Consider the following 129,602-nt stretch of genomic DNA (forward strand, 5'->3'; position numbering starts at 1 on the left):
TCTTTCACCAAAACATCTAATCTAGGCTTCCATCTTAGAAGTACGAGGTCTGTGAGAAAAGTATCGGACCTTTTTATTTTTTTTCAAAAACTATATGGATTTGAATCACGTGCGATTACATCAGCCAACCTTGAACCCTCATGCACATGTGAGTTTTTTCACGCCTGTCGGTTGCGTCATTCACCTGTGGGCAGGCTTTGAGTGAGTACTGGTCCACCCCTCCCGTCGGAATTCCTTTGTCTGACTACTTGCTGAGAGACTGCTGCTTTGCTTGATCAAAATTTTTTCAGAAACTGTGAGACACATCCAAGTGGACACCATTTGAGAAATTCATATGGTTTTCGGTGAAAATTTTAACGGCTGATGAGAGATTAAGGAGTGTTACTATCGCTTTAAGGACAGCCCATGGCGCCGGATGGCGCGCCGCGCCCCGAGCCGCCATTGTCAGCCTGTTTCAAGCTGAAAACTTCCAAATTTAAGGCTCTTTTGATGCAGGACGTCGTGAGAGAGCTGAGAAGTTTCAGAAGAGGTTGGGATCAGCAGTTTATCCGGACATTCCACTGTTAAAGGAAATTTTGTAATGAAAGACGTGCGGACGGATTCGCGCGTCAGCACTCAGCTGCTCATGACGCGGTGCCACAGGAAAACACCTCCGTTGGAAGCCTTACCGGACAAGTTCGAACATGCCCAGCTGTTAAACAATTTCTCGGATACTCACTCGACTGAAAGCCATCGAAAGCCGCCTGAATCTTTTGAATGGTTTCCAATACAGAGGTGTTTCTCTGTGCCGACGCGCGATGAGCGGCTGCGTGCCGACGCGCGAATCTGTCCGCATGTCTTTCATTACAAAATCTCGTTTAACAGTGGAATGTCCGGATAAACTGCTGATCCTGACCTCTTCTGAAACTTCTCTGCTCTCTCATGACGTCCTGGGTCAACAGAGGCTTAAATTTGGAAGTTTTCAGCTCGAAACAGGCTGACGATGGCGGCTCGGGGCACTGCACACCGTGGGCTGTCCTTAAAGCGATAGTAACACTCCATAATCTCTCATCAGCCATTCAAATTTTCACTGAAAACCATATGAATTTCTCGAATGGTGTCCACTTGGATGTGTCTCACAGTTTCTGAAAAAATTTTGATCAAGCAAAGCGGCAGTCTCTTAGCAAGTTCTCAGACAAAGGAATTCCGACGGGAGGGGTGGACCAGTGCTCACTCAAAGCCTGCCCACAGGCGAATGACGCAACCGACAGGCGTGAAAAAAATTCATGCATGCACACGAGGGTTCAAGGTTGGCTGATGTAATCACACATGATTCAAATCCATATCGTTTTTGAAAAAAATAAAAAGGTACGATACTTTTCTCACAGACCTCGTACCTTCTGGCAAATTGTAACTGAACTTTCAGGTCTTGGTTTTAAGAAAATCCTCCTCTAAACATTTAATCATGAAGCTGCATAAGTGGGAATACAAAATATCCTATATAAAATCAACAATCATGATAATAACAATATTAAAGCACAAAGAGCTTTGGTATCAGATCAGAAAAGTATTGGTATCGGCAGATATCCAAATTCAGGTATCGGGATCGGATCAGAAGAAAAGAAAGAAAGAAAAGCTTATGACTGGGTGCCAAGAGAGTTGGACCAGCACATCAGTGCCATCATCGGTGAGACTGCATTCTCATTTAGGCTATGGGAAAATCTAAATCATACAGACCTGGGCCCAGAGGTAGCGATTCCAATGGAGTGAGTTAGATGAGGTGGTGGAGAGTGTGCCCAAGGACGAAAGAGTGGTGATAGGAGCAGACTTCAACGGGCATGTTGGTGAAGGGAACAGAGGTGATGAGGAAGTAATGGGTAGATATGGTGTCAAGGATAGGAATGGGGAAGGACAGATGGTAGTTAATTTTGCAAAAAGAATGGAAATGGCTGGGGTGAATACCTACTTTAAGAAAAGGGAGGAGCACAGGGTAACATATACTCAACAAAAATATAAACGCAACACTTTTGGTTTTGCTCCCATTTTGTATGAGATGAACTCAAAGATCTAAAACTTCTTCCACATACACAATATCACCATTTCCCTCAAATATTGTTCACAAACCAGTCAAAATCTGTGATAGTGAGCACTTCTCCTTTGCTGAGATAATCCATCCCACCTCACAGGTGTGCCATACGAAGATGCTGATTAGACACCATGATTAGTGCACAGGTGTGCCTTAGACTGCCCACAATAAAAGGCCACTCTGAAAGGTGCAGTTTTGTTTTATTTGGGGGGGGATACCAGTCAGTATCTGGTGTGACCACCATATGCCTCATGCAGTGCAACACATCTCCTTCGCATCATCCGTGAAGAGAACACCTCTCCAACGTGCCAAACACCAGCGAATGTGAGCATTTGCCCACTCAAGTCGGTTACGACGACGAACTGGAGTCAGGTCGAGACCCCGATGAGGACCACGAGCATGCAGATGAGCTTCCCTGAGACGGTTTCTGACAGTTTGTGCAGAAATTCTTTGGTTATGCAAACCGATTGTTTCAGCAGCTGTCCGAGTGGCTGGTCTCAGACGATCTTGGAGGTGAACATGCTGGATGTGGAGGTCCTGGGCTGGTGTGGTTACATGTGGTCTGCGGTTGTGAGGCTGGTTGGATGTACTGCCAAATTCTCTGAAACGCCTTTGGAGATGGCTCATGGTAGAGAAATGAACATTCAATACACGAGCAACAGCTCTGGTTGACATTCCTGCTGTCAGCATGCCAATTGCACGCTCCCTCAAATCTTGCGACATCTGTGGCATTGTGCTGTGTGATAAAACTGCAGCTTTCAGAGTGGCCTTTTATTGTGGGCAGTCTAAGGCACACCTGTGCACTAATCATGGTGTCTAATCAGCATCTTGGTATGGCACACCTGTGAGGTGGGATGGATTATCTCAGCAAAGGAGAAGTGCTCACTATCACAGATTTAGACTGGTTTGTGAACAATATTTGAGGGAAATGGTGATATTGTGTATGTGGAAAAAGTTTTAGATCTTTGAGTTCATCTCATACAAAATGGGAGCAAAACCAAAAGTGTTGTGTTTATATTTTTGTTGAGTGTATAAGAGTGGAGGAAGGTGCACACAGGTGGACTACATTCTTTATAGGAGATGCAAGCTAAAATAAATCACAGACTGTAAGGTGGTAGCAGGAGAGAGTGTCGTTAGACAGCATAGGATGGTTGTTTGTAGGATGACTTTAGAGGTAGAGAAGAAGAGAGTGAGAGCTCAACAAAGGATCAGATGGTGGAAGCTGAAGGAGGAAGACTGTTGTGTGAAATTTAGCGAGTGGGTGAGAGAAGCACTGGTTGGAGGGGAAGCAATTTTGGACAACTGGAAAAGTACTGCAGATGTGGTGAGGGAGACAGCTAGGACAGTACTGGGTATGACATCTGGACAGTGGAAGGAAGACAAGGAGACTTGGTGGTGGAATGAAGAGGTCCAGGAAAGCATAAGGAGAAAGAGGTTGGTGAAAATGTTTTGGGATAGTCGGAGAGATGAAGAAAGTAGACAGGAGTACAAGGAGATGCGGCGTAAGGTGAAAAGAGAAGTGGCAAAAGCAAAGGAAAAGGCATATTGCGAGCTGTACAAGAAGTTGAATAGTAAGGAAGAAGAAAAGGACTTGTATCGATTGGCCAGACAAAGGGACAAAGCTGTAAAGGATGTGCAGCAGGTTAGGGTGGTAAAAGATGCACATGGTAATGTGCTGACAAATGAGGAGTGTGTGCTGAGAAGGTGGAGGGAATATTTTGAAGAGCTGATGAATAAAGAAAATGAGCGAGAGAAAAGGCTGGATGATGTGGTGAGAGTAAATCAGGAAGTACAAGAGATTAGAAGGAAGAAGTGAGGTCTGCTATGAAGAGGATGAAGAGTGGAAAGGCAGCTGGTCCAGATGACATTCCAGTGGAGGCATGGAAATGTCTAGGAGAGATGGCAGTAGAGTTTCTAACCAGATTGTTTAATAAAATCTTGGAAAGTGAGAGGATGCCTGAGGAGTGGAGACGAAGTGTGCTGGTTCCTATTTTCAAGAACAAGGGTGATGTGCAGAGCTGCAGTAACTACAGAGGCATAAAGCTGATCAGCCACAGCATGAAGTTATGGGAAAGAGTAGTAGAAGCTAGGCTTAGAAAACAGGTGAAGATCTGTGAGCAGCAATATGGTTTCATAACGAGAAAGAGCACTACAGATGCAATGTTTGCTCTGAGAATACTGTTGGAGAAATACAGAGAAGGCCAGAAAGAGTTACATTGTGTGTTTGTGGACTTAGAAAAAGCTTATGATAGGGTGCCAAGAGAAGAGCTGTGGTATTGTATGAGGAAGTCTGGAGTGGCAGAGAAGTATGTTAGGGTAGTGCAGGACATGTACAAGAATAGTGTGACAGCGGTGAGATGCGCAGTCGGAATGACAGACTCATTCAAGGTGGAGGTGGGATTACTCCAAGGATCAGCTCTGAGTCCTTTCTTGTTTGCAGTGGTGATGGACAGGTTGACGGATGAGATCAGACAGGAGTCCCCATGGACTATGATGTTTGCAGATGACATTGTGATCTGTAGTGAGAGTACAGAGCAAGTTGAGTCTAGTCTGGAGAGGGGGAGATATGCTTTGGAGAGAAGGGGAATGAAAGTCAGTAGAAGCAAGACTGAGTACATGTCTGTGAATGAGAGGGAGCCCAGTGGAACAGTGCAGTTACAAGGAGTAGAAGTGGTGAAAGTAGATGAGTTTAAATATTTGGGGTCAACTGTTCAAAGTAATGGAGAGTGTAGTAAAGAGGTGAAGAAGAGAGTGCAGGCAGGGTGGAGTGGGTGGAGAAAGGTGGCAGGAGTGATTTGTGACCGAAGAATATCAGCAAGAGTGAAGGGGAAAGTTTACAAGACAGTAGTGAGACCAGCTATGTTGGACAGATTAGAGACGGTGGCACTAACAATGAACAAACAGTGATACACTTGGGGAGGTGATGGTCTAGTGGTTAAACGTTGGGCTTCAGACCAGAGGAACCTCGGTTCAAACCCCAACCAGACTGGAGAATCACTATGGGCCCTTGGGCAAGGTCCTTATTCCCTTAGTTGCTCTGGTGTGTAGTGTATGGCAGCACCCTGGCATCAGTGTGTGAATGGGTGAATGTGAGGTATCATTGTAAAGTGGTTCGAGCTTCTGCTGCAGATGGAAAAGTGCTATATAAATGCAGTCCAATTACCGTTACTTGCTACCCTCTGCTCCCGGTATGTTCTCTCTGCGCAGTAAGTACCTGGAGATATCGTACAAGTGCGTTAAGTAGGTTATTGTCATGTCCAATATTGTATTTTAATGACCTTCACATAAGGAGACAACGCAACTAATGTGACATGTCGGCACTGAAATGTACGTAAGAGTACTCCCAAGTGTTCATAGGATGTGCTTCCCGGATAGAAAAACATTCATGAATGAGACAATCTTTGTAAAGACTTAGGAACAAATATGTTCTCAAGAACGGTTCGTGAATGAGGCCCATTGTGTTCTGTAGTGAGTCTAGCCTGGAAAGGTGGAGATATGCTCTGGAGAGCAGGGGAATAAAAGTCAGACAGAGGACATGTGTGTCGGTGGGAGGGAGCCCAGTGGAATCAGTGTGGTTACAAGGAGTAAGTGGTGAAAGTAGATGAGTTTAAATATTTGGGGTCAACTGTTCAAAGTAATGGAGAGTGTGGTAGAGAGGTGAAGAAGAGAGTGCAGGCAGGGTGGAGTGGGTGGAGAAAGGTGGCAGGAGGGATTTGTGACCGAAGAATATCAGCAAGAGTGAAGGAGAAAGTTTACAAGACAGTAGTGAGACCAGCTATGTTGGACGGCTTAGTTTAATGCTGAGCATTTGAGCTAATGGAGCAAAATAAACTGAATTTTAACTCGCCCTTTTATGATATACGAAGGGAGTAGCAAGATGGCGGTCCACGGTTGTCTTGGTTGAGTGATCCAGAGTTTTTGCGCAGTTTGCTTTAGCTAGCACGGTTAGCCTCGTTTGTGTCAGCTGTGACGTCATGCTGATTCCGGACGGCAGACTGGGCCGGTACCGACCGGACCGGCTGGTTCTTTGTTGGTAGTCCGAGCCGCCTTTAGCTTGAGCGGAAGCGTCGGTGAGTGCGGAAACGTTTCAAAGTCAACTCGTCTTATTTCATCTCTGTTTTGTCGATAAAAACGTCTTTATTTTGTGACAAAAGAAATTAGCGTTAACACAAACCGTCTTTCCGGCAGGACAGTGTTAGGTCAAAACATTTCAAACGTCAGCGTTAGACGGACAAAAATATAAAATACCAAGACAGATTTATTGGTTTTAGTACTTTTAGTAGAATAAAGCCCGTCTGATACTAAATACAGACGGTTGTCCAGTTCCGGATCACCTTTTTTTAAAGTCCTGCTATACGGAGCCATAATACAACTGAATGTCCTTTATTGTGTATTGTTGTATTGTGTATTTGGATGCTATTTAGCTGAAAAAGTCTGGGTGGAGTGTGAAGCCACATTATGTGTGGTACAAACATTTTCCAGAAATGGATCACTTTTGCCCGGTTCTGGATCAAGAAATCATACTTATTAAATGAGAATTTACTTCGTTTTGAAAGGCGCCGTTACACGTTTTTACGAGCAAAAAATAAAGTGTGGAGGTGAGATTTCTCCCGAGTTAAAAAGTAAAAGCCCCCACATTCATGTCCATTCGTGATGTTGAGATGAGCCCCAAAGTCCACATGGATCACAAGTACAGACACGAGGCTGCTGCTTCAGTGATCCACAACCGGCACATTTTCACGTCAGAGATAAACAGCAAGACATAACACACTGACATTTTCTACCCAAATAAGTAAGTATTTTCCCACTCTAGAAACAAAAACACTGAATGGCTAACTCACCTTTGCAACATTTTAGAGATCGTTACTTTAAAACTTGCAGGAATGAGAAAAAGCGCGCACACCGCAGACACCGAGATGTTTTGATTCCTCTGCTGATCACAAGGACGGCTGGATCCGGTCGAGCTTGTGGTTGTTTGTAGACAAAACATCAGTCTTTCCATTGGTACCAAGTATTAGCTTATTCGCGCTGATTACGAGAAACACCGGCACAAAAACTACAGCAGGGAACTGAGCAAGTGACTGTATGAGATGCCAAACAAACTTGGCTTTAAAAATCTGAATTTAGACTCTTGTAAGCACATGATGTCAGTTTGGTGTCATATGCTTTTGTTAGTTGGAATGTTTTATATTTTTCTGTCAGATGTGAAATGGAAATTAATGACATGACCACTGTAAATGTCACGTAACAGCAACTAGAAAAACAGGGTGACAACTACTATCAGCTGATATACACACACACATATATATATATATATATATATATATATATATATATATATATATATATATATATACGAGGTCTGTTAGAAAAGTATCGGACCTTTTATTTTTTTCAAAAACGATATGGATTTGAATCACGTGTAATTGCATCAGCCAAGCTTGAACCCTCGTGCGCATGCATGAGTTTTTTCACGCCTGTCGGTTGCGTCATTCACCTGTAAGCAGGGCTTACCGAACAGCCCTGACGGCAACCTCTTTCTAATTTGATAATATTAGACAAACTTCCATTGACCTTAACCCTTGCGATGGGATTTGTGTATAACATCTGGATGGTCCTAATACAATTTTCATGAAAGTTAAACGTCTTCATTACTCTAAATAGGAATTCCCACCTTACTGAGTCGAATGCCTTTTCTGCGTCCATTCCCATTATTAATGCTTGTACCTTGTTTTCAGTGATATGTTGCATAATATGCAGTGTTCTGCGAATACTGTCATGAGTTTGTCTACACTTTATAAATCCTGTTTGGTCTAAACTTAGAATATCTGGTAGAATTTTTTCAGTACGCCTTGCTAGAATAGCTGTGAATAGTCTATAGTCAATATTAAGTACACTTATCGGTCTATAGCTAGAACAATCTGTTGCATCCTTGCTTTCTTTTGCAATTACGGTAATGATTGCTTCCCTCCAAGAATCAGGAATAGCGCCTCCTTTTATTATCCAATTAAAAGTCCTATGTAATAAAGGGGTCAAGGTTTTTCTAAAAGTTTTATACCATTCTGATATATATCTGTCAGCCCCTGGGCTTTTATTGTTTTTGAGTTTAGAAATTTCTGCATTTATTTCTTGCATTGTTATTTCTGATATCAATGAGTTATTTTGTTCTTCTGTTATTTGTGGTAGATCTAGGCCATTTAAGAAAACATCAGTTTGGGATTCATTGTTATTATGTGCCTGGGAATACAGTCTATCATAATAAGATTCAAAACATTTATGAATTTGATCCGTCTTGTACACCACAGAATTAGTTTGTGGGTCTTGTATTTTATAAATGCTTCCCAATGTTTGCTGCTTTTTAAGCCTATATGCCTGTAATTTTGCACACTTACTCGCAGCCTCATAATACCTCTGTTTTGTGTATATAATTTTTTCCTGGATTTCTTGCATCAAAATGTCATTGATCTCTGCTTTTTTCTTTTTGATTTCAGCCAATATCTTCCTATCATTTGACTTTTTATGTTCTTTCTCCAGTCTTTTCAAATCAGTTTGTTAAGTTTTAAGTCTTTCCTGTTTAATTTTTTTCCTATATGCAGATCTAGCTATCAATTTCCCTCTCATAACCGCTTAGCATGCATCCCACAATATTGACGGAGATACTTCTCCATTATCATTTTGTTCAACATATTCACCAATCTCTTTTTCAATTTCATCTTTCATTTGACTGATAAGCAGGCTTGAGTTCAGTCTCCAAATTGTTTTTTCACTTCTCTTTCCATGGTTATCTTTATATATACTGGACAGTGATCAGAGAAGTCCCTCACTCCAAAATCACAGCTTTTTATTTTATACCGATCCCTGGCATATATTAAAAAATAATCAATCCTAGAGTACATAGAGTGTGGCGCCGAGAAATAGGTATAATCTCTGATAGAGGGGTTAAGTTCCCTCCAAATACCCAAAATTCCCAGTTGTGATATAATTTTTCTGATATTTTTGCCTATACTATTTTTCTTCTCTGCTTTCCCTGATGAGTCCAGTTGTGGGTTAAGCCTCTGGTTAAGACACCAGTTCACCCTCCAATCTGCCAATCACTAAAATATACCAGCCCTCTTTGTCTTTAATCACCTTAGCCATGTCAAAACTAATTTTGTTTAAAATCAGTACAGAGACCCCTCTTCTATGGCTTGATTTATAAGATGATGAAAACTCCTGATTGTACCCATTCCTCTTTAGCTTTTCATGTTCTTTGTCTGTCAGATGGGTCTCCTGTAAGAAAAGTACTCCCGCTCCCTCTTTTTTCCATTTTATTTATTACTTTGCTCCTTTTGATTGGGCTACGCAGCCCATTAACGTTATAAGAGGCTACTTTCAATAGATTACTTTGTGATGTCATTTACCTTAGAATATTGTGTATTATCTGTATTTCCACCCCATATGCTACAACAAACAAACATACTTTGTGAACCAACAGTAGAACGAAAATCAAAAAGAACACAGATGACTTCCAAACCTGAGGTTATATAGTCTTTAACCCTTTCCAAGCTAAAAACCAGCTCTGAGGGATAGCCCCTGGCTAGTAGGGGGCCCTCGTGACCTTTTTCGACCCTGTCCTTCAGTCTCATCTTAAAGAAATCAATTCCCTGAGTAGTCTCAAAGAAGTAAAATTGGTTACCTGAGATTGTTTAGGCTTATTCTTGGAGTACCTCTGTTGTTCTTCTAAAAGCCTGTTGCTTCTCCTTGTATCCCTGTACGGAGGAATGAGTCTGGTCCTGGCTGCCTGCTCTGTGAAATGAGTGCCACATTCGTCGCTGAATCTTCTCCATTCGGTCTTCTGCTGGTTTGACAACGTGTACCGAAAAACCTCTGTTCACCATGTCTTTGGTCGCCTCTGCTGCGGAGTTGTACAAGTGAGTTTCTCCCTCGTAGAAAACATGAAACTTTGCCGGAAAGGGTGTCTGGAACCTGATTTTATTCTCTCTTAAAACTCTCTTTGCCTCTGCATATTCCTTTCTTTTCTTCATCACTTCAGGTGTGTCATCGTGATCAACATACACTCTTTGTCCTTCTAAGAGAAAACCTTTCTTCTCCCAAGCCTTTTTGATGATGTCCTCTTTGCACTTGTGGCTTGAAAATTTCACTACTATCGATCTTGGTGGTGCGTCATTGGGTGGGCGGGGTCCCAGCGATCTGTGGGCTCTCTCCACACTGAGCTGATATGTGAGCGGCAGGTCAAGCTTTTCTCTCAATAGCTGCTCCACAAAAGCACTCATTGACTCTGCTCCATTTTCAGCCCCTTCTTTGACTCCATGCGCCCTCCCTTCTTGATCGATTTGTCTCTCCTCCAGCTTTCTGTGAAGTTTGATGAGCTCACATGTTACTTCCTCAATGCTTAATACACGTGTCCCCACTTCTTTTTTCCGCTTCGTCAGTCCTGCCATTCGTCAGTTTAAGGTCTTCCCTGATGCCGGTAAGACCCTCTGTTGTCTCACGTCTGAACTCTCTTATCTCCCGCAAAATCACGTCCAAATCTGACATTTTCTCCGGTACTTGCTCTTTCTCAGGTGGTAGCTCCCCCGTTAGCGTTAGCTCCGACGTTAGCTTAACTTGCTTGTGGTCTTCGTCTCTGCGTAGTTTGGTGTTCCCAAATTATCTTCAAGTATTATCTTCAAGTCCTCTGCATTTATCTCAGGTTTTGTGCATATGGGGCATTTTCTCAGCTTTTATCGGGGAGCTGCTTTCCTATGATGTCGCCATGTTCAACCCTGACCCGGAAGTCCGTAATGTTCTATTTTCAGGGTTACCGCAGTCCAGCGTCAGGGGTCTTCAGCTGGTTCAGAACGCTACCGCCATATTTTTGACACGTAGTAGAAGGTCTGAACATATCACACCCATTTTGGCATCTTTGCACTGGCTCCTTGTCTCTGTGAGAGCAGATTTTAAGGTTTTGTTATTGACTTATAAGTTTGTTCATGGACTGGCACCATCTTATCTGGCTGAGCTGGTGGAATTTTACATGCCGGTCTGGGATTTGCGGTCACAGGATGCGGGACTTCTCTGTGTTCCCAGGGTGAAGAAGAAGTCAGCAGGTCAGAGAGCCTTTTTGCATCGTGCACCCGGTCTGTGGAACAGTCTTCCTGCGACCGTGAGGCAGTCTGAGTCCGTGGACATTTTTAAGTCAAGACTGAAAACCTATTTTTTTTCCCCTCTTTCTTATGAATAGTTTTTATTTTTTATCTGTTTTATTCTTTTACTTCTGTTTTTAATTATGTATTTGAAATTTTTTTAAATTCATTTTTAATTATTTATTTAAATTTTATGTTGAATTGTTTTATGTAAGGCACCTTGAGATGGGTTTTGCTGTGATTTGGCACATTATAAGCTAATTAAATTGACATTGAGGTCACTGGGGCCCTTAGGTTGAAAGCATACGTGTGCAAACACACACACACACACACACACACACACACACACACACACACACACACACACACACACACACACACACACACACACACACACACAGTCAGCCTTATCTATTAGATCACGATCAGCTCACTGGAGCCCTTATTTTCACAGTTCACATTGTACTCAGGTCAAATAGCAGCATCACACTTTACTTGCTACATAGTAGCGGCTGGCTAGGGTGCACTTTAATTGCAATCAACTTTTGTGTCGTCATTCACTTGAGTCTCATGAATGTCACAAATTGCTTTATGGAAATTAATGATAACATGTACACAATGCAATGCATCTTACTACACCTTAACTAACTTCACATGATATATACAGTGACATGGATAAAATTCTTCTCTATTACCTGTGCGTAGAATGGGTAACTCAGCTAGTGTGTTTTTATATATATATATATATATATATACACACACACAGTGGTGGGCACAGTTCTGCTAACCGCTAATCCGTGAAGCTAACTTTTTCATTAGTGGATTAGCTTTTCAGCTAACTTTGAAAACCATCAGCAGACCAATTAGCTTCTGCTAAATTTAGTTCCGCTAACTTTCAGTCCGCTAACATTTTTTTGCTGGTAAAGTGAATAAAGTTTAACGGTCAAAAATGTTTGTAAATCATACATGTTAGTTCCTGTCAGGCGTTAGGGTTAAGGGGAATTTCAGATTATAATCTTTCTGATAAAGACTGCATAAAAAAGTATTTCTATCATGTGGCTCAGGTACAATAGAAGATGTAGCATCTTTTCCATGAGAAAAATGTTCACAGTTTATTTGAATGTTAGATTTAGATCATTTTGATGCACAGCTGAAGCACATGTGAGATAATTTGGTATTTGTTTATTACAAAGTGCTGCATTATATTTCTTTGAGAAAACAGACTTTTTAATTACTCATTTTATAATTCCAATATGAAATAATTTGAAATGCAATGTACTTTTTATTTATAAATCACGGTTTGATTTGAATATTTTTTTTCTGCTTGTACACGTAGATGTATATTATATTTGTGGACAACAAATACTTGTGAGATTTAAGCAGAAACGTTAAAAAAGGTTTAAAAATAAGAGTCGCAAGATAAGTGGTGCAAAAGGCCTTCTTGCCGAAGACCATTGAATTGGAATGCAACCCCCCAAAAATGCTGTGCGTTAAAATCCAAGGCCCCCAGTCGGAACAAATCATAATCAGCACCCCCCACCCCCCTCCGAAGCTCAGTGTTACCCTCTCTTACATCTGCCCAAAATCTGATGTTTGAAACAATATACTCCAATAGAACATTTTTTTTTTTTAGACTTTGAAAGCTTGTATCTGGTGAATTCTGGAGGGGCTTCAACTAAAATTTCTCCAGATTTGAAATCACCCCCCACCCTTAAATTCTGTGAAATCAATTCCCCCCCAAATGTCATGATTTGAAACCAGTCCACAATTCCCACCCCCTCCAATGAATAATGACCTCTCCCTTCATGTCTTAAACAGTTAAGAGATGATGTATTATTTGTAGAAGCACAGGGCCTTAGAGATAAAGTGAGAAGCTCAGTCATTCGTGAGGGGCTCGGAGTAGAGTCGCTGCTCTTTCACGTTGAAAGGAGCCAGCTGCTGTGGTTTGGGGCCTCCCTAGGGAGGTGTTCCAGGCACATCCATCTGGGAAGAGACCCCGGGGAAGACCCAGGACTAGGTGGAGAGATTATATCTCCACACTGGCCTGGGAACGCCTCGGGATCCTCCAGTTGGAGGTTGTCAATGTGGCCTGGGAAAGGGAAGTCTGGGGTCCCCTGCTGGAGCTCTTGCCCTCATGACCTGATCCCGGAAAAGCAGTTGAAGATCTGTGATGCACAGGACCTACAGTTTGACATTAATAACTTACTGAAAGCTTTTGTAACTTTAGGATAGATCAATAATTTTTTCTGCCCACTATCATCGTTGTGGCATTTTGGAACTGGCTTCCATGCCTTGTTTATCAGTCTTTGCGGTGTATATATACTCAAAGTTCTATCTGAAATTTAGGTAACTATTGATTTTAGGCCTCCTACTGGCTCCTGTCGGTGTTTCATCACACCCGCCGTACTGCGGATGCAGCGCAAGGGTTAACCTAAGGGCTAGGAAGTGGAGATGCAACCTTCGGTCCTGACGAGGAATGTTAACTCACTGCCCAATAAGTGTCATGAGTCAGAGGTACTTGTGAGCAACCAGCGACAGTACCGGGAGTGTAGGCTGATGTGTTTCATTGAGACCTGGCTAAATAACAACATGCCGGACTCACGCAGATGCACCTGGCTTCTTGGCTGTGCGAGCTGACACAGATGCAGCAGCGAGTAAAAAGAGTAACCGGGGGGAGACACTGATTCTGTATGTCAACAACAGACCAGATGGTGGAACTCTCGACACAGGATATAGAACTGCTGGCTGTCGGTCCGAGACCATATTATATGCCGAGCGAGTTCTCACACGTGATCGCCATTACTGCTTACTTTGCACCAGCAGTAAGTGTGACATCATCCATGGGACTGTCGCTGGACTTCAGACTGAGCATCCAGAGGCACTTATGGCAGAGGTGTGGGATTTTAATCCTGTCACTCTCAGCTCCCTTCTGCCTGGGTTTGTGCAGTATGTGGACTGTTCCACACGACAGGATAAGGTGTTAGATCTGTTTTGTGCAAATGTTCAGGAGGCTTACAGGGCTATGCCTCTACCACCACTTGGTAGATCAGATCACAGTTTGTTTTTTTACAGCCCACATCCTGCTGCACCTCGCTCCTTTCATTCATTTCATCTATATAGCACCAAATCACAAAAAGTTGCCTCAAGGTGCTTCACACAAGTAAGGTCTAACCTTACCAACCCTTAGAGCAAGCACATAGGCGACGGTGGTAAGAAAAAACTCCCTCTGATGATTTGAGGAAGAAACCTCAAGCAGGTCAGACTCAAAGGGGTGACCCTCTGGTCTGAGGGAGCGTTTTGCATGCAGAGTGGGACGTGCTGTTGGAGTCAGAGGGAAATGACATGGCCATTAACCACCTGTAAATACTGTGTGCTGCTTTTCCCATAATAAACCATGGATAACTAGTGACGTCAAGAAGTTAGCTACTGAATCAGAAAAAGCAAGCCTTTAAGGATGAAGACAAGGAGATGAGATCTGTGCAACATAAAGTGAGGAGGAGATTAAAGCAGGCGAAGCTGAATTATAAAAATCAGATGAAAAGAAACCTGCGGCAGAATAACATAAATTAAGTGTGGAAAGGGATGAGGAACATTCCTGGCCATAAGGAAAAGCTGGGCTACGGAGGGGGATTTCAATTTCATTTCAGTTTATTTTCATTTATATAGGGAATGTGGATAAAGCCAGTGACTTTAAGCAGGTTTTTAAGAGGTTTGATATGGCAGCTGGAGTTAGTCCTGCTTCGTCTGGGACAGCCTCAGCCACCCCCCCCCCCCCCACCTCCTCAGACATCCCCTGTGCACCTGGCCAGCTTCTGCTAACCCCCTTGTCTTTGACAACAGATGAGGTGAGGGCAGAGCTCAAAAGGCTGCGTTCAGGGAAAGCAGTGGGTTCAGATGGGGTATGTTCAAGAATGTTGGACTGCAGCTCAATTAGCCGAACCTCTACAGAGGCTCTTGAATCTGAGTCTGCAGATGGAGAGAGTCCTGGTGAGTTGGAAAACATCTCGTCTTGTACCAATGCCCAAAATCAGGCGTCCAGTGGAGATAAAAGACAACAGGCCAGTAGCATTGACATCACACATTATGAAATCCCTGGAAAGGCTTCTCCTGCATTACATAAGGTAACACAGGAATTAGATTCTCTTCAGTTTGCATACCAGGAACATATGGGCGTGCAGGACGCTGTGGTCTGTGTGCTGTACCAGGTTCATGCCTACTTGCTGAGAGAGAAGATTGAACTTAAGTTCTTGGCTTATTTACTATCTCACATCAAGACCACATTTTGTGAGTTTGGGGTCTGGTGTTTCAGACACATTGGAGAGTACCATGGGACCCACAGGGGCCCCACTATTTCTGCTCCATTCCTGTTCCCACTATAAGATAAGATAAGACTTTATTGATGTCACAGAGGAGAAATTCACGTTACTTCAGCTCTTAAAAAAAAAAAAAAACCCAAGATGGGTGCAAGAAAATGTTCATCAAACAACATGTGCAAGGATAAGCAATAATAATAATAATAATACTTGTAACAGTACAATAAAATAAGAAAATGAGGAAGAAATAGTGTGTGTGTGTGTGTGTGTGTATATATATATATGTGTGTATATATATATATATATATATATATATATATATATGTGTATATATATATATATATATATATATATATATGTGTATATATATATATATATATATATAAACATGATTGGGATTGAAAAATAGATAGGACCATCTTATTTACAATATGTGAAGTAGAATTTAGATGTAGCAAGGTGACATTAGTGCAGGGATTTGTAAATGAGTTGTTATTGCACATGATTTATGGACATATTAATAATATTGCACGTGATTTGTGGACATATTGGCTTGCCTCTACTGGTGGTTGGCTCTCACTGCGGTATTGTATCACTTCCTGTTCCGGAGAACAGCGGTGTTTTGCTGTATCTGTTAGCTGTTTAATCTGCGCAGTTAGATTGATCTAGTTACCTAGATAACAATTTGTTTCACAGTGTAATCTTTACGTGCCTTAACTAAAGCACTCCCTCTGCTGAATCACCTCTAAATTATTTACACATTATTTACTTTGCGTGTTTTTAGGAATCCGCTAGCTTAGCGCAGCTACTAGCTCTTAGCCGATTTAGCATGGCGGCTTCTCCTGTCTCTCCCCCACTTTTCTGCTCTGGGTGTGAAATGTTTAGTTATTCCTCGGCCTCCTTTAGCAGTAACGATACTTGTAATAAGTGTAGCTTGTTAGTAGCTCTGGAGGCCAGGCTGGGCGAATTGGAAACTCAGCTCCGCACCGTGGAAAATCCTACAGCTAGCCAGGCCCCTGTAGTCGGTGCGGACCAAGGTAGCTTAGACGCCGTTAGTTCCCTTCCAGCAGATCCCGAGCAGCCGGGAAAGCAGGCCGACTGGGTGACTGTGAGGAGGAAGCGTAGCCCTAAACAGAAGCCCCGTGTACACCGCCAACCCGTTCACATTTCTAACCGTTTTTCCCCACTTGGCGACACACCCGCCGAGGATCAAACTCTGGTTATTGGCGACTCTGTTTTGAGAAATGTGAAGTTAGCGACACCAGCAACCATAGTCAATTGTCTTCCGGGGGCCAGAGCAGGTGACATTGAAGGAAATTTGATACTGCTGGCTAAGGCTAAGCGTAAATGTGGTAAGATTGTAATTCACGTCGGCAGTAATGACACCCGGTTACGCCAATCGGAGGTCACTAAAATTAACATTGAATCCGTGTGTAACTTTGCAAAAACAATGTCGGACTCTGTAGTTTTCTCTGGGCCCCTCCCCAATTGGACCGGGAGTGACACGTTTAGCCGCATGTTCTCCTTGAATTGCTGGCTGTCTGAGTGGTGTCCAAAAAATGAGGTGGGCTTCATAGATAATTGGCAAAGCTTCTGGGGAAAACCTGGTCTTGTTAGGAGAGACGGCATCCATCCCACTTTGGATGGAGCAGCTCTCATTTCTAGACATCTGGCCAATTTTCTTAAATCCTCCAAACCGTGACTATCCTGGGTTGGGACCAGGAAGCAGAGTTGTAGTCTTACACACCTCTCTGCAGCTTCTCTCCCCCTGCCATCCCCTCATTACCCCATCCCCGTAGAGACGGTGCCTGCTCCCAGACCACCAATAACCAGTAAAAATCTATTTAAGCATAAAAATTCAAAAAGAAAAAATAATATAACACCTTCAACTGCACCACAGACTAAAACAGTTAAATGTGGTCTATTAAACATTAGATCTCTGAAAGCTTGACTCTTAGTCTTGTCCATCCAAATTGGAAGTCCCAAAAACCAGTTTTATTTATTATCTATCATCCACCTGGTCATTACTGTGAGTTTCTCTGTGAATTTTCAGACCTTTTGTCTGACTTAGTGCTTAGCTCAGATAAGATAATTATAGTGGGCGATTTTAACATCCACACAGATGCTGAGAATGACAGCCTCAACACTGCATTTAATCTATTATTAGACTCAATTGGCTTTGCTCAAAATGTAAATGAGTCCACCCACCACTTTAATCATATCTTAGATCTTGTTCTGACTTATGGTATGGAAATTGAAGACTTAACAGTATTCCCTGAAAACTCCCTTCTGTCTGATCATTTCTTAATAACATTTACATTTACTCTGATGGACTACCCAGCAGTGGGGAATAAGTTTCATTACACTAGAAGTCTTTCAGAAAGCGCTGTAACTAGCTTTAAGGATATGATTCCTTCTTTATGTTCTCTAATGCTATATACCAACACAGGGCAGAGTAGCTACCTAAATTCTGTAAGTGAGATGGAGTATCTCGTCAATAGTTTTACATCCTCATTGAAGACAACTTTGGATGCTGTAGCTCCTCTGAAAAAGAGAGCTTTAAATCAGAAGTGCCTGACTCCATGGTATAACTCACAAACTCGCAGCTTAAAGCAGATAACCCGTAAGTTGGAGAGGAAATGGCGTCTCACTAATTTAGAAGATCTTCACTTAGCCTGGAAAAAGAGTCTGTTGCTCTATAAAAAAGCCCTCCGTAAAGCTAGGACATCTTACTACTCATCACTAATTGAAGAAAATAAGAACAACCCCAGGTTTCTTTTCAGCACTGTAGCCAGGCTGACAAAGAGTCAGAGCTCTATTGAGCCGAGTATTCCTTTAACTTTAACTAGTAATGACTTCATGACTTTCTTTGCTAATAAAATTTTAACTATTAGAGAAAAAATTACTCATAACCATCCCAAAGACGTATCGTTATCTTTGGCTGCTTTCAGTGCTGCCGGTATTTGGTTAGACTCTTTCTCTCCGATTGTTCTGAGTTATTTTCATTAGTTACTTCCTCCAAACCATCATCATGTCTATTAGACCCCATTCCTACCAGGCTGCTCAAGGAAGCCCTACCATTAATTAATGCTTCGATCTTAAATATGATCAATCTATCTTTATTAGTTGGCTATGTACCACAGGCTTTTAAGGTGGCAGTAATTAAACCATTACTTAAAAAGCCATCACTTGACCCAGCTATCTTAGCTAATTATAGGCCAATCTCCAGCCTTCCTTTTCTCTCAGAAATTCTTGAAAGGGTAGTTGTAAAACAGCTAACTGATCATCTGCAGAGGAATGGTCTATTTGAAGAGTTTCAGTCAGGTTTTAGAATTCATCATAGTACAGAAACAGCATTAGTGAAGGTTACAAATGATCTTCTTATGGCCTCAGACAGTGGACTCATCTCTGTGCTTGTTCTGTTAGACCTCAGTGCTGCTTTTGATACTGTTGACCATAAAATTTTATTACAGAGATTAGAGCATGCCATAGGTATTAAAGGCACTGCACTGCAGTGGTTTGAATCATATTTATCTAATAGATTACAATTTGTTCATGTAAATGGGGAATCTTCTTCACAGACTAAGGTTAATTATGGAGTTCCACAAGGTTCTGTGCTAGGACCAATTTTATTCACTTTATACATGTTTCCCTTAGGCAGTATTATTAGACGGCATTGCTTAAATTTTCATTGTTACGCAGATGATACCCAGCTTTATCTATCCATGAAGCCAGAGGACACACACCAATTAGCTAAACTGCAGGATTGTCTTACAGACATAAAGACATGGATGACCTCTAATTTTCTGCTTTTAAACTCAGATAAAACTGAAGTTATTGTACTTGGCCCCACAAATCTTAGAAACATGGTGTCTAACCAGATCCTTACTCTGGATGGCATTACCCTGACCTCTAGTAATACTGTGAGAAATCTTGGAGTCATTTGTGATCAGGTCATGTCCTTCAATGCGCATATTAAACAAATATGTAGGACTGCTTTTTTCATTTGCGCAATATCTCTAAAATTAGAAAGGTCTTGTCTCAGAGTGATGCTGAAAAACTTATTCATGCATTTATTTCCTCTAGGCTGAACTATTGTAATTCATTATTATCAGGTTGTCCTAAAAGTTCCCTGAAAAGCTTTCAGTTAATTCAAAATGCTGCAGCTAGAGTACTGACAGGGACTAGAAGGAGCTTATAGTTAGGGCTGGATCACGTGACTCTGAGCCATCCCTTAGTTATGCTGCTATAGACTTAGACTGCTGGGGGGTTCCCATGATGCACTGAGTGTTTCTTTCTCTTTTTGCTCTGTATGCACCACTCTGCATTTAATCATTAGTGATCGATCTCTGCTCCCCTTCACAGCATGTCTTTTTCCTGGTTCTCTTCCTCAGCCCCAACCAGTCCCAGCAGAAGACTGCCCCTCCCTGAGCCTGGTTCTGCTGGAGGTTTCTTCCTGTTAAAAGGGAGTTTTTCCTTCCCACTGTCGCCAAGTGCTTGCTCACAGGGGGTCGTTTTGACCGTTGGGGTTTTTCCGTAATTATTGTATGGCCTTGCCTTACAATATAAAGCGCCTTGGGGCAACTGTTTGTTGTGATTTGGCGCTATATAAATAAAATTGATTTGATTTGTGGACATATTATTGCATGTGGTTATTTCACACTGTTATTGTACAGTCTGACAGCAGCAGGGAGGAACGACCTGCAGTATCGTTCCTTCTTGCACTGAGGGTGCCTCAGTCTGTCACTGAACGAGCTGCTCCTCTCAGCCACCTCCTCCAGAGAGTCTAGAGGACAGCCCAGGACAGAGCTGGACTTCCTGCAGCATAGAGGAGAGCAGAGGCTACAACAGAGTCATAGAAGGTCTTAAGCAGAGGCCTGCTCACTCCAAAGGATCTCAGTGTCCTCAGGAGGTGGAGGCGATGCTGTCCTTTTTTGTATAGGGCGTCAGTGTTGTGAGTCCAGTCCAGTTTGTTGTTGAGGAAAACACCGAGGTATTTGAAACTGTCCACAGTCTTTATGTCCTCCCCCTGAATGTTCACCGGTGGGTGAGGTGGTGGTTTCCTCCTGAAGTCGATCACCATCTCCTTCGTCTTACTGGTGTTGAGACACAAGTGGTTGCGCTCACACCAGTCCACAAAGTCTGTGATGACTGAACGGTACTCCAGCTCGTTTTCCTCAGACACACGACCCACAATGGTGGAGTCACCAGAGAATTTCTGGAGATGGCAGCTGTCTGTGTTGTAGGTGAAGTCCGACGTGTAGAGGATGAAGAGGAAAGGCGAGAGGACGGTGCCCTGGGGGGCCCCGGTACTGCACCTTACCACCTCAGACTGACAGCCTCACAGCTGCATGTACTGCGGGCGGTCAGTGAGGTAATTGATGGTCCAGGCGGCAAGATGTCCATCCACACCTGCGTCCTCCAGCTTCCCTCGCAGCAGCACCGGTCTGATGGTGTTGAAAGCGCTGGAGAAATCAAAGAACATGACTCTCACAGCGCTCCCGTCGGTCTCCAGGTGGGTGAGCACTCGTAGCAGTAAGTAGATGACAGCATCATCTACCCCAATGTTGGGCCTGTAGGCGAACTGCAGTGGGTCCAGGATGTTGCTCACCACGGTGCGAAGGTGAGACAGGATGAGCCGTTCCATGGTCTTCATGAGGTGGGAGGTCAGGGCAATTGGTCTGTAGTGGGCCGGTTCCTTGGCGTGCAGTGTTTTGGGAACCAGGACCACACAGGAGGTCTTCCACAGGGTGGGGACCTCCCCCAGGCTGAGGCTCTTGTTGAAGATGTGGCTGAGGACCTCACAGAGCTCATCTGCACAGGTCCTCAGCAGCTTCAGGAAGATCCCATCAGGTCCTGCTGCTTTCCTCTGCTTCAGCCGCAGGAGCTGACCTCTCACCTTGGTCGGAGTTAGAGTGAGGTGGGAGGGAGGGGGGAGCTGAGGTGGTCTGGTGCTGAATACAGTCCAGGGAGAGGAGGGACAAAGTCCAGGGGGGAAGAAGGTGGGGGCTCAGAGGGACTGGAGGGCTGGCTGCTGGAGACGTGTGGAGAGCCGGGAGCAGGCAGGGGAGCAGGTATGGAGGAGCCAAAACGGTTAAAGTAGCTGTTTAGCTCCTCTGCAAACTGAGAATCTCCCTCTGCAGTCCTGCTGGCACCCTACCCAAATCCGGAGGCGGTCTTGAGGCATCTCCACACATCCCTGACGTTGTTCTGGGCCAGCTGCTCCTCCATCTTCCTTCCATACTCCTTCTTGGCGTCACAGATCTTCCACTGGAGCTCCTGTTGGGCTCTACGCTGCTCCTCTCTGTCTCCCGAGTTGAAAGCCCTCTTCTTCTGGTTCATCAGGACCTTCAGCTCGAGGGTCACCCAGGGTGGTTGTTGGGAAAGCACCGTACCCTCCGGGTGGGCACAGTGCTCTCCACACAGAAGTTCATGTAGTCAGTGACACACTGGGTCAGGCCGTTGATGTCTTTACCGTGAAAGTTTTGAAACATGCTGCAGTCTGTGGTTCTGAAACAGTCCCTCAGCCTCTCAGTGGCCTCTTCAGTCCAGAGTTTCACTGACCTTTTCTGCACTGGCTCTCTTCTCACCCTGGGTGTGTATTGGGGGAGCAGATAGACGAGATTTTGATCCGAGCGTCCCAGCAGGGGGAGAGGGTGGAGGTGTAAGTGTCCTCCACATTAGCGTAAAAAAGGTCCAGTATTCTCTTGTCTCTGGTTTTACATGTGACATACTGGGTGAACGTGGGGAGGGTGGCGGAGAGGGAGGCGTGGTTAAAGTCCACAGTGATGAGGAGGAGGGCGCGGGGGTGTTGTGTCTGCAGCCGTGTGACTATACTGTGGATCCGCTCGCAGGCAGCGGCGGCGTCTGCAGGGGAAGGAATATACGCGCAGAGCGTAATCACACTTCCAAACTCCCATGGGAGATAGTACGGCCTCATGCTCACCGCAAGTAGCTCCACGTCCGAGGAGCAGATCTGATCTTTCACGTGAACATGAGCTGCGCTGCACCATCTCTCTCATATAAATGGCGAGCCCTCCTCCTCTTTTTTTTCTGCTCTCTGCCAACGTCCTGTCCTGTCTCCTGGATGAGTGTAAAGCCGTCCATGTTAATAAGAGTCCGGTACATGTTCATCCAACCACGACTCTGTGAAGCACATGAGACTGCAGCCCTTATACAGCCTCTGGAAACGGGTTAGCGCTGCTACCTCCTTGGTCTTGTTGCGGAGAGATCTTACATTCCCCATGACCACAGACGGAATATGAGTCCTTCTCTGCTTCGTCCGTCCACCCCTGCAGCCTGTCCGTCTCCTCCGTATGTCTGCAGGTATATCCTGGTGCTCAGCATAGCGGGGACCCGGCCCACTGTACATAGAGTCTCTTAGTCCAAGCAGCTGATCCCGGCTGTAAACAATGGGACGTCCTGGGTCGCTGACAAAGGGATTTCCCAGCGCTGCCTCAAATAGTGCCAAAAGGAGCATAAAACTAATCACAAGAGTTACAAAAGTGGGTTTCCCACGTGCATACTTCACAGGGTACCACCCACTGCAATTAAAGACAAATAAGTAAGTAAACTTTATTTATATAGCACTTTTCACAGACCAGGGTTACAAAGTGCTTCACATGATAAAATCAATAAATACAAAATAACACATACAAACATTTAAAAGAAAATCAAGCTAAAATGCAATTTTAAAAAGGTGAGTCAAGTTGCTTTTTAAAAACATCGACAGTCTATCGAGCGAAGGGAGCAGGGAAGCTCATTCCAAAGGCGCAGCGCCACGGCATTAAAAGATCTGTCCCCTCGAGTTTTAAAACAGGTACGGGGAACCATCAGCAGGTTCAGGTTGGAGGACCTCAGGCCCCTGGTGGACACATACGGTTGGATCAGTTCCTTGATGTATTCTGGAGCCTGCCCATGCAGAGCTCTAAATGTAAGCACCAGGATTTTATAATTTGTCCTAAACGAGACAGGGAGCCAATACTTGAGTATTGGGCTAATATGGGCTCTCCTGTGGGTGCAGGTCAGAAGCCGTGCAGCGGAGTTTTGCACAACCTGCAAATGAGCCAGTTCTTTCTTATTAAGACACGTGAACAGGCTGTTACAGTAATCCAGTCGCGAAGATATAAAAGCATGTACAATCATCTCTAACTCTTCAAAAGACACCATTTTTCGAAGTTTAGAGATATTCCGGATCTGGAAAAAACAATTTCTAACTAACTGTTTCGTATGATGTTCCAGAGACATCCCTTTATCCAAGATAATGCCAAGATTGCGCAGGCGCAAATAAGCACTATTAAAAAGTATTAAAAATAGCGAAAGTAGGAAAAGGGGGGCAGAGCTGAAATAACAGGCAGCTGCATCGGCAGCGCCATCTTGAAAAAAAAAAACACATCTGACCTTAAAACGATCTGAGTCCTGTCACATTCAGAAGTTTTCAGATGATAGAGCTGTGGTGGCACGTGTGCGAAGTGAACAGAAGGTGGAATACAGGGACCTTGTGGAAGTCTTCAGTGATTGGAGCTTCTGAACACCACCAAGTGGTGAAGTTGTCCAGAAATACAGATATTTGGGTGCAGTTCTGAACAATAAGCTGGACTGGTCTGTGAACACTGAAGAAGGGGCAGAGCTGCCTCTTCTTCCTAAGGAGACTTAAATCTTCTGATGTCTGTTCATCTTCCAACAGACTGTGGTAGCGAGTGCCCTGTTTTATGCTGCAGTATGTTGGAAACAGGCGCCTGGACAAGCGGGCAAAAAAGGCCAGTTCGGTGCCACGCAGGAGACTGACTGAAAACTGAGGTGGAGGGGGCAAACATGGAGCCAGCTCCGAGTTAGAATGAACAATATGGCTCGGCCTCTCACAGCGAGGCTCGGCCTCTCACAGAGTTTTGGTCAGATGGACGGTTCATCTTACCGCGCTGCAGGACTCGGAGGTTCAGGAGATCCTTTGTTCCCAGTCTGCCGTTGGACTTTTCAATGCCTCTTGATCCCACTACAACCTACCACTGAATTCTGGATCCGGATTGGCGGGCGTCAGAAATCTCTTAGAATGTGTGTTGGACTGGCTTCCCCTCCAGGGGGAGTCGCAGACTCCTCTGTGCTTCATGTTGCAGAATCCGTGGAGAAACTAGGGTTCAGTGTGTGTTTGTGTGTATTTTAATTGACTTTTGGCAAAAAAAAAAAAAAAAAAAAAAGGTTTTTACATGTATTGCATCATCTTATGGAACAGGGTTTGAATGGTTTCTTCCCAAACAAACTTGATTCTGTTCTTGAGATATGGAAAAAAAATGACTTGAAACTGTTTTCCCTGAAATCTTTAGTAAATATACTTAAAATGTAATTTCAGTTTTCCTTCAGTTTGGATTCGAGAAGCTGTCTTTCCTGTACTGATTAGAACTTATTTGCTGTTACTTCTTCTGTGGAGCTCTGCCTAATCTTATCTTCCTCTTGCTGGACAGACATGATGATGATGCACAGCACTGGTCCAACCCAGGAATCAGTGCTGGGTCCAGAAGACCGTGGAGATTTGGTGCAGCCATTTTCAAAAGAGACTACTGGATCCCCAGATGCCTCCGAGTTAGGGAGCCCACGATCACCTCCAAACTTCGACCTTCTCAACATGGTTGTGTCCTATAAGAGGATGGCGCTGTTTCTGGAACCAGTGATAGATGCAGTGGAGCTGATCTGCTTCCTGCTCAGGTGTCTTTCTGTCTTTTTTTTTTCTCTCTTTGAGAAGCAGATTAAATAATCCTTTATTTTTATGTAATTGTTTTTTATCTTTCAGATGGAAGATGCCGCTATGGTCTCTGACTGCTTGTGTCTTCATCAATGTCTTCTTCTGCACTATTAATGGTGGTAGGATGACATAAGCCTTCAGTGATGTCCACCATGATCACTGAATTCTTTGATTAACCTGTTGTTCTGTCTGCCTTTCTGGGACCAGTGGGTTGGTTCTCCATGGGTCTTGTGGCAGTATTGCTACCTGCTGCTCTGGGTTACCTGCAGGACAGGTGTGGGGGTGGAGCCTCAGAAGCTGAGCTGGTGAAAAGACGTTATCACGCGGTACACCGCAGAGACCTGCAAACAGTGCATCTGACCAAACAGGAGGCAATGATGGAAGTCAAAAACCTGTAAGACAGACATTGCAGAGGGATTATGTGGGGTTGTGTGAATTATGTAGTGTTACATTTGGTTATGGGGATTGTGCAGTTTTATATACAGGGTATGTGGATTATGTTGTCATGTATGCTGTGTTATGTGTGTTTATATGCGTTATGTAGTGTTAATGCTGTGTTATGTGGGGTTCTGTGGATTATTGGCACACACACACACACACAAATATATATATATACGTATATATAATATAATATAATATAAATCAGGAACTCGGTGGGACTGTGGAAGATGTCACTGGAGGCGAACTTCAAGGCAATCACACAAATTACTATCAAGTGCGGAATATACCAAGGTGATGCATTGTCCCTTCTGCTGTTCTGCATAGGCCTCAATCCCCTCAGCCAACTCATGACAAAGAGCAGCTACAGATATCTATTCAGGAGTGGAGTAACCATCAGCCACCTCCTGTACATGGATGACATCAAGCTGTATGCCAAGACTGAGCGAGACACTGACTTACTGATCCACCTTTCTAGGATCTACAGTGAGGATATTGGGATGTCATTTGCATTTGGTAAGTGTGGTGGAATGGTGGCAAAGAGAGGGAAGGTGATCTGGACTGAGGTGGTGGAGTTGTCAAAAAGGCTGGATAGTGGACATACAGGAGAGCTCCAAGTACTTGGGAATTCCACAAGCCAGAGAGAACCATGATGAAGATGCAAGAAGGTCAACCACAGCCAAATATCTCCAGAAGGTAAGACAGATGCTGAGAAGCCAGCTCAAAGCTGAGAAGCCAGTCCGACGAGGGCGGTCCCATCTCCTCCACTCTCCCTTAACTCTGCTCTCTGCTTTAACCTTCAAGTCCCTACGTCACCAGACTGTGAATTCCTCAAATTATATTGGATACTGGATCTATTGGACTACTATTGGATTAACCATGGAATTGATCAGCTGGTCTCTGAACGCTATTGACACCATTTTTTCTACAAGAAGGTCAGAACTGGGGGATCCAACCTGCCCAGATGGAACGTATCCTGCAGGCTATGTTCTTGACTCCTGTGGGTCTTGGCGTATTGCATGCTTGGCGCCTTTCTCCGTTGAGGACGTCGAGGATTTATTCATTTTTGGTCTTATGGTAGCAGGGCTGGTACTTTCTCACTTATGTGCTGCCCTGATCTACCGGAAAATTGGCAAGACGGCGGCATCAAGAACCACAGCCCATTGCTTGTCCATCATGATTAACGAGGTTGGCAAGACAGTGCATTCTCAGACTGCGATGACTCTTGAACTCAGACGCAAATTGGATGACATCTTGGAGCAGATGTGTGTCTTGCAGTTGAAGGATTCAAAGGATTCAATGATTCAATAGAATTTTATTGTCCTATGCACATAGGAACATGTTCCTTGCACAATGAAATGTGTCTACTGCATTTAACCCATCCTAATTGCCAGTTAGGAGCAGAAGTCGCCTTTAGGCGCCCGGGGACCAGCTCCAGATGTACTTCCCTGCCTAGATCAACAGCAGGGCTGAGCAAACCATGACCGGCTCTTTACAGACAACACACACAACACACATGAGCCGGCCCGGTACATGAACACATATAAAAGCACACACAAGGTAAAAACATGGGATAGAAAAACCCTTCATAGCTGCTGCATTACACAGCAGCAATGCAGGGGAAAAAAAAACCCATCAGCACAAAAAACAATGATCACACACACAGACGGGAGACGAAAGACGACAGCTGAGATTTGAAAGTTCAGTTTATCAGAACACCCGGAGGCAGCCTTTAGGCGCCGTCAACGGCCTTGTTCATCCATCTGGAAGGAGGAGGGGCTCAGCCTTGAACAGTTCACTGTCCACAGTCAACGTCAGAGCTGGAGAAGCTGAGGGAGGGAGAGACTGGGGAGCGAGGCTTAAGTGTTGTCCTTCCTTCAGGAGGTTTTTATCGCAGCGGCCTTGAAGTGCAGCTGTGTTTTTGGGAAGCCAAATAAATATCCAGATTAGCAGATGCCTGAAAGATTCCACAGTCTGAGAACAGAGTGGCTCTCAATACATCTGAATGTAGAAAGGATGCGGTCTTACTGACGGTCAAAGCGGTTTTCCAGCGCCGCTATCTTACCGAAGATGGTATCCAACGCGCGGTTAACACCTGCAGATTGAGCTGACACTGCCCTTCCAATCGAATCAGTCATGTGGGGCAGCCTGGACGGGCCAATTATAGCTGCTTCAACCTTCTTGAGTTTCCGGTAAACCAGCGCTATGCCCGCTCCACACAGCAGAAAGCCTGTCACCACTGAGCCAAAGCCAATGAAGTTGAAGATTTCGGAGGACGGTGAATATTCTTAATTCATAATTGGGAATATTCTTAATTCATAATTGGGATTTGGTTGCTCAAGTGGAACTGTAAAAAGTGTTTTTCACTGCTCAAACCATAACACTGCAGGCTTATCAAGGCTGAAGGACAAATTGCCCGACTGTTTCCCTCTAGAGGAAGGTCTTTGGCCTGGTGAACATTTGGCTGTTTCTTATCTCAACTCACAAAGACAAACTGTTTTCATAGGAATGAAGCATGCTCCACTCCCTCCCCCCACTCCCTCCTACCCCCCATCAGACACCCCCCACTCCGGCTTCTGCTCACGTCACTCTTTCCCCCTTCTGTGGGGGCGGTGCAGTTTTAGCTGCAGCTGGTCCCCATTCCTCCCCCCAAGCTCACAGTGACGCATCTCAGGTTTGCTGCGTGACCATTACCCACTTGCCTCAATTTGGATAACAACTTCTTCAAATTTAGTGCACATAAACAATGTCAAATGTGTATGTGCTGCCTTTAATTCTGATGTGTGCCATTATTACAGTAAACAAGTAATAATTGTGGACTATTTGCTGTCTGAGGTAACTGGAGTGTAAAGATAATTTCTCCACTGTGAGATCAGTAAAGTATATCTCAATCCGAGCCATCAATACATACGCCCTACCTGTCATTTGATACCCAGCTGGGATAATAAGTTGGTCACAGGAGGAGATAGATGACACTGATGTCAAGACAAAAACCCCTCACAATACACTGAGGTTTCCACCCAAAGTCTAGTACCCTGAGACTCTGTGAGCAATGCAGTGAGGGAGGGTGAGGATTAGTGAGTGTCAGAGCCACAATCCAGGATGAGACAAGGAGCATCCATGAATACATCAGTAAGATGGACTCCCAAGATCAGCTGCTACAAGAATGCCTCAGGCAGCTGAAGACAGATGGTGATAAGGAAGGAGGAGATATCATGGAAGACCAAGCCCCTTCATGAGATATACCATTAAGAGATAGAGGAAGTGGCTGACATCAAGAAGACCTACCAGTGGCTCGCAAAGGTCGGTCCAAAGGACAGCACAAAGGCTCTGATCGTGGCAGCACAAGACCAACCCCTAAGCACCAGATCCATAGAGGCAGGAGTCTGCCAGAGCCGACTGGATCCAAGTTGCAGACTGTGCAAATGTGCCCCAGAGACAGTCCACCACGTAGTAGCAAGATGCAAGCTGGGACAGCATACGCTGAGAGGCACAACCAAGTGTCATGAATTGTGTACAGGAACATCTGTGTCACATACGGATTAGAAGTCCCCAAGTCCCGATGGAAGACGCCACCATATGCGGTTGGTAATGACCGGGCTAAGGTCCTGTGGGACTTCAAGTTTCAGACAGACAAGCAGCTGCTGTCCAACCAAGCAGACACAGCGGTGGTTGACAAGGGAAAGAAGCCCACAGTTGTGATTGATGTGGCAATCCCAGCTGACAGCAACATCAGAGAGAAGGAGCACGAAAAAAGTTGAGAAGTTCCAAGGGCTGAAGGAGCAACTGGAGCAGATGTGGAATGTAAAGTCCAAAGTGGTCCCAGTGGTAATGGGAGCACTTGGAGCTAAGATTGCGACCGATCAGGTATCGGGATCGGCTACCGATATGGACATAATTCAAGTATCATAAAATACCGATCCAAACTGCGATGTTTTCCGATACGTGAGGAGCCACTGTGAATCCTCTCAGCTGCTGCTGTTTTCTCTCTGCTGTGTTTGCTGCCGAGCGGGAGGAGGGGAGGTTTCTGAAGCTGAGCTGTTTGAGAGAGCTCTCTTCCACAGTGTTCTAGCTGTGGGTAGTGGCAAATTTCCGCCCGGCTCTCTGGTTCAAATTGTCTGTTTGTCGAGCACGAAAATGTGTGCTGAAAACTTAGCCACAAGCCGAACAGAAATTTTGTCCGCTGAAAGGGAAAAAAATCTCCATTAACGTCCTGCGCGTGAGCGTCGCTGATGATATATTTAGAAATTTATGGTTGAATTTACAGTTGAAAGACTTCGTGTTTCCAAAAAGTTCGAAGTTTGCACAGCACAAAAACAGAGAAAGAGAGAGCGCCGGAGGGAGAGAGAAAGAGAGAAGGAGAGGGAGAGAGAGAACTTCATTTACAACCCCAATTCCGATGAAGTTGGAACGTTGTGTAAAATGTAAATAAAACAAAATACAATGATTTTTCAAATCCTCTTCAATCTATATTCAATTTAATACACCACAAAGACAAGATATTTAATGTTCAAACTGATACACTTTATTGTTTTTGTGCAAATATTTGCTCATTTTGAAATGGATGCCTGCAACATGTTTCTAAAAAGCTGGGACAGTGGTATGTTTCCCACTGTGTTACATCACCTTTCCTTCTAACAACACTCAATAAGCGTTTGGGAACTGAGGACACTAATTGTTGAAGCTTTGTAGGTGGAATTCTTTCCCATTCTTGCTTGATGTACGACTTCAGTTGTTCAACAGTCCGGGGTCTCCGTTGTCGTATTTTGCGCTTCATAAAGTGCCACACATTTTCAATAGGCGACAGGTCTGGACTGCAGGCAGGCCAGTCTAGTACCCGCACTCTTTTACTACGAAGCCACGCTGTTGTAACACGTGCAGAATGTGGCTTGGCATTGTCTTGCTGAAATAAGCAGGGACGTCCCTGAAAAAGACGTTGCTTGGATGGCAGCATGTGTTGCTCCAAAACCTGGATGTACCTTTCAGCATTGATGGTAACATCACAGATGTGTAAGTTGTCCATGCCATGGGCACTAACACACTCCCATGCCATCACAGATGTATAAGTTATCCATGCCATGGGCACAAACAGACCCCCATACCATCACAGATGTGTACGTTGTCCATGCCATGGGCACTAACACACCCCCATACCATCACAGATGTGTACGTTGTCCATGCTATGGGCACTAATACACCCCCATACCATCACAGATGTGTACGTTGTCCATGCCATGGGCACTAACACACCCCCATACCATCACAGATGTGTATGTTGTCAATGTCAATTTTATTTATATAGCACATTTACAACAACAGCAGCTGCCCAAAGTGCTTCACAGTAAAAACAATATCAAAAACCATACCACAAAAAAAACAGAGCATTAAAATTCCAAAATATACAAAAACACATAAAACCAGACACACACAGCTTAAATTGTATTAAAAGCCAAAGCATAAAAATGAGTCTTAAGAACAGATTTAAAAGACTTTAGAGATGGAGCAGTTCTGATGTGCAAAGGCAAACTGTCCAAAGTTTAGGCGCAGCCACCGAAAAAGCCCGATCACCTCGAGTTTTTAATCGAGATCTGGGCACATTTAATAAAAGCTGGCTTTCTGACCTCACTGATCTGACCGGAACATAAGGAGTCAAAAGCTCAGAGAGGTATTCGGGAGCCAAACCATTTAAACACTTGAAAACAAGCAGCAGGATCTTAAAATCAATCCTGAATGTGACTGGGAGCCAATGGAGCGAGGCTAACACAGGGGTGATATGCTCTCGTTTCCTCATCCCCGTGAGCAGTCGTGCAGCAGCGTTCTGAACCTGCTGCAGATGCTTTAGAGATAACTGGTCCAGTCCACAATAGAGTGAGTTACAATAATCTAAACGAGATGTTATAAACAAATGAATAACTTGCTCAAAATCACACGCTGGGAGGTAAGCCTTCACTTTTCTCAAGATTCTGAGTTGGAAGAAACTGGCCTTTACCACAGAATTAATTTGCTTGTCCATTTTGAAGGAGCTGTCAAAAATGACCCCCAAATTTCTGACAGAATCATGCACACAGTAAGACAAAGGACCAAGCACATCACATGAACCAGATGACCATGCAGGGCCAAAGCTAACTATTTCAGTTTTATTCTCATTGAGAATTAGAAAGTTTTGAGCCAACCAAGTTTTCACTTCCTGCAGACAATTTACCAAAATAGTCAGAGAATTTGATGGGAGCTTAAGTGGCAGATAGATTTGCAGGTCATCAGCATAAAAATGAAAGGCCAAGTTGTATTTTCTGAATATGGTGCCAAATGGCAGCATATACAGTGAAAAAAGAGCAGGACCCAAAACAGAGCCTTGTGGAACACCATAATTTAAGGGTGCTGAGCTGGACTGGTGTGGCCCAAGGTGCACAGAGAAACTACGGTCTCTAAGATAAGATATAAACCACTCCAGTGCTGTGCCTTTAAAACCTGCATAATACTCCAGACGGGACAGTAAAATACAGTGATCAACCGTGTCAAAGGCTGCTGTCAAATCCAGCAAAACTAAAATCCCAGAGCAACCAGAGTCAACAATTAAAAGGAGATCATTAAAAACCTTCAACAGTGCTGTTTCAGTACTATGAAGTGATTTGAAGCCAGACTGGAATTTTTCAAAAATGTCATTAGAATCCAAATGAGACTGAAACTGATCGTAGACAAATTTTCTCAAGGATTTTAGCTAAAAATGGAAACTTTGAAATGGGCCTATGATTGGCAAGAATATTAGGATCCAAGGTGGGCTTTTTGAGGAGAGGCTGAACTACAGCATGTTTTAAAACTCCTGGAACACAACCAGATAAAAGAGAACTATTCATAACATTTAAAATGTATGGCCCAAGGACAGAAATAACACTTTTTAAAAATCGTGCGGGAACAGAATCAAAAAGACAATTGGAAGGTCTTAATTGCTGAACCACTTTGAGCAATTCAGTTAAAGTTGGAGGCTGAAACTCAGCAAAGGCCGAAGTGCACTCAGTGTTTAAATTAAAATCATTAGAGTGAGACACTGAGATCCAAGCCCTGATTTGTGACACTTTTTCAACAAAGAATGACAAAAAGCTGTCATACAGTGAGTCAGACAGCACAAGACCAGATTTAGATTCTGGGTTAATCAGACGATTCAGTACATTAAAAAGGACCTGAGGCCTGTGAGTGTTATTTGCAATAAAATTTGACACAAACTGGGCTTTTGCTGACTTAACAGCTTCTTGGTAATCCACAAGACAGTCTCGAAATATTCCCAGGGAAACATGCAAATGGTCCTTCTTCCATTTACGCTCTGCGCGCCTGCATTCGCGTCTGCGCGCACGAGTAGTCTCATTGTGCCACGGCTCCGACGCAGACCTGGAGCGCTTGGTCACATGTGGCGCAACAGAGTCTAGCGCTTCTGTGCAGACAGAAATAAATAAAATAAGAAGCTCCTCACAGTTCAAAGCACTCGGGTCACGAAGTGAGGAGGGCACAGTGGCCAGAAACACACTCGTAAATTGCTCCACAGACTGTGAGTTTAACGCGCGCTTTGTGCGCACAGAAAGGTCCCATTTTTCCACTGAGCCTGGAAGAGCTAAGTTGAATAAAATCGGCAGATAATCCGAGATCTGACAGTCACATATCTCCTTGACTTGAACATTGAGGCCAAAAGAAAGAATAAGATCTAATGTATGTCCATGCCATGGGCACAAACACGCCCCCATACCATCACAAATGTGTATGTTGTCCATGCCATGGGCACTAACACACCCCCATACCATCACAAATGTGTATGTTGTACATACCATGGGCACTAACACACCCCCATACCATCACAAATGTGTATGTTGTTCATGCCATGGGCACTAACACACCCCCATACCATCACAAATGTGTACGTTGTTCATGCCATGGGCACTAACACACCCCCATACCATCACAGATGTGTACGTTGTCCATGCCATGGGCACTAACACGCCCCCATACCATCACAAATGTGTATGTTGTCCACACCATGGGCTCTAACACACCCCCATACCATCACAGATGCTGGCTTTTGAACTTTGCCCTGGAAACAATCAGGATGGTCTTCTAACTCTTTTGTCCGGAGGATATGTAGGACTGCTTTTTTGCATTACGCAATATCTCTAAAATTAGAAAGGTCTTGTCTCAGAGTGATGCTGAAAAACTAATTCATGCATTTATTTCCTCTAGGCTGGACTATTGTAATTCATTATTATCAGGTTGTCCTAAAAGTTCCCTAAAAAGCCTTCAGTTAATTCAAAATGCTGCAGCTAGAGTACTAACGGGGACTAGAAGGAGAGAGCATATCTCACCCATATTGGCCTCTCTTCATTGGCTTCCTGTTAATTCTAGAATAGAATTTAAAATTCTTCTTCTTATAAGGTTTTGAATAATCAGGTCCCATCTTATCTTAGGGACCTCGTAGTACCATATCACCCCAATAGAGCGCTTCGCTGTCAGACTGCAGGCTTACTTGTAGTTCCTAGGGTTTGTAAGAGTAGAATGGGAGGCAGAGCCTTCAGCTTTCAGGCTCCTCTCCTGTGGAACCAGCTCCCAATTCAGATCAGGGAGACAGACACCCTCTCTACTTTTAAGATTAGGCTTAAAACTTTCCTTTTTGCTAAAGCTTATAGTTAGGGCTGGATCAGGTGACCCTGAACCATCCCTTAGTTATGCTGCTATAGACTTAGACTGCTGGGGGGTTCCCATGATGCACTGTTTCTTTCTCTTTTTGCTCTGTATGCACCACTCTGCATTTAATCATTAGTGATCGATCTCTGCTCCCCTCCACAGCATGTCTTTTTCCTGGTTCTCTCCCTTAGCCCCAACCAGTCCCAGCAGAAGACTGCCCCTCCCTGAGCCTGGTTCTGCTGGAGGTTTCTTCCTGTTAAAAGGGAGTTTTTCCTTCCCACTGTAGCCAAGTGCTTGCTCACAGGGGGTCGTTTTGACCGTTGGGGTTTTACATAATTATTGTATGGCCTTGCCTTACAATATAAGGCGCCTTGGGGCAACTGTTTGTTGTGATTTGGTGCTATATAAAAAAAAAATTGATTGATTGATTGATTGACACAATGTCCATGATTTCCAAAAACAATTTGAAATGTGGACTCATCAGACCACAGCACACTTTTCCATTTTACGTCTGTCCGGCGGCATTTCTGGATGTTGTTGATGTATGACTTTCACTTTGCATGGTAGAGTTTTAACTTGCACTTGTAGATGTAGCAACGAACTGTGTTAACTGACAATGGTTTTCTGAAGTTTTCCTGAGCCCACGCAGTAAGATCCTTTACACAATGATGTTGGTTTTTAATGCAGTGCCCCCTGAGGGATCGAAGGTTACAGGCATTCATTGTTGGTTTTTGGCCTTGCCGCTTACGTGTAGAAAGTTCTCCAGATTCTCTGAATCTTCTGATTATATTATGGACTGTAGGTGATGGAATCCCTAAATTCTTTGCAATTGAACGTTGACAAACATTGTTCTTAAACTGTTTGACTATTTTTACATGCAGTTGTTGACAAAGTGGTGATCATCACCCCATCTTTGTTTGTAAATGGCTGAGCCTTTTGGGGATGCTCCTTTTATACCCAATCATGACACTCACCTGTTTCCAATTAGGTGTTCTTTGAGCATTCATCAACTTTCCCAGTCATTTGTTGCCCCATCCCAACTTTTTTTTAAATGTGTTGCAGGCATCCATTTAAAAATGAGCAAATATTTGCACACAAACAATAAAGTTTATCAGTTTGAACATTAAATATCTTGTCTTTGTGGTGTATTCAGTTGAATATAGGTTGAATAGGATTTGCAAATAATTGTATTCTGTTTTTATTTACATTTTACACAGCGTCCCAACTTCATTGGAATTGGGGTTATAATTTTTATGTTACACTTGCTTTGACAATGTAAAAATGTTTCCCATGTCAATAAAGCCCCATTGAAATTTTAAATTGTGAAAGAGACAAAGACAGAGAGAGAGCTGTCTTTTCTCTTTTTAGTCTATAAAACTAAGGCTATAAGAAAAGTACTTAATTCTTTCACCAAAACATTAAATCCAGGCTTTCATCTTAGATACACATTGTAAATTGTAGCTGAACTTTCAGGTCTCTTTTTAAGAAAAGCCTCATATAAAATCAACAGTAATGATAAAAATAATATGAAAGCAAACAGAGCTCTGGTATTAGATTGGAAAAGTATCAGTATCGGCAGATATCCAAATTCAGGTATCGGGATTGGATCGGAAGTGAAAAATTGTGGATTGGTGCATCCCTACTCAGAACTGTAACCCCCAGACTGGAAGAGTGGCTCCAGCAGATTCCAGGCACAACATCAGAGGTCTCTGTCCAGAAGAGTGCAGTCCTAGGAACAGCTACGATACAGCGTCGAACCCTCAAACTTGGGCCTCTGGTAGAGGACCCAAGCTTGAGGAACACAACCTCCCTATATATATATATAGACACACAACAAAAATATAAACGCAACACTTTTGTTTTTGCTCCCATTTTGTATGAGATGAACTCAAAGATCTAAAACTTTTTCCACATACGCAATATCACCATTTCCCTCAAATATTGTTCACAAACCAGTCTAAATCTGTGATAGTGAGCACTTCTCCTTTGCTGAGATAATCCATCCCACCTCACAGGTGTGCCATATCAAGATGCTGATTAGACACCATGATTAGTGCACAGGTGTGCCTTAGACTGCCCACAATAAAAGGCCACTCTGAAAGGTGCAGTTTTATCACACAGCACAATGCCACAGATGTCGCAAGATTTGAGGGAGCGTGCAATTGGCATGCTGACAGCAGGAATGTCAACCAGAGCTGTTGCTCGTGTATTGAATGTTCATTTCTCTACCATAAGCCGTCTCCAAAGGCGTTTCAGAGAATTTGGCAGTACATCCAACCAGCCTCACAACCGCAGACCACGTGTAACCACACCAGCCCAGGACCTCCACATCCAGCATGTTCACCTCCAAGATCGTCTGAGACCAGCCACTCGGACAGCTGCTGAAACAATCGGTTTGCATAACCAAAGAATTTCTGCACAAACTGTCAGAAACCGTCTCAGGAAAGCTCATCTGCATGCTCGTCGTCCTCATCGAGGTCTCGACCTGACTCCAGTTCATCGTCATAACTGACTTTAGTGGGCAAATGCTCACATTCGCTGGCGTTTGGCACGTTGGAGAGGTGTTCTCTTCACGGATGAATCCTGGTTCAGGGCAGATGGCAGACAGCGTGTGTGGCGTCGTGTGGGTGAGCGGTTTTCTGATGTCAGTGTTGTGGATCGAGTGGCCTATGGTGGCGGTGGGGTTATGGTATGGGCAGGCGTCTGTTATGGACGAAGAACACAGGTGCATTTTATTGATGGCATTTTGAATGCACAGAGATACCGTGACGAGATCCTGAGGCCCATTGTTGTGCCATACATCCAAGAACATCACCTCATGTTGCAGCAGGATAATGCACGGCCCCATGTTGCAAGGATCTGTACACAATTCTTGGAAGCTGAAAATGTCCCAGTTCTTGCATGGCCGGCATACTCACCGGACATGTCACCCATTGAGCATGTTTGGGATGCTCTGGACCGGCGTATATGACAGCGTGTACCAGTTCTTGCCAATATCCAGCAACTTCGCACAGCCATTGAAGAGGAGTGGACCAACATTCCACAGGCCACAATTGGCAACCTGATCAACTCTATGCGAAGGAGATGTGTTGCACTGCATGAGGCAAATGGTGGTCACACCAGATACTGACTGGTATCCCCCCCAATAAAACAAAACTGCAGCTTTCAGAGTGGCCTTTTATTGTGGGCAGTCTAAGGCACACCTGTGCACTAATCATGGTGTCTAATCAGCATCTTGATATGGCACACCTGTGAGGTGGGATGGATTATCTCAGCAAAGGAGAAGTGCTCACTATCACAGATTTAGACTGGTTTGTGAACAATATTTGAGGGAAATGGTGATATTGTGTATGTGGAAAAAGTTTTAGATATTTGAGTTCATCTCATACAAAATGGGAGCAAAACCAAAAGTGTTGCGTTTATATTTTTGTTGAGTGTATATATATACACACACACACACACACACACACACACACACACACACACACACACACACACACACACACACACACAGTGCATCTAGAAAGTATACACAGCGTTGCACTTTTTCACCATTTTTTATGTTAAATTGATGCAATTATTTTTTCCCCCCTCAAATTTCTACATGCAATACCCCATAATGACAATGTATAAAAAATTTTTTTTTTTTGATTTTTGCAAATTTATTTAAAACAAATTTAAAAATGACGAGTGTGATATGATAAGGTGATACCACACCAAATATGATGAGTAATGGAGCAATGGAGAGTGTGTGCTGTGGGGGTGTTTTTCAGCAGCAGGAACTGGGAGACTAGTCAGGATTGAGGCAAAGATGAATGCAGCAATGTACAGAGACATCCTGGATGAAAACTTGTTCCAGAGCGCTTTTGACTTCAGACTGGGGCGACAGTTCATCTTTCAGTGGGACAATGACCCTAAACACACAGCCAAGATATCAAAGGGGTGTCTTCAGGACAACTCTGTGAATGTCCTTGAGTGGTCCAGCCAGAGCCCAGACCTGAATCTGATTGAACATCTCTGGAGAGATCTGAAAATGTCTGTGCACCGACGCTCCACATCCAACCTGATGGAGCTTGAGAGGTGCTGCAAAGAGGAATGGACCAAACTGCCCAAAGATAGGTGCACCAAGCTTGTGGCATCATATTCAAGAAGACTTGAGGCTGGAATTGCTGCCAAAGGAGCATCAACAAAGTATTGAACAAAAGCTGTGAATATTTATGTACAAGTGGTTTCTTAGGTTTTTATCTTTAATAAATTTGCAAAAATAATAATAATAAAAAAATCATGTCATTATGGAGTGCTGTGAGTAAAAGAGAGGAAAAATGAATTTCATCCATTTTGGAATAAGGCTGTAACAACAAAATGTGGAAAAAGTGAAGTGCTGTAAATACTTTCTGGAGGTAGTGTGTGTATATATATTTTATAGAGACAGACACACTGGGTTATGGGGTTATGCAGACATTCTACTTAGATAAAGACTTTATCTAATGAGTGTCTATGTTCATATCTGTGGTCATGTTTGATTTTCAGGAGTAAATGTGGTTTTGTTGCACATATGTTGTTTGGTGTCTCCAGGCTGAAGCATCTGGACAGCATGTTGTCATCTGCCTGCATGTCAGCGGACGCTGTCTACAAAGTCCTCTACTGGGACGATCATGCCACATCGTCCAGGTGTGCACATTAATAAGTGTGTGTCTGACAGCTGCATGCTCCAGGAGTCATTTGTAACTGATGTCTTCATCCCAGGTTCTATGGCGGGATGCTCATGGTGCTATGTCTGCTCTACGTTGCTCCTGTGGGATGTGTCCTTGCTGGGCTCAACAGTGCCATCTTCCTGTGGAACACAGATTTCTGCAGAGGTGAGTTCAGCTTGTAAGTCAAAGTGCACCTTTTGCTTTCTCTGAGAAAGTAAAATGTCTCAGATGGAACGGTTCCGCTTCCGGGTTACCGAGGGATGGCAGCTTACAGCGTGTCCTCTTGACCAAAAGAAAAAAACTGCCCCGTAAAGTCAAAGTAATACTGACTAAAAGAATTTGCAAAGCTGCCTAGAAAGGGGAGGAGATGCCTTTGTAATCTAAAAAGAAATCAAAAGTGAGAATGTCTGTAACCACTGACGGATCGCATGACGAATAAGCTAATGCTAGCACTACCGAGTCTAGCCATGAGGAAAATGAGACTGATGGAGAAGAAGATGTGACAAATAGTACGATACTAAAACATCTAAGAGAGTTCAGACAAGACATAAAGGGAGAATTTGCAAAAACACATTCCAGACTTGATGAGGTGGAAAAGAGAATCGTGGGGACTGAGACAAGGCTACAAGACATGGAAGAAGTGATGATAGGAATGCTAAAACTCCAAGAACAACTACAGGAGAAATTAACAGACCAAGAGCACAGGTAGAGGAGAGAAAACATTAGGAATTATAGCATACCCAAACAGAAGAAAGTGAGTCCGAAGGCAGTGATAACCTTCATTGAAAATGTGCTCAAAGAAAATCTCCACATTCCCCTCATGACGGATCTACAGATAGAGCCCACAGAGCACTCGCACCAAAGCCCCCACTCGGAGATAACCCAAGATCAGTTCTTTTTTTGGAATTCACTTTTTATTGCTTTATGAACTTTGAAACAACACATACATGAGTTGGGACAAGAACAAGCCCACTACAACTACAACAAATGGTTAACAACAAGAAAGAGAGAAGACAAAAAGCGGGGGTGGGGGGTGGGAGAGATGTATATACCACGAGTCCTGGGATAATGTTTCCAATTCCTCTGCTCCCACAGTCACCACCCTCCTCCACTTCACAACCAAGACCTTTTACAGTCTGAATGTTTTGTGATTCACTTGAAAATCAGTCTGCTATATTTCACCCATCACCCATTTTGTAAGTGGTTCAAGTCGGGGCCCCATAATTTCAAAAACACCTCCTCTCGATCATTCAGCCTAAAAATCAGCCATTCATAGTTGGCCATTTTGGTCATTTCCTCTAACCGTTCATTGACTGGAATAACATTTTTTGATTTCCAGTGTCTGACAGTGATCCTGCACCCCGCCTTGAGGGCCAACTTACACCATCGGGTCTGCTGACAGGATCACCTCATCTCACTTGTTATCAAACCCAGAATACACAAGGCGGGGCTCTGAGATATATCTATCGCAAGAACTTTGTTGATAAGTAGTATTAGCTTTTCCCAAAGGTTCTGTGTTATTTCAGTTCAGGTGTTTCCTCACATCTCCAGCATAACTCCCAATCAGAGTTTTAGCCTTGCCATCTTACTGGGGGTCCAATACATTCTGTATATGATTTTGTACATAATTAAGCGAATCTGTGTCTTGCTTGGTATCTTATGCCAAGATCTAGTAATTTCTTCTCACTTCTCCATAGTGATCTCGCCCCCTAGATCCATCTCCCAGGCTCTCTTAAGAGCCTCAACTTTAGGTGGCTGAGATTTTCTCATGAAACTATAATATTTAGATGCCCCACCTTTACCCCCCGATTAACCTGCATTAGTTTTTGTAACTCGGGATTGAGTAAACGGGGGAAGTTTTTGTTTTTGTTGTAATATACAGCTTCGTAACTACAAATATTTCCAAAAGTCCTGTTTAGGGAGTTTGTATTTAGCTGCCAGTTGTTGAAAGGACATTAAGTTGTCACCCTCAAAAACATCTCCAACATAAATAATCCCTGCTACAGCCCATGATTTCCAATACAGAGTTTTTTTTCCCCACTTTCAACTTTTTGTTATGCCAAAGGGGTGACTGTTTCTGATTTCTTTGGCGAATGACAACAACAGATTACGAGACGGAATTTCACATCCAGTTTGAGACATAAAAGCCTGCAATGGAATAGGCTCCGTAAGTTCCTTTTCAATCAGAACCCAGCTCAGGACCTGGGCTTCTGTGATGTCTATTTTAGCCAACTGATTAAGAGAAAAAGACATAATGATACCAATCTATTCTTGGTAGATTAAGGCCTCCATCTTCAATAGCAGCTCTCATCTTATTTCTGTTTAAACAAGGTCTTTTGCCCCCTCCACTGCATAAAAAAATCTACTGCTACGTTGAATTTTTTAAGTAAAGGGGATGGGAGACTTATGGGTAGTAGGTGCAAAATATAATTAATTTGTGGGATAATCATCATTTTCACGAAATTTATTCTACCCAACAGAGATAATCCTAATTTAGCCCAATTTTGTCAAGTGTTCTCAATTTTCATCGGGGGAAGTAAATTTTCTGTCATAATGTCTTTTAAACCTGGTGTTAAGTTTTATCCCCAAGTACACCAAACCTGAAGGGAGCTAATTGAACTGCCAGTTCTGTCTTGGGCATAGTCTAGACAGTGGCATTGCCTCTGATTTTCCCCAATTTATTTTATAGCCTGAAAGAAGAGAGAAAGTATCAATTAAAGACAAAATTTGAGGAACAGCTGTCTCTAACAAAATATCATCCGCATATAGAAATAGTTTGTGTTCCAACTTTCCAGCTAAAATACCCTTAATAACTGAATTCTTCCTGATGGCCGCCGCTATGGGCTCCAATGCAAGTGCAAAAAGAAGAGGGCTCAGGGGACAGCCGTGCCTTGTACCCCGGTATAAGGAGAAACAGGAGGACAAGTTCACGTTTGTCAACACCGAGGCCTTGGGATTATGATATAGAAGTCTAACCGAATTTATAAAGGAGGGGCCTAATCCAAGCCTGTTTAGTGTTCTGAACAAGTAAGTCCACTCTATCAAAAGCTTTCTCCACATCTAAAGAGAAAGCAACTATGGGTTCAGTGCGATTCCTCGCCTGCCAGATTAAATGTAATAGTCTACGTACATTATCTGCTGAAGGGCAATTCTATGGTAACGGAATTACAACAGCAGCAAAATCTGCACATATGGCATCTAACCATGACAGATTAGCTCAGATTGTAATTCTTTTACCATAGAATTGCCCTGAAGACCTACCTTTAATAAACCCTACCTGACCCGGATGAATTAGGTTGGGTTGATGCACCTCCAGCCTCCTGGCTAATATCTTGGACAGTATTTTAGCATCTACATTTATAAGAGATACTGGACGATAATTTCCACACTGCTGTGGATTTTTGCCTTTCTGATGTATCAATGTTATTACCGCAGATTGCATACTCTCTGGCATGTTACCCCTCTTAATTGCATCTTAAAAAACTATCACTAGCCTCGGTGCTAGTAGCTCCACAGATTCTTTATAGAAATCTGTTGGCAGCTCATTGTTTCCAGGAGCTTTCCCAGAGCTCATCTTCTTTACAGCTTGCTGAACCTCTTCCAGTGTAATATCTCCCCCAGTCTCCTTTTGTTCTTCCTAAGATAGGGTTGGTAGATCCACTTGGGGCAAAAACCTATTTCCTCTTGTTCTATCCCACCCTATGAATTGTACAATTTTTTGATAGAATATCTTAAATAATTTGCTAATTTCTCCTCTGCCTGTCACTACTGTCCCATTTTCATTCTCCACAGAGGTTATTCAGGTGCAATTAAGCCACTGTTTTAATCTTTGGGCTAAAAATCTCTCTGCTGCTTCTCCTTGCTCGTAATACTTCTGTCTACATTGGAATAATGAAAATTCAGCCTTTTTCTGCAGTGTGGAATTTAGTTCAAATTTCACTTTATTCAACTGGGTAAAAACTACTGGGTCTAGTTGGGATGCATACATTTTTTTCAAGATCCTTAATTTCTTTCTCCAATTCAAAAGGACAGTAGCAACCTCACCCTCAACACAGACAAGACCAAGGAGATGATAGTGGACATGAGGAAGGAGAGGAGGCCTCACCAGCCGGTGTTCATCCAAGGTCTTGAGGTGGGGAGGGTGAGGAACTTCAAGTACCTGGGGGTCAACATCAGCAATGACCTCACCTGGACATTCAGTACTACACAGGTGGTGAAGAAGGCTCAGCAGCGGCTGTATTTCCTGAGGAGGCTAAGGAAATTTGGGTTGGCACCCAAGATCCTCAGTAACTTCTACAGCTGCATCATTGAGTCAGTCTGACCACTTGCATCACTGTGTGGTACGGCAGCTCTACTGTGTGGGACCGCAAACGCCTGCAGAGAATAAGGACTGCGTCTAAGATCACCAGGACCCCACAACCCTCTATGCAGAGCATCTACCACCGCAGAGTCCACAGGAGAGCTGTCTCCATCATCAAAGACCCCACTCACCCCCAACATGGACTATTCACACTCCTCCCCTCAGGCCGCAGGTTCAGGACTGTGAGATGCAGAACCACCAGGTTCAAGACCTCCTTCTTTCCCACAGCCATTAGACTGTTAAACAGCTGAACACCCCCCCCCCCCCCCTTAAGGACAGAGCCCCCATCACTCGTCACTTTGATGAATATGTTAGTTTAAATGAGTCAACACCCCCGAGTCACATTAGCAGCAATGTTCCACTCCAGCTTATTAATTAATCAAAGACCCAGACAGAGCTTTAATTCATTTGAAAGCTTGACTCTTAGTCTTGTCCATCCAACTTGGAAGTCTCAAAAACCAGTTTTATTTATTATCTATCGTCCACCTGGTCATTACTGTGAGTTTCTCTGTGAATTTTCAGACCATTTGTCTGACTTAGTGCTTAGCTCAGATAAGATAATTATAGTGGGTGATTTTAACATCCACATAGATGCTGAGAATGACAGCCTCAACACTGCATTTAATCTATTATTAGACTCAGTTGGCTTCGCTCAAAATGTAAATGAGCCCACCCTCTATTTTAACCGCACTTTAGATCTTGTTCTGACATATGGCATAGAAATTGAAGACTTAACAGTATTCCCTGAAAACCCCCTGTTGTCTGATAATTTCTTAATAACATTTACATTTACCTCCCCCTCTAGCTGCCATCTTATCGTGGTGGGGGAGTTTGCATACCTGGATGATCCTAGGAGCTGTTGTCGGGGGCTTTGTGCTCACTATAGGGTCTCCCAAGGCAAACAGGTCCAAGGTGACGGGTCAGACTAAGGGCAGTTCAGAACCTCCATGACCAGTAAAAAATCAAGGACCGAGACGTTGCCCAGTATGGCGGAGCCGGGGCCCCACCCTGGAGCCAGGCCTGGCCTTGGGGCTCGCGTGTGAGCGCCTGGTGCTCGGGCCTTAGCCCATGTGGCCAGGCCGTGCTCAGCCCGAAAGAGCGACGTGGGCCCGCCCTCCTGTGGGTTCACCACCTGCAGAGGGGGCCATGGGGGTCGGGTGCAGAGAGGATTGGGTGGCGGTTGAGGGCAGGTGGCCCGGCAGCCCGGTCCATGCTCACAGCCCCTGGCTGTTGGGATGTGGAATGTCACGTCGCTGGGGGGGAAGGAGCCTGAGCTTGTGCTGGTGGTTGAGAGATACCGACTAGAGATAGTCGGGCTCACCTCCACGCACAGCTTGGGCTCTGGTACCCAACTCCTGGAGAGGGGCTGGACGCTTCATTTTTCTGGCGTTGCCCACGGGGAGAGGCGGAGAGTTGGGGTCGCATTGCTTATTGCTCCCCAGCTCAGTCACCATGTGTTGGAGTTCACTCCGGTGAACGAGAGGGTCGCGTCCCTACGCCTTCGGCTCGGGGACAGGTCTCTCACCGTTGTCTCGGCCTATTGGCCGAGCAGCACTGCAGAGTACCCGATCTTCCTGGAGTCCCTGGGAGGGGTACTAGATAGCGCTCCAACTGGGGACTCCATTGTTCTCCTGGGGGATTTCAACACCCACGTGGGCGGCGACAGTGAGACCTGGAGGGGGGTGATCGGGAAGCACAGCCTCCCCGATCTGAACCCGAGTGGTGTTCAGTTGTTGGACTTCTGTGCTAGTCACAGTTTGTCCATCACAAACACCATGTTCGAGCACAAGGGTGTCCATAAGTGCACGTGGCACCAGGGCACCCTGAGCCGGAGGTCAATGATCGACTTTGTAGTCGTATCATCTGACCTTCGGCCACGTGTCTCGGACACTCGAGTGAAGAGAGGGGCAGAGCTGTCGATCGATCACCACCTGGTGGTGAGTTGGATCCGCTGGGAGGGGAGGAAGCCGGTCAGACCTGGCAGGCCCAAACGTATCATGAGGGTCTGCTGTGAACGACTGGCGGAACCCTCTGTCAGCGAGGTCTTCAACTCCCACCTCCGGGAGAGCTTCTCCCAGATCCCGGGGGAGGTTGGAGACATGGAGTCCGAGTGGACCATGTTCTCCGCCTCCATTGTCGATGCGGCCACTCGTAGCTATGGTCACAAGGTCTCTGGTGCCTGTCGCGGCGGCAATACCTGAACCCGGTGGTGGACACCGGAAGTAAGGGATGCCGTCAAGCTGAAGGAGTCCTACTTATCTCTGTTGGTAGGTGCGACCCCAGAGGCAGCTGACAGGTACCGGCAGGCCAAGCGTGCCACAGCCCGTGCGGTCGCAGAGGCAAAAACTAGGGTCTGGGAGGAGTTCAGGGAGGCCATGGAGGAGGACTATCGGTCGGCCTCGAAGAGATTCTGGCAAACCGTCCGACGCCTCAGGAGGCGGAAGCAGCTCCCCACCCACACCGTAAACAGTGCTGGTGGGGAGCTGTTGACCCTGACTGGGGATGTTGTTGGGAGGTGGAAGGAGTACTTCGAGGATCTCCTCAATCCCATTGTCATGTCTTCCGAAGAGGAAGCAGAGACTGGGGACTCAGAGGCGGACTCATCCATTACCCAGGCTGAAGTCACTGAGGTGGTTAGAAAGCTCCTCGGTGGCAAGGCTCCTGGGGTGGATGAAATCCGTCCTGAGTACCTTAAGTCTCTGGATATTGTGGGACTGTCTTGGCTGACACGCCTCTGCAACATCGCGTGGCGATCGGGGACAGTGCCTCTGGATTGGCAGACCGGGGTGGTGGTCCCTCTGTTTAAGAAGGGGGACCAGAGGGTGTGTTCCAACTATAGGGGGATCACACTCCTCAGCCTCCTCGGTAAGGTCTATTCCAGAGTACTGGAGAGGAGAATTTGACCGATGGTCGAACCTCGGATTCAGGAGGAGCAGTGTGGTTTTCGTCCTGGTCGCGGCACACTGGACCAGCTCTACACGCTCCATCGGGTGGTCGAGGGTTCATGGGAGTTCGCCCAACCAGTCCACATGTGTTTTGTGGATCTGTAGAAGGCGTTCGACAGTGTCCCTCGGGGCACCCTGTGGGGAGTGCTCCGGGAGTACGGGGTCCGGGGTCCTTTGCTAAAGGCTATCCGGTCCCTGTACGACCGCAGCAGGAGCTTGGTTCGCATTGCCGGTAGTAAGTCAAACCTGTTTCCAGTGCACATTGGCCTCCGTCAGGGCTGCCCTTTGTCACCGGTTCTGTTCATTATTTTTATGGACAGAATTTCTAGGCGCAGCCAGGGTGTAGAAGGGGTCTGGTTTGGGAACCACAGAATCTCGTCTCTGCTGTTTGCGGACGATGTGATTCTGTTGGCTTCGTCAAATCAGGACCTTCAGCGTGCACTGGGGCAGTTTGCAGCCGAGCGTGAAGCGTCACCTCCAAATCCGAGGCCATGGTTCTAGACCAGAAAAGGGTGCTTTGCCCTCTTCAGGTCGGTGGAGTGTCCTTGCCTCAAGTGGAGGAATTTAAATATCTCGGGGTCTTGTTCACGAGTGAGGGACGGATGGAGCGTGAGATCGATAGACGGATCGGTGCAGCATCTGCAGTGATGCGGTCGCTGTATCGGACCGTCGTGGTGAAGAGAGAGTTGAGTAGGGGGCAAAGCTCTTGATTTACCGATTGATCTACGTTCCGATACTCACCTATGGTCATGAGATTTGGCTCATGACCGAAAGAACGAGATCGCGAGTACAAGTGGCCAAGATGAGTTTCATCCGCAGGGTGGCTTGGTGCTCCCTTAGAGATAGGGTGAGGAGCTCGGTCACTCGGAAGGAGCTCAGAGTCGAGCCGCTGCTCCTCCACGTCGAAGGTCAGTTGAGGTGGCTTGGGCATTTTTTCCGGATGCCCCCTGGATGCCTCGCTGGAGAGGTGTTCCGGGCACGTCCCATTGGGAGGAGGCCCCGGGGAAGACCCAGGACAAGCTGGAGGGACTACATCTCTCAGCTGGCTTGGGAACGCCTTGGGGTTCCCCCCGGAGGAGCTGGGGGAGGTGTGTGTGGATCGGGAGGTCTGGGCGGCTTTGCTTGAGCTGCTACCCCTGCGACCCGACTCCGGATAAAGTGGAGGAAAATGGATGGATGGATGGCATTTACATTTACTTTAATGGACGACCCAGCAGTGGGGAATAAGTTTCATTACAGTAGAAGTCTTTCTGAAAGCGCTGTAACTAGGTTTAAGGATATGATTCCTTCTTTGTTATGTTCAATGCCATATACCAACACAGTGCAGAGTAGCTACCTATGCTCTGTGAGTGAGATAGATTATCTCGTCAATAGCTTTACATCCTCATTGAGCACAACTTTGGATGCTGTAGCTCCTCTGAAAAAGAGAGCCTTAAATCAGAAATGCTTAACTTCGCATCTCAGTAATTTAGAAGATCTTCATTTAGCCTGGAAAAAGAGTCTGTTGCTCTATAAAAAAGCCCTCCGTAAAGCTAGGACATCTTACTATTCATCACTAATTGAAGAAAATAAGAACAACCCCAGTTTTCATTTCAGCACTGTAGCCAGGCTGACAAAGAGTCAGAGCTCTATTGAGCCGAGTATTCCTTTAACTTTAACTAGTAATGACTTCATGACTTTCTTTGCAAATAAAATTTTAACTATTAGAAAAAAAATTATTCATAACCATCCCAAAGACATATCTTGTGTTCAGCTGTCTTCAGTAATGCTGGTATTTGGTTAGACTCTTTCGCTCTGATTGTTATGTCTGAGTTATTTTCATTAGTTACTTCCTCCAAACCATCAACATGTCTATTAGACCCCATTCCTACCAGGCTGCTCAAGGAAGCCCTACCATTAGTTAATGCTTCGATCTTAAATATGATCAATCTATTTTTATTAGTTGGCTATGTACCACAGGCTTTCAAGGTGGCAGTAATTAAACCATTACTTAAAAAGCCATCACTTGACCCAGCTATCTTAGCTAATTATAGGCCAATCTCCAACCTTTCTTTTCTCTCAAAAATTCTTGAAAGGGTAGTTGTAAAACAGCTAACTGATCATCTGCAGAGGAATGGTCTATTTGAAGAGTTTCAGTCAGGTTTTAGAATTCATCATAGTACAGAAACAGCATTAGTGAAGGTTACAAATGATCTTCTTATGGCCTCAGACAGTGGACTCATCTCTGTGCTTGTTCTGTTAGACCTCAGTGCTGCTTTTGATACTGTTGACCATAAAATTGTATTACAGAGATTAGAGCATGCCATAGGTATTAAAGGCACTGTGCTGCAGTGGTTTGAATCATATTTATCTAATAGATTACAATTTGTTCATGTAAATGGGGAATCTTCTTCACAGACTAAGGTTAATTATGGAGTTCCACAAGGTTCTGTGCTAGGACCAATTTTATTCACTTTATACATGCCTCCCTTAGGCAGTATTATTAGAAAGCATTGCTTAAATTTTCATTGTTACGCAGATGATACCCAGCTTTATCTATCCATGAAGCCAGAGGACACACACCAATTAGCTAAACTGCAGGATTGTCTTACAGACATAAAGACATGGATGACCTCTATTTTCCTGCTTTTAAATTCAGATAAAACTGAAGTTATTGTACTTGGCCCCACAAATCTTAGAAACATGGTGTCTAACCAGATCCTTACTCTGGATGGCATTACCCTGACCTCCAGTAATACCGTGAGAGTCATTTTTGATCAGGATATGTCCTTCAATGCGCATATTAAGCAAATATGTAGGACTGCTTTTTTTTTGCTTTCAGGCTCCTCTCCTGTGGAACCAGCTCCCAATTCAGATCAGGGAGACAGACACCCTCTCTACTTTTAAGATTAAGCTTAAAACTTTCCTTTTTGCTAAAGCTTATAGTTAGGGCTGGATCAGGTGACCCTGAACCATCCCTTAGTTATGCTGCTATAGACTTAGACTGCTGGGGGGTTCCCATGATGCACTGAGTGTTTCTTTCTCTTTTTGCTCTGTATGCACCACTCTGCATTTAATCATTAGTGATTGATCTCTGCTCTCTTCCACAGCATGTCTTTTTCCTGATTCTCTCCCCTCAGCCCCAACCAGTCCCAGCAGAAGACTGCCCCTCCCTGAGCCTGGTTCTGCTGGAGGTTTCTTCCTGTTAAAAGGGAGTTTTCCTTCCCACTGTCGCCAAGTGCTTGCTCACGGGGTCATTTTGACCGTTGGGGTTTTTCTGTAATTATTGTATGGCCTTGCCTTACAATATAAAGCGCCTTTGGGCAACTGTTTGTTGTGATTTGGCGCTATATAGATAAAATTGATTTGATTTCATTTTACTTTATTTTCTACTGGACACTTTACTATATTACGGACACTTTGTTCTATTCCACTACAATACCTGCTAACTTGAATCCATTGGCTCAATTGCACGAAACCATTTACTGCTGAATGTTGCACAAAACAGTGCATCAGTGTGCAACATTCACTATCGTGTACATATCATGTAGGCCTTTACACAAGCATATTTTATATTTCCCTTCTTATAGTGTACATTTCTTATTACATTACATTTTATTACATTGCTTGTTATATTCTATTCTTACCAGCATGCTTATTTTATGTTATTTCTTTTTTTTCTACTTATATTTAGATATTTTATTTATACTTAGTTATTTTATATATATATATATATATATATATATATATATATGGACATCCAGTGTGGGCAGCAAAGTAAGAATTTCATTGCACAGGGGAACATGTTTCTTTACTGTGCATATGACAATAAAAACTTTGAATCTCTTGATGGTTTTGGTCCCCCTGCCGACTGTGGCATCCAGGTTCTGATTCTGATCTTACAGATCTGATATTCGAGCCTCAGCTTCTGTCACCCGAGCTCCCAGGTTATCCACCCCTGCCTGAACTGCATCCATACTGGGTTTTAATCCGCGCATATTAGAAGTGATATTCTGTAGCAACGGTTGTTATGGTTGTTATCTCGGTTGCGGTGTCCGTCTGGGATGGTTTTGGAGTAGCCGCCATGTTGTCCTCTGTGTTTCCCTCCATCTGTCGTGCGAGGCTCTTTAAACTGTACTGCGTAAAAGTTTTCTGGACTTGTTGCATAGTAAAATAAAGCTGTGCTTCCCCCGGCAAATATTTTCAGTGTTTAGAGTATATCCGTCATAATTTTTAAGGGGGAGGAAGGCGAGCGGCTCCACAGCACTTACACTACACAGCCATGTCGGACCCCCACTCCACCGGAAGTCACCCATGATCAGTTCTTGTCAAATTTCAGAGTTTTCGTACGACAGAAGTAGCAATCCGGTTGGCATGGCAGAAAAAAGGCTTCATGCTGGATGGCTACAAGATAAGTCTGGATGACGACTAAGCTTCTCTTTTAAAAAGATGGCGCCGTTGTATGTGGCCTGCCGTCGGCACTCGCTTGTTTTAGTGTCGTTTTTATTGTTTTTACACTTTGTTGCATGGAATGTGTCACCGCTCCTGGTGTATGATCGCCAGACTCTTATCAGCGTTCGGGCTTCGCTGGAGAATTTCACTGTTCCTGGCTTGGGCGGACGGCCAGGGACGCGGCTGCCCCTGCCGCCTGTCTTAGCATCCGTACCAGACTTTCTACGCCGGCTGCTTGACGTGTTGCCTCAGCGTCTGCGTCGCAGAGGACGTGGGAAGAGAGGAGGAGTCCGTGTTCGGCTCAGAGTGTGCCTGGCTGTTTCCTGCAAACATGCTCCACAACAATTCATAGCCGGATTCTTCACACCATATGACGGCTACGACGTGCGGCATTCCCTGACTTTTTGCTATCGGTGGCTCCGGCTGGTTGTCCGGGGTGCCTGGTCTCCACTTCTGCGTCGCCGTCCTGTGAGGAGCTGCAGTCGTGGCTGCGTGCAGGAGAACCTGCGCCCGCTCAGTCGTGTCTCCCAGCAGACTGACGTGCGCTCAGTCCGTGTGGCGCTCGTCAACACAAAGTCACTCACAAGTAAGACTTTCATTTTGAATGACTTTTTCTCCAGTCGTGATCTGGACTTTCTCCTGTTAATGGAGACCTGGTTGAAACCAGGTGAAAATAGCGCCTTTTCTGAGCTCCTCCCCCCCGGCTGCTCGTTTTTCACCTCCACGTGAGCATCAGGTCAAGGCGGCGGTGTGGCCACGGTTTTTAAAGACAGTTTTAAATGCCGATTTTTATCTTCTAATGTCAACTCCACTTTTGAACTTCAGTTGTTTGTGATGGAGTTCGACTGTCCTGTGCTCTGTGCTGTTGTTTACCGTCCACCAAAATTTAATAAGGATTTTATTCAGGGGTTTTCTGAGTTTCTGGAGTTTATCCCAAAATATGACAAATTTTTGGTCTGTGGTGATTTTAATATTCATATCTGTTGTCCTTCTAATCAGCTGGCTGATGATTTTAAAAGCCTCCTGAACTCTTTTGGTCTAACACAAGTTGTGGATGGACCAACACATAATCTTGGACACACCTTGGACCTGGTTATTTCTTTTGGGTTCTCAGTTTCACTTAAGGACATATCAGACGCTGCTATTTCAGATCACTTTCCTGTTATTTTTGAATTTATTGCTCCTCCATCTGCTAGTAAGCCACTTGTTCCTGTCTCTCGCCGCCGTTTGGTTACCTCCTCGACAGCGGGGGACTTTGCTGCTGCCTTCGTGGACTCTCAGTTTTATGCCATGAATGGACTGGTTTCTCTATTACTCCCAGATAACATCCTCTCTTCTTTCCACTCTACATGCACAGTAATTTTGGACTCTGTTGCACCGATGCGCTGCAAATCCAGGAAATCAAAATCTGACCCCTGGTTAAATGCCACGACCCATGCCCTCAGGCAACGCTGCAGACGGGCGGAGAGAAAATGGAAAAAGGACAAGCTACAGGTGTCTCTGGGTTTTCTGAGGGACAGTCTGACTGACTATCAGAAGGCTGTGAAGGAGGCAAAAGCACAATATCTGTCTCATATTATTTCGAGCAGTTGTCATCGTCCCAGTGTGTTATTTCAGACTATAAACTCAGTTGTAAATCCACACACCTCTGTTTTGATGGATGCTACAACCACAACCTGTGAGGAGTTTCTTCAGTTTTTTATTGATAAGGTTTCATCAGTCAGACAGAACGCTGATCAGAACTGTAATGTTGAGTTGTCTGCTCCTCGTGCACATTCTGCTGTGCTCGAACAGTTTGAGCCCATTTCTTTTGCATCTCTCGCTGATGTTGTCAAACACATAAAATCTACAAGTTGTCCTTCAGATTGTTCCAGCTAAGGTGCTGAAGGAGGTTTTTAATACTGTTGGGGCGGGTCTCCTAACTTTTATTAATGCTTGTCTTAGATCAGGGTCTGTTCCAGCTGCTTTTAAACATGCTGTGGTTCGACCTCTTCTTAAAAAACCTCACCTGGACTCATCAGTTTTATCCAATTTTAGACCTGTGTCTCATCTGCCATTTCTATCTAAGGTTTCTTTTTACAGTTACAATCATTTTTAGAAGACAATCTCATCCTTGAAAAATTCCAATCTGGGTTTAGATCACAACACAGCAGCACTTTTAAAAGTTCATAATGACATCACTTTGTCGGTGGATGCAGGGAATCCCGCTGTTCTGGTTCTGTTGGACCTCACAGCAGCCTTTGATACTGTGGATCACACAGTACTTGTTTCCTGGTTGGAACATTTTATTGGCATTCATGGTACTGCACTTAAGTGGTTTAGATCATATTTGGCTGAAAGGAGCTTTTCTGTCATGATTGGGGACATCTTCTCATCAACTGCTTCTCTGTGCTGTGGTGTGCCGCAGGGTTCTGTCCTTGGGCCGATTCTATTTTCTTTGTACATTCTGCCATTGGGGTCAATTATAACCCAGCACAACCTGTCCTTTCATTGTTATGCAGATGATCTGCAAATCTATTTGCCTGTGAGGACTAATGAGAGTGATGCTTTGTCATCATTATTTAATTGTATTTGTGATGTAAAGCAGTGGCTGTCCCAAAACTTCCTTTACCTGAATGATGGTAAAACTGAGATCATGGTGTTTGAGAGCTCTGGCATACCAAATGTGGTAACACCAAATTTTGGTGCTTTGGCTAACTATGTATAACCAGCTGTCAAGAATTTGGGAGTGATATTTGACAGCTGTTTGAGGTTTGATCAACAGATAAATTCTGTTGTCAAAGCTAGTTTTTTCCAACTTTGCCTTTTGGCTAAAACAAAGCACTTTCTCAGTAGACGTGATCTTGAGACGGCCATTCATGCTTTCATCAGCTCCAGACTTGATTATTGTAATGCACTTTATTCGGGCATTAATCATTCGTCTCTTACACGTCTCCAGTTGGTGCAGAATGCTGCTGCTCGTCTTTTGACAAACACTTTTAGATGTGAGCATATTACGCCCGTCCTGTACTCACTCCACTGGCTTCCAGTTCGTTTTAGAATTGATTTTAAAATTTTAATGTTTGTTTTTAAAGCTATTTATGGCCTTGCACCTCCCTACTTGTCTGAAATTTTAACTTTGCGCACCTACAGTAGGACATTAAGGGCATCTGGCCAGCTTTACTTAGATGTTCCAAGGTCAAGATATAAACGCTGGGGTGATCATGCTTTCGCGGTAGCTGAACCCAGACTGTGGAATGAGCTACCTCTTGAGTTACGTACTATTCCTGACCTAGCACTTTTTAAATCTAAGTTAAAGACTTATTTATTTAAACTGGCTTTTAACACTTAGTGGGGAGGTGACATGTTCTGTTTTTTTTTATGTTCTTTTTTATGTGTTGTTTTAAAATTTTATTTTATATGTGTTTTATTTTTGTAAATTTGTGTTTTTAATGTTAAGCACTTTGGACACCAGTTGGTGCTGTAAAGCGCTTTATAAATAAATGTTGATTGATTGATTGATTGATTCTATGATTTTGTGCAAATGGAAGCATACGCTAAGGTGCGGAGAGTTCTGAAAGATAATAGCATAAGGTTTTTAGACTCTGTACCTGCCTCGGTTGAGAGGTCACTATGAAGAAGGTCAGGTAACATATGACACAGTGGAGGCGGCGACCACGGATATGGTGAACTGCAGACTCCCAGTTGAAGTGATTGAATAACCAGCAATGCTGTGGGAGAAGATCCAGCAAGGAGCCTGGCAGCCTGCAAGTGCTTTTCCATCTCAAAGCACTTTACAATAATGCCTCACATTCACCCTGATGTCAGGGTGCTGCCATACAAGGTACTCACTACACATTAAAGACCTTGCCCAAGGGCCCTTAGTGATTTTCCAGTCAGGCTGGGATTTGAACAGAGGATCTTCTGGTCTTAAGCCCAACGCCTTAACCACGAGACCATAACCTCCCTATAGAGGAGGGTCTTCTTTCACTAAAACATCAAATCCAGGCTTGCATTCAGATGTACCTTCTAGCAAATTGTAGGTGAACTTTCAGGTCTTCTTTTTAAGAAAATCCTCCTCTGCTCCACTTCATCATGAAGCTGTATAACTGGGGATGTAAAATCCAAAACTTGCATTGTGCACAATTTCTCCAATCACAGCCACAGAAGCCTATAACTCCTTCTGGGTTGTCTGGGTGTCTTGGTGGCTTTCCTCACTCTTCTCCTTCTTGCACAGTCACTCAGTTTTTGAGAACTGTCTACTGCACACAGATTTACCACAGAGTGTCATACTGTTTGTATTTCTACATAATTGATGTAAATAAAGTTCAAGACATATTCAGTGACTTGAAAATGTTCATGTATCCATCCCCTGACTTGTCTGAAGAAAACTGCCCATTAAATTTACAGGTATTATACCAAAGGGGCCCATTACTTATGCAACCCATCATCTTGGCTTGTATATGTTTAATTAATTTATGTCAACTTATAGAGATTTACTTTCAGTTTGAGTTTAAGGAAGATATTTTTAGAAATTTTTATATTGAGAAGCCTGATTTACTTTTTGTATTTGAAATGTCATAAACAAATTAAAATGTGTGAAATACCAAGGGGCTGAATACTTTTGCAAGCCACTGTAACAAAGAGAACCATGAAGATTTTGGTCGGAGGAAGGGACGATATACTGAAAACATGGCAGATAACATGGTGGAGGGCCCTCCTGCACACTGGATGTGCAGAGGCTATCCCTCAAACTAGAAACCGGTCAGTAGATGGACCATAGGGTAGGAAGTTAGAATTTGGACTTTTCACTGTTCAAGAGGTTTGTTCTCTCTGTTCTTTTTGAATTGTTCTTAAGGGAATGCCTACAGGAATCCGAAGTTACTTTCATTACATGTGCATATGCAAGGAGAACTGGTTGAAATAGTCTCTTTCAATGGGAAAGGAGTTTTGAACCCTATCAAGAGGAGCATGATCTTGACCAAATTAAAATGAGAAAAGGTGCAGGTTGCCTTTCTACAGGAAACTCATTTGAGTCAACATAAGCATGCAAAATTAAAAAGACAGGACTTTAAATCAGTATTCTACTCTTCCCATAAATTGGGGCACCGGAGGGGAGTCCCCATATTGATCTCAAATGCTCTAAATTATGAACATATATCAGGAAGACTTATAGAAAGTACGGGAATAGTAGAGGGGCTGCAAATATCACTTATAATTAATAATAGATTCCACCTGGAAGTGATTGGACCCACAACAAATGAATAGTTGATTTAATGGTGAACTCCTCAGGGGTGGTAATTTCCGGAGGAGACTTCAACATAAGATTAAATTCTAAACTGGATGTATCAGGGACATGCAATTGTGGAACGACACTGATTAAAAAATAAACTCATTATTGATAGAACTAGGGGTTATTGATGTTTGGAGAGAATTACAGCCTAAAAGCATGGACTACACACACTGTTCGTGCCCACATGGTGTCTATTGAAGATTGGATTATTTTTATATGTTTAATAATGATGGTTTCAGAGTAAAATAATGCAGAATTAAGACAGTTGACTTTTTGGACCACAGTCCCATTACACTGTCTGTTAATTTAGAAAAAAATGTTAGAAAAACGTTGTGGAAACTAAACTCAAATATTTTGAATGATTCCAGAATAAAGGAAAAATTAAAGGAAGATATGAAGGATTACCTTAAATTGAAGGACACAAGTGATGTGTCTGATTGTGTTATAGGGCGCTCTGAAAGCCGTAATGAGATGGATGGTCATTTCAATGACTTCACACTTGAAAAAAATTGAAGTTGATCTTCAAGAAAAACTAAAACAATTACAACAGATGGATAGCAGTAAAAATAATTTGAAAGTAAAAGAGGAAATTAAAAGGATTAGAAGTGAAATTGATAATATTAACACTCAGGATACCCAGAAAAAATACATTTTCTTGAAACAAAAATATTATGAAATTGGTAGCAAATCAACCAGGTTATTAGCATGGAAACGATGCAAGCAAAGAATGGAAAGCACGATATATAAACTAAAAAACTAAAACATCTACACACTAAGAGTTGAAACTAAACTCGAAAAAATTCAAGAGTTTTGGACTGTTTTATAAAGAATTAGCAAAGTACCCGTCCTTTGTACAGTGAAGAAAGAGTGTACTAATCATGAGTGACTGACCCGGGAAAGTGTGCAGCAGTATACTGAGACAACGTATTAGCTTCCAAAAGAAAGCTTTCAAAGCATTTTGAAGTAGCAGCTATGACAAACATACTGAGCCCTTATTTAAGAAGGTTCAACTTAATCTTTTTTTAAGTCCTAATGATTATGAAATGGCTGACTCTGTAGTGTAATGCAAATGGATGTAACTTTTAATTTTTTTCTGATTATGTTATGAAGTTGTCAATAAAATTGATCTATCTATCACAACACCAGGTGGCAGTAAAAGACATTTGCAGCAGTAACAGTGCGGTATATCATAGATCAGTGGTTCTAATTAATGGCAAAATGTGGGCAATTAAGGGGGTTTGTGAAAGAGACATGATGTGCGTCCGTAACTACAGAGGGTATGGGAAGATCAAGAGCAAAGACATGATGTGTGAGATGAGCAGATCCACAGAACTTTGAGGACAAAAAAAATGGGACCTCCACACCGAGTATATAGATTATACTCCCAACCTTTAGCATCTAATGAGACACGAAGGATTTTTTAAAACCTCTAAACCTACCAAAGTTATGAAATTTACAAAATGAAAAAAAATCATTCAACCAGTAACAATTAAATATATTTTGCCATTTCCAAATTAAAAGTGGGAAAGTCTCCAGGCTCCGATGGGTATACCACAGAGTGATACAAATCTTTTAAAGAACTGTCTCCTATCTTAATAAAGCCTTTTCATTGGATCATTCAAAATGGGAAAATCCCTCCATCCTGGAAGGATGCAGTTATTTCGGTTATACCTAAAGAGGGCAAAGACAGACAGGACTGTAGCAGCTATCATCCCATTAGTGTCGTCAACCTAGATTTTAAATTATTTACGGCAATAGTGGCTCGAAGACTCGAAAAAAATCTTATCCAAATTGATACATTTAGATCAGTGTGGTTTTATCCAGCAAAGACAGATGTTAGATAATATCAGATGTTCCTTACATGTTATAGAACAAATAAATAGGACAAAACCAAAGCCATAATTGCTGGATTAGACGCCGAGAATGCGTTCGATTCAGTCAGTTGGATATTCTTATACAACCCCAGTGCCAATGAAGTTGGGACATTGTGTAAAATGTAAATAAAACAGAATACAATGATTTGCAAATCCTCTTCAACCTATATTCAATTGAATACACCACAAAGACAAGATATTTAATGTTCACACTGATAAACTTTATTGTTTTTGTGCAAATATTTGCTCATTTTGAAATGGATGCCTGCAACACATCTCAAAAAAAGCTGGGACGGGGCAACAAAAGACTGGGAAAGTTGATGAATGTTCAAAGAACACCTAAATGGAAACAAGTGAGTGTCATGATTGGGTATAAAAGGAGCATCCCCAAAAGACTCAGCCATTTACAAGCAAAGATGGAGTGAGGATCACCACTTTGTGAACAACTCCGTGAAAAAAATAGTCCAACAGTTTAAGGCCAATGTTTCTCAGTATTCAGTTGCAAGGAGTTTAGGGATTCCATCATCTACAGTCCATAATATAATCAGAATATTCAGAGAATCTGGATAACTTTCTACACGTAAGCAGCATGGCCGAAAACCAACATTGAAAGCCCGTGACCTTCGATCCCTCAGGCGGCACTGCATTTAAAAGCCAACATCATTGTGTAAAGGATCTTACCGCATGGGCTCAGGAACACTTCAGAAAACCATTGTCAGTTAACACAGTTCGTCGCTACATCTACAAGTGCAAGTTAAAACTCTAACATGCAAAGTGAAAAGCCAAACATCAACAACATCCAGAAACGCCGCCGCCTTCTCTGGGCCCGAGCTCATTTGAAATGGACAGACGTAAAGTGGACAAGTGTGCTGTGGTCTGATGAGTCCACATTTCAAATTGTTTTTGGAAATCATGGACATCGTGTCCTCTGAACAAAAGAGGAAAAAGACCATCCAGATTGTTCCCAGCGCAAAGTTCAAAAGCCAGCATCTGTGATGGCATCGGGGTGTGTTGGTGCCCATGGACAACTTACACATCTGTGATGGCACCATCAATGCTGAAAGGTACATTCAGGTTTTGGAGCAACACATGCTGCCATCCAAGCAACGTCTTTTTCAGGGACGTCCCTGCTTATTTCAGCAAGACAATGCCAAGCCACATTCTGCACGTGTTCCAACAGCATGGCTTCGTAGTAAAAGAGTGCAGGTACTAGACTGGCCTGCCTGCAGTCCAGACCTGTCGCCCATTGAAAATATGTGGCGCATTATGAAGCGCAAAATGCGACAACGGAGACCCCGGACTGTTGAACAACTGAAGTTGTTCATCAAGCAAGAATGGGAAAGAATTCCACCTACAAAGCTTCAACAATTAGTGTCCTCAGTTCCCAAACGCTTATTGAGTGTTGTTAGAAGGAAAAGTGATGTAACACAGTGGGAAACATACCACTGTCCCAGCTTTTTGGAAACGTGTTGCAGGCATCCATTTCAAAATGAGCAAATATTTGCACAAAAACAATAAAGTTTATCAGTTTGAACATTAAATATCTTGTTTTTGTGGTGTATTCAATTGAATGTAGGTTGAAGAGGATTTGAAAAATCATTGTATTCTGTTTTTATTTACGTTTTACACAACGTCACAACTTCATTGGGGTTGTATAAAGTGCTGGAAAAATTAGGCTTTAAAAACAATTTCATTACACAAATTCATCCCTCTACGATAAGACAAGGGCTCATATAAAGATCAACGGGGACCTCTCTGACTACTTCCCCCTGGAGCGGGGCACGAGACAGGGATGCCCAATTTCACCCCTCCTTTTTGCCTTTTATATTGAGCCATTAGGTCAGTTGATAAGACAGATATGATTAGGATTCCAGTAATGTATTCAGGACTCGAAGCACATTAGTGGAAATACCCTGGATTTGGTTCTCGCACGTGGTATTGCTGTCACAAATATTGGCATCTTGCCTCTTGCATCAGTGGTCTCTGATCACTCACCAAATAGGTTTACAGTTTTGCTGCCATGTTTATTGGAACAACAACCTTATTTATCATCACGGCAACTCATAGAATAGAATAGAATTTATTGTCATTGTAACATGTACAATTAAATAAAAAATATGCTAGACCACTCAGTGCAATATGCAACAACATTCAGGTCATATAAAACTACAAGACTCTAAAACTATAAAAGCATATATATATATATATATAAAATTGTAAAACCAGTAAACACTCAACCAAACAGTAAACACTCAACCAAACAGTCAACATTAATTGCACAATCCCTTAGTTGTACTAGCAGCTTTAGTAAGTGTGGTTATTACTGTGGAGTAAAAGCTGTCTCTGAATCCGTTTGTCCTTGTTTTGATTGATCTGTACCATCTGCCTGACAGTTCAAACAGGGAGTGACCAGGGTGTGAGGTGTCCTTTATAATGTTGTTGACTTTTTTGAGACAGCGAGAACAGTGCAGTTCTTCAACTGCTCAACATCAACTCCTCAACTATAACTGAACTTGGAACTAGACTGCCTGATATCTTAGCTTCAGGTTTGTAGAATGCTCAATCAGGAGAGACTCTTGTGGTTAGTTTAAACTCAGCACTCAAAACTACACTCAACATGATTGAGATAAGGTAAGACTTTATTGATCTCACAATGGAGAAATTCACGTTATGTCAGCTCTTAAAAAACACACAAGATGGGTGCAAGTAGAGGAAAATGTGCATCAAACAGCGTGTGCAAAGATAAGCAATAATAATACTTGTAACAATACAGTAAAATAAGAAAATGAGGTAGAAATAGAATATATATATATATATATATATATATATATAAAAACATGATTGGAATTGAAAAAAAAATAGCATCTTCTTTGCAATATGTGAAGTGGAGTTTAGATGTGATAAGGTGACATTAGTGCAGGGATTTGTAAACGAGTTGTTATTGCACGTGATTTGTGATTTGTGGACATATTATTGCATGTGGTTATTTCACAGTGTTATTGTACAGTCTGACAGCAGCAGGGAGGAACGACCTGCGGTATCGTTCCTTCTTGCACTGAGGGTGCCTCAGTCTGTCACTGAACGAGCTGCTCAGCTCCACTACAGTCCGGTGCAGAGGGTGAGAGGAGTTGTGCATGATGGATTTGAGCTTGGTTAACACCCTCCTCTCAGCCACCTCCTCCAGAGAGTCCAGAGGACAGCCCAGGACAGAGCTGGTCTTCCTGACCAGTTTATTCAGTCTCTTTCTCTCCTGCTCGGTGCTGCCCGGAGCCCAACAGACGACAGCATAGAGGAGAACAGAGGCTACAACAGAGTTGTAGAAGGTCTTAAGCAGAGGTCTGCTCACTCTAAAGGATCTCAGTCTCCTCAGGAGGTGGAGGTGACTCTGACCTTTTTTGGACAGGGCGTCAGTGTTGTGAGTCCAGTCCAGTTTGCTGTTGAGGTGAACAACCAGGGATTTGAGACTGTCCACAGTCTTTATGTCCTCCCCCTGAATGTTCACCGGTGGGTGAGGTGGTGGTTTCCTCCTGAAGTCGATCACCATCTCCTTCGTCTTACTGGTGTTGAGACACAAGTGGTTGCGCTCACACCAGTCCACAAAGTCTGTGATGACTGAACGGTACTCCAGCTCATGCCCCTCAGACACACGACCCACAATGGCGGAGTCATCAGAGAACTTCTGGAGATGGCAGCTGTCCATGTTGTAGGTGAAGTCCGAGGTGTAGAGGGTGAAAAGGAAAGGCGAGAGGACTGTTCCCTGGGGGACCCCAGTGCTGCACCTTACCACCTCAGACTAACAGCCGCGCAGCCGCACATACTGTGGGCGGTCAGTGAGGTAGTCGATGGTCCAGGCGGCGAGATGTCCATCCACACCTGCGTCCTCCAGCTTCCCCCGCAGCAGCGCCGGCCTGATGGTGTTGAAAGCGCTGGAGAAATCAAAGAAAATTACTCTCACAGCGTTCCCGCCGGTCTCCAGGTGGGTGAGCACTCGCTGCAGTAGGTAGATGACAGCGTCATCTACCCCGATGTTGGGCCTGTAGGCGAACTGCATTGGGTCCAGGGTGTCGCTCACCACGGTGCGGAGGTGAGACAAGACAAGCTGTTCTATGGTCTTTATGAGGTGGGAGGTCAGTGCAACTGGTCTGTAGTGGGCTGGTTCCTTGGCGTGCGGTGTTTTGGGAACTGCGACCACACAGGAGGTCTTCCACAGGGTGGGGACCACCAACCAGGTTGAGGCTCTTGTTGAAGATGTGGCTGAGGACCTCACAGAGCTCATCTGCACAGGTCCTGAGCAGCCTCGGGAAGATCCCATCAGGTCCTGCTGCTTTCCTCTGCTTCAGCCGCAGAAGCTGACCTCTCACCTCGGTTGGAGTTACAGTGAGGGGGGGGAGGGGGGAGCTGAGGTGTGAGCTGAGGTGGGCTGGTGCTGAATACAGTCCGGGGGGAGGAGGGACAAAGTCCGGGGTGCAGTGGAGGTGACCAACGTGAAGAAGGTGAGGGGTCAGAGGGACTGGAGGGCTGGCTGCTGGAGACATGTGGGGGGCCGGGAGCAGGCGGGGGGCAGGTGTGGAGGAGCCAAAACGGTTAAAGTAGCTGTTTAGCTCCTCTGCAAACCAAGGGTCTCCATCTGCAGTCCTGCTGGCACCCTGCCCAAATCCGGAGGTGGTCTTGAGGCATCTCCACACGTCCCTGATGTTGGGCCAGCTGCTCCTCCATCTTCCTACCATACTCCTCCTTGGCTACACGGATCTTCCACTGGAGTTCCTGTTGGACTCTACGCTGCTCCTCTCTGTCTCCCGAGTTGAAAGCCCATTTCTTCTGGTTCATCAGGACCTTCAGCTTGGGGGTCACCCAGGGGTGGTTGTTGGGAAAGCACCGTACCCTCCGGGTGGACACAGTGCTCTCCACACAGAAGTTCATGTAGTCAGTGACACACTGGGTCAGGCCGTTGCTGTCTTCACCATAAGGGTTTTGAAACATGCTCCAGTCTGTGGTTCTGAAACAGTCCCTCAGCCTCTCAGTGGCCTCTTCAGTCCGGAGTTTCACTGTCCTTTTCCACACTGGCTCTCTTCTCACCCTGGGTGTGTACTGGGGAAGCAGGTAAACGAGGTTGTGATCCAAGCGGGGGGAGGGGGAGGGACGTGTAAGCGTCCTCCACATTAGCGTAAAAACGGTCCAGTATTCTGTTGTCCCTGGTTTTACACGTGACATACTGGGTGAACATGGGGAGGGTGGTGTAGAGGGGGGCATGGTTAAAGTCCCCTGTGATGAGGAGGAGGGCGCAGGGGTGTGACTGCAGCCACGTGACTATAATGTGGATTCGCTCGCAGGCAGCGGTGGCATCTGCAGAGGGCGGAATATACGCGCAGAGTGTAATCACACTTCCAGACTCCCATGGGAGATAGTACGCCCTCATGCTCACAGCGAGTAGCTCCATGTCCGAGGAGCAGATCTGATCCTTCACATGAACATGAGCTCCGCTGCACCATCTCTCACTCAAATAAATGGCGAGCCCCCTCTCCTCTTTTCTTCCCTCTCTCTGCCACTTGTAGCAGAACCTTAAAATCTGATCTCACTGGGACAGGAAGCCAGTGAAGAGATGCCAAAATGGGTGTAAAATGGTTGTACTTTCTGCTTTGTGTCAAAAGTCTGGCTGCAGCATTTTGAACCAATTGGAGACCCCTAATGCTGGACTGCGGTAAACCAGAAAATAGAACATTGCAGTAGTCCAATCTAGAAGAGACAAATGTATGGATCAGGGTCTCAGCATCAGCCATAGACAGGATGGGACGAATCTTTGCTATATTTCGCAGGTGAAAGAAAGCCGTCCTAGTAATATTTCTAATGTGGAGGTCAAAGGACAACGAAGGATCAAAAATTACCCCAAGGTTCCTCACTTTCAGTGTGATGTATGACACACGAGGCTAGGCTGAGTGTTAACTGGTCAAATTGATGCCGATGTCTCACTGGACCAAGAACCAGGGTTCTTGCTAGCGCAAACTTGCGTTACGGCCCATTACGCTATAATTCTGGACCGTTACGCTTATTTTGGACCGTTCTGATTTTTAATACAGCGTCTGTAATCAACCGTTTCTGCAGCACGACTCCAGTTTGAATCGTGAATTGAAGCAATGCTTCGATTCAATGGCTCGTGGCTCTTTGATTTGCTGCTCTTCAGAAGCGGTAAGTCCGCTTCTTAACCCCTCTGAAAGCCATTAAAATATCATGAGTCACTTTTCTGTGGATTAAAGTCACTAACTGGGACTCTTGTCTTGCAGTCGAGAAACAAGAATCATCCTCCGTTCCGTTGTACCCCTAGAATGGCCAATTTTTACCTTGAATTTTCAAAAGCTTCCCCCCTTCCACACCCCACACCCCACCCCCGGTCGCTTCACTCCCTCGACATTACCACTGCGCTAAAATTTTATCCTAGCTAGAACCCTGAAGAACCATCATTTCAGTCTTATCAGAGTTTAAAAGTAGGAAGTTGCTAGACATGCAGCTTGTCACTGATGCAAGGCAGTCTTCTAAGGATTTTATGTGAACAAGATTACCAGCAGTTATGTTACTGTACAAAAACACAGTGTGAATGACTGGTAAGGTATGACGTCAACCATGCAAGGGCACTCCCAGTAATCCCAAAATTATTCTCCAGCCTGTCGAGTAGAATATGATGATCCACTGTATCAAATACAGCACTGAGATCTAACAGCACCAGAACCGTAGTGGTGTCTGAAACCATTGTAAGCAGAGGATCATTCACCACTTTAGTGAGAGCCGTCTCTGTGGAATGATATTTTCTAAAAGCAGACTATAGTGGCTCAAAGAGATTATTCTCAGTAAGATAGTCTACGAGTTGCCGTGACACCACTTTTTCCAGAATTTTAGAGAAAAATGATAGATTTGATATCGGCCGATAGTTTTTCAATACACTAGGGTCAAGATTAGGTTTCTTAAGTAATGGTTTAATCACTGCAGATTTGAAACATTTAGGAACAGATCCAGAAGTTAAAGAAAGATTAATCATTTCCAGCACAGTCGGCCCAAGAGTGGGCCACAGGTCCTTAAACAGTTTTGTTGGTATAGGATCAAATAAACAGGTTGTGCTTTCAGGCCTGGTATTTTTCCGGCCTGAGCAGGTTTTCTGGCTTTTGGATCAGGATATAATGCAGCGGAGGCGGCAGGTTGCCATGTAATCTCTATGGAAGGACGCGTTGTGGCACCACAAAAGTTCAAGCGACGCGAATTAAGCGACGTGAATGAAGTGATGTTGAGTGATTGGCGCGTTTGTGGCACGATATTGTGTCGCGTCACCCTCCCCAAGTTGAAAAATCTGAACTTTTTCGTCTTGTCGCGCCACAATGACCAATCAGGGACTGGATATGTAGTGACGTGGAGATGTCTGTCTGTGGCAGTCAGCCCGAGAGCAGGACTTATGTCCCTTTTGTCTTTTATTTAACACAATTATGACAGAGTTTGAGGGGAGAAAGCGAGGAAGTGCAGCAGCTGCTGGTGTTTTTGTTTTTTTTGTTTTTTGTTTTTTTTCACGTGTGTGCGCGGGCGAACGAATCGTCCAAGATAATTTTATTAATTACACAGATGTATAATAAAACAATTGGTGTCTGGTTTATAACACAATTATGACAGAGTTTGAGGGGATGGTCTGCGAATGACCTTTAGCGCCAGGAAATATACCGGTTCTGTGTTTAATAAGAGCCTCGAAATATACCCTGTTCTTTGTTTAATAACACGATTTTTCATTGGTCTAGCTTGATGTGATAACCAATCATTGAACGTGTTTTAATGTGGCTCGATCTGTATTATTTTGCACTTAGACAAAGCGATCAAATTGAAGAAAGAAATTATTTAGTGGATATGATTTTGACTAGTGCAGCCGATTGCCGTAAGTAGTATTTTATGTTTTTTATCTATGTAGTTTGAAGAGGTCTTAGTGAAAGGATTAAGCATCCACGATGAGTGTTCGATAAATTTCAAAATTCAAATTGCTTACGAGTTTTGGCATTCCTAATGTTACCCTTTCTGTAGAGCTCTATCTATGTTTGCAGACAAGGTGGCAGCACCTTCCCCAGTAGGGTGAAGGCCGTCCGGCATCAGTAAGCCACGGCAGCCCCAGAAGGAAGGCCAGTTATCAATAAAACTAAAGCCTTGCTGTCGACAAAATTGCACCAGCCACCTATTCAGTGATGTCAGCCTGCTGAATGCCTCATCATAACCAGGAGGGGAGGGGACCAGTGACTATTAATCAATGCTGACACTTTCTGGCAAGGTCACAAGTCCTCTCTATGTCCATTTTTGTGATCTCTGAGTGCTTCATCCTGACATCATTGGCGCCGATGTGAATAACTATGTGACTGTATCTCGTGCCATGTTCCTGAGTGTGTCTACCCTTCTCCAGCATCAGCATCCTAAGATGGGAAGCAATGTTGGGAGCTCTGGCCCCAGGAATACAGTTAATGTCAGCTGGCGACTGTAACCTGACTTTGCAAGTGATAAAATGCCCTATCACTAAAGCCCGGTGTTTCAGCCTGGAGATGGGAGTGGAAGTCACCCGTGGGCTCAAAGAACTCACAACAGGCATATCCAAGGGGGAGAACCGATTCACAGTTCGCAGTGGCGAGTGTGATCGGGGTGCCACAACCGGGCACCAAGCCGTACGTGGCTTCCTCCGCCTACCCACAGTACGAAAACTGTCCTCCACAGCCGCTGTTTCTATGCTGATGCTAATGGGTACGCTAGCTGGCTCAACACTAACCTCGTCTGGAGTGCCCATAACATCTAACTCCCCTGAGCTGAGAAGGTGTTCTAACTTACAGAGACGGCTCTCTAAAAGAGCCACCCTATCTTCCAGCATCGCACAGGATTTACGTAAAGTGTAAAGTCGTGTACTTTGTGCACCATAAAATTAAAGAGTATAGCCAAGCAAGTGCAAGCTAACGACTAATGAATATGCTAACCACTCCTAAGGTTCACACAGGAGTAAATTAATGACCTAAAAGTTACAATGAAAATGTAACAGAAGTATTAGACTAATAGGAACAGTCGTTAAAAAAACTCATAAGAGTAAACCACTCCTAAAATTAACATAAGAGTAATGTAATGACCTAAAATTCACATCAGTTACACTGAAAAACTAACAGAAGTATTAAAGAAACTGGGGAGGTGTCCACCTAGCTAATGCAAGCTAACCACTTGCGAAAATGCTAGCCACTCCTAAGATTTACACAGGTGTAAAATAATGATCTAAAATTTACAGCAGTTCCACTGAAAAATTAACAGAAGTATTAGACTGGTAAAAAACAGTAAAAAAAAAGTAACGGCCAGGAAGGGGGTCGACCTAGCTAACGCAAGCTAACCGCTAGCAAAAGCTAGTAAAAGCTAACTGCTAGCAAAAGCTAACTGCTAGCAAAAGCTAACCGCTAGCGAAAGCTAACCACTAGCGAAAGCTAACTGCTAGCGATTCAGAACAGGACTGTAGTTAAATAAGATTCAGGGTAGATACACTTCAAAACTAAAAATAAAAAACGTATACAATCGTGTAAAGATCAGAAGAGCGTCACAACAGCAAACAGTCCGTCGGAAGCAAGTTGCCAGATCTGTGAGCCAGCGTCTGTTGTTTAACACGGTGGCAACACTTATTCATGGACCACCTGTTATACCACCTGTAGTTCACTCTCCTTTTACAGCACAAGATTTCTTGTATTACTTTGAGAAGAAAATAGAAGACATTAGGTTAAACATATCCCAACATGCCTTAACCCAGCCACTACACCGTGCTGATGAAAATCGTAGCGTCTTCTAAAACCACAACCTTTTATTTGATCCTGTACCAACAAAACTGTTCAAGGACCTGTGGCCCACTCTTGGGCCGACTGTGCTGGAAATTATTAATCTTTCTTTAACTTCTGGATCTGTTCATAAATGTTTCAAATCTTCAGTGATTAAACCATTACTTAAGAAACCTAATCTTGATCCTAGTGTATTGAAAAACTATTGGCCGATATCAAATCTATCATTTTGCTCTAAAATTCTTGAAAAGGTAGTTTCACGGCAGCTTGCGGACTACTTTACTGAGTATAATCTTTTTGAGCCACTGCAGTCTGCTTTTAGAAATTATCATTCCACAGAGACGGCTCTCACTAAAGCAGTGAATGATCTTCTGCTTACAATGGATTCAGACACCACTACGGTTCTGTTGCTGTTAGATCTCAGTGCTGTGTTTGATACTGTGGATCATCATATTCTACTTGACAGGCTGGAAAATCATTTTGGGATTACTGGGAGTGCCCTTGCATCGTTGACATCATACCTGACCAGTCGTTCACACTGCATTTTGCACAATAACACTACCTCTAACCTCAGTGACTTGAAATTTGAAGTACTTGGCGCTATATAAATGAAAAAAATTGAATTGAATAAATTGCCATGTTTGGGAACCAGGCACCATCCCTACAGTGAAGCATGGTGGTGGCAGCTTTCATGCTGTGGGGATGTTTTTCAATAGCAGGAACTGGGAGACTAGTCGGGATTGAGGTAAAAATGAATGCAGCAATGTACAGAGACCTCTTGGATGAAAACCTGCTCCAGAGCGCTCTTGACCTCAAACTGGGGCACACAGTACAGTACCACTACCTCTAACCTTAGTGACATGAAATTTGGGATTCCACAGGGGTCCGTCTTAGGTTCTCTACTTTTTTCCCTTTATATAGCACGCCTTGGGCACATATTGAGGTGTTTTGGGTTTTACCTTTTACTGCTATGCTGATGATACTCAGTTATACATGCCGATAACTGCTGGTAATCTCGTCCACATCCACTCCTTAGAAGATTGCCTTGCATCAGTGAGAAGTTGGCTGTCTAGCAATTTCCTACCTTTAAACTCTGTTAAGACCGAAATGATGGTTCTTGGTCCAGTGATGCATCTGCATCAATTTGAACAGTTAACGCTTAACCTAGGCTCGTGTGCCATACATCACACTGACAAAGTGAGGAAGCTTGGAGTAATTTTTGATCCTATGTTGTCCTTTTACCTCCACATTAGAGATATTACGAGGACTGCTTTCTTCCACCTGCGAAATATAGTAAAGATTCGTCCCATCCTGTCTATGGTTGATGCTGAGACCCTGATCCATGCATTTATCTCTTCTAGATTGGACTACTGCAATGTTTTATTTTCTGGTTTACTGCAGTCTAGCATTAGGACTCTCCAATTGGTACAAAATGCTGCAGCCACACTTTTGACACGAAGCAATAAGTTTGACCACATTACACCCATTTTGGCGTCTCTTCACTGGCTTCCTGTCCCTGTGAGAACAGATTTTAAGGTTCTGCTACTAGCCTATAAAATTGTTCATGGACTGGCACCTCCCTACCTAGCTGACCTAATTAAACCCTACGTACCGACCCGGGCTCTGCGTTCTCACGGTGCAGGACTACTTTGTGTCCCTAAGGTGAATAAGAAGTCTGCGGGTCACAGAGCTTTCTCTTATCGTGCCCCTGTTCTGTGGAATGATCTCCCTGCGTCAATAAAAGTCAGATTCTGTGGAGACTAAAGACGCGCTTATTTTCCCTTTTATATGGCTAGCATACTGGCATAGTATGTTTCTATGCTTTTTAACTTTTTTAATTCATTTTATTCGTAAACTGAGCATGCCGCTGCCCCAACTTTATCTAAAGTCTGGGTCTTTTAGTGAAGCTTAGGGCTAGTGGCCGGCAATCACCTTAGTATTTCTTCTGTTTTTCTTGTTGCTTAATGCTGACAAATTATATTGTATTTGTTGTCTTTCTGATGCCTGATTGTTTTTTCTCTCTGTTTGACGTGTGGCTCCATCCAGAAATGGGTGTGGTGTCTTCTTCTGCAAGCATCCTGTTCTGTGTACCTGCATGGACTCCCAACATTTCCTGTATATTCATATTGTCAAGTGTGTCTGTATCATGGCCCAAGCAGAGAGTCGCCCCTTTGAGTCTGGTCTGCTTGAGGTTTCTTCCTCAAATCTTCAGAGGGAGTTTTTCCTTACCACTGTCGCCTGTGTTCTTGTTCTGGGGGTTCGCAAGGTTAGACCTTACTTGTGTGAAGCGACTTGAGGCAACTTTGTTGTGATTTGGTGCTATATAAATGAAAATAAATTAAAATGAATTTATTCATCAACCTCTGTCAAAGCCATTTAAAGAATCAAGAGATTCAAGAGAATCATCCGCCATTTCACACTGTATTTTATTTGCCCATAACGTGCCTTTTCCGTGTGACATTGCACGAAGGTTCCTGGTGTGGACGTGCAGTGGGCACTGTGGGAGAACTTTTCCCCCAGTGCTCCTGCAGGAGGAAAACATTCTCTTTTTCCCCAGCGTGCCCTGTGCGGCATGCTGCAAAAGAACTACGCGTTCTCTTGCTGCAGGAAAAAAGTTCTGCTGCAACATGCCATGCAGTGTGCCACGCAGAGAGCACTGCAGGCATGAGTAGGGGAGACTGGGGGTATTCTTCCCTGCAAAATTATTAAATTCATAACCCTCTGAAACACTGTTGCCTGCATTTTGAGGGCCAGATTTTATGAAGTAAAGCCATAGTTTTAATCTTTGTTACAGCTTTACTTTAAAGCCAAAAGAAATGAGGCATCAGGCCAAAACATGGAAGAGTGTAGAAATGTGTGTCAGCAGGAGCAATGAACCAGGTGTTGAGACCTCTGGCGCCTTCTTTTGGCTGCTCTGGATCTGTTCAGTAATTCTGCCCTACAGCATGTTTGTAAAATGAAAATACTACTCTGTCATTCTGGGAGGGGGATTGGTCCAAGTCACCAGTCTTATAGCCTTCGTTATTAACTACCAATACTTCATTAATTTGCTGTCAAATGTCAATATAATACTAGTATTAATATGTTGCATAACAAGACAATCAGGTAACAAAATGGTTTTAATAACACTATCCTAAATCAATATCAGATCAAATCGAAATAATCGACTCTGAATCTTAAGAATCAGAATCAAATCGATTCTTGAAATTTGACTCGATACCCAGCCTTAGTTATCAGGCAGGAAGATGAAATGCCTGCAGATGATTGAAAAAAGGCCACTTATATTTTGACTGGAATTGTTGAATTTCATCACGAGCCCAGTGCTGGTTTGTGTTGACTTCACCTGAGAGTCACTTTTAAAGTTCTGCTGTTGACTGAATATAATGAATGACTCCATGCCGTCTTATACGGCTCAGCTCTATGTCCATGTTCATGTCCTTTGATCGCAGGGCCGCAGACTATATTTTGTCCTTGGGGATAAAGCAAAAACTGTGGGTGATGGAGCATTGTGTATCAACAATGTGGACTGCTTCACCAAATGAAATTAAGCAGTTGAGTTCCATTGAGGTTTTTAAAACTAGACTTCAGACCTTGTTGTTGTCAGGTCAAGTGCCGATGAGAGGCTGGGTCTCATTGGTGTTCTCAGTGACATTCTGTTTGACCCAGCCCCTCCTCTGGAACCAACCTGTAAACATTCAGTGCACGGCAGCCATGGTGGTAAGGTTAAGCAGCTAACATTTTACTTCTGCTGTTCTCAACCTCAGAGCAGACTCCAAAGCAGGGATGATTCATGCACCTGATGGAAGAGCTCCTTGTTCTGACTGTTCTATCAACAGTTACAGATTTAAAAATCTCCATAGATCCTTTCCTTATGCCTTCACAGGATTCTCTGAGGACGTTATAGGCATTTACCTCTCTGAAAATTCCTCAGAATCCATGGCTGATGTCTCTTCATTACAGAAGCACTGAGCATGCACAGAAAGTTGTGGCTGTGGAGAACTGACTGATGACATGATGATCTGAGAAGCAATGACCTTGATTATAAAATAATCTCCTTTTTGGACATGTTTATGAAAAACCATGAAGACTTCTTCTTTTGTAATACTTTTATTGGAATTAATGCTAATAAAAGGGCATTTTATGGACAGATCCTCTTGTTTTGTCAAGCTTGTTCTGACACACTTTTGCTTTTTAGTACCATTAGCCATTTTATAGTCTTTGGGATCTCCATCTTCTATAATTACATTCTTTCATGCCATATTTCATGGTTGTTTGATGACTGCATTCATCACCATTTTAATTTCATTTCATTTCATTTATATAGTGCCAAATCACATCAAAAGCTGCCTCATGGTGCTTCACACAGGTAAGGTCTAACCTTATCAACCCCCAGAGCGAGCACACAGGCGACAGTGGTGAGGAAAAACTTCTGATGATGATATTGAGGAAGAAACCTCAAACAGACCAGACTCAAAGGGATGACTCACTGTTTAGGCCAGTCTAACAATTACAGAGTTTTGCAAAATTTTACAAAGCTGAAGAAATGGAAATCAGGAAATCAAACAACATATAATAATATAAAGATGATGAGAAGTCCACCCAGGCATCAGCACTACAGGCAGGGGTCATCCAGCATTCCTCACGCCGTCAGTGGGCTTGTTCCTGCAACAGGGTCACCCCTGAACTCAGAATGTAGCTTGCAACGCTTGCCTCAGGCCTTGTATCTCATGATTAGTCCAGCCCCTTGTGGTTTGGATCTGTCAATCCTGCAATTGTACACAATGTCGTTTGTACCTCGGACAGAGAGAAAAAGAGCAGAATCAGTCAGCCGGCAAAAATTACACCTAAGGTATAATTCATCAGCAGTAAATTAACAGAAAAACAGAAATTACTAAGGTGATTGCCGGCCACTAGCCCTAAGCTTCACTAACACACCCAGAATTTAGATAAAGTTGAGGCAGAGACCTGTTCCATTTCCAGTAAAATGACTTTAAAGGGATAGGAAACATAGTACCGTGCTATGCCAGTATGCAGTCATATGAGAGGGAGAATAGATGCATCTTAAGTCTTTCTGCTTCGTGTCTAAAGTCTGGAAGCAGCATTTTGAACCAACTGGAGACCCCTAATGTTGGACTGCGGCAAACCAGAAAATAGAACATTGCAATTGTCCTATCTAGAAGAGACAAACGCATGAATCAGGGTCTGAGAATCAGCCATAGACAGGATGGGACAAATCTTCATTATTTCGCAGGTGGAAGAAATCAGTCCTCGTAATATCTCTAATGTGGAGGTCAAAGGACAACATAGGATCAAAAATTACCCCAAGGTTCCTCACTTTATCAGTGTGATGTATGACACACGAGTCTAGGCTGAGCATTAACTGGTCAAATTGATGCCGATGTCTCACTGGATCAAGAACCATCATTTCAGTCTTATCAGAGTTTAAAAGTAGGAAGTTGCTAGACATTCAACTTCTCACTGATGCAAGGCAATCTTCTAAGGATTTTATGTGGGTGAGATGATGATCCTATATGATATACGAGGGGTGTCAATAAAGTATACGTCCTTTTTATTTTTTTCAAAAACTATATGGATTTCATTCATATGTTTTTATGTCAGACATGCTTGAACCCTCGTGCGCATGCGTGAGTTTTTCCACGCCTGTCGGTGACGTCATCCGCCTGTGAGCACTCCTTGTGGGAGGAGTCGTCCAGCCCCTCCTCAGAATTCCTTTGTCTGAGAAGTTGCTGAGAGACTGGCGCTTTGTTTGATCAAAATTTTTTCTAAACCTGTGAGACACATCGAAGTGGACACGGTTTAAAAAATTAAGCTGGTTTTCAGTGAAATTTTTAACGGCTGATGAGAGATTTTGAGGTGATACTGTCGCTTTAAGGACTTCCCACGGTGCGAGACGTCGTGCAGCGCTCCCAGGCGCCGTCATCAGCCTGTGTCAAGCTGAAAACCTCCACATTTCAGGCTCTATTGATCCAGGACGTCGTGAGAGAACAGAGAAGTTTCAGAAGAAGTCGGTTTCAGCATTTTATCCAGATATTCCACTGTTAAAGGAGATTTTTTTAATGAAAGACGTGCGAACGGGTCCGTGCGTCAGGGCGCAGCCGGCGCGGTGCGGCGGCACAGGAAAAACACCTCCGTGTTGATAACCATTTGTAAAATCCAGGCGGCTTTTGATGGCTTTCAGTGGAGTGAGTATATGAGAAATTGTTTAACAGCTGGACATGTTCCAACTTGTCCTTAAGGCTTCCAACAGAGGTGTTTTTCCTGTGGCGGAGCGTCGCGGCGGCTGCGAGCCGACGCTGCAATCCGCCCGCACGTCTTTCATTAAAAAAAATCTCCTTTAACAGTGGAATATCCGGATAAAATGCTGAAACCGACTTCTTCTGAAACTTCTCTGTTCTCTCACGACGTCCTGGTTCAATAGAGCCTGAAATGTGGAGGTTTTCAGCTTGAAACAGGCTGACAATGGCGCCTGAGAGTGCTGCGCGACGTCTCGCACCGTGGGAAGTCCTTAAAGCGACAGTATCACCTCAAAATCTCTCATCAGCCGTTAAAAATTTCACTGAAAACCAGCTTAATTTTTCGAACCGTGTCCACTTTGATGTGTCTCACAGGTTTAGAAAAAATTTTGATCAAACAAAGCGGCAGTCTCTCAGCAACTTCTCAGACAAAGGAATTCTGACGAGGTGCTGGACGACTCCTCCCACAAGGAGTGCTCACAGGCGAATGACATCACCGACAGGCGTGGAAAAACGCATGCATGCGCACGAGGGTTCAAGCATGTCTGACGTAAAAACATATGAATGAAATCCATATAGTTTTTGAAAAAAATAAAAAGGACCTATACTTTATTGACATAACCTCGTATTTTATTGTCCCAAAGGGAAATTCGTCTTGGACTTGTGTTGCATACAGTGCACAATAAAAACAATAAAAAACACACCCAATATAAACACACAGCATAAATATAAATATAACACACAACAAACTAACAGTATAACAGACAATCCTCCCCCACCCCTGTTGCACACATCCCATAACCATAAGTGCCATGGAGCCATCACACAGTTCCTGCCCCTTTACACAATCTCATTCAGAAGTTTGATAGATGTAGGCACAAATGACTTTTTAAAATGGTTCAACTTACATTGAGGAACTTTATATCGCCCACCAGAATGCAAAAGTTCATATACTTTATAAAGAATATGTGACACACCAGCAGTTATCCGCATGTACAACTGAGTATCATCAGCTTAGCAGTGAAAGGTAATTCAAAACACCACTGTATCTGCCCAAGAGGTGCTATATAAAGTGAGAAAACCAGGGGGGGCCCAAGACGGACCCCTGTAGGACCCCATATTTCATATCACCAAGGTTAGAGGTAGTGCTATTGTACAAAACACAGTGAGAACGACTGGTCAGGTATGATATCAACCACACAAGGGCACTCCCAGTAATCCCAAAATGATTTTCCAGCCTATCAAGTAGAATATGATGATCCACTGTATCAAATGCAGCACTGAGATCTAACAGCACCAGAACCGTAGTGGTATCTGAATCCATTGTAAGCAGAAGATCATTCACCACTTTAGTGAGAGCCGTCTCTGTGGAATAATAATTTCTAAAAGCAGACTGCAGTGGCTCAAAGAGATTATTCTCAGTAAGATAGTCTACAAGCTGCTGTGAAACAACTACACCATCAGCTTAAAGGTGTACTCCCCTTTGTGTTTTTTTTATTTATTTACATTATAAGAATGAGTCACTGATGGACAAACGTACACATGGTCACATGGTCTAAGGTAAACTTTGAACTTTGTGCATGCGTCAAAGTTTAAAAAGTGTTGATGTTGTTTCTCCTGTGGTGTCAGTTGTGTTGGAATTTAGACAGGTGTTCCATGTAAGGCATTCCCAGTCCACAGAGATGGAGTGTGAAGAACACAGCATCTTGTTGGACCAGACTCCCACACCAACCAGTGTGGAGGTGAGGCAGCTACTGAACACAGACTGAACCATGTGCTGCTTCTCACTGATGTGTTTTGTGTACATGACGACAGGACCTGTCACCAGGGAGTGTTGAGGAAGCTGAGGAGGCAGAACCTGATGATGACTTTAAGGATGCCGTTGAGGTAAACAAAGCCCCATTACTCTTTATTTTTTCATCATCATCATGGCCCAAAGTCTGTTTTTGCTCAACTTTTTCCATAATTATCAGGTCTAGATAACAGACAGACCCAACAGATAAACCCCAACAAGAGACTAAACAGAACAGAACTAACAAACCAAGACAAGAAGCACAGCAAACAAAGCCCAATCCTGACAGTACCCCCCCCATCAAGGGCTGACTCCAGATGGCCCAGCAGCAGGATTAGCTGAATGAAAATCACGAATGAGACCAGGGTCCAAAATAAAATGGAGGGGACCCACAATGCTCCTCGGGACCGTAACCCTCCCAGTCAACCAAATACTGCACGCCCCGACCGCGTGAAGCGAGCAGCCGACGGACAGAAAACATAGGCCCCCCGTCCACCCATTGGGCAGGCGGGGGAATGGCTGGAGGGCACAACGGACTAGATCTAAATGGCTTAACATGACTGACATGAAAAGTAGGGTGAATGCACATGGAGCTGAGTAACTGGAGCCGAACAGAAACAGGATTAACGACTTTAGTGATGGGAAACGGGCCAACGAACCTAGGAGACAACTTACGCGAAATCCCATGGAGAGGTAAATGGCGGGTACACAACCAGAGGAGGCAGACGGAAGACTATTGTGTGCTAACTCGATCCATGATAACCGTGACAACCAGGTGGATGGGTGTTGTGAACATAGGATTCTAAGATTCTTTTCTAGCTCTTGGTTAAAACGTTCGGTCTGACCGTTAATCTGAGGATGGTATCCGGATGTTACGCTGGAGGTGGCCCCAAGCAGACGGCAAAATTCCCTCCAGAAACCCGAAACGAACTGTGGACCCCGGTCGGAGACGATGTCCTGCGGAAAACCATGCAAACGAAAAACATTAGTCAACATAACCTCCACCAACTCCTTGGCAGAAGGCAGTTTAGGCAGTGGTATAAAATGACACATCTTGGACAGACAATCTACAACAGTCAATATTACCGTATGACCCATGGAAGGAGGGAGGCCGGTGATGAAGTCCAAAGAAATGTGTGTCCATGGCTGTCTTGGAATAGACAATGGCAACAAAGAAACAGTAGGAGGGCGTGTTGAAGACTTGTGCATGGTACAGACCTGACAGGCATTCACAAATTCAGTGACATCCTTAATCATATGCAGCCAACAAAATTGCTGTTGGAGGACGAACAAGGTCTTCTCAATAGCCGGATGGCAGGAAAATTGATTACTATGTCCCCACTCAATTACATCCCCCCTAAGGGATCCCGGAAAGAACAACTTCCCGGTAGGACAGTCTGCAGGAATTGATTCAGTTACAAGTGCAGCCCTAACCCGAGACTCAATCTCCCACGTAATGGTGGAGACAAAGCAAGAAGCCAGTAAAATGTTATACGGATCAGCAGGAGCGTCTGAGTCATCGTACTGCTTGGATAATGCATCAGGTTTGCCATTCTTCGATCCAGGCCGGTAAGTAATGACGAAGTCGAAATTACTAAAAAATATGGCCCAACGAGTCTGACGGGCATTCAAACGTTTAGCTGACTGTAAATAAGCTAGATTCTTATGATCTGTGTAAATTAGGAATTGCATCTGTGCCCACTTGAGCCAGTGTTGCCACTCCTCCAAGGCCACCTTGACTGCTAGTAGTTCCCGGTCGCCGATGCTATAATTGCACTCCACGGCTGACAATTTGCAGGACAAAAAGGCACACAGATGCGTCTGTCAGTGGCGCACATCTGAGACAGGATTGCTCCAAACCCAGTATCTGAAGCATCGACTTCCACCACGAACTGCCGAGCTGGGTCAGGAAGGAGTAGCACGGGGGCTTCAGTAAACCATTTCCTTAGGACCCTAAAGGCCTCGTCACATTCCGGAGTCCACTTGAGCGTCCGTAATGATGAGGTCACGTTGTAAAGTGGGGCAGCTACTGAACTAAAGTTTTGGATAAATTTACGATAAAAGTTAGCAAAACCCAAGAATCTCTGAACATCCTTGCAACTACTGGGCACCGCTCACTCACGTACTGCGGCAACCTTGTCGGGGTCCATCTGAACTCTCCCCTCCAAAATTACGAACCCCAAAAACGACACCGTAGACTTACGAAATTCACACTTTTCTGCCTTGACATACAACTCATTTTGAAGGAGTGTTTGTAATATGGACCAGACATCAATCAGTCAATCAATCAATTTTTTTTTTTATATAGCGCCAAATCACAACAAACAGTTGCCCCAAGGTGCTTTATATTGTAAGGCAAGGCCATACAATAATTATATAAAACCCCAACGGTCAAAACGACCCCCTGTGAGCAAGCACTTGGCTACAGTGGGAAGGAAAAACTCCCTTTTAACAGGAAGAAACCTCCAGCAGAACCAGGCTCAAGGAGGGGCAGTCTTCTGCTGGGACTGGTTGGGGCTGAGGGAGAGAACCAGGAAAATGACATGCTGTGGAGGGGAGCAGAGATCGATCACTAATGATTAAATGCAGAGTGGTGCATACAGAGCAAAAAGAGAAAGAAACAGTGCATCATGGGAACCCCCCAGCAGTCTACGTCTATAGCAGCATAACTAAGGGATGGTTCAGGGTCACCTGATCCAGCCCTAACTATAAGCTTTAGCAAAAAGGAAAGTTTTAAGCCTAATCTTAAAAGTAGAGAGGGTGTCTGTCTCCCTGATCTGAATTGGGAGCTGGTTCCACAGGAGAGGAGCCTGAAAGCTGAAGGCTCTGCCTCCCATTCTACTCTTACAAACCCTAGGACATGAGCTGTGTGAGTATCAAGGATGGGAGAGAAGATCAAGATGTCATCTAGATATACAAATACGAACTTGTTTAGGTATTCCAGGCAGTACATCGTTAACGAGGCTCTGGAAGACAGCCGGCGCATTGGTCAGCCCAAATGGCATAACCAGATATTCGTAATGCCCAGTAGGAATGTTAAAAGCTGTCTTCCACTCATCCCCTGTCTGATTCTAACCAGATGATAGGCGTTACGAAGATCTAATTTGGTAAATACCTTGGCACCCTCTAGTGACTCAAATGCAGAAGACATTAACGGCAAGGGGTAGCAGCTCTTGACAGTAATGTCATTTAAACCCTGATAATCGGTGCAGGGGCGGAGCGTCTTATTCTTCCTCTCCACAAAGAAAAACCCCGCCCCGGTTTGAAATGATGATGGTCAAATTAACCCCACGTCTAGCGACTCCCGGATGTACTCCTGCATGGCTGTGCGTTCAGGTGCGGACAAAGAATATAACTTCCCCCTTGGGAGACTGGCCCCTGGTAGTAAATCAATGACACAATCATAAGCGTGATTTAGCTTTAACCTTGCTAATGACAGCAGCTAAATCATGATAACAAACTGGAACCCCAGTTAAATCTGGAGTCACGGACGAAGACTGTGGCATGGGGTTGGTTAGACACTTTCCAGCACACGAAGAACCCCACCCCGTAATTGTACCATTAGTCCAACGGAAACTTGGACATTGCAGTTGCAGCCATGGATGCCCCAGAATTACGGAGTGAGTCATCTTGTCGAGAACAAAGAAACTGATTGTTTCTACATGGTTCTCATTGATAGTGAGATGGACTGACTGAGTTCTGTAAGTGATTTGGCCAAGCTCGTGGCCGTCCGCCACCCTGACCACCAGGGGTCGTGAGAGGCGAAACAATTTAAGGTGCAGGGACCTGGCGAGAGAGAATAGCATCAAATTAGCATCAGAGCCAGAGTCCACAAATTCACGCACCACTTCCATTTCATGATCAAATTCCAATTTAGCAGTGATCACATTCTGAGATCCTGAGAGACAAACTGAACTGTGACTCACCCGTATGGAGACTCGGGAATTAGCGGAGGCACCCCTGACTGGACAACAAGAAATGAAATGACCAGACCGTCCACAGTAAAAACAAAGTTTGTCGTCCCGTCTCCGTTGGCATTCCTCCTCAGTCAGGTGCATGCGGCCATGACGTTGACGTCGTGCCTACTGGAATGGACAGAGGTCAAACTTGAGTGCGAAAAGAAGGTGTCCCGGGGCTGATGACGCGGCTCCCGGCGAGGACGTTCGGCCAGGCAACGGTCAGTCCGGATTGCAAGGGCGATCAACTCATCCAGATCTTCAGGTAACTCGGTGGCTATTAGTTGATCTTGAACCTCTGCAGCCAATCCCTGGAAAAAGACATCCTGCAGTACTGCTGGATTCCACTCGCTCTTGGTGGCAACAATGCGGACGTCCACTGCATAGTCAGCCACACGACGAGTGCCCTGCTTAAGCCTCAGCAGGGAGCGTGCCGCCTCGCATCCCGGTGATGTGTGTTGGAATACCTGCTGCAGTGCTGTGGTGAATGCTCGGAGGGAGGAGCAAGATGGCGACTGACAGCTCCACGCCGCAGTAGCCCACGCCGCAGTCCAGCCGGACAGGTCAGAGATCATTTATGCTATCTTCATCTTGTCTGACGGAAACAATCTGGGCATAAGTTCATAGTGTAACTTACATTGCGTGATGAAGGGCATGATGTCACCCTTCTCTCCGGAGAAGCATTCCTGGTGGGAAAGCTGGTTACAAATGGTGGACTCTGGTACGGAAGCCACAGAGGCGACGAGAGAGAGCTGGTGTTGCCCTTTGCCGGGTCTGGGCTGGCCTGAATCTCAAACTTAGACAGGAGCTGGTTAAGTTGCGAACTCACCGAGGACATGAAGGCATCCTGTCGCTGAGCGAGCTCACCGAGGTCAGTGCTGAGCCGATCCTCTTGCTGGGCAAGCTGCTTACTATGGTGGTGTACCGCAAGCTGGAAAGGTGTCAAGTCAGTTGTGTCCATTGTTGGCCAGATTGATCTATCAGGTCTGGATAACTGGTTCGGCTGGATGCAAATGCAGGACTCTGACAACAAGCTCTGTAGGTAAAAGTTGTTTACTGAAACAGTAAACGGGGTCCGGTACACAGTAAAGCAGTCCAACAAGAATATCAAAATCAAAAACATCAGGCAAAGGCGTGGTCAAGGATACAGGCAGGTAGTCAGAACACACAAGAGGCAAGCAGGTCGAGAATACAAACAGAGCTGGAGAGAAGGCACTAGGCGCATCAATCTGGCAAATGACAAGAGGAACAGAGGAGCTTAAATACAAACAGGTGATGAGGTGTTGATTAGGAGCAGGTGTGCGTGGAACGAACCAGAAGGAGGGCGTGACCAGAGGGAGAGAGAAACGCCCACCACCAAGATTCAGCAGAGACAGATGAGAGAGAAAGGGACAGACAGACCCAACAGAAAAACCCCAACAAGAGACTAAACATAACAACCAACAAACCAAGACAAGAAGCACAGCAAACAAAGCCCAATCCTGACAATTAAAGGCTTTGTGGGTATTTTGTGCTGCATTCATGATGACAAAATTTCTTTCGTTCTGTATTGTGTTTTGTCAGTTATTTGTCCAGACTTATTTAAGGGGTTTAAATGTGGGCTTTGAAACTTGGAAAGTCTGTTTCAATGTGTTTGTGTTTCATTTGTTCCTTTTTCTACTGCCCTCAGGAACATACTGTTGCCTTGCAGGTGAGTATCGCCCTCCTCTGTTGAGAAAAGACATGTCCCCTGTTTGATTGGTGCTCTTGCTTTGCTTCTTCAAGTCAGTGGGTTCCTGTGTGGTCATATGGCACTTTATGGGTGCTTTATGGGTATCTAAGTGAGATAACTGTAACTTCTTGATAAACCAAAGCATGTTCCACGCCCAGAGCTTCTCTGGGATAGGTCAAACTATATGAATCTGTCCTGCTGAATTTGCTGTGACACCACACTGGATCCCACTCGCACTGGCCTGCTCAGAGATTGTCACCAGTACAGCCTGTGAACCAAATGTGTCAGGAATTAAATGGTCAGAGTACAAGATGAAAAGCATTCCAGGCCCCCAAAATTTAATATTATACATGAATACATGCCACATAGAAAATTAAATTTTCTATGTAGCATGTATTCCAGGACAGTGGTAAGATTGTCACAACAGGTCGCATTCCGTCCACTACACCCCATCCCCACCTCTCCAAAGCAACCATCTATTTGCTGCAGCCAGGTGAAATGTGGGTGTGTCTTTGTCCTCTCCAGCTGCTGGGGTCCTCAACACCGAGGCACCTGTGTGCTGGATCATGTCCAGAGAAACAAGGATCCTCCCCAGAGACCTGGTACCAAAGACATCCAGTCCTCACCTTAGGTCAGTGGTTAGAGTCCAAGTCTGACACCCAGACAGAAAGCTCCAGGACCTTAAAGACTCAGGCATTTGTTCTCCTGCAAAATTATCAGCATCACCAAACACTTCTGACCTTTGACCTCATGATTCCATGAGCTCTTTCCAGGCATCTCTGGATCTCAAAAGCTGAGGACCCAGAGACATGAATACCACTGCTGAGGTCAGTGAATGGCTCTACAAGTTCAACACTGTCACCACATACAGATACACTTCTCTAGGACAAATCCAGGAATTCACCATTAAGCCTGGATTTTCGTCTGGATCCATGACCATCACAAACCCAGACACTCTGATTTCTCACTCCGCATCTCAAGGGCTGCAATTAGGCTATCCACTGACACCACACAGGTCAAGGCATCGTCCATAATGTCCAGGTCAGCAAAACATTCCTCGCCAACAAATGCACCCAATTTGCTGGTTTCCACAATCTGACCCAGCATCCAATCTATGCACATACTGAACAGTGTAGGAGCCAGAATACATCTTTGAAGAATACCAGAATTTACTGGAGAATAGTCGGAGTCCACCTCTACCCCACAGATTCTAAGATAGAGGGTGGACCACCCAAGTCAAATGCTTTGTGAAAATCAACATGAACTCCACAGAAGCTCTGCAGGCAACATGACTTTAAAAAAAATGTTCTTCGTAGTTTCAGAGAAATGATTTCAAGTTTTTGGAGGAGTTAAATTGTATTGGAGCATGAAATCCTGATCTCTAGCTTGGAGCAGTGGGTGGGGATCAGGGGCATAGCGCTGGAGTGGTTCAGGTCATACTTGGCAGACCAAACATTCTTTGTCGGCCTTGGCAACTCTGTGTCCTCCTTTGCTCCTTTCTCATGTGGGGTCCCGCAAGGCTCTGTTTTAGGCCTTCTCCTTTTTTATCTCTATATCCTCCCACTTGGTTTTATAATTATGAAGCATAGTATTCCTTTCCACTGCAGATGACCATCAGATGTATGTGCCTCTTAAGAAAAATGATGTGCACTCTGTCACTTCGTTAGTCAAGTGTCTTGATGACATAAAAGCCTGGATGGCTTTGAATTTTTTAAATTTTAATGATAGGAAAACAGACGTGATGGTTTTTGGTGGCTCCACTGGGACCTCTGTTAAATCTGGGTTCCCTGGCCCAGGATATGGGGTTAAAGTGGATGCTGATCTGAAATTTGACAGTCATATCAGAGTGGTTGTCAAATCAAGCTTTTCCATTTGAGGCAGCTGGTCAAAATAAAGCCAGTCAACACTTTGAGACATACATGTCTTTGTTCCTACTCAGCTGGATTATTGTAATTCACTGTATGTGGGGGTTAGTGCATCCTCCATCGCCCGTCTCTCCTGGCACATGTAAATACAACCACATTTGCCCCATTTCAGCCTCACTCCACTGGCTGCCCATACAGTTTAAGATTCATTTTAAAATTCTTTTTTTTTTAATCCCTGAATGCACTTGTCCCACCATACCTCTCTGAGCTCCTACACCCTTATAAACCCACCCGCTCTCCCAGCTCAGCTGAGCAGCTGCTCCTGAGTGTGCCGAAAACTAAACGGAAGCTCAGAGGAGGCCGAACATTCGCTGTTGCAGCACCAAAATTATGTACCAACCTACCTCAGCAAATTAGAAAGACCTCATCTCTGTCTGCTCTTAAAGCTCTCTCTTCTCCTTGATCTTTGACACTTAGTAAGACATTTACTTCATTCATTTATTTGATTTTATGTGATTGTTTTTGTCGTATGGTTGTTATTTTTACTCATGTTTTTATGGCTTTGAATTATTTTAGTTGTATTTTGTCTAGAGTTGTATGTGAATTATGTCTTTTATGATGATTTTTATTCTCTGTACTGCACTTTGGTCCATTATGGCTGTTTTAAAGTGGTTGGTTGATAAATAAAGTTGGTTGGTTGGCATTTGTAAGTGTTACATTTATTCCAAACCTGTTACAGTACAGATTTAAACAGGTTTTAACAATGTGTCTTAGGTTGTCGTCTCTGAAGAAAAACTCACAAAGAAAAAAAATCATGTTCAAATATCCTTTTTTTTCCCTAAAAACTGAAAAATGCATTAAAGTTTGTAAAAACATGATACGAGGTCTGTTAGAAAAGTATCGGACCTTTGGCTGGGGAAAAAAAACTGGCTTACCTGGAGCGTTGGAAACCTAATCACCCTTGAAGTAGTCTCCTTGGGACTCCACACACTTCTCCCAGCGGTGTCGCCACTGTTGGAAGCATTCCAAAAAAGCCTCTTTTGGAATGGAGTGCAGCTCCGCCGTCGTTGCAGCCATAATGTCCTCTCTTGTCTCAAATTGCGTTCCTTTTAATGGTCTTTTAAGTTTTGGGAACAGCCAGAAGTCGCAAGGGGCCATGTCAGGAGAGTAAGGCGCCTGTTGAACCACCGGAGTCTTGCCTACTCGTGGTGTACCACACCACGGGAGTAAAAAAAACCCAGCATGATCTTGATGTTGCTGTGCACTTGGCGCGCCTTCTTCGGATGTGGCGACGTGGAATGCTTCCATTGTGATGACTGGAATTTGGTTTCCGGATCATACCCATACACCCAGGACTCATCACCGGTGATTATGGTGTCCATAAAGCTGGGATCACTTTGTATGGAGTCCAGCATGTCCTGTGAGACTTCAACACGACGTTGCTTTTGCTCCACCATCAGCAACTTTGGCACAAATTTCGCTGCCACTCATTTCATGCCCAAATCTTCTGTCACGATGGAATGTGCCGAAAAAGTACTAATGTCCACCTCTTCCGCAATTTCTCAGACCGTCACACGACGGTCCCACATAACCACAGCGTGCACTTTGGAAATGATCTCGTCATTTCGGCATGTTGAAGGCCGACCGAAGCGCGGCGTGCTCTCCACGGTTGTGCGTCCGTCTTTAAACCGGTTGTACCACTCCTTAATCCATGCTCATAGCTTCATCTCCGAAAGCCGTCTGAATTTTCCGAATCATTTTCACCTGGCTATCGCCAAGTTTCTGGCAGAATTTGATGCAATAGCGTTACTCCAAGCGTTCGGCCATTTTCCTCGCAATAAATATCTGTGGAGCGCACAGCACCCGTCCTCACACAAAGGCTGCTTACAAGGAAATGACGCAACCGACAGGCAGGAAAAACTCACGCATGCGCACAAAGGTTCAAGCTTGGCTGATGCAGTCACATGTGATTCAAATCCATAAGGTTATTGCAAATAATAAAAAGGTCCGATACTTTTCTAAAAGACCTCGTAAATGATGTTGTGCCTGTCAGTCATCATCATGGTTCCAGAGGTGGGGTGAGGGCTTGCAGCCGTCGCTCTGTGTTTCAGCCGTTTTCACTCCATGTTAATAACAGACAGATGTTATGTGTGTTTATACAGAAAAGCAAACACACCTTTATAATTTGAGGAAAGGTGTAAAAGACATTTTTCATGAATATAAATCCATTACTTTGTGCTTATCCCCTAAGGGGTCATGTGGGGTACTGGTATTCCAGCATGCACTGAGAGGAGGCGGGGTTCCACCCTGCTCGGTTTTGTAAACGCAACAATGTTGTTTCCTTAAAAAACAAGATGGGAAGAAACAGATCTACGTGAATACAGGCCGAAGTTGTGCGCGGCCGTAAATGTGAGAGAGAAACCGTCATGGCGTCTGACGGCATGTTTTTACCGTGTCAGTGTCTCAGGCCTCATTTTACATGTGCTGTCATGTTCTGTCTCATCTCACTGTATTTTTATGTTGGATTTTGAATGCATGTTATTCATTTTTTGTTTTCCCTATTTGATCCTGATTCTTATTGAGTCTAAATGCAAATGGCAAACAAAATCTCTCAATCTTTTGTGTTCTTGTGATGTAGTTCAGATGTACGCCATGTGCACATGTCCGTGCATCTGTATTTCACATCTAGACCTTTGTTCGTCACTCTGGCTTCATTAATGGTCTTTTTTCTTCTGCTGGTTCTTCTTCTTCTTCAGGACGATGACGACGTACTGCTCGGCACGCCAGAGTATGACACCATCTCTGAAAATGGTCTCCTAAGTCGCAATGAGCCGATTCGCAGCAAGGTGTCCAAGCTGACGGAGAAACTGCGTAAACGCTACCCGGTGGCCAGCACAGGTGAGCGAGCGTCTGCTTGATGACCTCAGCTGGACTCACGCTTGAATGTTTTTCTTCATTTTTCTGCTGGTTCCTTCCAAAGGAAGCTGTAGCAGCTGTAACGCAGTGTTCTCCGTGCTGAAGAAGAGGGTGAGTGTGTCGATTGGCTGTGTTTTGAGACGGCAGCGGGTCTGTGAGGCTGAATGATGACGCTCTGTGTGCTGTTGTTTGTTGCAGCGGAGCTGCAGTAACTGTGGTAACAGCTTCTGTTCACGCTGCTGCTCCTTCAAGGTGCTCAGGTCGTGCATGGGAGCAACAGGTGAGAACGGCAAGACCAGTGTCGGCGACCGAATGGCCCTCCCTAAAATTGGTCCGCCCTCCCTTCACTGTGCATGCGTCATTAGCTGCGGTTCACCGATTATCACCTCGTTTCTGCTTCAAACTGCCTCCAGTCATCATCTGTGATCTCGGTGACAGATATCTGAAGCTTTTATACAGCAATCATTTCCACATAAATTCAGCATTATTTCAGAATAAAAGACAGAGGAAGTGATCAGAGCGCCACAGCTACATGAGCTGCTAGCTGTTGTGTTCACTGGGCCTCCATCATTTCAGAGCATCACAGATTATCGCCTTGTTTCTGCTTTAAACTGACTTTCAAATTCAAATTTTATTAATTTGGATAGTGCCAACTCACAGCGTGGTCACCTCAAGGCGCTTCTCACAACACAAGAACAACATGAATCAAAAGATTCAAAAACCACAATAAAAGAATAAAAACAGGAAAAATAAAAAGAATAAAACACGCAAATAATAATGATAAAACAGTAAAAAGATGAATCTTTAATCTGGACTTAAAAATCTCCACAGACTCCAGCAGCCATATCCATGCAGGGAGATCGTTCCACAGAGCTGGGGCACGATAGGAAAAGGCTCTGACCCATACACTTTTTTATTCACCCTAGGAACACACAGCAGTCCTGCTCCCTGCAAGCGCAAGGCCCGAGCCGGTACGTAGGACTTAACCATGTCAGCCAGGTAGGGAGGTGTCAGTCCATGAACAATTTTATAGGCCAGTAACCTTAAAATCTGACCTCAAAGAGACAGGAAGACAGTGAAGGGACGCCAAAACAGGTGTAATGTGGTCAAACCTTCTGCCTCCTGTCAAATGTCTGGCAGCAGCATTTTAAACTAATTGCAGACCCCTAATGCTGGACTGCAGTAAACCAGAAAATAGGCTAATAGTGCAGCAGATAACTGAAACAATCATGCAAATGATGATAAAAGCATCAAATTTTGCAGAAATACTCCTTCGACGCTCCTCTTTTGAAAAAACTGATTGGCCACTTGACTTTTCAATCGGTGGTCAGGTAGGCGTCAATTGACGAATTAAACAGAGGTCAAAATTAAAAGATGGTCCAGTCATATTGAAAAATATTCCACATTATTTGCCAGATCATAAAGATTCCAATAAGGTATGGTTTGGACTATCTGTGACTGAATTCTATGGAGTTACAGGATAAAAACAGCAAGAATGGTGACAAAGGTCATTTTCATTTTGTACGGGGGTTAAAAGTTCAAGTTACTCCAATTTTGGTGAAAAGTGATGCAAATTATTGGTTGAGCTAATAGGATTAATAAATGGAATAGTGTTGACAATGTTGAAATTGGTGTCCAAAGTAAAGGTCAAACAAGGTCTATGTCTATTGGATTCTATGACATGTGTCATATGTTACCCCGTAACGTGATAAGTAAGGATGATACATGGTCCAAACTATTCCTTTTTAAAACTGTGTTAACTAGTAATTTGCATCACTTTTTACCAAAATTGGAGCAACTTTAACTTTTGACCCCTGTTCAAACCGACACTGACCTTTGTCACCATTCTTGCTGTTTTTATCCCATAACTCCATAGAATTCAGTTACAGACCTTCCAAACTATACCTTTTTGTAATCTTTATGATCAGGCAAGTAATATGGCATAGGTTTCAATATGATTGGAGGATCTTTTAATTTTGACTCCTGTGTAATTCTTCAGTTGAACTCTACCTGAACGCCAACTGAAAATTCAAGTGGCCAATTGTTTTTTTTTCAAAAGAGGATTGTCTGAGGAGTATTTCTGCTGAATTTGATGCTTTTATCACCATTTCCGCTCTCAACATTCTGCTGCACTATAATAGGAAAATAATCCAATCTGGAAGAGATGAATGCATGTATGAGTCTCAGCATCAGCCATAGACAGGATGGGACGAATCTTCGCTATATTTTATATATTTATATAGCGCCAAATCACAACAGAGTAATATTTCTAATGTGGAGGTCAAAGGACAATGTAGGATCAAAAATTACCCCAAGGTTCCTCACTTTGTCAGTGTGATGATGTATAACACACAAACTTAAGCTAAGCGCCAGCTGGTCAAATTGATGCCGATGTCTCACTGGACCAAGAACCATCATTTCAGTCTTGTCAGAGTTTAAAAGTAAGACGTTTCAAGACATCCAGCTTCTCACTGATAAAAGGCAAACTTCTAACGATTTTATGTGAATGAGATCACCAGAAGTTATCGGTATGTACAATTGAGTATCATCAGCATAGCAATGAAAAGTAATCCCAAAACGCTGCAGTATATGCCCAAAGGGTGCTACATAAAGGGAGAAAAGCAAGGCGCCTAAAATGGATCCCTTGGGAACCCCGAATTTCATGTCACTAGGGTTAGAGGTAGTGTTACTGTACAAAACACAGTGAGAATGACTGGTCAAGTATGATGTCAGCCATGCAAGGGCACTCCCAGTAATCCCAAAATGATTTTCCAGCCAGTCATGTAAAATATGATGAACCACGGTATCAAATGCAGCACTGAGATCTAACAGCAACAGAACCGTAGACTTTAGAATGATTTAAGAGGTTTTACTTTGTCCTCTGATGTTTAATAATCACATTAATCTATTTGATCACTTTGGGTGAAGAGAGTCTGTCTCAGAGGAGTGGCTGAGCTCCGAAATGATGTATGCGCAGTGGAGGCAGAGCGGACCAATTTTTAGGTGCGGACCATTCAGTCTGCGACACCGGCCTTTACTTACTCTCATCACATGATCTCCCTGTCAGTATAGTTTTATTTATTGGTTATTTTGTGTGTGTTCAGCTCCAGAGGCCCAGAGGGAGACGGTGTTTGTGTGTGCCGTCTGTCATTTGTGTCTCAGCAAGGTGCAGTGAGATGATCGTCGACTGTTGGAGCTCCTCACTCGTATCAGTGCACACAAACCCTCTTGATCATATTCTGCAGTCCCTGACTCCACTCGCAATCAAGAACTGGACCTAGAGGGTGGGCGGATACACCCGGCCAAAGTGCTGAAGCTCTACTGAGAAAGTGGTTCTTGTTCATAGTCCTCTGGGACCCTCCTCTGTCCATGTTCCACCCACAACTGCTTAACTCAGTCAGGTGAGCTCAGCCAATCAAGTGCCAGGGAAAGCCATACACCACCAATCAGGTGTAGAAGGAGCTTTGGTCCTGATTGCTGTGATCCAGATTCTGTCTTTGATCTTTTATCCTGATTACATTGGTTAGAGGCTCAAAGTCAGACAAATGGATGACAATAGAAACATGATCTTCTTGACAAAGCCCAAAGATCGTTGATCAGGAACAAGAATCGGGATCAGAGGTCAGTAATCATGATCAAAGAGTGTCAGAGAAGAGATGAAAGGATCACTAACCCCCTCACTGACTGTGGTCGTTTAGTAAACAGTGATAAACACAGGATGTAAACAGTTTGTACCAACACTGATCTGAACATGTAAACAGTGTTGGCATCCAGTGTTTACTAAACTTAGTGTAAACCAGCCCCCCCCCCCCCCCCCCCCCCCCGCACTCTGAGGGCCCGTCTATTTCTTTAAATGTCATGTGAGGATTTTAAAAGGTGTTAGTGTGCCCCCTGCTGGGACTACATGTTCTATTAGTTAATCTTGTCATACTGGTCAGGCGGTAAACTGTCACGTGATGAGCTCACAGACTTTTGATTGGCCAGTTGGCTCAGCTGATACTTTGCTCACAAAAGCTGTGGCTCCAAGTGGATGGAAGTGGACCCGGCTGGGTCGGTGTGCTGAGCCGTGATTCAGGCAGAGATGATTGTAAACTGTTGATTTAATTCTAACTGTACATAATGTGTTTTATCTGCTCTGTATTTATTGCTCAGTAATTTATGTTTGAATCATAATAAAGATGGCGGTCAGGTTAATGTGTTTGTTGCAGGCGGCGCGGGGTCTTTGCACAAGCTGAGCAGCGTCTGCACACCCTCAGGTCCATTTTGGAATGACAGACATTTTATAAACGGACCATTTTCATTTGACAAAGTCGGAGGATGAACACGAGAACGGCACGCTACTAATCTGTCTCAAGGAGGCAGTTCTCAAAAACGGTGACTGTGCAAGAAGCCACCAAGCCACCTCTGGAGAGGTTACAGGCTTCTAATGCTCTGATTGGACAAACATCACCAGTTCTACAGCTTCAGAGCGGAACAGAGAAGAATGATCTTCCAAAGAAGTGAAAGCAGAGGTTTGATCTGGTTCCCTGTTTTTGAGGACTAGAATGGAAATTTATGTTTTTCTTTATTGTGCTTCGTGTACATTTACTGTTGCCAAAGAAATCTTAGAGAAATAGTAGAGCAGGTAGCTGAGTGGATCAGGAGCTGTCCTGCCAATATGTAAACCTGGGTTTGAATCCCACTCATACCTGTCTGTGTCCTTGGACAACACACTTAATCTATATGGTCTCAGTCCACCCAGCTGTAAATGGAGGCCGGTGTCGCCGACGAAACGGTCTCCCTAAAAATCAGCCCCCCCCCGATGACGCAGTTCATGACACGATTCACAGATTGGTATGGTATGATTTTATTTCTCAGGGACAGTGCACAATAATACATTGACCTAAAAAACAGGAACGATGCATTGTGCCAGGTTATAGCAAAAATACTAATTTCCACCTGTAGTCCCTGGACAGGTCAGAGTTTGTAAGTGAAAAGAAAATCCATTTAGCACAAAGACTATTCATGGGTGATTCTTTAACTACGGGCACTATTGGCCTTGTAAATGTAATTTCCACCACACCATTGCCTTACAATATAAAGCACCTTGGGGCAACTGTTTGTTGTGATTTGGCGCTATATACATGTGCTCTGATGTTACTGTTTATCTCCATAGAAACTACCAAACAATCTTTCATACAAACTTTTTAAAGGGACATTATTGTTGTGGTGTGTCAGATCCCGCTTTATATAAAACCCAGCTCTCCGTCTCTGGGGTCCGACCTTCGTGTCTCCACGGGTATTACCCGGCAGGGCTGCACGAAGGCTGTTCAAGCTGGTGGCGAGGAGATTCGTCTAGCCGCTCACTGCCTCCATCCGGACGTCCACCCCGCTGACGCTGATCTCGCACCCTGGTCGAATAGCCTCCTCTGGAACCAGGATACGAGCCGGCCACGCCCGTTAACGGCAGCTCTCCTCTTATGGATCAGGGCTCTTGGAATGTTGCTAGATTTTAAATTTAGTGACTCGTACAGCGAGTCCCCAGGATGCATTAATTTCGTTAAAAATCAGACTAACCTTTTAGAGCACTTTTTGATGGTATACACCCAAAAAACATTAACTTTTACACCTTAAGATGAATCAATAAATCCAATGTCCGAGCCTTAACACTTTAACTGCATGCTTGGAAATTTATTGCAGGTTTTGCAAGTGCTGACAACATAATCAAAATCGGTTATATGATGATAATTTCACAACAGTAATTCAAATATAATCAGAATAATAATTGGCAGAGATTTTTGTTTCTGATTCAATAATGCTGTCTGATCTTACTCTGACTGGACTGGATTAACTTCTTAACAATTTTTCTAGGAGTGAGGGAAGGAGGTTTTTTGATGTTAAAATCCCCAGTTCGATGAACTTGGTCTCCTCTTCATCAGCTTTTAGTTGTTAGCTGACCACGATCCTTGTGATGTTGTAATCCTTCAGGAAATAATCCACATAAGAGTTTATATCCTTCAGGAAATAAATCCACATAAGAGGTTATTCCTTCTTCAATCAACCAAAAGTTGATCTAATCCATTCTGGTACGATGTGATGTTCCATGAGAGAGAAAACGTTGAAACTTCCCCACTCAGACTTAAGGCCAGTGATTATTCTCCAATGCTCTGCTACTCCGTGACTGGACGGCCTGAGTGGGAGTTGAAAACTCTCTCAAATAATCTCTTATGTCTCCAGTCCTCTCGCTCCTCGATTCCAATTGCAGCTCACAAGATGGTCAAGTCTTGTGATCTCCTCGTAGCAGGGGAGAAGTGGCAACAGCACCTCTCCCTGGAAGAATAACCCCGTTTCCTGTTGTACAGTTTTTATACGAAAGTTCTTGTTGTTGTTGAGTTGATCTTGGTTACCATGGGGATGATGGTGACTCAAAACCTCCCCCCTACTCCTTCCCTTTACTGGAAGCCATCTGCGGAACTTATTTCTCGTAACTTATGTCTCGGCTGCCAGTAACTAGCTCCAGTTCCTCTTTTCTGTTAACACGTCAGCTTTTCTGAGAATTCATTCTTTTTAAATCATGTCTTTTAGAATCACATCAGTCATATTCAATCATTTCATTACAACCTTCTTTCACATAAAAACAATTCATATGATCATATACAACATTTTCATTCCTTATTATTAATTTCATATTCCATCATGTCTTAATTATTTGATCAGTTGTTTTTATCATCAGCTCTTCTTGCTTGCGACATCACTAACTTCTTTTTTCTCTGCCTCTGCACTAAAAACAACTTCTTTCAGTTCCTCTTTCTTCTGACTGCCATGAAAAACAACTTTAGTTCCTCTTTTTCTGTAACTGCACCCTTTATGAAAAACAACTCATAATCATTCATTTTACTTATTTGTAACATACGTTTTCTAATCAACTCTTACTGTTATTACATTAATAGTTCATTTAATCATACTTGTTATGTTGGAATCATTCTTAGATATTACTTTTAACACATTAATACTTCATTTGATCATACTTTGTCATTTTAAAATCATCTTAGACATATTCCATCGTCTTCACCACTGAGTTCATTCCATGGGCCTCCCCATCTGCAATGGAAAAGTCCGGTATGACCTCACTTACTCCAGGAAAGTACCAAACACTGTTCAGTTTATTCCAACAACGTGTGTATTAATCCAATGGCACGTATTATATTCCAAGATGAAAACAAGCTGAAAGCAAGCTTAAAGTCATCTTTCTTGACACCCCCTCCATGACTTGAAGCTCTGATGATCTCTTTATACTTCCATAAAAACATCCCTGTCGTCGTCGACAGGGTTAAGGGTGAGCACTTCTTTCTCATCCACCATCGGTGACAGAACAGGAGGAGCTGGAGTTGAACGACACTCATCCAGCACCACGTACTCCTCTCCGCCCATCTGTAGATTGCTGTCGCCGTCAGAAGGCTGCTCCTCCAGTTGCGATGCTTGTGATGGTAATTCCGATGGAGATGATGTCGCCTCATATTCCTGAGATGATAATCCGTCAGGGAACGATGGTGCACATGGTGAAGCGGGGGTCACAGGTGTATAACACGGTGCATCTGGTGTAGATGGTCGTGGTGATGTATCCTTCGGTTGAGGTGAAGCTTCAGCGTGAATATCCTCAGGCTCGGGCTGTTGAAGGTGTTCTTCCAGGAACACCTGCGTGAGGGCCTCCAAACACCAGTTCATATCCTCGGTCTGCACTCCAACCTCCACAGTGTGCTGTGGAGATGAACTTGGAGCTGGTGGTAATGAAGGACCAATGGCCACGATCCGGCCATCGGCAAGATGAGCTGTGGAGAATCTTATTCCAGTAGGGTACATCCACATTTTGGAAAACACGGGGCAATACGTATATCCTTCTGAAGACACTATAGTGTCAGCTCGTATTTGATCAACCAGAAGAGAATGCCAAATCACGGTTGCCTCAGCCTCAATTTTCAGGTATGTTGCTGTTGGTACCTGGGGCACAAAAGGTGTATCCTTCCGTCCCATTATTCCTCGTGCCACTTGAACAGCGAAGTTGTTGCTATAACACGTCGGGCACCACAGAGTCGGTGTTACCTCCCAGAAGTAGATCACTTGTTCCAGGGTGGCTTGACAATGAATACATCTTATATCCCCCTACAGTGTAAGAGGAAACATTAGTGTTTTAACTATTATATTGCAAGCAAGCAAAAGAGTTCATTGGGATTATTCAGATGCACGCCAGAGCTGCCTCATGATCACCGTAGGAGAGTGGGACGGTGATGACGTTACCATTCCCGTAGTAGCTGAAGAAGCTGTACGCGGGAAGCAAGCATCATAGGTCGTAAACCATAACAGCAGGAGTAGTTGACTAACCATGGACAGCCAGTATAAGGATGATAATATTCCCCATCCTAAGGCCCAAATTATGATAAGTCCAAGTTTGTAGAGCCAGGGTTTCTTACGTTGTACAGCTCCAGTTAACGTAGCTATGTACGCCAGTAGGGTCAGGGCCATCACAGCTTCGCACACAATGTCAGCTATCACTGCCGGGGCGTAAAAGATTGCTGTCATATCTATCACCATCCAAATTGTAATCGATGTGTACTGCCATATTCCCCTACAGTCAAACTGGAGATTAAAGCGACTGAGGACATGAGTGATGAATAAAGACAACCCTAAGTCACTCTGACCGTAGTGCAGATTGATGATCGCCAATCTGACACATCCATGTAGTAGCGTTACTATTCGCAGTGGTTGTCGTAAGTCCCAACGGCCGACACAGCAGTATAGCAGCCATATTAACAGTAGTGCAATAAACTCCACTCTACTCACTTTGAAGATGGTGTCATTTATGCCGCCAGTATTGTTGGACATTGTACTCTCTTATTCTTTTTACTTATCTCTTTAAGTTGGTGTGCTGCTATGTAGATGCTTCTTCTTCCTTTGCTCCCCCAAGGCAGAATGAACAGGGCGTGTCTCGGCGTCGAGCTTTGTAGGCTCCATCGCTCCTCCCCTAACGGAGGAGGGGCTCCATATCGCTGCGTTGTGTGCTCCTCCCACACATGCGCAGGGTGGCTGCGAAACTTCCTTTTATCAAAACATATCCAATTACTGCAGCAATAATAAGTCCTATTATGATTAACAGATAGGGCCAAAGATATCCAAACAAATGTCCAATCCAACCAGTCACTACCTCGAGACCTTCTTTGATGACTTCTCCAGTCTCTGCAGCAAAAGTGGTGATGACTCCTCCAGCGATTATTTGCATTATTTCCCACCAAGAACATTCATGCCGACTTCTTCCTCTTCCACAGCTTATCCAGTGTTCTGCAGGCGATTCACATGTACCATTATTGTAAATCCGATTGGGTCCCAACCATTTGTAACCGACAATTTCTTGTCCTTCACACAGACTTTTCTTGAAAGCATATCCTTCTTCAAGCATTATCAATGCATCTCCAACAAATGGCACTATGTGGCCTAGGATCTGCCTCCTTTTCGACATTCCATGTCCCAGGACAGCCTTTGCACATCCAATGTTGGGTGGAAAAGCTCTTATCCATTCGCCTGCACTGTTCTTCTCCCAAACTGTTTGATGGCCATAAGTGTCGTACTTGCCGTCATAGTAAGCATCACAATATTCCTCCCAGCCAGGAACATTTCTCCAATTTTGGCGGGTAAGGCTTATTGTGCATGTAGTATTAAGCTTATTACAAATCATTTTCCATGGCCGTGGCGTAACATAAGGATTTGGTCTCCAGAGTAAACTAGACCAAGTAGCTCTATCTCTGGAGTAGACCGTGGCGATGTATTGATATTTAACCCAATAATTATTACTTTGATCTAAACGGGAATACCCAATCTTCAATTTCAAATTTCTCCATTCCCCACCAGGTAACGTCCTCACTACGCTTAACCCCTTCCTGCCATGCTTGAAGGGTCCCCTTAATGGTCGGAATCTGTAACAACTTTGTACAGTTATATACCCATTTTAGCCAATTCCCTGTCTTAATTTCGTCTATGGGACATCGGGGGATTTACCAGAACCTTCAGCCAAACTACTATGATATTCTGTCTCATGTAGGCTTACATAGATTTTATGCGCCACGCATTGATCATCCTGAGGTACTGACCTTAGCTCATTAGGTTTTGGTAGTTTTTGCACATAGAATTTTGCTTTATGTGGACCCTGCAAACTCTGCCCAGTCCACATGTATCCCTTTGGAAAATTCCCCTCAAAATGTATCAGTGGAACGCTCCAGACCCACGGAAAGGTGTCGTTAAGCCATTCATCATGTTTTGCCTCTTCTATTTGTTTCCAAGTAATCCTGTCTATCAAATCAGTAACTGGTGTAAGCACCATGTAATTTTGAGATTTACATCCAATAGGTCGATTCCAATAACATCTATCTAATTTTGCTACTTTTTCTTTTACACAATAATCATTAATCTTCTTCCATCTATTTCTAGCCTCATTATCAATACTTTTAACTTTCGGTTCTAATACTCGTTGGGTATCTTGTGTTGGCGATGCAGGGAGTAATTTAATTCCTCTCTGTGTTGGTGATATCTTTGTGGATCTCACTAATCCTACTGGTGAGATGACGGTTGGTTTGGAGTATGATATTCCTGCTCCCATGTCGGTAGCGTTGTTCAACGGAGGGATTATTGTAGATGTAGTATCCACTTTCGGCACTCTGCTGCGGGTGTTGTCACAGATGAGGTTGTAATTTCCCCAATGTTTCCAGGTAGGCATTATCATTCTGCAAACATCATGTCTTGGTAATGCTGGAAAAACAGCTTCTTTTTCCCAATATCCTGCTCGAAAGCCCAGTAGTACTCTGCATCCCCATGAGCAATACCAGGCTGGCTCGCCAGGTTCAGGTCTTATCCAAGTGCAGCCTACTTCTCTTCACTCTTTTTGCTTTAACCGTAAGATGGTCGCCACGATAATCTCTTTCTCCCTCACTTGCAGGTTTTGAAGGATCTCTGCTCCGGTGGTCAGGTTGTGATTGGTAGTGACGGTTGGAAATTCCCCACTGTCGTTCAAGTATTGCAGCCACTTGTTCTTTTGCATGTGCTGGGTTAGGTTCTTCATCCTTGCTCATTTCTCTGTAGAATTCTGGTCCCATATCATGTAGGTGTTTCTTGATTCAACTCCCCAACATGTCTGTTGAAAAGTTTTAGTTGTTGCGTACTGGACCCTGATATGGGTTAAGGTCCAGGGCGTACTACCATAATGGTACACGATAGCTAGAAGTACAGCAATGCCAACTAATAATGCTGTAAGTCTGGCCATCCAACTCCAACATTGGAGGCACTTTTTCTTCCACGGCCAGCTTTGTTGCTGCTGTTGCTGCTGCCTTATTCCAACATTTTCGTAGTAGAATTCACTTGGTACTTGTGGCAGCGGCTCCTGCCCTCGAGGTTGTTGCAGTAGTGGCATTTCTATGCCAGATTCTCTTTCTCTTTCTTGGTCTGTCGTTGATCCTTCGAGGTTGCGTGGTGATCACGTTGTCTTCCTGCGGTTCTCCCATCTCGGAGATAGATGATCTTAGGTGCTGTTGTTTGTCTCGTGCTCTCACCAGGGGCACTTGATGCTCGTTGCTGGAGAAGAATGTTTAACAAGGGAGATGGCCATGGGAGTCTAATATCCAGTCCTCGCCACGCCCATTGCCAAGTGACAACTGTCACCTCCTTCATTTCAGGCGGTGGTCCCTGGGGTGTGAAGAAACACTGTGAAGATGCAGGATTCAATTCTCTACGTAGGTGCAAGATGTCCTCATAGGCGTTCCAATATGCCGCTCCATTGTAGAGATACTGTGCTATCACAGAGTACAGAGGAGTTGATCTTCGAAATAATCCTCTTCCCGACTTTATGCCAAGTCGTATCAGTATAGCCTTTGGGGGTTGCCAAAGCCCCACTAGTACTCTGGTTCGCCATCCACTTCTAATAGGCAGAACACTCCCACCTTTTTCGATGTCAAGATACTGTACTGTCGTGCATATTGGCAAAGTTTGGTTCTCAATCAAATAAAAAGTTGATTGTGCCTCTTTTTTCTGAAGTCTTTTAAACATGTAGGGACTACTGGTCCAAATCTGGAAAGATCCGAGCCAAATATCCACATACATTCCTTGTAATGGATCAACATAATTAGGTCCCCATCTTATTTTAAATCTGTAGCCCCTTTTCTGTATATACACCGCATTTAAGATGCAGGGGTATATGTTTGGACACCGGGGTATTGGGTAAAACTTCCATCCGACCCCGGGGCAATTCCAGTGTTGTCCAACTTTGTCCACGATAGGTTCTAGAGGGGTGTATATTCCAGGCGCTGTAAGGTCAGCAGTTCTGCTATATGAGTCATTATCTACAAAGTATCCTCCTGCTCCCAGCAACCATCCTTTTTCTTTGTAATCCTTTTGCGGCCAGCTTAAACATATTTTCTTGTAGGGTAATTCCAAATATGGTGTAAGTCCTTTCGGCCCGGAACGTAGACTATTTACATTATTTTCATCCAATTTAAAGGTCCGCAGCATGATTCAGAGTGAGTTGTTACTCCGCCATCGGTCTCCTTCTCTTCCTGCCAAGATACACCACCATAGGGAACAGTCGTTGTCTCTTAAAGAGATGAGTGTAGATGGGAGATGGGTGCTTAAGTTCTGAATCCATTCCTTTCCACGCCCACTTCCACATCGTAACAATCACTCTATCAGGTTTAGGGAGGGGTCCCTCAGGGATCCTCTGTACTTGATTTGGGGGTACATAGTCCCATAGATCTTGCCAATGCTGCCAAAACCGGTATCCAGAATACCTGGATTGTGATAGGGCCAGATAAAGGGGAACTATAGGCTTGTCTTCTTGATCCTTAGGCTCAATTTGAAGCTGAATCTTCATTGCCTGACTACAGTTCCAGACCCCTCTTTTGTAGAGGAAGATGAAGTTTTGATTTTCAAAAATTGGTGGTACGGTTGGGGGTAGGAGGCCCATACAGTCCAAAGGTTGTTCAATAATTCTCAAATTTAATGTCTGGTTATCTAATACGGGATATCCTGGGTCTTGCAGTCGTCTGTTCAATTGATGTTTCATGTTGGGGCTCGTCATCCAAATCAAGCACTGGTTAAGGTATATTTCAACGTAGATTCCTTGGAGTGGCTCAACGTAATTAATCCCCCATCTCAGTGTGAATCTTAGGTCTTTGAATTGTAGGTAAACCACATTTAATATCCATGGGTATGTATCTGGACAACTTGGAATCGATTGGGACATTTTTCGGCATCCGTTCATGTACCAATACCGCAGACTTGCATCGCTCAGCACTCGGTCAGAAAGTATTCTTTGTCCTGTTGTCTCTGTTAATTCGGCATCTCTTTTATATTCATAGCTTGAGACAAAATATCCTCTAGATGCTAGTTCCCAGTTTTCTTCTTCAAAGTCTTTTTCTGGCCAATTTAAGTATAGTTTCTCAGCAACGAGGACATGTTGTATGTAGGGTCCAAATCTTCCTCGATTATTAATAATGGGTATTCTATTTACACTTGGTCCTTGCGACATTTTACAACCAGCCGCTTCTTCTTACTTCTTCCTTGTTCCGCGGAAAATGGAGGGAAACATCCAGCGATTCCGAGACTTCCTTGATTTTTCCTCACCTTGAGTCGGTTGGTCTGACTGCTGCTGTTCCTCCAGGAGTTCAATGTGTGCTCTGACAGAATAAACCCTCACATAGGGAACCAACACCATCAGCACTGTGAGCTGCACCCTAATTGTTTGGTCCGGCCTACTAGGAGTGTCCGCTCTGCTAGCCACTCCCCCTCTAGATTGTATCCTCCTCTTCCTCACCCATTCTTCGGGTGTCACGTGGTACACGGCTGACTTCTTCTTTGGTTTTGCTGCTTTATTTCCCCAGGCGTCTAATCCAGTGGTAAAATAATACATAAGGGTTTCTCTGCCCCCTTTTTCTTGTGGCACCTCTTCTGCATCTTCCAGTAAAACTTCAATCAATCAATCAATTTTTTTATATAGCGCCAAATCACAACAAACAGTTGCCCCAAGGCGCTTTATATTGTAAGGCAAGGCCATACAATAATTATGTAAAACCCCAACGGTCAAAACGACCCCCTGTGAGCAAGCACTTGGCTACAGTGGGAAGGAAAAACTCCCTTTTAACAGGAAGAAACCTCCAGCAGAACCAGGCTCAGGGAGGGGCAGTCTTCTGCTGGGACTGATTGGGGCTGAGGGAGAGAACCAAGAAAAAGACATGCTGTGGAGGGGAGCAGAGATCGATCACTAATGATTAAATGCAGAGTGGTGCATACAGAGCAAAAAGAGAAAGAAACAGTGCATCATGGGAACCCCCCAGCAGTCTACGTCTATAGCAGCATAACTAAGGGATGGTTCAGGGTCACCTGATCCAGCCCTAACTATAAGCTTTAGCAAAAAGGAAAGTTTTAAGCCTAATCTTAAAAGTAGAGAGGGTGTCTGTCTCCCTGATCTGAATTGGGAGCTGGTTCCACAGGAGAGGAGCCTGAAAGCTGAAGGCTCTGCCTCCCATTCTACTCTTACAAACCCTAGGAACTACAAGTAAGCCTGCAGTCTGAGAGCGAAGCGCTCTATTGGGGTGATATGGTACTACGAGGTCCCTAAGATAAGATGGGACCTGATTATTCAAAACCTTATAAGTAAGAAGAAGAATTTTAAATTCTATTCTAGAATTAACAGGAAGCCAATGAAGAGAGGCCAATATGGGTGAGATATGCTCTCTCCTTCTAGTCCCCGTCAGTACTCTAGCTGCAGCATTTTGAATTAACTGAAGGCTTTTTAGGGAACTTTTAGGACAACCTGATAATAATGAATTACAATAGTCCAGCCTAGAGGAAATAAATGCATGAATTAGTTTTTCAGCATCACTCTGAGACAAGACCTTTCTGATTTTAGAGATATTGCGTAAATGCAAAAAAGCAGTCCTACATATTTGTTTAATATGCGCTTTGAATGACATATCCTGATCAAAAATGACTCCAAGATTTCTCACAGTATTACTAGAGGTCAGGGTAATGCCATCCAGAGTAAGGATCTGGTTAGACACCATGTTTCTAAGATTTGTGGGGCCAAGTACAATAACTTCAGTTTTATCTGAGTTTAAAAGCAGGAAATTAGAGGTCATCCATGTCTTTATGTCTGTAAGACAATCCTGCAGTTTAGCTAATTGGTGTGTGTCCTCTGGCTTCATGGATAGATAAAGCTGGGTATCATCTGCGTAACAATGAAAATTTAAGCAATACCGTCTAATAATACTGCCTAAGGGAAGCATGTATAAAGTAAATAAAATTGGTCCTAGCACAGAACCTTGTGGAACTCCATAATTAACTTTAGTCTGTGAAGAAGATTCCCCATTTACATGAACAAATTGTAATCTATTAGACAAATATGATTCAAACCACCGCAGCGCAGTGCCTTTAATACCTATGGCAAAAACTTCTGGATTTTTTAGAACTTCTTCTATCAATTTTGCCCAACTTGTCAATTCCCAAGGGCCGATCCATCCTTCTTCTTGGGCTTTTTGCTGTTGATCATCGGTCAGTCCTTCCATCATGTCTGTATATCCTGGGTCGCTCTGGATCTCTATACACTCTGAACACCAGTGGAATTTGCACTGCGTCTATTGGAGGATCATAAGTTTGCCCATACTCTGGACCCTGGGACCAACTTTGCTGTATAGCTTCATGCAACAAAGACGGCTTTCGTTCACTACTTCCTGCAGCTTGGTCACTTCCTCCTGCTCTAGCTGTGTCCAACATCAAATAGACACTTGGGGCCGTTGGACTCACGTCACCGCTGCCTTGATTCCCCTCAGCTTGATCAAGTGCAGTTGTTGCTGCAGGATTAGCCCAGCAGGTTTCATCGGTAGGAAAGGTCCTCAGGGGGTCCAAGAACCTTCTCACTTGCCATCCATCTGCTTTTACCACATGCAGTAGTCTTCCCATATGAGTTCTTGCTTTACACACCAGGCAATACTCGATCTCACGTCCATTCCAATAGCATGAACACACCTGCATATCCACATTGTCTCCACGTAAGTCCCACTGGGTGTAAAAGACCATTCTTGGCAAGTGGGTTAGTAGGCATAACCCACATATAAGTGCATCCAAAACCTTCACCGGCTTGTGAAGTAATTGCTTGAACTCATACTTTGCCCCACTTGGAATTGGGGGTTTTCTAACTCCAGGTCCCGACCATTGGACCGTCAGCGGTACTTCTCCACGGCAAATCACACAGTGATTCTCAACTTTTTTCCATTGTAATAACTCCTTTTCATGAGATAAAAATCCTTTCTTTGCATGATATAGTATCCTCAGGGCTCTGCCTGCCCAGAGGCCTTCTCTTGTTCTTCTTAAGGCAACCACCCCATTGACAGTGGCCATTCTGACGAAGGGTGGAAGATCTTGGGTGTTTTTGGCCATGTTTAGCTCCTGGTTTCGTCTAGTTAGGAGTTGGCTTCAGCTGCTCCACTCCTTGGATTCCTTTCCTCTTCAACTCTACTGTGTTACTATCCAGTATCTTCACTACTGTATCTGTGGTCTCATACTTAGGTTTAACAGCAGTGTTTGTTGGGTGATCTCGAGCTCTCACCCACACCTTCTGTCCAACCTTGAATGGGATCTTTGGTTCTGGTTCTCTGTCCCTTTCAGTCTGACTCCGCCCCACTTCCGGTGTCGAAAATGGGCGTTGGTTCAGTTCTTGCGAAGGGGTGGGCCTGCCGGCACGTTGGCGGTCATTCAGGGCCTGTCCAATTTCCAGGGCCTTAGTACTCCATTCCTTCGTGTTAGCATTTTTTCCGATCCAGTTTTTCACCAGTCCAATAGCCCTTTCCACAACTCCATTTGCTTGTGGAGTGTATGGGGGCGAGTAAATTCTCATTACTCCATTTTTCTGGCACCACTGGTCGACCTGAGCATTACAGAAATGTGTTCCATTGTCCGTTCTCAGCTCCTTAGGTATCCCCAGATTTGAACACACTTGATCCAACATGCTGATCACACTGCTGCCGTTGGCTTTTCTCACAGGCTTAACAGTCACATAGCCTGACATAGAGTCCACAAGCACCAACAGATACTTTTCTCCTTTCTTACCGGTCACCCCCATGGGCCCGGCAACATCCATGCATACTGATCCCCATGGAACAGTACTTTTTATGGTGAAACCATCCACCCTTTGTCCTCGTCGTCCTGCATTGTATCGACCACATACTTCACAGTCTTTGAGGACTCGGCAGACTTGGTTTCTCGGAATCCAAAGTTGCAGCTTCTCCAGCTCCTTCCATGTGGGAATGGTGCCTGCATGGCCAAGCGCTTCATGTACGGCCAGCACCACTTCTTTCACGGACTCTTTTGGAACTACCCTTCCCTTGGGCGTCTGTTCCCACTTCTCGATCCCGACAACGACGACTTTTCTCAGCTGCACATAGCGGTCCACTTCTTCGTTCCCGCTCCAATGTGCTCCTTCTTTTACATGGGCTTTCTGATGTACCACATCTAAGTCCATTGTTAGCCTCAACTCGGCTATTTTTCTCCACAAATCCATATGAGCTACAGGCTTCCCCTTAGCTCCCTCGAATCCATTTTCTTCCCAAATGGATAAGTCCTCTTTCAGGGCTTGTGCGCAGTAATGACTGTCTGTAACCACTTTAGCCCTTTTTACTTTCCTCTTGTTTAACTCCAAGAGTCCTTCCAGTATTGCTGTAACTTCTCCAGCTTGGGCACTCCCCGGCGTTTGACCATTTCGACGATATTTCTCCTTATCTTGATACTTCAGAATATAGCCCCAATGAGCTACATTGTCTGTACCTTTCTTCGATCCATCAGTGTACATAGTCCAGTCATATGGCTCCAAAGGGAGTTGCCTCTCCTTCGGTAACTTTTTTGTCGCCGACTGGTTTGGCCCAATTTCCAGCTCAGGGTCTAGCAGGATGTCCTCCCACCTTCCCCATCTGGCATTGGTGGCTTTAGTACTCTCAATTGTTCCTTTTCTTAGGAACCGGTGGACTTGGCTTTGAGTGATAACTTTTATCCCCTGTCCTTGTGCAAGTTCTTTTAACGCACTCCAATATCTAGCCAGGAGTGCCAGTTCTTTTTCTTCCGGTGGATATTTTCTCTCAATCGAAGACAGAGTATAGCTCCACAATGTTACCATACCCCCTCCTTCATTGCTCACTTTTACCATCGAATCCTCTTCTTCACAGCTTATTTCGGCTAGCAGACGAGTAGTCAGACTACACGGCTCCAGCCTAACTGCGTCTTGAATGGCTTTCTTCAGCTTTTCCAAGCAATCCTGATCTGTAGCTGTCCAAATCCATTGCTTTTGCTCTTGTCCATCAGGTTTCTTCTTGAGACGAGCATAAAGGGGCTTTGCGTATTTCTGATAGTGTGGAACGTGATCTCTCACATAGTTACACAGTCCCAATATTTTCTGTAGGTCATTCTCAGATTGAGGTGGTTTAATCTGACTCAATTTTTCTTGGTATCCTTCTGAGAGTCCCAAGTCTGATGATACCTGGAATCCCAAATAATTAACCTTGAATTGTCCAAACTGACATTTCTTCAGGTTGAGTTTTAATCCTGCTTCTGTGAGCTTCTGTATCACCTTTTGCAGCCGCATTAGGTGTTCATTTTCATCATCATCTGCGATAAACACATCATCGATGTAGACTGTTACTCCCAGATCTTTCAATATTTCCATTACTGCTGCTTGGAACACATTTGGTGAATTTCTGTATCCCTGCGGGAGTCGTTGCCACACATAACTTTTCCTTTTATGTGTGAATGCTGTTTTCCCTTGTGACTGTTTTGCTAATCGCAGGGAAAAGAATCCATTTGCCAGATCAATGCATGATTTGTATTTCTTAATTTGGAGAGTTTTCAGTGCTCCTTGGGGATTTATCAAACTCGCTCTATTGGCTATTGTTCGTCAATTGAGAGCCTTGAAGTTGATTACGGGTCTCCAGCCTCCTCCTGCCGACTCTGGCTTCTTAACTGCTTGGATGGGGCTGTTAGTGATTGGATTTAATTCCACTCGAATGATCCCCAAAGCTTCCAATTCTTTCACTATTTTATCCATTTCCTCAACCGCTCCAGGGTTCAAGGGATGTTGTCGCACCGGTGGATGTACTCCTCCTTCGATGACATGAATGTGTTTAGTCCCCAAATCTCCACAATCATTTTAAATCGTGCTACATTAGCTTTGGAGATAATTTCCCTCAATTTTTCTTTCCCTACTTCAGAGAAATCACTTTCTTCAATTTTTTCTTCTGTGACAGCCGGTACATCCACTTCTTTGTACCAGCTTACCGGACTCTTTCCAATTGGAGTTATACCCATTCGTACAACTCTTGCTTATAATTTTTTCACTCGTCGTCTTATTAGAGTTCGAAGTCTTTTGGGCCGATGCAATTCTTTCAAATCCCTGACTGATATCAAATTAAAGGGGCCTTTTAACCAAACTATCCCCTTCCATATTCCAAATGGTGTTCTCTCCGTTGCCCCATTTGCATACTGGATCAATAGGTATCCTATGGTAACGAGGTTTCTGCGGGTCATGGACACCTCTGCTCCCGTGTCCACCAGGTACAGTTCTCCATCCACATCAGTGTAGATATCGTCCCCTTCCCAGTAGGCATGGTCTAGCGTGACCCCCGCCTCCGAAGCCATTACTTCTTTTGCCCTCCAGCCGCCGCTGTAGCTTGGCGGACTTCCTGGAGGGTTTTTCTTTGTTCTGGAGTTAATTTGTCGTACTCCTCTTTAGGGAGATAGCCACCACTACGAGGTGTAGGTGTAGGTCGCGATTGTGGTGATGGAGGTGGTGGACCTCTCGGGCGAGAGCTCCATTGTCCAGCTGGAGGTCTTTGATTATTCCTCTGTGGTGTTTGATGTGACTGAGGAGATGGTGGTTTAGGCACTGAATTTCTTTTCTCCACTCCCCCCGGTTTTTGTCCTGATCTCGGTGTACTCTCCTTCTTCCTCTTTTCTTCATAGAACTGCTGCTCCAGATCCCAGCTCTTTACCACCGCATCCATTTGTGGGACTGTAGTGCCGTCTATGGGCATTTTTACAAAAGTTATCTCTCCTCTTCTTCCTTTAGTGACCTCTCTCAGTGCCCTAACATAGCGTTGTGGCAAAATCGTCTGTTTCAGCCCATGCCAAACTTGAACCAATGTTTGACCTTTGTCTAGTCCAGCTTTAGCTCGAGCAATATGGGAATCTTCATCGTTGGGATCTTCCAACACTAACCTGGTATAATGGTTTCGTGCTGGTTCACCCCGACTGATGGGTTGACTGGTAACTTGGGCTAGCCACATAGATTTACCCTCTTCACTGTTAGAGGCTCTGTCAATAAGAGGCCATACTTCTTTCAAATAGTCCTTTAGGTCTTCATTTGGTTCTTTCTCTCTCACCAGCATCTTTAATTTCTTGAATTCACGGAATTCCCTGCCGTCCGCTTGAATTGCTGGCAGACTTTGCTCTCTAGATCCAGCAGGAAAGTTCTGATTTGGGAGGCTCACTTGTAATCCTGACGATGGTGGAATTGTTTCTCCCTCATCATCCAGATTTTCTTCATTGGTTTCTCTCAACACTTGCCGTGACCAGCGTAAAGCTGCTGTTTTTAGTTTTCTCAACATCACATCATGGGCAACGCCTAAATAGGAGACTCTGAAGTTATTTGTTAACTCTTTACAGACAGTTAATGTAGGATAGAACGGCCACATTAGTATATTAGCCCACTCTCCAACAGTAGCTGTTACCTCGAGAGTTTTCTTTTCATCTTGTCGCTCTATCCACTCTTCTGGGATGTCATACCCAGTTTGTCCAACTACTGGAGCATAGGTTTGTCGCTTATCTCGGGTCTCCACTGGATTGACTCTGACATCTCTTGCAATTCTCTCAGAGGCTACATGCACATTATACACCCCAACTTCTTTCTTTCGTCCTCTGTAACGTCCAGTTCGTAGTTCTGGGCGTGAGACTTCTCTTTCCCCTACCACAGATAGCGGTTCATCCTCTTCTGAGTCTTGTGGATTGATCTCCTCTTCAGACTCTCTTTCCTGGTCCTCATCCATATCAGATTCATGGGGAGGACATAGGTCTTGTGGTTGTGGGTCCCCGTTTTGTTCTGACTTTCGGGGTGCCCCAGTTGCTTCAGTATTTCCGACTGGTAAAGGAATGAATATAGGATCCTCTTCTCCATTATCTGGTGGAGGAGCCTGGAAAGACTCTTTCATCCGTGATTGGGAGCCTGTCGGGTGTATGATAGTCTGGAGCCCACTTGCAACTTGTTTTAATGTTGGTCGTGGGGTTTTAATCCTTAACTGCTGCACTCCCACAGCATGTGCTGATCTTTTCTCACTTGTCGCCATGGGAATGGGCTGCATCACTAACGGGGGACTAGTTGACACTCCACTTGCTCCAACTGCACCCTTCTTTGGACCTGCTCTATTTGGCCCTAAATTCACCGCTTCAAGTGCCCTTCTCACTCGATCTTGCTCCTGCTCATTGCTAGTGACCACCACAATCTCTCTCATTGATCCCCATACTCCTGGGGTACGCATGTGTAGGTTCACGGCTGCCATGGCAACCTTTTCTGCCTCTTCCCATGTCATATGTCCAGATCGTAGTCCGTCCACACATCACCACTCGCCGATGTTGGCGTTCTTTGGCCAAATCAATAGCTATTCCCAGAGTTTTCAACATTTTCTCTGTGTATTCAATTGAATTTTCTCTCCCTGGGTAGCTTTCAAAGGGCACATGTATGAGTGCATGATAATCCATTCGTGGTGCGCTTGTTATCACCATCGATTTTCCTTCCAGATTCCTCCCCTTTATGTTTTTAAGCTCCTCTTGGTATTCTTTGCCTGCCTTCTCCTTGAGTTTTGCTCGGAATTTTCGGTTGGCAATTTTCAGTTTGGGATTTGTGAAGACAATTAGACTATCTCCATCTATATCCCAAGGACTGCCAAAATAATGATATGCCCGTCCTCCATCTTGGGTCACCATCTTTTTGGTTCCTTCGGGCATAGGGTTCAAGTCCTCCATGTAGTCAGATTCAACATATACATGGTGGGTTTTTGCTTTAGATTTTCTAAAGATCTCCTGCGAGCGGCCTTCCTCTTTAATATGGTAACTCGGTCCGGCAGCACATTCTTCAGATTTAAGCGGTCCCAAGCTTCTAGGCCCACATTCCGGCGATTGATGGAATATCTGTCCAGATACTCCCTGAAGGCTTCTTCGTCTTTTATCCTGTTCAACTAAGCGTTCTGTGTGTTTTTTAACTGTTGAGGTTGTTTCTCTTACACTTCCTAAGGGCAATTTTTGCCACACCGGGTCAAAGCTTGTATAGAGCTTTTATATTCTTGACCATTTACCCCAGAATTAGGACCTCCTGGGGATATCAATTCATCTTCACTTTCCTCTGGCTCGTTTTCATCTTCACTTTGTTCGGGTTTGGCCTGGAAATCTATCTTACTCTCATCTCCAGTGTCGAGGATCTGACTTCCATCCCTGTCTTCCATTATAGGATATTGTTCCTTAAGCATTCTTCCTACCCCTTTTAGTCGTTCTGCCATGGACTTAAAGTCGGCATACACGGACGCTGATTTTGCCTTAACATCAACCAGGACCGTCTCTACTCCCAACAACCCAGCTGTCATTTTTACTATGGGGTCATAACTTTTCTCAGGACTTATTAAGGTGGTGATTTGTCCTCTTTTCCACCCTTCTTCGAGAATTTTGCACCACCACTCAAGCCACTCTCTGGTCCCCGTCTTGTCTTTTGGGACTGGTGGGCTTTCCAAAATGGCCAGGATCTGCCCCTCTTTATGCTGACCTGGATAGTATACCCCTAATTTGTGTATAGTTCCTGCCATAGCTTCTTTGAAACTTTCTTCATCAGTTTCTACACTTTGATCTCTGACATATTTTTGAACTGTTTCTGCCCAAAAATCATATCCTCGTCCATACAATACCACTCTGTGTGGCCGAATATTCACTCCTTTTTCCTCGTCTGGTTCGGATCCAGGGGTTGCTACAGGTCCTGACTCTTCTTCAGCCATATTTTTACTGCTTGTTTTTAACACTAACCTTACTGTTTCGTAATGGTTATCCTCTCTTTATTCTCTCGGTTGCTGAGATTGTCGATTCCACCACTGTCGTCTCCTTGACTTCAGTTATGGTCCTTGTCGTCTTGAGTCGTCTGCCTCTCAAAGCCTCTCTTGGCGCCTTGAGTCAGGGATGAGTGACAGACTACTTGGGTATTCAGCGCTAATTCCAGAGGTTAACTCCAAATCAGCTGCTCCTTTCCCCGCTTCTCCCCTCAGGAACCTCACGGGTTGATGATCCTACTCTCTCTTGTAGATCACCATTTTGCACGGTATACTCTCATACCTGCTCTCTTTGACGATCCGATCCAGCAGGCTCCCTCGTCTGCTTCCCTTCCTCGTCGTTTCGTGATGATCCAGCAGGCTATCTCCGTCTGCTTCTCGTCCCAGTTCAGACGATCCAGCAGTGACACGTCTGCTTCTCGTCCCAGTTCAGACGATCCAGCAGTGACACGTCTGCTTCTCGTCCCAGTTCAGACGATCCAGCAGTGACACCTCTGCTTCTCGTCCTTGATCCCAGCTCCCTGGGATGCTTACTCCTGTTGTCTTTACGTCGTCCTTCTGGTGGTCGCCTCCAAACTTCCACACCTCTCTGGAAAACAGATGTGTTTCAAGCCGTTACTGGACCTATACAGGCCATCAGCCGACACTCTCCACAACACTGTCTCCCTTGGTGACCCACTCAGGGGCTTTCCACCTATCCAATGGCAAAAGACTCTCCTTTGGCCAGGATTCTTCCTCGGACCCGACTACACTTCGTCAGGTCCCTGTTCGGGCGCCACGTGTCAGATCCCGCTTTATATAAAACCCAGCTCTCCGTCTCTGGGGTCCGACCTTCGTGTCTCCACGGGTATTACCCGGCAGGGCTGCACAAAGGCTGTTCAAGCTGGTGGCGAGGAGATTCGTCTAGCCGCTCACTGCCTCCATCCGGACATCCACCCCACTGACGCTGATCTCGCACCCTGGTCGAATAGCCTCCTCTGGAACCAGGATACGAGCCGGCCACGCCCGTTAACGACAGCTCTCCTCTTATGGATCAGGGCTCTTGGAATGTTGCTAGATTTTAAATTTAGTGACTCGTACAGCGAGTCCCCAGGATGCATTAATTTTGTTAAAAACCAGACTAACCTTTTAGAGCACTTTTTGATGGTATACACCCAAAAAACATTAACTTTTACACCTTAAGAAGAATCAATAAATCCAATGTCTGAGCCTTAACACTTTAACTGCATGCTTGGAAATTTAAGTGCTGACAACATAATCAAAATCGGTTATATGATGATAATTTCACAACAGTAATTCAAATATAATCAGAATAATAATTGGCAGAGATTTTTGTTTCTGATTCAATAATGCTGTCTGATCTTACTCTGACTGGACTAGATTAACTTCTTAACAATTTTTCTAGGAGTGAGGGAAGGAGGTTTTTTGATGTTAAAATCCCCAGTTCGATGAACTTGGTCTCCTCTTCATCAGCTTTTAGTTGTTAGCTGACCACGATCCTTGTGATGTTGTAATCCTTCAGGAAATAATCCACATAAGAGGTTATTCCTTCTTCAATCAACCAAAAGTTGATCTAATCCATTCTGGTACGATGTGATGTTCCATGAGAGAGAAAACATTGAAACTTCCCCACTCAGACTTAAGGCCAGTGATTATTCTCCAATGCTCTGCTACTCCGTGACTGGACGGCCTGAGTGGGAGTTGAAAACTCTCTCAAATAATCTCTTATGTCTCCAATCCTCTCGCTCCTCGATTCCAATTGCAGCTCACAAGATGGTCAAGTCTTGTGATCTCCTCGTAGCAGGGGAGAAGTGGCAACAGCACCTCTCCCTGGAAGAATAACCCCGTTTCCTGTTGTTGTACAGTTTTTATATGAAAGCTCTTGTTGTTGTTGAGTTGATCTTGGTTACCATGGGGATGATGGTGACTCAAAACCTCCCCCCTACTCCTTCCCTTTACTGGAAGCCATCTGCGAAACTTATTTCTCGTAACTTATGTCTCGGCTGCCAGTAACTAGCTCCAGTTCCTCTTTTCTGTTAACACGTCAGCTTTTCTGAGAATTCATTCTTTTTAAATCATGTCTTTTAGAATCACATCAATCATATTCAATCATTTCATTACAACCTTCTTTCACATAAAAACAATTCATATGATCATATACAACATTTTCATTCCTTATTATTAATTTCATATTCTATCATGTCTTATTTGATCAGTTGTTTTTATCATCAGCTCTTCTGGCCTTGCTTGCGACATCACTAACTTCTTCTTTTTTCTCTGCCTCTGCACTAAAAACAACTTCTTTCAGTTCCTCTTTCTTCTGACTGCCATGAAAAACAACTTTAGTTCCTCTTTTTCTGTAACTGCACCCTTTATGAAAAACAACTCGTATAATCATTCATTTTACTTATTTGTAACATACGTTTTCTAATCAACTCTTACTGTTATTACATTAATAGTTCATTTAATCATACTTATGTTGGAATCATTCTTAGATATTACTTTTAACACATTAATACTTAATTTGATCATACTTTGTCATTTTAAAATCATCTTAGACATATTCCATCGTCTTCACCACTGAGTTCATTCCATGGGCCTCCCCATCTGCAATGGAAAAGTCCGGTATGACCTCACTTACTCCAGGAAAGTACCAAACACTGTTCAGTTTATTCCAACAACGTGTGTATTAATCCAATGGCACGTATTATATTCCAAGATGAAAACAAGCTGAAAGCAAGCTTAAAGTCATCTTTCTTGACAGGTGGAAATTACGGCAATAGTGTGGGACAACTACATTTCATTTAAAAAAAAAAAAATCACAACAGTTGTATGACATTGAATACCCCAATTATGTTTTGATTATTTTACTGATATTTTATTCAGAGATATTTTAAAACAATAGAAAAAACAGTTGTTTACTATTAATTTTTATCATTGAAGATCAAAAGTCTGGGTGTGGGACAAGCACAAAACGGCAATATTTGCATATAATGATGCTGAAAAAAGGTGAAAAAGTCATCATAGACTACTAGGACAAATTTCTTAAAACACTTTCATTGTAAAGATAACTACACTCAACAAAAATATAAACGCAACACTTTTGGTTTTGCTCCCATTTTGTATGAGATGAACTCAAAGATCTAAAACTTTTTCCACATATACAATATCACCATTTCCCTCAAATATTGTTCACAAACCAGTCTAAATCTGTGATAGTGAGCACTTCTCCTTTGCTGAGATAATCCATCCCACCTCACAGGTGTGCCATATCAAGATGCTGATTAGACACCGTGATTAGTGCACAGGTGTGCCTTAGACTGTCCACAATAAAAGGCCACTCTGAAAGGTGCAGTTTTATCACACAGCACAATGCCACAGATGTCGCAGGGAGCGTGCAATTGGCATGCTGACAGCAGGAATGTCAACCAGAGCTGTTGCTCGTGTATTGAATGTTCATTTCTCTACCATAAGCCGTCTCCAAAGACGTTTCAGAGAATTTGGCAGTACATCCAACCAGCCTCACAACCGCAGACCACGTGTAACCACACCAGCCCAGGACCTCCACATCCAGCATGTTCACCTCCAAGATCGTCTGAGACCAGCCACTCGGACAGCTGCTGAAACAATCGGTTTGCATAACCAAAGAATTTCTGCACAAACTGTCAGAAACCGTCTCAGGGAAGCTCATCTACATGCTCATCGTCCTCATCGGGGTCTCCACCTGACTCCATCGTCGTAACCGACTTGAGTGGGCAAATGCTCACATTCGCTGGCGTTTGGCACGTTGGAGAGGTGTTCTCTTCACGGATGAATCCCGGTTCACACTGTTCTGGGCAGATGGCAGACAGCGTGTGTGGCGGCGTGTGGCTGAGCGGTTTTCTGATGTCATTGTTGTGGATCGAGTGGCCCATGGTGGCGGTGGGGTTATGGTATGGGCAGGCGTCTGTTATGGACAAAGAACACAGGTGCGTTGTATTGATGGCATTTTGAATGCATAGAGATACCGTGACGAGATCCTGAGGCCCATTGTTGTGCCATACATCCAAGAACATCACCTCATGTTGCAGCAGGATAATGCACGGCCCCATGTTGCAAGGATCTGTATACAATTCTTGGAAGCTGAAAATGTCCCAGTTCTTGCATGGGCCGGCATACTCACCGGACATGTCACCCATTGAGCATGTTTGGGATGCTCTGGACCGGCGTATACGACAGCGTGTACCAGTTCCTGCCAATATCCAGCAACTTCGTACAGCCATTGAAGAGGAGTGGACCAACATTCCACAGGCCACAATTGACAACCTGATCAACTCTATGTGAAGGAGATGTGTTGCACTGCATGAGGCAAATGGTGGTCACACCAGATACTGACTGGTATCCCCCCCCCCCAATAAAACAAAACTGCACCTTTCAGAGTGGCCTTTTATTGTGGGCAGTCTAAGGCACACCTGTGCACTAATCATCATCTTAGTATGGCACACCTGTGAGGTGGGATGGATTATCTCAGCAAAGGAGAAGTTCTCACTATCACAGATTTAGACTGGTTTGTGAACAATATTTGAGGGAAATGGTGATATTGTGTATGTGGAAAAAGTTTTAGATTTTTGAGTTCATCTCATACAAAATGGGAGCAAAACCAAAAGTGTTGCATTTATATTTTTGTTGAGTGTATAAAAGTGTGAAATTTCCCCTTTTTTCTTTTTTTCATAAAATATGATCAAGGGACATAAAAGTGCCCGTAGTCTAAGAATCACCCTCATACTGTAAACATATCATACCTCGCCCCTCAAATATACCATTCATAAAAACTCAACGATGAATTATCTCAGCAAAGGAGAAGTGCTCACTATCACAGATTTAGACTGGTTTGTGAACAATATTTGAGGGAAATGGTGATATTGTGTATGTGGAAAAAGTTTTACATCTTTGAGTTCATCTCATACAAAATGGGAGCGAAACCAAAAGTGTTGCGTTTATGTACTGTATATGTGTGTGTGTGTGTGTGTGTGTGTGTGTGTGTGTGTATATATATATATACAAATCATATTTTCAGACGCCTGCACTCTGTGCTCTCACTTGCACACGCTCTCATACACATACATTCATCAGTGGTGGGTACAAGTTGCTTTGATAAAAGCCATTTCTTTGTCAGCTGTGCAAACATTGGAAAAGTTGTACATTTCATTATGTCGTTTGGTAAGATATTCCACTGACTAGAGGTAACAACAACAGAAAAGGCAGATTTGGCAATGAGGTCCTACATTTAGCGATGCTGCACTCTCCTCTAGAGGTCGCCCTTGTAGCTCGAGTTGTTCTTTCAGAGCACAATGTGACAAACCTTAGGGGAGGAGCAGCCATATCGTAGATGATTTTAAAGAGTAGACAGATATTTGCATGTATTATTAGATTGTCAAAATTTAGAAAATCATACTTAAAAAGAATAAGACAATGATGATATTGTCTGGATTTCCTATCATGAATTTTTATTGCCCTTTTGAACATTGATTCAAGTGGCTTTAGGACTGATTTACTGGCCTGCGACCAACTAGTCACGCAATACAGAAAGCGTGAGAGAATCATAGAATTTAAATACATATGAGATGCCTCAATAGTAAGAGATCCTTGAATGTACCTAAAATTTGCCAGATTAAATTTTAAAGAATTACACAATTTCTTGACATGATTTTTAAAAGTCAAGGTTGGGTCAAGGGTAACGCCCAAGTAGGTAAAATTATTTACATTTTTTAATTTTTTTCCCATTTATATGGATGTCTGATTGATTTAAAGGTTTTTGTCTGTTTGTAAAGTACATTGCAACCGTTTTATCAACATTTAGTGTGAGATAACAATTTTGTAGCCAAGCAGCAACCTTTTTCAATTCTCCTGTTAATTTTGTGGCCACTTCTGTCATGTTCTTTCCGTGACTAAACAGGACAGTATCGTCCGCATACATAATGATGTTAATGTCACACACCAATGGAAGATCATTAATGTACAAACTAAAAAGCAGCGGCCCTAAAATGGAACCCTGTGGAACTCCCATAGTGCAGTCTTTTAAAGGGGACAATGTGTGATTTACACACATTGTCCCATGAACACATTGTTTCCTGCCACATAGGTATGATTCAATCCAATTTATTGTCTGATTAGACAGTTCAAAATTTTTATAATTTCCTTATTAAGACACTGTGAGAAACAGTATCGAAAGCCTTTCGCAGGTCCAGAAACACAGTTCCCACTACACCTCCATGATGTAAATTTGTTTTAATTTCTTCAAGTAAGTAGGAGCAAGCTGTCTCTGAGTATTTTTTTCTGAAACCAAATTGAAATGATTTAAAAGAGATTTGGTTTCGATGTGTGTAATTACACTCAACAAAAATATAAACGCAACACTTTTGGTTTTGCTCCCATTTTGTATGAGATGAACTCAAAGATCTAAAACTTTTTCCACATACACAATATCACCATTTCCCTCAAATATTGTTCACAAACCAGTCTAAATCTGTGATAGTGAGCACTTCTCCTTTGCTGAGATAATCCATCCCACCTCACAGGTGTGCCATACCAAGATGCTGATTAGACACCATGATTAGTGCACAGGTGTGCCTTAGACTGCCCACAATAAAAGGCCACTCTGAAAGGTGCAGTTTTATCACACAGCACAATGCCACAGATGTCGCAAGATTTGAGGGGAGCGTGCAATTGGCATGCAGGACAGCAGGAATGTCAACCAGAGCTGTTGCTCGTGTATTGAATGTTCATTTCTCTACCATAAGCCGTCTCCAAAGGCGTTTCAGAGAATTTGGCAGTACATCCAACCAGCCTCACAACCGCAGACCACGTGTAACCACACCAGCCCAGGACCTCCACATCCAGCATGTTCACCTCCAAGATCGTCTGAGACCAGCCACTCGGACAGCTGCTGAAACAATCGGTTTGCATAACCAAAGAATTTCTGCACAAACTGTCAGAAACCGTCTCAGGGAAGCTCATCTGCATGCTCATCGTCCTCATCGGGGTCTCGACCTGACTCCAGTTCATCGTCGTAACCGACTTGAGTGGGCAAATGCTCACATTCGTTGGCGTTTGGCACGTTGGAGAGGTGTTCTCTTCACGGATGAATCCCGGTTCACACTGTTCAGGGCAGATGGCAGACAGCGTGTGTGGGGTCGTGTGGGTGAGCGATTTTCTGATGTCAATGTTGTGGATCGAGTGGCCCATGGTGGCGGTGGGGTTATGGTATGGGCAGGCGTCTGTTATGGACGAAGAACACAGGTGCATTTTATTGATGGCATTTTGAATGCACAGAGATACCGTGACGAGATCCTGAGGCCCATTGTTGTGCCATACATCCAAGAACATCACCTCATGTTGCAGCAGGATAATGCACGGCCCCATGTTGCAAGGATCTGTACACAATTCTTGGAAGCTGAAAATGTCCCAGTTCTTGCATAGCCGGAGAAGGTCATGTGGTCAGATGAGACCAAAATAGAGCTTTTTGGAATCAACTCCACTTACCATGTTTAGAGGATGAGAACAACCCCAAGAAAACCATCCCAACCGTGAAGCATGGGGGTGGAAACATCATACTCTAGGGGTGCTCTTCTGCAAAGGGGACAGGACGACTGCACCGTATTGAAGGGAGGATGGATGGGGTCATGTATTGCAAGATTTTGGCAAACAACCTCCTTCCCTCAGTAAGAGCATTGAAGATGGGTCATGGCTGGGTCTTCCAGCATGACAGTGAGCCCAAACACACAGCCAGGGCAACTAAGGAGGGGCTCCGTAAGAAGCATTTCAAGGTCCTGGAGAAGTGGACCAAAATCCCTGCTGCAGTGTGTGAAAACTTGGTCAAGATCTACAGGAAACGTTTATAACGTTCATACAATGTGATTTTCTGGATTTTTTTTTTTTTTTTTGATTGTGTCTCTCACAGTTGAAGTGAACCTATGATAAAAAATACAGACCTCTCCATTCTCTGTAGGTGGGAAAACCTGCAAAACTGACAGGGGGTCAAATACTTATTATCCCCACTGTATCTCAGCGACTGATATCTGAAGCTTTTGTGCAACAATCATTTCCACATAAATTCAGCATTAATTCATCATAAAAGGCTGCGGAAGTGATCAGAGTGCTGCGGCTAAATAAGTTGCTAGCTCATGCATTCACTGTGCATCAGACATCTCAATGCATCACAGAATTTCCCAGATTTCCTGCTTAAAATAGCCTTGTTTCTGCATAAAACTGACTTTAGAATGATTTCATTGGTTTTACCTTTGTCATCTGATGGTTAATGATCCCATTAATCCATTTGATTGCTTTGATGCATGCGCTGATACAAAAAGGCAGACCAATTTTTGGGGGCAGACCATTTGGTCTGCGACACCGGTCTCATCTGGGGAAGTAACCTGTGTTGGACTGGTGTCTGTCCAGGGGGAGTCATAGACTCTCAGCTGCTTTATGCACCAGAATCCAGAGATTACAAAAATCTGCTTCACTGTGAAGCTGTGAAAATGGACAGACTGAAAAAAACAACCCACTCTGTCATTCTGAAACTTAGTGTTATTATTTTTCAGAGAAAACTGAAAATCAGCGCAATAAAAATATTTTGATAATTTCATTTTCATGCCATAAATTTGGCATCACTGTCCAAATACATGTGGATTTGACTGTGAGTCTGCCTGAACTGCAGGCCTGGTCACTCCACATACCCTGACTCTAACCCGGTCACTCCACATCCAATCCTGACCCTCTACAGGGAGGGTAACATTAGGACTTTACAGCAGGCCATAGAACAGGTGATTTGAGACCCTGTAGAGCTTATGATGAATCTGGTTGTGGAATCCATTAGCTTAGCGGGGAAATTAGTTCAGAAAATCCACTATGGTGATTGTAGATTTTCAGGGAGGGAAATTCATCAAGTTCAAACAGTGGTCTAATTAATGACAAAATGTCTGCAAGAAATCTGTAGTGTCAAAACATTTTGTTTAAAATGGCAATCTTTTCTGTCACAAAGGTTAAAATACCTTTGGTCGTAGTCCAGGTTAATGAGAAAAAATGGACAGAAAACACGCTTGATATCAAATTTTTAAGTTGACTTTTCTCAATTTTCAACATACAAGTGTCACTTGTCAAGTATCTGTACACATACCTATTATCTCAGCAATATTTATTGTCACTGAGTAAAATATAATATTGTGCAGTTGATACTTTACAATTTCAATTCAGTTTCAATTTCAATTTATTTTCATTTATATAGCACCAAATCACAACAGAGTTGCCTCAAAGCGCTTCACACAGGTAAGGTCTAACCTTACCAACCCCCAGAGCAACAGTGGTAAGGAAAAACTCCCTCTGAGGAAGAAACCTCAAGCAGACCAGACTCAAAGGAGTGATCCTCTGCTTGGGCCATGATACAAACATAAATTACAGAACAATTCACAGAACAATTCACGGATGAATATACAAGAAATGCTGTTGGTGCACAGGACAGGAGGATCGCCAACACGAATACAACTCCCATCTCTGGATGGAGCTGCACCTTAAACAGAGAAAAAACAATCAGGCATCAGAAAGACAACAAATACAGTATAATTTGTCAGCATTAAACAACAAGAAAAACAGAGAAATACTAAAGTGATTGCCGGCCACTAGCCCTAAACTTCACTAAAAGACCCAGAATTTAGGTAAAGTTGAGGCCACGACCCGCTCCAATTACTAATAAATTAATTAAGAGTAAAAAGCGTAAAACCAAACTGTACCAGTATGCTAGCCATATGAAAGGGAAAATAAGTGCGTCTTAAGTCTGGACTTGAAAGTCTCCACAGAATCTGACTGTTTTATTGATGCAGGGAGAGCATTCCACAGAACAGGGGCACGATAAGAGAAAGCTCTGTGACCCACAGACTTCTTATCCACCCTAGGGACACAAAGTAGTCCTGCACCCTGAGAACGTAAAGCCCGGGCCGGTACGTAAGGTTTAATTAGGTCAGCTAGGTAGGGAGGTGCCAGTCCATGAACAGTTTTATAGACTAGTAGCAGAACCTTAAAATCTGATCTCACTGGGACAGGAAGCCAGTGAAGAGACGCCAAAATAGGAGTAATGTGGTCAAACTTTCTGCTTTGTGTCAAAAGTCCGGGTGCAGCATTTTGAACCAATTGGAGAGCCCTAATGCTGGACTGTGGTAAACCAGAAAATAGAACATTGCAGTAGTCCAATCTAGAAGAGATAAATGCATGGATCAGGGTCTCAGCATCAACCATAGACAGGATGGGACGAATCTTCGCTATATTTCGCAGGTGGAAGAAAGCAGTCCTAGTAATATTTCTAATGTGGAGGCCAAAAGACAACGAAGGATTAAAAATTACCCCAAGGTTCCTCACTTTGTCAGTGTGATGTATGACACACGAGCTGAGGCTGAGTGTTAACTGGTCAAATTGATGCCGATGTCTCACTGGACCAAGAACCATCATTTCAGTCTTTACAACTGATGATATGGCACATGATACAGTGGAAACCTGTTATAAAGAATTCTATTACAATAACCAATTCCTCGTAAAATAGACATTTTTACATCCAAGTGTTGATTTTTTTATTATTATTCATTATTTTTATTCATTAACCCTGATATTACACCTACACAGTTCTGTGCAAGGTAGGCTATGTTCAAGACATGAGCATTTCATGTGGATTGAGGACATGAGGATTGGCTTGACTTCTGCTTCAGCTGAGCGAGTTCCTGTGTGTGATTTACGTGTTGGTTTACGTGTTGATTTACGTGTTGGCATCAGAATTTTGGCTCTCTGTTGGGACTGTTTACACAGAGACTGCTACCTGCTGCTTTGGACTTGAATTAACAGTCTTTTTCAAGACTTTTTTACTTTTTTTACCTTTTTACTTTTTTTTTTTTTTTTTTACTGTGCTCCAACGCCTAAGGAAGACCTCTAACGGTCGAAACATCACGACGGAGCACTTTTATCAGCTAACTTTCATCAGCGTTGGCAAGCTAACTAGCTTGCTAACGCTTTCGTTTTTATTTTTTTTTATTTTTTTTATTTTATTTTATTTATTTATTTTTTTTCTCTTTTAGCACTGTTGTCGTGTGTTATCTGTGCTGCTCCACAGCGTGTTTAGTTGATTTTTATTTTATTTTAGCACCGTTGTCGTGCGTTCGCTGTTGTCATGCGTTGCCTGTGCTGCTTCATGGCCTGTTTGGTGCCTTGATTGGGGCACTCCTTCTGCTGAATCACCTTTAAATTATTTACACATTATTCACTTTGTGTGTTTTTAGGAATCCGCTAGGTTGCGTAGCTACTAGCTCTTAGCCGATTTAGCATGGCGTTTTCTCCTGTTTCTCCCGTACTTTTCTGCTCTGGGTGTGAAATGTTTAGTTATTCCTCGGCCTCCTTTAGCAGTAACGGTACTTGTAATAAGTGCAGCTTATTCGTAGCTTTGGAGGCCAGGCTGGGCGAATTGGAGACTCGGCTCCGCACCGTGGAAAATTCTACAGCTAGCCAGGCCCCTGTAGTCGGTGCGGACCAAGGTAGCTTAGCCGCCGCTAGTTCCCCCCTGGCAGATCCCGGGCAGTCGGGAAAGCAGGCTGACTGGGTGACTGTGAGGAGGAAGCGTAGCCCTAAACAGAGGCCCCGTGTACACCGTCAACCCGTTCACATCTCTAACCGTTTTTCCCCACTCGACGATACACTCGCCGAGGATCAAACTCTGGTTATTGGCGACTCTGTTTTGAGAAATGTGAAGTTAGCGACACCAGCAACCATTGTCAATTGTCTTCCGGGGGCCAGAGCAGGCGACATCGAAGGACATTTGAAATTGCTGGCTAAGGCTAAGCGTAAATTTGGTAAGATTGTAATTCACGTCGGCAGTAATGACACCCGGTTACGCCAATCGGAGGTCACTAAAATTAACATTAAATCGGTGTGTAACTTTGCAAAAACAATGTCGGACTCTGTTGTTTTCTCTGGGCCCCTCCCCAATCGGACCGGGAGTGACATGTTTAGCCGCATGTTCTCCTTGAATTGCTGGCTGTCTGATTGGTGTCCAGAAAATGAGGTGGGCTTCATTGATAATTGGCAAAGCTTCTGGGGAAAACCTGGTCTTGTTAGGAGAGACGGCATCCATCCCACTTTAGATGGAGCAGCTCTCATTTCTAGAAATCTGGCCAATTTTCTTGGATCCTCCAAACTGTGACTGTCCAGCGTTGGGACCAGGAGGCAGAGCTGTGGTCTTATACACCTCTCTGCAGCTTCTCTCCCCCTGCCATCCCCTCGTTGCCCCATCCCCGTAGAGACGGTGCCTGCTCCCAGACCACCAATAACCAGCAAAAATCTATTTAAGCATAAAAATTCAAAAAGAAAAAATAATATAGCACCTTCAATTGCACCACAGACTAAAACAGTTAAATGTGGTCTATTAAACATTAGGTCTCTCTCTTCTAAGTCCCTGTTGGTAAATGATATAATAATTGATCAACGTATTGATTTATTCTGCCTTACAGAAACCTGGTTACAGCAGGATGATATGTTAGTTTAAATGAGTCAACACCCCCGAGTCACACTAACTGTCAGAATGCTCGTAGCACGGGCCGGGGCGGAGGATTAGCAGCAATCTTCCATTCCAGCTTATTAATTAATCAAAAACCTAGACAGAGCTTTAATTCATTTGAAAGCTTGTCTCTTAGTCTTGTCCATCCAAATTGGAAGTCCCAAAAACCAGTTTTATTTGTTATTATCTATCGTCCACCTGGTCGTTACTGTGAGTTTCTCTGTGAATTTTCAGACCTTTTGTCTGACTTAGTGCTTAGCTCAGATAAGATAATTATAGTGGGCGATTTTAATATCCACACAGATGCTGAGAATGACAGCCTCAACACTGCATTTAATCTATTATTAGACTCAATTGGCTTTGCTCAAAATGTAAATGAGTCCACCCACCACTTTAATCATATCTTAGATCTTGTTCTGACTTATGGTATGGAAATAGAAGACTTAACAGTATTCCCTGAAAACTCCCTTCTGTCTGATCATTTTTTAATAACATTTACATTTACTCTGACGGACTACCCAGCAGTGGGGAATAAGTTTCATTACACTAGAAGTCTTTCAGAAAGCGCTGTAACTAGGTTTAAGGATATGATTCCTTCGTTATGTTCTCTAATGTCATATACCAACACAGAGCAGAGTAGCTACCTAAACTCTGTAAGGGAGTTAGAGTATCTCGTCAATAGTTTTACATCCTCTTTGAAGACAACTTTGGATGCTGTAGCTCCTCTGAAAAAGAGAGCTTTAAATCAGAAGTGTCTGACTCCGTGGTATAACTCACAAACTCGTAGCTTAAAGCAGATAACCCGTAAATTGGAGAGGAAATGGCGTCTCACTAATTTAGAAGATCTTCACTTAGCCTGGAAAAAGAGTTTGTTGCTCTATAAAAAAGCCCTCCGTAAAGCTAGGACATCTTTCTACTCATCACTAATTGAAGAAAATAAGAATAACCTCAGGTTTCTTTTCAGCACTGTAGCTAGGCTGACAAAGAGTCAGAGCTCTATTGAGCTGAGTATTCCATTAACTTTAACTAGTAATGACTTCATGACTTTCTTTGCTAACAAAATTTTGACTATTAGAGAAAAAATTACTCATAACCATCCCAAAGATGTATCGTTATCTTTGGCTGCTTTCAGTGATGCCGGTATTTGGTTAGACTCTTTCTCTCCGGTTGTTCTGTCTGAGTTATTTTCATTGGTTGCTTCGTCCAAACCATCGGCATGTTTATTGGACCCCATTCCTGCCAGGCTGCTCAAGGAAGTCCTACCATTATTTAATGCTTCAATCTTAAATATGATCAATCTATCTTTGTTAGTTGGTTATGTACCACAGGCCTTTAAGGTGGCAGTAATTAAACCATTACTTAAAAAGCCATCACTTGACCCAGCTATCTTAGCTAATTATAGGCCAATTTCCAACCTTCCTTTTCTCTCAAAGATTCTTGAGAGGGTAGTTGTAAAACAGCTAACTGATCACCTGCAGAGGAATGGTCTATTTGAAGAGTTTCAGTCAGGTTTTAGAATTCATCATAGTACAGAAACAGCATTAGTGAAGGTTACAAATGATCTTCTTATGGCTTCGGACAGTGGACTTATCTCTGTGCTTGTTCTGTTGGACCTCAGTGCTGCTTTTGATACTGTTGACCATAAAATTTTATTACAGAGATTAGAGCATGTCATAGGTATTAAAGGCACTGCGCTGCGGTGGTTTGAATCATATTTGTCTAATAGATTACAGTTTGTTCATGTAAATGGGGAATCTTCTTCACAGACTAAAGTTAATTTTGGAGTTCCACAAGGTTCTGTGCTAGGACCAATTTTATTCACTTTATACATGCTTCCCTTAGGCAGTATTATTAGACGGTATTGCTTAAATTTTCATTGTTACGCAGATGATACCCAGCTTTATCTATCCATGAAGCCAGAGGATACACACCAGTTAGCTAAGCTGCAGGATTGTCTTACAGACATAAAGACATGGATGACCTCTAATTTCCTGATTTTAAACTCAGATAAAACTGAAGTTATTGTACTTGGCCCCACAAATCTTAGAAGCATGGTGTCTAACCAGATCGTTACTCTGGATGGCATTTCCCTGATCTCTAGTAATACTGTGAGAAATCTTGGAGTCATTTTTGATCAGGATATGTCATTCAAAGCGCATATTAAACAAATATGTAGGACTGCCTTTTTGCATTTACGCAATATCTCTAAAATCAGAAAGGTCTTGTCTCAGAGTGATGCTGAAAAACTAATTCATGCATTTATTTCCTCTAGGCTGGACTATTGTAATTCATTATTATCAGGTTGTCCTAAAAGTTCCCTAAAAAGCCTTCAGTTGGTTCAGAATGCTGCAGCTAGAGTACTGACGGGACTAGCAGGAGAGAGCATATCTCACCCGTGTTGGCCTCTCTTCATTGGCTTCCTATTAATTCTAGAATAGAATTTAAAATTCTTCTTCTTACTTATAAGGTTTTGAATAATCAGGTCCCATCTTATCTTAGGGACCTCGTAGTACCATATTACCCCATTAGAGCGCTTCGCTCTCAGACTGCGGGCTTACTTGTAGTTCCTAGGGTTTGTAAGAGTAGAATGGGAGGCAGAGCCTTCAGCTTTCAGGCTCCTCTCCTGTGGAACCAGCTCCCAATTCAGATCAGGGAGACAGATACCCTCTCTACTTTTAAGATTAGGCTTAAAACTTTCCTTTCGCTAAGGCTTATAGTTAGGGCTGGATCGGGTGACCCTGGACCATCCCTTGGTTATGCTGCTTTAGACGTAGATTGTGGGGGGGTTCCCATGATGCACTGTTTCTTTCTCTTTTTGCTCCGTATGCATCACTCTGCATTTAATCATTAGTTTTCGATCTCTGCCCCCCTTCACGGCATGTCTTTTTCCTGGTTTTTTCCCTCAGCCCCAACCAGTCTCAGCAGAAGACTGCCCCTCCCTGAGCCTGGTTCTGCTGGAGGTTTCTTCCTGTTAAAAGGGAGTTTTTCCTTCCCACTGTTGCCAAGTGCTTGCTCATAGGGGGTCGTTTTGACCGTTGGGGTTTTTCATAATTATTGTATGGCCTTGCCTTACAATATGGAGCGCCTTGGGGCAACTGTTTGTTGTGATTTGGCGCTATATAAGAAAAAAGTTGATTGATTGATATTATAAAAATTTGGATATCAAGTAATTGACTTTTCCCACAGATGTTTCAAAATTAGGTTCCACTCTAATGCAGTAGATAAAACAGTATATAATACTGTAGAATTACACCATTTGGCACATCAGAAAACGTTTTTTTACAATCTTATTTAATTATTTAATAATGTAGTTATGTATAATCTATAATTGATTGTTTTATGCACCATTCATATCCACCAAATTACGGAAGGTGCTTAAAGAATTAGGAAAATATATGATTCAGAAATATGTTTCAACGTGCCAAATGGGTCAAAGCTACAGTACCTCATTATGATATATTGTTAGTTACCTGCTAACAGTGGTGGGCATAGCTAGCCAAAAAGTTAGCTTCGATAACAGCTAATCAGCTAACCGAAAAGTTATCTTTAATAAAGCTAAACCAATAAACCACCCAAAAATTTAGTGGAAGCTACAGATAACTGATAACTTTCAGTATTGCTTCCACACTTATAACTACTAACAAGCTGATTTTGAGTTTTGACACCACGATCGCTTCTGGTAGTGTCAAAGGTGACTACAGACCCAAACGAGTCAGCACTTCTGTCTTTTAGTGTCCTGCCCCCTGCTGGAAGCTCCTGTTTACTACATAACTTGCACCAGTGAAGCAGTTGAGAGGAGCAGCGAAGCTCAACTCTACACACACACAAAACAAGCCATTGTTCCTTAACTGAATACAACCATGATGCAGAGGCAGAGGTCTTGGAAAATAAAGCAGTTTTGAGTTATGGTTTTGATTTAAAATCATTAAATTATTCCAGATAGAATAACTCCATTAATGTCAATTCTGTCATTTGTACAAAGTTAAAATATAACACATCTTTTAATTTTAAATAATGCACTAATTCTAAAGTTTGTAACAAACACAGACAGATGCCAAAGGGATTATGGGTCAATGAGCCTCCGCTAACACTGATTGGTTGACTCATTCATTGTATGTAAAAACCAACACAATGTGAGGTGTGTGTGTGTGTGTGTGTGTGTGTGTGTGTGTGTGTGTGTGTGTGTGTGTGTGTGTGTGTGTGTGTGTGTGTGTGTGTGTGTGTGTGTGGTGTGTGTGTGTGTGTGTGTGTGTTGGTGTTTACATATAAATGTGCTTTTGTAAATACGAGGTCTGTTAGAAAAGTATCCGACCTTATTATTTTTTTAAAAAACCGTATGGATTTGAATCGCGTGTGATTGCATCAGCCAAGCTTGAACCCTCGTGCGCATGCGTGAGTTTTTTTCACGCCTGTCGGTTGCGTCATTCGCCTGTGAGCAGGCTTTGTGTGAGCACTGGTCCACCTCTCTCGTCTATTTTTTATTGCAAATAAATGTCTGAACGATTTGGAGCTTTGCTGCATCAATTTTTTTCCAGAAACTGTGAGAGACCTCCAGGTGGACACCGTTCGAAAAATTAATATGGCTTTCAGGGACGATTTTGTGGGGATTAAACAGATTACGGGGTGTTACTGCTGCTTTAAGGATGGCCCACAACTGCTCGACAGGCTGACACCCCGCTGGAACAGCCAGATCATTTCCAATGTGAAAGCTTTGTTGAACCGGGACCTCGTCTGACTTTCACAAAAAGGCAGAAGATGTGGACATTCAGCACTTTATCAGCACATTCCACCATTACAGGAGTTTTTTTCATGGAAAAAGAAGCGGAGGGATGCGCCACGGAGCCGTTCATTACGCGGAACAAAACCACCTCGGTGTTGGTCTCACAGGACGGCTTAAAGGTGGATTTCAGACAGCTGTCGGTTGCTTTTCAGTCGTGTGACTATCCGATTGTGATTGTGCATGAGCTGGACATGCCAGAACATGTCCTAGAAGGCTTCATCACGGCGTTGCTTTGCGCCGAGCGGCTGCACGTCAACGCGCGGTGGAGCAGCTTCTCTTTCCATGACAAAAACTCCTGTAACAGTGAAATGTGCCGTTCATTTTTAAACTGGGCGCTGTCTTGATCCGGTATGTCGTCTGACTAGCACAGGAATTGTGAAAAGACGTGGACATCAGCACTTTTCCGGCACATTAAGACAGACGTGCGGAGGAGTTCCGCGCGTCGCGGTGCAGCCGCTCGGCACAAAGCAACGTCGTGATGAAGCCTCACGGGACATGTTTTGGCATGTCCAGCTCATGCACAATCACAGTCGGATAATCACACGACTGGAAAGCAACCGGAATCCATCTGAAATCCACCTGAAAGCCGTCTGAGAGACCAACACGGAGGTGGTTTTGTCCCGCGTAATGAACGGAGCCGTGGCACATCCCTCCGCTTTTCTTTCCATGAAAAAACTCCTGTAACGGTGGAGTGTGCCGGAAAAAGTGCTGATGTCCACATCTTCTGCCTTTTTGTGAAAGTCAGACGAGGTCCCGGATCAACAAAGCTTCCACGTTGGAAATGATCTGGTTGTTCCAGCGGGGTGTCAGCCTGTCGATGGGGGCTGGGAGCGCGCTGTGCCTTATGCTTTCCTTCCAGCTCTGTTCTTGTGTTATTGCCTTGCTACGTTTGCTTCATTGGGTTTTTTGACCACCTGCCTGTGTACCTCGACCACGCCTAAGCCTGATGTTTTTTGTACTGTTGCTCATTTTGGTCTGCCTGCCTGTATACCGGCCCCTACTAACGTCTCAAGTAAATGACTTAAAACTACAGAGATGTTTCTGCATCCTTTGTGTCCAGCCTGTTTTGCCAGTCAAAGCTGATAGATTGATCTGCCCAACTATGGACACAGCAGATGCGCATACTTTCCAGCGGGCGGTACGCCACCGCAGCTAGCTCAACAAGAGGACCAGCTTGCCGCCCCGAACTCTGTTATCAGTGAACTTGCTAAGCTGCAGGACTCCTTCATGGCCTCTGTGAGCTCTCAGATGGAGCATCTACTGTCTACCATGAAGCGTCAAGCTATGACCAACAGGGTTCCCACACCTCACCACTTCCGGGACCGTCAGCTGCCGTGCCAGCTTGCGTACCTGTCTCTGATGTCTGCAATCGACTCTCCCGGCCTGAGCAGTTCTCCGGAGAGTCAGGGAATGTTAAACCATTCATCACTCAGTGCGAGTTACATTTTGAATTAATGTCACCAATGTTTCCATCTGAAAAGGCGAAGATGGCATTCGTGATCACTCACCTGACCAGTCCGGTGACAGCGTGGGCCACAGCTGAGTGGAGCCGCAATTCGCCATCTTGCTACTCCCTCGCAGCCTTCACCAACTCTTTGCAGCAGGTATTCCAAAACACCTCTCCTAGGCGCGAGGCAGTGCACTTGCTGATGAAGCTCAAGCAAGGCAATCGCCAGGTGGCTGATTACACCATTGACTTGCAGATTCTGGCCGCGAAGAGTGAATGGAATCCCGTGGCGCTCCACAATGTGTTTTTCCAGGCCCTGGAGGATAGCATCCGGAGTCAGCTGATCACTGTAGATCTGCCTGAAAGCCTTGATGATTTCATCATGCTGGCAATCCATACCGATCGTCACCTCGCAGACCGTCCACGCCGAGACAGCCACCATCCTCCTTCATGAGCCGTTTCCTCGTCCAACCGATCGGCCGCCTCCAGCCGTCCCGGGGACCACGCCTCCTCCTATGCTGCTGAGGAACCAATGCAAGTGGGACGGGCACATCTCTCCAACAAGGAACGGGAGCGCTGCCATGTGGAAGGACTTTGTTTTTACTGTGGACAATCAGATCATTTGATCACACTCTGTTCGATCAGGGGTGCCCCAGTGTGGCAGAGAGCGGTAGTGCGGGTGAGTCAGAGCACAATCTTTTCCACCTCTCTTAATATGTTAACAGCAGGATTTAAGTCTGATAATACCATGCTGTTCTGTCTTGTGTTTGTTGATTCTGGAGCCGACTATAATCTTAGTCGAGCAGGCGACATTGAAGGAAATTTGATACTGCTGGCTAAGGCTAAGCGTAAATTTGGTAAGATTGTAATTCACGTTGGCAGTAATGACACCCGGTTACGCCAATCGGAGGTCACTAAAATTAACATTGAATCGGTGTGTAACTTTGCAAAAACAATGTCGGACTCTGTAGTTTTCTCTGGGCCCCTCCCCAATCGGACCGGGAGTGACATGTTTAGCCGCATGTTCTCCTTGAATTGCTGGCTGTCTGAGTGGTGTCCAAAAAATGAGGTGGGCTTCATAGATAATTGGCAAAGCTTCTGGGGAAAACCTGGTCTTGTTAGGAGAGACGGCATCCATCCCACTTTGGATGGAGCAGCTCTCATTTCTAGAAATCTGGCCAATTTTCTTAAATCCTCCAAACTGTGACTATCCAGGGTTGGGACCAGGAAGCAGAGTTGTAGTCTTACACACCTCTCTGCAGCTTCTCTCCCCCTGCCATCCCCTCATTACCCCATCCCCGTAGAGACGGTGCCTGCTCACAGACTACCAATAACCAGCAAAAATCTATTTAAGCATAAAAGTTCAAAAAGAAAAAATAATATAGCACCTTCAACTGAACCACAGACTAAAACAGTTAAATGTGGTCTATTAAACATTAGGTCTCTCTCTTCTAAGTCCCT

General features: G+C 43.9%; 1 protein-coding gene and 1 long non-coding RNA gene across 4 annotated transcripts; one reads left to right on the plus strand and one right to left on the minus strand.

Annotated features, from left to right (window-relative positions):
• The first annotated feature begins 6,026 nt into the window (after positions 1–6,026).
• zfyve27 (zinc finger, FYVE domain containing 27) lies at positions 6,027–89,775 on the plus strand. Of its 3 annotated transcripts, none has more exons than XM_034188326.1 (13): positions 6,027–6,135; positions 24,962–25,202; positions 25,288–25,358; positions 25,447–25,633; positions 38,917–39,012; positions 39,088–39,200; positions 75,607–75,719; positions 75,793–75,864; positions 81,395–81,415; positions 86,058–86,199; positions 86,282–86,328; positions 86,416–86,497; positions 89,322–89,775. In XM_034188326.1, exons 2-13 carry the CDS (start codon positions 24,964–24,966, stop codon positions 89,390–89,392), a joined length of 1,254 nt encoding a protein of 417 aa, XP_034044217.1. In that variant the 5' UTR covers positions 6,027–6,135; positions 24,962–24,963; the 3' UTR covers positions 89,393–89,775. The 3 variants fall into 3 exon arrangements, with proteins under 3 accessions (XP_034044217.1, XP_034044218.1, XP_034044219.1); XM_034188327.1 differs by having other exon boundaries at positions 25,288–25,355; XM_034188328.1 differs by lacking the exon at positions 81,395–81,415.
• Positions 29,625–51,504, minus strand: LOC117526274. The gene is made up of 3 exons (XR_004565248.1): positions 51,491–51,504; positions 49,035–49,040; positions 29,625–29,749 (listed from the first exon to the last, which is right to left on the minus strand). It is a non-coding gene; the product is annotated as an uncharacterized LOC117526274 (long non-coding RNA).
• Positions 89,776–129,602: the final 39,827 nt, after the last annotated feature.

This window comes from Thalassophryne amazonica, chromosome 15 (genome assembly GCF_902500255.1).
Source record: "Thalassophryne amazonica chromosome 15, fThaAma1.1, whole genome shotgun sequence".
Taxonomy (NCBI): Eukaryota; Metazoa; Chordata; class Actinopteri; order Batrachoidiformes; family Batrachoididae; genus Thalassophryne; species Thalassophryne amazonica.

Excerpts from the sequence above, each read along its gene's own strand:
- zfyve27 (XM_034188326.1), top strand. The coding sequence starts at position 24,964 with ATGATGATGATGCACAGCACTGGTCCAACCCAGGAATCAGTGCTGGGT. Across the intron at positions 39,013-39,087 it reads GATCATGCCACATCGTCCAG|GTTCTATGGCGGGATGCTCA; the intron begins GTGTGCACATTA and ends TCTTCATCCCAG. Across the intron at positions 75,865-81,394 it reads ACTTTAAGGATGCCGTTGAG|GAACATACTGTTGCCTTGCA; the intron begins GTAAACAAAGCC and ends TACTGCCCTCAG.